General features: G+C 40.4%; 2 protein-coding genes across 4 annotated transcripts; both read right to left on the bottom strand.

The window, feature by feature from the left end:
- Positions 1-11,982: 11,982 nt before the first annotated feature.
- Gfpt1 (glutamine--fructose-6-phosphate transaminase 1) lies at positions 11,983-69,340 on the bottom strand. 3 transcript variants are annotated; one of them, XM_051203438.1, is made up of 19 exons: positions 69,188-69,340; positions 63,461-63,568; positions 60,184-60,291; positions 59,334-59,459; positions 56,823-56,881; positions 55,495-55,629; positions 53,953-54,014; positions 49,943-50,022; positions 45,290-45,395; positions 43,228-43,391; positions 42,245-42,340; positions 36,420-36,517; positions 32,918-33,038; positions 25,031-25,188; positions 21,019-21,133; positions 18,163-18,290; positions 17,262-17,429; positions 16,449-16,610; positions 11,983-15,787 (listed from the first exon to the last, which is right to left on the bottom strand). In XM_051203438.1, the coding sequence occupies exons 1-19, from the start codon at positions 69,192-69,194 to the stop codon at positions 15,743-15,745; spliced, it is 2,046 nt and encodes a 681-aa protein (XP_051059395.1). In that variant the 5' UTR covers positions 69,195-69,340; the 3' UTR covers positions 11,983-15,742. The 3 variants fall into 3 exon arrangements, with proteins under 3 accessions (XP_051059395.1, XP_051059396.1, XP_051059397.1); XM_051203439.1 differs by lacking the exon at positions 69,188-69,340 and adding an exon at positions 65,402-65,503; XM_051203440.1 differs by lacking the exons at positions 63,461-63,568; positions 69,188-69,340 and having other exon boundaries at positions 60,179-60,291.
- A 4,591-nt stretch (positions 69,341-73,931) lies between these two features.
- Positions 73,932-97,001, bottom strand: Nfu1 (NFU1 iron-sulfur cluster scaffold). The gene is made up of 8 exons (XM_051203445.1): positions 96,919-97,001; positions 94,899-94,996; positions 93,358-93,493; positions 89,294-89,360; positions 87,789-87,903; positions 82,086-82,146; positions 77,247-77,421; positions 73,932-74,251 (listed from the first exon to the last, which is right to left on the bottom strand). The coding sequence occupies exons 1-8, from the start codon at positions 96,975-96,977 to the stop codon at positions 74,207-74,209; spliced, it is 756 nt and encodes a 251-aa protein (XP_051059402.1). The 5' UTR covers positions 96,978-97,001; the 3' UTR covers positions 73,932-74,206.
- Positions 97,002-102,080: the final 5,079 nt, after the last annotated feature.

The raw sequence follows: 102,080 nt of genomic DNA, 5'->3' as shown, positions 1-102,080 counted from the left end.
AAACCATCTAGCACAGAAGCAAAAGTCCTCCTCATTGTGGCCAAATGTGTCCCAGTTGAGGGTCCTCCATCCCACCATCCTTCTCTGACCTCTTCATCTTTGATAAAGCACTGACATTTTCTTCCTAATAAATAGACACTTTGAGTTCTGTATTTTAAAAACAATGGCAGCTGTGAGGCTCTATGTGGAGCTTCACCATGGGGAGGACCCTGGACAAGGCCAGGGCCTTGTGCAGTTGCTCAATGCTTCCCCAGAAGGTCTTTCTCAGAGCCTGTGAAGCCTTGGATGTAGATGTTATGGACAAACACAAGTTCTACCTGATGCTGGAAGTATAGGAAAGGGTATACATTCCTGTGCACATGGTATGCCATGGCCACATGTGTTCCACTACCCTCTCTCGGTGTCATCCTCAGCCCCCAGGTCTCTCCCTTTACCATTACTACTAGACCTGTTGGTATTTCCATGTCCTATATGTTTATATCAGTTTAGATGTAGATTCCTCATATGAAAGCACTGGACATTTGTCTTTCTGCAGTCTGGCTTATTTTGCTTAACATGATGGTCCCCAGTTGTACCCATCTCCCAGCAAGTGTAATTGCATTTTTAAAAACTTTATCAGTCTTTATTATATAAATATTGTTGTGAAAACATTTTAAATAACAATTCTGTTAGAGAAAACTTTTTCCTGTTCTTACATTGGTTATTCTTATTAAAGAATTTTATTAATAACTGTAGCATTTTACCTTTTCTTCCCTATTGAAAATAGATTATTTTTCTTATACAATAATTTCATTTTTACAGCTGCTACTGCAACCTCCCTGAGCCCCAAGGATTCGGTCCCACAGGTTCGGGCGCCGCCTCGCGGCCATATGCTCCCTGCACCTCTCGGTCCCTGCTGCCGTCCAGGACCTAAATAGTGCCAGGCTATGTGTGCCTCCCTCCCCCCACCGTACCCTCTGAAGATCACCTGAGGCTCCCGTGCAGGTACAGAGGCGATGGGCAAGCCGGAGCTGAGGGACAACTTTGTTCCTCCCGCAGGAAGGAGCTCTGATGAGAGGGCATGGGCTCAGGCTGTGTTCTTAGCCGGGTCCGCTGCCCCAGGTGCTGGGCAGGGTTCCTTCGAGGTGGGTGGTCCAGAAGCCCCACTTTTCGAGGACAGGCATCCTAGCTGCTTCAGCCGGGTCAAGGAGTGCTGACCCCTCTGCAGTTTCCGAGACTGGTGGGGTGCTGTCCCCTGCTGGCCACCCTACCTGGAACGATGCTCCAACCTGTCCCTTCCGGAGACCCTCTCCAGGGCCTTGGGTGCAAGAGGGCCCCTAGCACAACAGGAAATAGCATTTGTCTGGGTCTTTCCCAGCTGGGGAGCTACCATTGCTGAGGTCTCTGGTACAATCCAACCCTCGCTCTTTCCAGAGCTGAAGTTGGAGCAACCCAGTCCCATCACACGGCCAGCTGCACTTTCCTCACACCAGTGACAGTGGCTAGATAAGGGGTGCCAATTTGCCCCTTCCTGTATCTAGCTCCTTCCCTGCCAGCTCCTCAGACTCCCACTCCCACCTCCACCCCTAGCAAACTGCTGCTGTGTGGTTCTTAGACTGGCCTCTCAGACTAACCCAGTTGAGATTTATTAGGGTGATCTGTTTTGATATTTTAAAACAACAGACCTTTCAATTATTATTGATGAGAAAGTGTTGATTGAACATAAAAGAGAAAGGCAGTGAGTGATGATGACATGGGAGCCCAGCCTTGGTCTTCTCAGAAGTACTGTGACCAGAAGTGGCCTCTACGGAGAAGTCTGTGCCTGAGCTTGGAAATGGGCCCTGGCCACTCCACACTGGTCTAGAAGACCCAGAAGGCACAGACAAGGACCCTGGGAGGGTAATGGGCTGCCAAGAGATAAGGGCTATTCTGGAAGAACTGTAAATGGGCTGCTGAGATTTCTGGCTGCTTTGTAAATTCCCAGGTCAATAATGCCTTCCCTCAAAAGGAAGACTTCCCTCAAAACTCAAATTTCCAAAATCTGTAACCCAAGGGTGTAGCTTACTTGCAGGGCACTTACTAACTAACTAACCCAATGTGTATGAGGCCTTGCTCTCCAGAATGGGAACAAGAAAAGTGTCCTAGAGACCAGAACTGAGAGTGGTAACCAATGCAGACAGGGCAGAAGCTGGGGCTCTGGATGTGTGGACACTGAGGCAGGGTCCACGGGTTCCTGGGTCTTCCTCTACCTTCTCCAGCTATGCGATCCAAAATGAAGCCTTTTCTATTACAAGGCCCCATCTCCCACCTCTGCTTCAGTCCAGTAGAAGAGTATTATTACAACAGCGCTTCGCCATGCTAACATTTAAGATTACACAGATAACCAGACAGGGAAGGGGCTGTATGTCTAGACAGTGCCCCATGAAGGCTACAGGGCCCTAGAGGGAAAGATGGGTGAGTGGAGTGCAGGTTTTGAATAGCACATGAACAGAATCAAAGGTGAAATCTCTATTTTCTGAGTGCTCAGTTGGGGCCAGCCCAGTAGGTGATGCCAGCTCTGTGAAAGGCCTGCTTTGTGTTTTTATGTTGCCCACAGCCCCCACCCCAAGCACCTCTTGCTCTGCCCTTCTAGGTATCAGTACTTAACTATTTTCAAGTGTTTTGGGTGTTGGAAAACAACTCAATAATAAAATTCTTCCCAAGTTAAAATATAATGAAGAGGCCCCTGCGGACTAAGGGTTATTAAATATGAAGCATGCTTGTCTGTGGGATAGGGGTGGGGGACTTTGTTTTTATAAACATTAGAAGTATTGCCATGGTAACACTGCTTGGTTTGCTCTGTAAACCCATAGAAGCCTCAAAGCCAAATTATGGCCACTTTTCTCTCTGCTTGCCTACATTTCTAGAAACATCGAAGCCAAAATTCCACAATTTGCCTGCCTGCTTTCCAGGCCCAAAAAATATCATTTTAAAAGACTTAGGGACACAGTGGAAATCACTGCCAAAGTTTCTAAATGAAAGTCATTTTTCACACATACACAAAGACATACAAAGACACATTCTGTCTGCCAAACTACAGTATGCCTCTTTTTTTAAATTTTTATTTTATGTAACCTAAGTTTCCTTGGGCCTTATAAGCAAGCTCTCAGGGCCAATGAAATAGCATTAGAATGTGGCCCATAGTGACTCCTATTTCCCTCTCTCTGAGTTTTTCTCCCACCTGCTCACAAAAGCTATGAACCTCTTACATATCCTCCTGAGAACTTGGGGGTGAGGGAGTAGTTTGACACAGGACTGACAGAATTTCCTGGAGCAGTGTAGCCTATCAGCATCAATGTCCCCAATCTCTCCTGTTAATGCCAAGATCTTCCCAGAAGGTAAGCATTTGATGATGTATGAAGCAGCCTGGAAAAGCATCTACCATTTCTGTGTGTCACACTCTGTGCCTTCTGTCACCCTGGCATTTGTCAGTGGTAGGCTTAAACTGTACTCACACACCTCTCTCCATGCAGAGAACTCAGCACCCATCCAATGGCCAGGATGTGATAACACCTCTTAAGACTATGTCCCCTCTGCATATCTGCCCATGACATCTGGAATCTTCCATGTAGCCATATTGGAAGCATGTCTGTACCCTCAGCCCCAAGCAGGGATTCCCTTGTCCAAGTGACAAGAGACCAATAAAGAATGCAAGAGTGGACCTGTGGCCATCTGGTGGAGTGGAGAAGAGCTGGCACCTGGCAGCGGAGGAAAGGGTTGTTCCACTCCAAGAGAAAAGTAAATTGACAGCAGATTATTTTCCTACGGCTCGTCCCACTTCAGTATTTGCCACATTGCACTCCACAGTCCAACCCTACAGGACGGGAGCCTTAGTAACAAAGTCAATGGCATGGAGAACTTCATTGCTTTCAAGCACACAAAGTGTGAGATTTATGGCTGAGCATGGAAGATGGCTTTGACCTGAAACAATCTCAGAGATACCAGGGAGATGTCCTGGCATGGGGCTGGAGTTTCAGATGCAGATGCCACAATAAATCAAGTTACGGATGTTTATCAAGTTTGGGCAGATTTTGGGTTTCTCTGTTTTTCTTATTTGGGTCACTATAATTGTGCTTTCTTTTTTAATGTTTTGAAAGTTCTTAGTAAAGATGCAGGCCATCCCTCTCAAATGCCTACTCCCCATTCACATTTTGAATGATCATTGTGTGTTATGTACATTACTGCACTGAAAGGTCTTTATTTTTTTTTATTTTATTTTTTTTTTTTTTAGATATTTAAAAGCTCCAGTCTATTATCTGTTCTCAGTATCTGCTCAGGCTCCAAGCCACACATCTCTAATTCCAGTGAGGGTATCTGAGAATCAAGACAGCACAGAGGAGAGTATATTCTGGAGGTTCACAGTCCAGCAGAGAAGGAAAGTGCAGCTCTGTTCTTGTCCCACCCAAAGAGCAGGAAGAGAGGCACTAGACTTTTTGGAAAGGGTTAGGATGTCTGCATCACTAGTCTCCTCAAAGTAAACATTTGAACATTAAGGGCAAGGAATTTCTGACCTCACTTCCTTGAGACGGAGATCTGTAGGAGTGTGCAGGCTCCCTCTCCACAGAGGTTTAGAAGGTCAAGTAGACATAAGTAGACTGCCCATGCATGTGAAGAGGTGAACAGTAGTACCACCTGGGACCCCTGCAGTAGATCTGGAGTATGTGACTCACATACTCATACAGCAGGTTGATGGTGGACTCAAGTTGGAAAGTAAAAGATGATGTTTCTCAAAGTGTGTGTCTCTGCCCTCTATATCTGCTCATCATCAGAAATTGTTAAAAATGCAAATTCCTGGCCAGGCAGTGATGATGCATGCCTTTGATCACAGCACTTGGGAGGCAGAGGCAGGCAGATCTCTAAGTTCAAGGCCAGCCTGGTCTACAGTGCGAGTTCTAGAACAACTAGAGCTGCACAGGTAGACCATTCTTCAAGAAACAAAAATGCAAATTCATACAACACCAGCGCACCTCATCTGCCAAAGGAGTCTGTTCCTTTTTAATGGTCCTTTAGACATATCACCATCTATGAGCTAGCTCTCTGTGAAGCTCTGATCTACTGGGAACCAGGGACAGCCAGGATACCAACACATTCTTTGAGGAGCCATCAGTGTGCTGATCTGAGATACAAACTCATGTCATCAATATAGAGCCAAAAGCCATGATGCAGAAAGTGGCTTTGGGCTCCAGAATCTCTGGCACATCATGGAACCAAAGCGAATGCTCTCAAAGAATTCTCAGAAGTCATTTCCCAAGAATAACAAAGCACACAAGAAACCAAACACTAGGACCTGGTGTCAGACAGTCCAAATACCAGAAATGTCTATTATCAGTGACACAGCTATCATGCTTAAAGATATAAAAATAATGATGCTCAGAAAGAGACAAAATAATAATTATTAATAATGGCTGAGATGCACTTAAACAAAATGGCAGTAAGGTGTGAGAAGTATGAGAGGCTATGGCAGGATTTCAAGTTTGAGGCTAGCCTACACCCTATGTCAAAAATAATGCAAAAGTATATATCTGTAACTGACATGGATTGCAGTGCACCACCATGAGAACACTCAAAGCTCACAGTACATGAAGTGTTTCTTCATAGGCCTGTTTTAAGGTTAGAGAAAAGGCTCAGCTGGTAAGCACACATACTGCTTTTCAGAGGAACTAAGTTCAGAACTCAGCATCCTTACCAGGTGATTCAGAACTATCTGTAACTCCAGCTTCAGGAGATCAAACACCTCTGACCTGTGGGAGCACCAGTACCAAGGATATCCAAAGGAAGCCACCCCACACAGAAGCATAAGAAATGGGGTAAAATAAAGACAAATGGGGGGGGGGTGGTGGAAAGATGGCTCAGAGGTTAAGAGTCCTGCCTGCTGTTCCCAAAGTCCTGAGTTCAATTCTCAGGATTAAAGATAAGTTACATGTAAGACTTTAGAATCACAAAGACAGGATAGATGATAGAATATTTTAATTCTCAATAATGTTAATGGACTAAATATTGTAATTATAGTTCTTGCTTGGTAACTTTTGTTATATGTAATTTTACTATGTTAAAGTTAAAACCCTTCTTTTTATTTAGACAGAAAAGAGACAATGAAGGGGAATGTTCTTCTGTATATATGTTTGTTGCATTGGTTGATGAATAAAACACTGATTGGCCAGGCAGGAAGTAACTGCCACTAGCTAACTATGCATAGAGTCGGGAGGTACAGACAGGCAGGAAGTGATGTAGCTGGGCAGAATCAGAATATAAGCAGGGACAAACAGGAAATCACTTTCTTCTCTGCAGAGATGTAGCAGGCAAAGGAGATGCAGATCCAGCATTCCTGGTAAGCCAAGACCACGTGGAAATACTTAGATTGATAGAAATGGGTTAATATTTAAGACAGAGCTAGCCAATAAGAAATGCTAGTAACTGGTCAACAGTTTCATAATACAGAGTCTCTGTGTTATTTGGGGCTAGCATGGGTCTGGGACCAGGCTGGCGAGAAACTGCTCGTAACAGGCCTTGGTAATGCAGCTGCCATTTCTGCTCTTGTAATCCTTCACCCAAACTCCTGTAAGTGACTCCAATAAAACTAACTGGCTCACCAAGTTGGATTTTGGTGGTATCTAAACTTTGTCATAGGACTCATATCTGGAATGAATACATCTATGTCATGCCTCTCCAGGGAAAATTTTGTCAAATAATACCCCAGTACTGAGTTGGAGGCATAAGGACAGGAGTATTCAACTAAGCTTGCCAAAACAAAATAAATCAGAGTTCCGGGTTCAGTGAAAAAAATGTGTCTCAGAGAAATAAGGTGGAGAGACACCCAACACCCTACTCTATCTAGCCTGTGTGCATAGGCTGGGGGATGAGGACTCCCCTGCCATGTTTGAAGAAGACCCTTCCCCACCCCCAGATTTCCTCCCAGACCCTGGATTAAGCATAAACTACACCCAAACACCTGTTTTCCTTTATTAAGCAGGAAGGAAAAGTTGAAGTGGCTGCTTTCTGACTCAGACAGAAAACAGCAGCAAATGACCTTGCAGATGTAATTTTTAAGAAAGGGGAGGTCTGCATTAGAATGGGCTGGGATGCAATAGTAAAGGAGGAAGCTGAAGGGGACAAGGGGAAGGGGGAAGGAGTATTTGTCCCAGAGGGTCAAAGGACTCCCTCTGGATAGAGAGGAAACAGACACAGCACACAGGCAAATGACATTTTATAAAAGTAAAGGGGGAAACCCTGTATTAGGATGAGGTGTTTAATTTTAATTGGGCATGTTAATTAGGTGAGCCAAAGTTGGGTTCTAACTGCTGGACTTTGATAGTCAGCCTCAGGAGGAGGAAATGGCCAAATAAGGAAAGAGACCTTGGTGGGTAGCTTTAGGAATGCAATCTGACAATTTTTAGCAAAGCAGAGGGAATGGGAGAGAAGGGCAAAGCCTGCCAGAGCCATGCTCACCAGTCTCAAGCTGTCCAAATCCCTCAGTGTTAACCTCCTGTTGCTTCTGGCACATTTTGGAGGCGCTGTAAATTTGATTCTATCATACACATTTTATGTTCTGGATTCTAGCTTATGGGAACTGCTCTGAAGCTTGTATTTCAAGTACATTATTCTAGAAAGGGTTTGGGTTTGCTTTTGGTCAGGGCTTGGGGCACTACCGAGAGTCACAGTAAATAAAATAAGTTCACTCAGAGGCTTTCAGGACACAGGTTGAGAAAAATCTACTTACAATGGGAAGGGAATGACTGGGTTGGGAGTTCTGATAGTAGACTTCTCGCACCCTAGTGCTGAGGCCTGTATTCTCCATATCATATGTACAGCTCTGAAGAGCTTCACTTGTGACATGACCTTGTTAGGATGTAATGTTCTACTTTGCTCAGACTTCATGTCTTTAACCAGTTTTCATCTGTCTCCTGACTTGGTAGACAGCTACAAAAATAGACACCTAACAGATGCCCCTCCGATACAGTCAGTGGCTTCTGTACTTATTTCTCTCTGTTCCTTTTGCTTCTTAGGATTCTTTTATTTCTCCACAGATGATCTACTTAATTTGAATTTGGGGGTTCAAGGTTGTTTTTGTTTTCATTTTAATCAAACCTAAGTTTTCTGAGTAAGTTTGTTGGGCTACCTACCCATCAGCCATTCCTTAGACACACACACACACACACACACACACACACACACACACACACCTTGCTAGGAGGAAATTCACATTTTGCCCTGATGAATCACAACCACCTTGTGTACAGTAAAAAACACAAAGATAACAGAAGATAAAGTATATACATATAATACACTTGGACATTATGTCAGTTAAGTAAACACTTGAGAAATTAGGACCTTACTGTCAATGCATAACTTTCTTCTCTTACTTGACACTAGCCCTCAAATTACTGGAAGGTGCTAGACAGATTGCTGGGAGAGAGCTGTCATCAATAATATTACTCAGCTATGGACCCTGCAAACAACAACACTGACCAGCCAAGCCTAATGGGCCCATTGGTGCAAATGGCAAGTCCGTTGGTTGAGAGTAACAAAAATACTTTTTATTGACTTTGAGGCCACTCCCCAGGATGGAATTCACATCTAGTACTGTAAACTCGTTCAGAAGCCCAGGGCTGGGGAAGCCATAGGCCCTAGTATGGAACCTACTGTAATTAGATTGCCTTCTAAGTAAGTATGCTTGTCTACAGATTAGTTGCTGTCTGCTTTGATCAGAGACGCTTCCTGCAGTAGTCAGAAAGTCATACTTGATTAGAGTGATGAGAAGTCACTACATTAAGCACTCCCTTGAAGGCTTGGGAACATTGAAGAAGGGTAAGGAACCTAGATGCTGAAGGGAGGGGGAGAGGGAGTGGCAGGGGCACTTCTGGACATCACTGCTGTGTCACTCGAACTCACAGCAGCTGTGATTACCTGCACAAGACTTGGCCTGTCAACATCTTCTCATGGAGGGATCCCACCCGTAGTGATGGCTGCTGAGAGAGGAAACATTTTCCCAAGTGGTGTGGCCACTGGTAATGTGACCATGTTTGTATGAACAAACCCTCTTCATGCTCCTATAAACCCTAGTGAAACTTACTGAGTCACAGAAAAAGACCTGTAAATAGAAGGTAAGAGGTTAGTTGAGAAAAGAAAAGAGCAAGACAGTAATGGGGGTTGGGAGGTGAGGGGGGGAGGAAAGTATGATCACAATACATAATATACACAACAAAAAAATGTCACAATAGAACCCATTATTGTGTATAATTAATATATAATACACCACTTTAAAATGTCTTGGGGATTGGAGAGATGGCTCATGAGTTAAGAATACTGCTGTTCTTGCAGAAGACCTGTCTTCAATTCCCAGCACTCACAGGCACCTTTAACTCCAGCTCTAGGGAACCTGACCCCTTCTCTTCTGGACTGTGCAGGGACATCACATGTGGCTTACAATCCCACAGACAGACAGATATAAAAAAACAAAATGTTTCTAAGTTCCATGGTGTAACTTACTTGTGGCTTTGGTTTTTGTACTAAATACTTTTTTCTCAAAGGACTTTGATTTTACTTTTAATTATATATATATTAAACACATATACATACATACATACATACACACACACACATACATGGGTGCGCATGAGTGCAGGGCCTATGGAGGACAAAAGAAGGTGTAGGATCCCATGAGGGTGGAATTACAAGGGTGCTGAGAGCCACTCTTGGGTCTTCTGGAAAAACAGAACAAGCTCTTGACCATTGAGTCATCTCTCCAGCCCATTAGATATGTCTAAACCACTCGACATACAACTGAAATGAACAAAGTTAAATGTTCTCCTTGTCTTCACCCCAATCAGCATGATCTTTTAAATGTACTCAAAATATAGAAGAATGCTGGTAAATGAATGGGAATAATAACTGTATCCAGAAACTTTTCAAATTATTTAAAGGCTTTTTTAAAGTCATATTTTCAATTACACATCCATACTTCATATTCAAAATATCCTGAATAAGGAATATGGTTCTAAGCATTCTGACAGAATTCCTGGGTGAGCCTTGGCATCTGAGTCAAAGGGTAAACACCCAGTTTACAAGTACACCCTTCAGTCTTGGATAACTTATTATGCTCATAGTCATTCAGGAGAATGGCAAGCTCCCATGTTACATGCTCACTTTCTGCATCCACCAGCTGTGAAGGCCACTCACAGTCTGCTAACTTCCCTCTGCTTTAGCAGTGTATTGTTAGTAACTGAAAAGGAGAAACTATTTTACCTTCAGACCTCTGCTGTGTCCCCCCCCCCCATCCCAGCAGCTGAAGAACTATTCTGCTCCAAGTGTCACCCCTGGGAAGGCAGACTAACTTTTAGGATTTCCTGGCTCTTGTACGTGCTCAGTAAAACCACTATGCAATTGAGGCAAATTTAAAGAAACTGAGTTTTATATCAAAACCATGGTGGGAAGGTGAGGAAGTAAATGATCCTTACAGCAGAGAGCAGAGGAGTTAGATGAAAAGACAAGGGGAAGAACAAATCCAGAGGTTGAGCTGTGTGAGTGACCCAACTATACCATCTGTAAGCATTGCGGCTTGGATTCTGGCACTTGGGAGCCAAAAAATACTGATTGTTGCAGCTTGAATGGAAAAATATTCTGGCAATTGGGAGCCAAAGAATACTACAGGTCACAGTAAGCGTTTTCTGGCACTTGGGAGCCAAAGAATACCAGAGGTCATAGCAAGCATAGCAGCTTACAGCCCAGCTTCGGGGAAAGGCTTTCCCGGTGTAATAGCTTTGCTCCAGCAGGAGAGGGTTCCCAGAGAGGTTGTTACAGTACAGTTAGGTTCAGGTCCCCTGACTGTAACAACTGCTTCACTCGGGGAAGGTTGCCCTGCTGCGCTCCACTCCGCTCTTCACTCCTCTACTCTGTTCCAGCTAAGGAAGATCTCACCCAAACCTCATTCAAGATACTTATTGGTAGGGAAGAGTCCAGGAGAGTGGCGTTGGGTTAAGGTTGCTTCTGCCAGGGTAGAAGAAGACAGCCACAAGCTGAATCAGCTTATGGGTTTATATAGGGCTTCTTGGGGGCAGAGTTTTTCCAGATTTCCAGGGTGGGAATTGGTCAGATTTCAACTCCTGAGCTCAGATTGGCTAAATCTAGTGCTCAGGGATTGGCTGGTTTTCTGCTCAGGGGCAGGGGCAGGGGCAGGGGCAGACTTGGCTCCGCTTTCAAGGCCAAAGTGTATTGCTTTCACTGGTCCTTTTTAGGCTTTTGGCTCTAATTTTAGGGCCAGGGTGTATTTCTTTCACTGGCTCTGATTCCAGGGACAAAGTGTGTTTCTCTGGCACTGGTTTGAGGGTCAGGGTGCATTTCTTTGGCTCTGGTTGCAGGGGCAAGTGTGTTTCTTTGGCTCTGCTCAGAATGTGTTTCCTTGGCTGGCTCATTTTCCCTACACCATTTACTTTGGCAGTCAGCCTGGGGACACATCAGCATGGACCTGCTGTTTCCAGCTCTATAACAGACATCTATGATGGGGTACATCCAGGCCAGGTATGACAGCAACACTTCCTTCACTCTTCCTGCTCTTGTGGCTATCAATACAGTTTAAAATTTCTGATCACTGTTGCCAAAAACCTGCTAACAAATTATTTTTTAAAAAATATAAAATACTATGTGAAAGTATATGTATGGGCTGTGATATTAGAGTTTTATCTAATAATTTTTCATAAAACAACTGGGAAGATGGAGTATAGATACATGGTTCTGGATACCTGCACAATCATTTATGTTTTACAGCAATAGAAATGAAATGAGCAATATTTACTAACAATGAAAGTAAAATGCTGGCTATAATTAAGACTGCACCAATTTAAAAATGCTACATGCATGTGCATTTCAAACACTAGTAAATCCTTCAAAATGAAATACTATGGATTGTGGCCTAGAAATGTGAGGCCCGGGATACCGTCCCAAGCCCTACTAAAAAGGAGTACACACAGCAAGGTTTTGGGTAATTTATTCACAGTTCCGGTATAGTCACTGGATTTAACAGGACATGAGGATGAAATAACCATCTGGCTCAGAAAACTAAACATTCATTTAAAAGAATACAAAATCAAAACAGAGCAATGATTATTCCTAAGCCCCCAGTCCCACAGAAGTATAATTTAAACAAATATCAAAACTTGATCAATGGAAAAACACATTCAACCAGAGAACACTTAACAAGACCATTTCCATACCCACTCTGGAAACTAGTACAAAAAACAAGCTAATGTGAGAATTTCCTAAGATGTCCTCATCAGCCTTGTATTGTGGTATCTTTTCTAATACAACACTCTCAGGCTAGATTGGACTTAACAGTTGACACAGCAGAACTTAACAGTCTTCCTTAATTATGGACATTAGTATTTGAAGCCAATGTTGTCAGTTTTATTATGTCACTATCCCAGATCTGAGGATGTTTAAATCCATCAAGCTATAAAGATATTGAAATACTTATTAACAATCTTTAAATACAGTGAGAAAGACCAACTTATATGTTAAAACTTTAAAACTTGAGAGTAAACAAAGTCATGAGAAATCCATCACCAAGTTTAAAACACTGTTGTATTCTTGGAGACACAACTTACCAAACGTGGATGTCATGAACCAAAATGTCTTTACCATTCCCTTCCATTTCTTTGGCCTTCCTAAATTCAATGTGAATTATGAATTCTTTTTTAATAAACATTTCCCAATGACATTGTGCTTTTAAATTTTTTAGAAAAATCATACCAGTTATATAATAAACAGGTAACCTTGGTTTCTTTTATTGCTATAGAATATCCTAATTGTAAAAAAAAAAAGATAAAAGACTAATCCCCAAAACTGAAAGTATTTGTTAAAGTTCAGCTAGTTTCCTTCTCTAAAGAATGACAAAAATGACTTTCAGAAGAATATTACAAGGGACCAAAAACAGGCTCCTTTTCTCTCACCTTCAGAACTACTTAAGTTAAAAGCCCTGGATGCAAATGGAGATGACCATATGACCATATCATGTCAGAAACAACCTGCTACACAGAAAAACTCATGTTAGCTTTCTGAACTAATGACCTCCGCATAGTACCCTGTGACACCCCTCCAAGGAGCATTCGACAACTTAACATCTTGGTATATTATTAACTGCTTTTCTTTATAGTACCATAGATCCATGTATCTATTGTGAATAGACTGGAACATAAATGTGGACCACTGTTTAAGTAAATAAATCCATTCACAGCATTTAACAACACCTCAGTCCAACTCCATCTTTCCACTCTCTCACAAGAAACAGGTCCACCGGGGATAATCAGAACTACTCCAAAGATGTAGTTCTGCTGCCTAACACAGCAACCTGCTCATAGCAGGTGTTTATACACAGCTGCTGACATATCACAAACTAAGTGAATAGTACATTTTCTATAGCCTTTTTACTCCTATGGCATAGATAATTTTTTCTTTTTTTACAGCTGACTTCAAAGTAACCATTAACTGGGCCATGAGTCAGGTGCCTACCCCACAGTCCTCCCTGCCTAGCAAAAGCTCCCAAGGAATGATATATGTGTGAACTTAAACTTTGAACACACTACAAGAAAGAACTTTTCATAGAAAGCCTCCCCTTTGCAGAGGTATTTTTGTTTTGAAAAACTAGATTTCTGTGTCCTGTATTATACCAATTTTAACTGGGCCTACTCATCCACTCAGTGGCTTGCCTCTCTAAAACATTAGGGTGCTAAGGATTAATTTAGTAAAAGAATTTAAGCACAATGTATTAACCAGGGTAGAAAGCAAAATGGGATAGGGATAATATTTGTTTAGGAAATAATACTCTGGTCTTCATTTGCGTCTTTGACTATTTAGTCTTTAGGATTTGTCCTGGCTTGGAGTGTGTATGGAAGGGAAACTGGTGAATGGGTTCAAAGTCAGAGCCAGACAGCAGAAGAAAGTTCTGATGTTCCATTACATACAGGATGATTAGTAAAACTGAACTGTGTAATTTAAAACAGCTCCAAGAGAACTCTGGATTAGTAACTGATGACCTAAGAATACTGTGGTGATCATTTCACAATGTCTCAGCGTACCAACACCACCCCGTACTCCACAGCAACACATGTGGAAAAACAAAAACAAAACCCAACACACACACACACACACAGCCATGCTATTACATCAAACATAAGAAATGATATCACACACATGCTAAACAAACATGAAATCTTGGAAATAATTAAAATATTTAAAAATCAGATTTCCAGTCTCCATCAATGTGAGTGAAGTCACATAAACTCTGACTTCAACCAATCTCCACAAGAAGCCTATACTTCTATCATAGCATGAAATGCTTAGCATCAAGTTCAAATAAAAAGAGTGAGCCACCAAGTACACTATTGTACTTCCACAGTGTAAAAGTGAAAGCTTTTGAAAGAAATGGACCTAACCTCAACACAACACGCCTTCCTAGAGCCCACACAATCTGACCCAAATATCTCTATGAAGAAATTATTCCACACATTTTTGGGGTATGAAACTAATGTTCTATTTATCCCATTTGTTGACTCCATTTCTGATACTATCAGTGTGAACACATGTCAATACCACTTATTTATATTATAATCATTCCTAAACAGGAGTCAAGACAATACAAAGTAAAATTCTAGAAAGCAACCCTAAATTTCATGTAATTCCACAGTAGGAAGTATGTGATGTTCTAAGCCTCATCTACCACATCCACTGAAAATCAAATGACCAGTGAAAAGTGTCCAAATCTCACAAATAATCAAAAAGAACCTCCAAACTCACACTGAGGGGATGCTTTCTTCAACTAGACAGGGAAGAAAGGAGGAATGAACCTGCAGGAAACTCCTGGGACAACGCTCAAGAACAAGCCAATTCGAGATGCTTGATAGCAACTCTGTGCTATGATTTCAAAGGAGACAAAGTATGTCATTCAACAGTTTGTTTGTTTGTTTCCCTAATTAAGCTCTACAGTTTCAAGGAAATGTGAACTACTCTTAGGAGATGAAGAACTAAGGAGTAGGATGCCCATGTCCTATTTTCAAATGTTCAGTCACACTGTCGTTATCTAAAGTAGTAGAAATTGCAGTGCTACAAAACTCTGCATGGTCTTCTATTCAAGCGTGGAGGACACAAATGCACTGCAACACACTGCCCTCTATGTTCCCTCTACCTAGAGATGACAGCCATGTTTAAACTAATTTAACTGAACTTAGATACAAACCTTACCAGGTTTTTTTTTAGATGTATAGTTTGATTTAAAAACAAAACAGAGACAAGCTTCAAAATAAGCCACAGCATCTTCCACTTATAAATAATGTAGCAAAGCCTTCAGCAAGTGTCCAGGCACTGGCTTTTGACTTTGAGTATTCCAATTAACTGCACTGGTCTTTCATGAGTCTGACTGAATCAAGGCATGATAAAACAACAATCATCTCAAAAGCTCAATAATCATCCTTGGTTGAAGTGGAGGACCATGAATTTATTATCCAGTTCTTTAAACAACACTACAGCTAAAATCTCTCTAATTTAAGTTTAGATTTAAATTCTATGAATCAAACTCCCCCATGTATTATTGAAAATGAGGCAATTGCACAAAAATCATTAATTGAGTGGGATAATTATAACTGATATATAAATAAGAATTTACTAAACAGTTTAAATCAAAAATTTACATACAAAAGGTATCTTATGTTTCTCAACTGTCTTAAGTTTCAGATGCCCTTTACTCTACAGTTACAGACTTGGCAAGATTCCGTGGGAAATCAACCTGCAAAAAAGAGAATTATATTAGAAAATATAATCACATAAATATATCTTGGAAAATAACTGAAAAAACAATAGAGGAAGGTGCTAACATATACAAGAGAGAGCTACCCCAGTCCCTCTGTGGAGGTGGACTTCACAAGGAATCCTAGAAATGCAACAGGGTATTTTGGTTCCCATAATAACAAGAAAACTAAGAATGCTACATGTCCTGCAGGGGGGGAGATCCAAACAACATAGGCTTGTTCTACCCAAAAATGTCAATCACTGCCTAGTAAGAAAATGACCCCAGTTCCCAATCAGTCTAGGGCTTGGAATAAACACCAAGATTTCTTCAACTCCTAGGGTAAGAAAAAACCAATGTAAACTACAAACTGGGCTGTGAGAAGATACAGGTGTAAGGTAGATGGGATAGATTTCCAAATGCTACTGTTAAAAAGTTGGGAGGAGTTGGTAAGACACAGAAAGCAAAGGTGCTTGCTACCAAACCTAAGTTCAATCCTTAGGATCCATATGGTGGAAGGAGAGAACCAATACCTACAAGTTGTCCCCTGACCTCCACCCATACACACAAACAAGATGAATAAATAAATGTTTAAAAAAAAAAAAGTCGGGTATACCCTAGTCAAAAGCCACCCTAGAGTTCTACAGAGGGGGTCACTCACATCGTAGCCTCTCAGCACAGCCAGATGGAAAGCCAGCAGCTGTAAGGGGATCACACTGAGAATGCCCTGCAAGCAATCCACTGAGTGGGGCACCTTGATTGTCCTTTTTGTGTTCTTAATAGTCTCAGTATCCTCCTTATCACAGATCACGACAGGGCGCCCCTGGAAAGGAAAACACATGTAGACATAATCACCAGGAAGTTCATGTTGGACAACAAGTGGACATGTGTTCCACACTGCATGATACATAGACATGATCTGACTGCTCAGACAAAGGCAGAAACAGGTGTTGTGGAACTCAGTAGATTTTTTTTTCAAAAAATTTACACAAGAAACACCAAGCTTAGTACTTGAATACAGGTTCACCTTCCTTTGAAGTTCAAGTTTATTTCCAATTCACTGTGTTTAGGGAGAAATATCTTCTGGAATTAAAATATAAACCAGCTGATGGGGAAGAAATGTTTTATATAAATGCTAAACACTGGGGTTTCTTTTGAAGGAAATAATAATGTTAAGGTAAAAAGAAAGAGCACTGTGTTAACTGATAGAAGAAAGAATCTGAAGACTAGGGCCTAGTTTGGGTTTAGTTCTTATATTATGAGAGCTGATTATGAAAGAAATTATTCAGGTCAGTTACCATCAAAATCTGAGCATCTGGCTCCCTCAACATAAATGGCAAAGCAAAGGAGCTGAAAAGCAAGTACGTTTTGTAGTTATCAACCAGGTCCTGATCTATCACTGTAGTATAAATTCACCTTTGTTTTGGTAACCCCCCACTCATATCTCTAGCTTATCCCATAACACCTGACCTACCTGCCGTGCAACCACTTGCTGTAGAGCATTCTGGCATTTGGCATAAGTGTGGTCTCGCATGATGATCATGATGACAGGCATCAACTTATCCACCAAGGCCAGAGGGCCATGCTTTAGCTCACCAGCCAGGATGCCTTCAGAGTGCATGTAAGTAATCTCCTTGATTTTCTAGTATGAAAGAACCAGGTAAGTCTTAAGCTCATTCTTCAAAATTCCACTTTTAAGGAAGTATTGCACAAAGATGGTTAGGTCTACTGAGAAGTATTAAACTGATCTGTTTCTATAGTGAACAAATTAACCAATCATTATTTCCAAGACACCAACAAGCACAGTCTTAAAGCGCTACAAGAGTATTCTTAAGGATTCCGGCTATCAAGAACAGCCATGTATTTCACTTGAACTTTTTATCTGATGAATCTTAAGTCTGTTGTTCATATTTCAATAGCATGTACACCCAACTTAAGATAGCTAACCCCAAGTTACCATGTAAACACTCTTCTTGGCCTTCACTTTTGAATTAAGTTCTGTGGCACGTTAGGAGGCATTTTAAGCTTTCCACCTATTTCAATTAATTTATTCTACAAGTATGTGAGGAGTCAGCGAGATAAGGATGCTTGCCACCAAGCCTGACAATCCAAGTTCAATGTCAAGGATTCAAATGGTTGGAAGGAGAAAACTGACTTCAGCCTAAACTGTTTCGATTTACACACATGTATTGTATCACGCCACTTCCCATGAGCACACACAGACACACACTCTAAATGAATGGCAAGGCTCAGTGATATGTTGATTGCCTGGCTCTCTATGGGTTAAATCCCTAGCACTGCAGAGTAAATAAAAGTGTATGTTCCCTCTCCCTAAATCATTAGAGTAAAACCAACTTGTAAGTGAGAAAACGCACCAAGGCTCCTTCAAGACATGTAGCATAGTGATAGCCTCGTCCCATTATCAGGACTGACTTCTGGTGGTAAAGTTCTGTTGCCAGCTTCTGAATTTCATCATCCATGCTCAGCACTTCCTTAATCAAGTCTGTTAAGATAAAGACTATGAAAAAGGAGCAATACACTGAACAGATAAAATAACAGTGCTATACTGGAAACAAACAACAAAGTGACCTATTTCCACTCTTCTGTGTTATCCGCATGAAATTCTCTTAACACAAGTAGGTAAAAGCAGAAAGATCTTAACTATGCACTTAACTACAAACCACATCTTCAAGATGAGAACTTCATCTATTGTTCACTCCCTTCCACATCAAACATATAGAAAATAAAATACAGAGTTTTAGTTTTAGGAGGCTGTGCCAGAAGCTGCCTCCTATGACACAGGGTGAAAAGTAAAAAAATAACGAAGGAGCCAGCGATGTAGTTCAATTGGTAGACTGCTTGCCTAGTATCCCCATAATATGCATAAAACTGGGCATAGTGATAATACCTGTAATCTAAACACTCAGGAGGTTGAGTCAGGAGAATGAAGAATTCAAGGCCATCCTTCCCTACATATAAAGTTATAGTCCACCTGGGATACAAGAGACCCACTCTCAAAAACCAACAACAAAACCAAATATAAAAACAACAAGAATAAAAACCCACTATTCCAAACAGAGAGATCTTCAAAACCCAAAGGATCAGAAAAGCCACAAAGCAAAAAGTAACCAAATGGAGCACAACTTTAGACCCATGGCTCTCTTATTGGGAGAAGGGAAACAGAAGTTTCATCCAAAAGGTAAGCTAAACAGCCCTGAAGAAGAGATGAGAAGTCCTACCTACAGGACACACTACAGCCCTCAAAGCCTCAAGTCAAGTACTAGTCTGCAGACATTGAATCCTCCAGCAATAGGGTTCCATTCCATCACTCTCTATGGCTAGACACCATCATACAAAGAAACCTACTTCTTAAAACAGAGCAAATCAGAGCTGGATATATACCTTATTGGCTAAGATAGCTCTTTCAAAGGTCCCAAGTTCAATTCCCAGCACCCCAGAGGCTCACAACTACCTATAACTCCAGTTCCAGGGGCTCCCATGTCCTCTTCTGGCCTCTACAGGAACCTGCATGCATGTGGTACACAGATACACATGCAGGAAAAATATATGCACATAAAATAATTAAATTTAAAAACTGGACTACTCTAGGCCTAAGACTAGAGCACAGTCACAAGTCAAGGTGCCACACACTGGTGGAAGACAGCTGGAGGGAGAGGATAGACTCTGACAAGCCAAAACAGTACAGGAAGGAGGAGGCTCAGCCCAGGCAATGAAGCGTGGGGGAAGGTAGCACTATTCTAGGTACCCAGAAATAATTCTGGAATGGATGGGCCTGAGCCAGCTCTCTGCTGGTCAACTGCTATGGAGTTCAGGAACTCTGAAGTTCTAGCACAGTGATTCTCAACCTGTGGGACATGACCTCTTAGGGGTCAAAGGATTCTTTCACATGGGTTTTTGCCTAAGACTATTGGAAAACACAGAGATTCATATTATAATTCATAACAGCAGCAAAAATTACAGTTATGAAGTAGACACAAAAAGAATATTATGGTTGAGGTCACCACAACATGAGGAACTGTATTAAAGGGTTCTGGCATTAAGAAAGTTGAGAACCGCTGCTCTAGCAGATCATAAAAAGCACAAAAGACTCTAACTATTCAAAGCCATCCTAAGCAGAAAGAGTAATACAGGAGGCTTCACAACACCCAACTTCAGACTACACTATAGTGACAGCGACTGTTACCATGTGGTGGACAACAGAATAGAGGACCCAGGGACAGACCACATGGCTGCAGCCACCATTTCTAACAAAAATGTTGAGAAAAATAGCCTCTCAAGAAAAATTACCTCTTCAATATCCAAACATGGATATCCCATATAAAGTTAGATTCATTATTTTTCACCCTGAAGCAAATCCAAACCCTGAAATTACTAGGAAAAAATAATGTATTGTGAAAACACCTCAAGATATTGGCACAGGCAAAGACAAGGACTTCCTCAAAAGGACTCACACTAATACAAGAAGAGATCACAAGAATAAATAGACCTGCATGAAATTTAAGTTTCCTCAGCTTTGCACAGTGCACTATGGCAGCTGATTAGGTTTACTCAGTGTAACTATAGCTAATTAAGAAACTTCTGCACAGAAAAACAACAATTAACTGGGTGAAGAAACAGTCTATGAAATGGAGTCTTTGCCAACTCTGATCCAACAGATTAATATTTATAACCTATAAAGCGCTCCAGAGCCGGGGATGTGGCTCTGGTGTTAGAATGCTTGCCTAACATGTACAAAGCTGTGAGCCCAATCCCCAGCACTGCATAAACCAGGCATTACGACACATCTGTAGTTTCAGCACTCAGAGGGTAAAAGCAAGAGGATTAGAAGTTCAAGGTCCCATCGGGCATAGTGGCACACACCTTTGATCCCAGTACTCGGGAGGCAGAGGCAGGGGGGTCTCTGTGACTTCCAGGACAGCCAGAGCTACATAGTGAAACCCTGCCCCCCCTCCAAAAAAAAAAAGAAGTTCAAGGTCATCCTTAGCTAAATAGTTGAGGCCAATTTCAGTTATGTGAGACATTGTCTCAAACAAAAAACAAAAATAAAAAAAAAAAAAATAAGGAAAGAAAGAAACCTATTATCTTCTATGTTAAGAAATGCTATATTTTGGGCTGGAGAGATGGCTCAGCCATTAAAGGCTAGGCTCACAACCAAAAAACATAAGAAATGTTATATTTTAAAATATCTCTAAAAATGAGCATCCTCATACCTGGCAGCCGCTTGAGTCCAAGCATGATCTCTTTGCGCCTCTCTTGCATGGAGATCCTGTCATCACACATCATGAGAGCAAACATCACAAGGGACACAAACTGGCTGGTATAAGCCTAAAACACCAGAGAAAGCAAAAATTAACTCCAGGTGCATTTTAAGAACCTGGAAAAAACATGAAAATTAATCACAATCCTTCACAGTATACACTGTTCATCTTTTAAAAGCAATACTGTTGATGCTGACCTGGCTCAGTGTCTATCTATCTCTATTCTTAATCACAGAGCACCTAACTCTCACAAAACATGAGTGCTTATGAGCCTCACACAGCCCTCAGAAGGAAGGGAAAGAAAGAGACTGAAGGAAGGCACAGATATCTGAATGTGCCTAACCACAGTGAGGAGAAAGCACAGGCTCCTGGTACTTGAGTTATAGGAAGAGGGCACCACCTATGTGTGCATGTGGAAGCTGGAGGTCAACCTTGGGTATTCCTCAGGAGCTGCCCACTTTTTTTTTTTTTTTTTTTTTTTTTTTTTGAGATAGTCTCTCACTGGGACCTAGGGCTCACTGATAATGCTACACTGGAAGGAACATCAAGCCCTAGGGATCTACCCATCTTTATTTCCCCAGCACTGAGATGATAAACACACACCACTGGACACAGCTGCTTACATAGATGCTGGATCTTAACTCAGATCTTCATGCTTGAAGGTCAAACACTGTCTAGACAGGTCCTCATTCTTACTCTTTAACAAACAAAAAACAACTGGAAACTACATACAAATCTAAATATATGTAAGCAAATAAAAACTAAGCATCTGCAAACCTATGATGACATATTTATAATTTACATTTACTTATTTGTATGCTATGTGGGGCATGCATGCACAGAGCATATGGAGGTCAGAGGACAACCTCTACGAGTCAGTTCTCTTCTTCCACTATGGGGTCCATACTTAGGTTGTCAGGTTTGGCAGCAAGCACCTTTATTCACTTAGCTACTTTGCTGGCCCTAGTTTTTCTTTCTTTATATAAAAAAAATATTTTCAGTAAAAGAAAGTAAATTATGAAGCTGGGTGTGTTTGCACACATAATACCAAAACTTGGAAGGCAGGACCAGGAGGATTAGAAACCCAAGACCCTCATCCTTAGCTACAGAAAAACCTCTAGGTTAGCCTGAGATACAAGAAATCCTGTTTCAAAAAAGTATTTAATTAAAAAATAAGCATTAAGTGGCAGAATTTTATGACTTCTTCTACACTTAACATCTTAGCACTTTCCTTTGTTTAGTGGTGTGTAAGAACCTTGACCCATTTTCTTCCCTATGGCTTCTGATGCCCTATGTGTTCAAGGTTCAAGAACCCAAGAGAGTTGGCTCAGGCATGGAAAGCACCCAGTACAATTCCTGACATACATCCAGAACACACCAAACAGCACTGGCAGCAAGTGCACTGAAAGACATTTCTTCTACTATAAATACAATGTGAGGCCTCCAGTTTACTGGCACAGCAAGCTGCTTTCTCATCAGCCGCATGTGAATGAAAGATATTCCTGTTCTATTACCCTTTGTCAAAAAGTCAGAACCAGCTTTTAGACAAATGACTACCACCTTGACTTTTTTTTTTTTTTTTTTTATCCAAAATGTGTTTACTGGGACGGTTCCCACTCAGCTTGAATCAGGTGCTGTTCAGTGCTGCTTCCTCCTGAAGGAGCATCCTTCTGTCAGCCGCGCTTTTCCGCCTGTGGGCTGACAGAGGACAGTGGAGCAGCCAACACACAAGACTACCGTTTGTGCATCCTGGGCATTTCACATCCATAAAGTAGGAATTGGGGCTCTGCACCAGGTGCTTTTTCTTGTGTTTCCTCTTTTCCTCTTCTAGAGAGGGATGAAGGAGATCCTTTGCCAGAGGCATGTTCTCGTAGGGAGGTCGCCACGGCTGGAAAGGCCCACCTTGACTTTTTAAAACATTTATTTATTTGCAGTTGGTGTCACACATGCTTCTCTTGACAGGCATGTGAAAGTCAGAGGACAATTTGTATCAGTCAGTTCTTTCCTCTCATGGTATGGAAGAGTCTCCTATTGAACCACCTTGCTGCCCCCCACCCTCCACCCCCCCTTTGAAGACAAAATCTCCCTATGTTGCCAAACTGATCTCAAACCTGAGGGCTCAAGCAATCCCCAATTCCTATCTGCTTGGACTACATGCATGCCACAACAGCCCCTATCATTCATAGCTTCAGTCCAAAGAAATTAAAATTTCTTTCCATGTGTGTTAGCTATTTAATTACTTAATATTCAATCTTTTGACAGTTTTATTGTTCTTTATCTATTTTTTTCCCCCTCTTACTTTTGTGGGGGTTTTTTGTTTTGTTTTTGTTATTGTTGTTGTTGTTTTGTTTTTGAGACAGGGTTTCTCTGTGGCATTGGATGTCTGAAACTTAAGGTTAGCCTTAAATCCAGAAATCTGCCTGCCTCCCCAGTACCAGGATTAAAGATGGGTGCCACTATACATGGATGACACAATATTATTTCAAAGAAAGCTTTCATGTTTTAGGTCTCTGAGGCTTTTATTTATTTTAATTGCTGAATTGTTAGGCATATTATGCTGTGCACAAGGTCTTTATTAAGGAAGTTTGTTAGGGTTTTATACCCAGTTACTTTCTTAGTGATTATGTTCCTGTCATGCTGAGGACACATCTTCTCGGCCCAACTACTACTTAAGAACCTGCCACTTATGCTGGACACCCCCCCCCCCCCCCCCCGCCACCACAGCCACCTGTCCCCATTTTGTTCACTTTCCCCCACCCCTATACACACACACACACACACACACACACACACACACACACACACACACACACACACTGAAGTATTTATGGAACCTGTGTTCTAAATTCCAGGTCTCAACTCCCCCTTGTCACTATGGGTCTGCCTTTCAATAAACAAAATCACTAACAGGATCTTGATCCCCTAATATATGAAGCTGTTCCAAATCCAAATTGATATGGCAACAAGCACTCAGTCTAGCCCCTCCAGACTACCACTAAAATATATTCTACCACTGAGTGTGTATCCCAGCCACCATATTTTTCATTTCATCTGTGCATACCAAGAAACTCATTATGATAAAAATAAGCTATACCTCACATTTACAGTCTACTAAGGTCTGAAAAAAAATTTACCCAGAAACTGTTGACTGAACTTTTCAACTTGGCACTCTTTTTGTTCAGTCCAAAACAAAATTACTTGGGTACAATTAAAAAAAAAAAAATCAACCTAAGTCAGCAGTGTGGTAAAATTTTAAACACCTGCAATAACAAAAACACCATCAACTCCTAAAGAAAACATCAAATTATCTATGGTCTGATATTATATGAAAGTAAGTAACAGTTGTCTAAACCAACCATTTTCTCAGGCAGGGTTGGAAACTTGTACACAGGCTAGGTGGGTGGCTAACAAGCTCCAGGATCCTGCTGTCTCCACACACCTATTCTATAACCACAGCAATAGATCACAGGCAGACACATGATCAGGTTTTTTTACATGGGTGGTGGGGATTAGAACTCAGGTCTCAATATTATACAGCAAGCATTCTTAAACAATGAACATCTACTCAGCCCCCAATCAGCTTTTTGTTTTAATTGTCAATTTTACAAAGCATATTCCTCATTAAGGTTTTTTCAAAATTAATGTCATATTCTAACATACTTAAGAAAACCAGGAATACATAAATAAAAAAATAAAAATATCAATAATTATTAGGATTAAACTGTCCATTTCTAATTTACTGCTTTTCTAACCCAACTACACTAGTAACAGGGTGAGAGTAGATTGTGCATGGTGAACAGGAAAAGCTAGCAGAAATCTTTTCCAAGCAGACCTTTTAAACACTTGTCCTCTGTCAGCTGTAAGACTACAGTAGGGAAAAGAGCACATCAGTTGGCCCACAGACCAGCACCCCTCACCAACAAATATGGTTAAGTAACTTCTATGGAAGAAACCAAGACCTTACCTTTGTACTGGCCACACCAATCTCAGGACCGGCATTAATGTGAACCCCACAATCTGTCTCCCTTGATATAGAACTGCCAACTGTATTTGTGATCCCCACAGTTAAGGCTCCTCTTTCCTTACAGTAACGAAGACCCATGAGGGTGTCAGCTGTTTCGCCTGTGTAAAATTGACAAGAGTAACACACAGAGCAGTCTCAGGGTAGGTTGTTTCTTAACATCAAAGACTGACTGGCCACACTTCCAATGTTATCATTTGTTTTAAATAAAGCATGAGGCATGCTCTTATTAAACTTACAAGATATAGCCAGGCAGGGTGGCACACTCATTTAATTCCAGCAGTTGGATCAAAGAGACAGGCAGATCACTGAGTTGGAGGCCAGCCTGGTCTACCCAGTGACAGGCCAGTCAAGGCCACACACCTGTCTCAAACAACAACCATACATTTACAATAAGGCTCTTTAAGGCATATGTAAAAATGATGTTACTTTTTACAAAACATAAAGAATGTATTAGTGACTACCCTGCAAAACCTTCTCAAGTTCCAGCCCAGCCCTCGTCCTCTTCTGCCGGCTATTGGCCAGAGGTGAGTCTGGGCCCAATCGGGGCTGCCTGTCCCCTTCAACCTCTTTTCCCCCCTCCCCCGCCTGAACTCCCTGGATTGGCCCCTGATCCTGCTGCTCCTGTCTCCGGTCCCCTTTGAGAGCACCCTTGGAGCTCTGATACACCCCCACCCATCCCAACCTCCAGCCTACCCCCCCCCACCCTGTGCCCTACCCCACCTACGGTCCTGCCGCTCTGGTTGAGCACTGGGACAGAGGGTGGAGCCAACAGTCCACCCTACTTCGGAGACCTCTTGGAGCAACTCCGAACAAAGGAGACCTGACTATCCACGTGGGACCACCTGTAATTTCCACCAGCTTGGTCCCTGACCCCGCCTCCAGTCCTCTGCTGGAGTCCCAGGCCCCTCCCAGAGATCTGCCTATCTCTGCGGGTCCACTTGGAGTTCCTGCAGGCAAGATCCTTGACCCCCAAATCCGGGCCCCTGCCAAAGAACGAGGTCTCAGCTGGAGAGCGCCAGTTTCCAGTGAGATCCCACTACCCTGCAAAACCTTCTCAAGTTCCAGTCCAGCCCTCGTCCTCTTCTGCCGGCTATTGGCCAGAGAGAAGCCTCCTAGAGAGCTTGGACCACACAGAGATACAGACATTGAATCTTTGATCCACATAAGCCCATCTGGGAAGGACCATAGAGAGAGGGAAGAGACACCACCAACACCTACAGGAAGAAACTATGGGAAGAAGGCAATACAAGAGAACACCTAACAACAGAAAGACAAACATGACACCACCAGAATCTAGGGAATCTACACCAACTAGAATGGAACACAACAACAAAGCAGAGGAAGCAGAAGGGTACGACTTAAAAATCACCATCATAAAAATGATAGAGGCCCTCAAAGAAGATATGAGAAAATCCCTTAAAGAAATAGAGGAAAAAACAAACAAAAAAGTGGAAGAAATGAACAAATTCCTTAAGGAAAGTACAGAAAGCCAAGAAAAAACAATTAACCAGGTGAAGGAAACGGTTCAAGATTTGAAAACCGAAATTGAGAAAATAAAGGCAACACAAATGGAAGGAAAGCTGGAAATTGAAAAGCTGGGCAAAAAATCGGAAACCACGGACACAAGCATAACCAATAGAATTCAAGAGATGGAAGAGAGAATCTCAGGCGCAGAAGATAAACTAGAAGAAATAGATTCATCGACCAAAGAAAACCATAAATCCAACAAATCCTTAACACACAATATCCAGGAAATGTGGGACACCATGAAAAGGCCAAACCTAAGAATAATAGGCATAGAGGAAGGTGAGGAAGCCCAGCTCAAAGGTGCTGAAAACATATTCAACAAAATCATCGAGGAAAACTTTCCAAATCTGAAGAAGGACATGCCCATGAAAGTACAAGAAGCATACCGAACGCCAAATAGGCTGGACCAAAGAAAAAAGACCCCTCGACATATAATAATCAAAACACCTAGCATACAGAATAAAGAAAGAATATTAAGAGCAGCGAAGGAAAAAGGACAGGTAACATATAAAGGCAGACCTATCAAAATTACACCTGACTTCTCCATGGAAACCCTCAAGGCCAGAAGGTCCTGGATAGATGTTCTAAAAGTATTAAGAGAACACGGATGCCAGCCTAGGCTACTATATCCAGCAAAACTCTCAGTCAATATAGATGGAGAGAACAAGATATTCAATGACAAAACCAGATTTTCCCAATATGTATCTACAAATCCAGCCCTACAGAAAGTATTGGAAGGAAAATTCCAACCCAAGGAAGGTAACTACGCCCACAAAAATGTAGGCAACAGATAATCCAACTACACCAGAAACCTAGGGTGAAGCAGAACAAATATATTCACAATACCACTGCCAACAACAAACCTAAATCAAACAACCATCAACAATCAATGGTCCTTACTCACCCTCAACATTAATGGTCTTAACTCACCTATAAAAAGACACAGATTAACAGAATGGATACGAAGACAGAATCCATCCTTCTGCTGCATACAAGAAACACATCTTAGCTCCAAAGATAGACATTACCTCAGGGTAAAGGGTTGGGAAAAGATTTTCCAATCAAATGGAAATAAGAAGCAAGCAGGCGTAGCTATCCTAATATCTAACAAGCTAGACTTCAAACCAAAACTAGTCAAAAGAGATGAAGACGGTCATTTCATATTCATCTCAGGAGAAATCCATCAACACAAAGTCTCAATTCTGAACATCTATGCCCCTAATACAAAGCCACCCACATTCGTAAAAGAAACACTACTAAAACTCAAAGCTCATATAAAACCTCACACACTTATAGTGGGAGACTTCAATACACCACTCTCAACACTAGACAGGACCACAAATCAGAAACTCAACAAAGAAACAAAAGAATTAACAGAAGTTATGTCTCAACTGGGGCTAACAGACATCTATAGAACATTCCATCCAAAGACAAAAGAATATACCTTCTTCTCTGCTCCACATGGAACCTTCTCTAAAATCGACCACATACTAGGAGACATAACAAACCTCAACAGATACAAGAGAATAGAAATAGTCCCCTGTATCTTATCGGACCACCATGCTTTAAAATTGGAATTCAACAACAATACAAATAGCAGAAAACCTGCAAACTCATGGAAACTTAACAATGTGCAATTGCACCACTCCTGGGTCAAAGAAGAAATAAAGAAAGAAATTAAAGACTTTCTAATATTCAACGAGAATGAGGATACAACATACCCGAACTTATGGGACACCTTGAAAGCAGTGCTACGAGGGAAGTTCATTGCACTAAGTGCCCATATGAAGAAAACAGAGGATAGTCACATAAATGAATTAACAGCGCAACTGAAAACCTTAGAACAGAGAGAAGCGAATTCACCCCGCAGGAGCAGACGCCAGGAAATAATCAACTTGAGGGCTGAAATCAACAAAATAGAAACCAGGAAAACAATACAAAAAAATCAATGCAACAAAGAGTTGGTTTTTTGAGAAAATCAACAAGATTGATAAACCTTTATCCAAATTAACGAAAAAGCAGAGACAGAACATGCAAATTAACAAAATCAGAAACGAAATGGGGAACATAACAACAGACACAGAGGAAATCCAGACAATTTTCAGGTCATACTTGAAAATCTGTATTCCACAAAAATTGAAAATTCAAAGGAAATGGACAAGTTTCTGGATAACTATCACTTACCAAAATTAAATCAAGAACAGACAAACAACGTAAATAGACCTATAACCCGAAATGAAATAGAAGCAGTCATCGAAAGCCTTCCAACGAAAAAAAGTCCAGGGCCAGATGGATTCAGTGCAGAATTCTACCAGACATTCAAGGAAGAACTAATACCACTACTCCTCAAACTGTTCCACAAGATAGAAACAGAAGGTTTATTGCCAATCTCTTTTTATGAGGCCACAATAACTTTGGTACCCAAACCTCACAAAGACACAACTAAGAAAGAAAACTACAGACCAATATCCCTGATGAACATCGATGCAAAAATACTCAATAAAATAATGGCAAATCGAATTCAAAAATACATCAGAGAAATCATCCACCATGATCAAGTAGGCTTCATACCTGGATTGCAGGGATGGTTTAACATACGAAAATCTATCAACGTGATCCACCATATAAACAAATTGAAAAAGAAAAACCATATGATTATCTCCCTAGATGCAGAAAAAGCCTTCGATAAAATTCAACACCCTTTCATGATAAAGGTATTAGAGAGGTCAGGGATAACAGGAACATACCTAAACATAATAAGAGCAATATACAGCAAACCAACTGCCAACATCAAACTGAATGGAGAGAAACTTAAGCCAATTCCTCTAAAATCAGGAACAAGACAAGGCTGTCCTCTCTCTCCATATCTCTTCAATATCGTACTAGAAGTTCTAGCTAATGCTATAAGACAACAAAAGGAGATCAAGGGCATCCAAATTGGAAAGGAAGAAGTCAAACTGTCTCTATTTGCAGATGATATGATAGTTTACATAAGCGACCCAATAAACTCTACCAGGGAACTCCTACAGCTGATAAACACCTTCAGCGAACTAGCAGGATACAAGATAAACTCAAAAAAATCAGTAGCCCTATTTTTTTCAGACGACAAAGAGGCAGAGAAAGAAATCAGAGAAACATCACCCTTTACAATAGCCACAAGCAACATAAAGTATCTTGGTGTAACGCTTACCAAACAAGTAAAAGATCTATATAATAAGAACTTTGTGACTCTAAAGAAAGAAATTAAAGATGATACCAGAAAATGGAAAGACCTCCCATGCTCTTGGATAGGTAGGATAAACATAGTAAAAATGGCAATCTTACCAAAAGCAATCTACAGATTCAATGCAATCCCCATTAAAATCCCACCACAATTCTTCACCGACCTTGAAAGGATAATAATCAACTTTATATGGAAAAACAAAAGACCCAGGATAGCCAAAACAACCCTATACAATAAAAGAACATCAGGAGGCATCACCATTCCTGACTTTAAGCTCTACTACAGAGCTATAGTTCTGAAAACAGCCTGGTATTGGCATAAAAATAGACAGGTAGACCAATGGAATCGAATTGAAAATCCTGATATTAGTCCACGCGCCTATGAACACCTGATTTTCGACAAAACAGCTAAAATTATACAATGGGGCAAAGACAGCATCTTCAACAAATGGTGCTGGCACAATTGGATGAGGGTGTGTAGAAGACTGCAGATAGACCCATGTCTGTCGCCATGCACAAAACTCAAGTCCAAATGGATCAAAGACCTCAACATCAATCCAGCCACATTGAACCTCTTAGAAGAGAAAGTAGGAGGTACCCTTGAACAAATTGGTATAGGAGACCGCTTCTTGAACATAACTCCAGGGGCACAGACACTGAAAGAAACAATTAATAAATGGGACCTCTTCAAACTTAGAAGCTTCTGTAAGGCAAAGGACACAGTTGACAAGACCAAACGGCAGCCCACTGACTGGGAAAAGATTTTCACTAATCCTATATCCGACAAAGGGCTGATCTCCAAAATATACAAAGAACTCAAGAAACTAGTCAACAAAACACCAAATAACCCTATTAAAAAATGGGGTACAGAACTGAAGAAAGAATTCTCAATGGAGGAAATCAAAAAGGCTGAAAGACACTTAAGAAAATGCTCCACATCCTTAGCTATCAGGGAAATGCAAATCAAAACAACTTTGAGATACCATCTTACCCCTGCCAGAATGGCTAAAATTAGAAACACCAGTGATGACTTATGTTGGAGAGGATGTGGAGAAAGTGGAACACTCCTCCACTGCTGGTGGGAGTGCAAACTCATACAGCCACTTTGGAGATCAGTATGGCGGTTCCTCAGGAAAATGGGAATTAGTTTACCACAGGACCCGGCAATCCCCCTCTTAGGCATATACTCAAAGGATTCACATCAATGCAACAAAGACATCTGTTCAACTATGTTCATAGCAGCACTATTTGTAATAGCAAGAACCTGGAAGCAACCTAGATGCCCTTCAATTGAAGAATGGTTAATGAAGATGTGGCACATCTACACAATGGAATACTACTCTGCAGAAAAAAATAATGGTATCTTGAAATTCGCAGGCAAGTGGATGGCACTTGAAGAAACCATCCTGAATGAGGTAACCCAGTCACAAAAAGAGGAACACAGTATGTACTCACTCATATATGGATTTTAGACCTAGATCAAATGATCACCAGCCTATAATTCACATCACCAGAGGAACTAGGATACAAGTTGTATTCTAAGAGATTCATATAAAGTCCCTCACAGAACTGGGAAGGGACAAGTCCCCCAGACCTCAGGTATAGTGGGGGAGGACAGCTAATGGAGAGAGAAGTAGGAGAAAATGAGAGGGAGGAGAGGAAGGCATGTGCGACCAGGAGGATTGAGCCTGGTTAGGAATGGAAAATAGGAAAGAGAGAGAGAGACAGAGACAGAGAGAGAGAACATAAAAGAGGGAGCCAATATTGGTTTGAAGATAAAGTTGAACACAAAGAAAGGTCGAGGGAACTACAAGACTGCTCCCAACTAACAATCTCAGCTTCCGTGGAAAGGCTATCATAAATGCCCTTCCTGGAGAGTGAGATCAACAACTAACTTCTCCATGGAGTCCTCAACTAATGCCTGTTGAAAACAGGAGCAAACACCCATACATAAACACTGAGTCAAACTAGAACCCAGAAGCAGATGGAGAGGACAAGACCATGCGGTAGAAGTACATAGAGACAGCTTACCTGAACAAGGAGGAGCTAAGGGCCACTAGACTGATAGCTGGGAAGCCAACAGGGGTCTGACTCAGACCCCCCTGAATATGGGTCTCAGCCAGAAGGTCTGAGCAGTCTAAGAGACCTCAGACAGTGGAGCCAGGATGTATCCCTGGTGCACAAAAGGACTTTGCAAACATATCCCCCATGGAGGGATAACTGCCTTATTCTAGAGATAGGAGAGAAGCCCTAGTCCCTACTTCACAGGACCTGTCAGATCTACATGACCCCAACTGGATGGCATTCCCCTACATATTGTATTGTGGTGGGGGGTTGGGAGGGGAGGGTGTTTAGAGTGCATGGGAGAGGGTAGAGAGGGCAAAAGGGAGGGAAGGAGGGAGGGAGGGCTTGGGGGGAAGGGAGGGAGGGAGGGAGAGGGAACTGGGATCGACATGTAAAATAATAATAATAATAATAATAATAAAAAAAAAAAAAAAAAAAAAAAAAACGCTTTGACTCCAAAATTTAAGTTGAAGAACAAGTTACTGGGGAAAAGTATTTCTATTTTTGTTTCCACAGAAAATGAAAAGATGTGGATTCCTTCCAGACTAATGTGGTTTGATCACACCAGACCGCCTGAAACAGAGTACAAGCTGATCCTACATTCCAAACAGCTGGACAAAACAGCCCTACAGACTACAGCTAGGATATCTGAATCTTCTTCGAATCCCCCAAGACAGCGCCCCTTACCAGCAGGAAGTAGTTTGGAAAGAACGACGCCCAAATTCCCAAATATTGTGTATAAATGTTTGTTTTCATTTAATTGGACTTTGTTATATAAAATTAAATAAAAAATACTCTATATGCATAAAAAAAATTGCAAAAAAAAAATAATAAAATGTTATTAAACTAAAAAAAAAAAAAAAAAAGAATGTATTAGTATGACTGAAGCCAATCTGTATTAACCTGGTCATCAAAATACCAGTTTAAGCATCAGTTCTTACAAGACATGCCAGAATTATTAGGAAAATTGACTTATAATGACTTTTTTCCCCTTAGAGTCTAAAACAAACATACCTGATTGACTAATGAAAAAGCAAACATCATCTCGAAAGACTGGAGTGTTTCTATCCAAGAAGTCACTAGCAAGCTCCACCATCACCGGCAACTCTGTCAGCTCCTCCAGAACCTGACGGGTCTATGGAAAGAGAACAATCTGCCTTCAGACATTCTTTTTCATGGAACTTCTTTGGTTTTAATGTACAGTTCATACTTTTCTGATAATAAAAACACACAGACTAGAGGTAGCGTAGTGGTGAGCACTTGCCTAGCATGCACAAGGCCAACCCCATCACTAGTTCTAACCCCAGCACTGCCAAAAGAAAAGCAAGGCATAAATTTAGAAAACATCAAGTAATATAAATTAAAGAATAAAAAATTAAAAGTATTCAATATCCCACTACTCAACAGATAAGCATTGCTAAAACTTTAGCACAAGTCTTTTAAAACAACTACTAACACATGTGTCCTATTTTGTGTTCAAAACTAGACTTGTCTGGAACTCACTATGTGGTCCAAGCTGGCCTCAAACTTGCAGTAAGATTCCTGTCTCAGCCTTCTGAGTACTGGGATTATAATTTCAAGCTCCATGCAAACACATGGAACATTTTGAGAAGAAAAAACACTGTTCTAAGTCAACTTGTATGTTATCTCTAACTCTCCAATTCCTAATATCCTTCTACTCCAAACATCAAAAAATTAGAAACAACAGAAAACAAACTTTCAAGCACCAAAATCTTTTAAGGCCTAACAATGTACAGGCACACTGTAGTGCTTTAACACTGACAACAGATATTCTCACCCACCAGCCTTCACCTGTTTCTTTAGGTCAGCCTCTCTTCCCACCCACCCACCCGCTATCTGTCTCTAGTCTCTTCTCCACAATTCTCCTCTACAGCAATAAAAACACAAAAGTTGGTGCAGGAGAGCTGCTTGCCGAGGACCCGAGTTTCTTTCTCAGCACCAAGGACTAGTGGCTCACAAGCTCTTACACTTCCGGTTCCAAGGAATCTTACATCCTCTTCTGATTTATCCATGTGCCACATATGCATTCACAGAGAGAGACAGAGAGGGAGGGAGACGAGGGAGAGGGAGAAGGGATTTAAACTAAAACTCTTGTAAAGTTGTCTTTACTCTATAGTTCTAGAACTTTTGCTTGCCTAAAAACTGAAAAGGAATTGTTTTGTTATATTTGGTCCCACAATGATTCTAATTTGGCAGTTTTTAGCAACATTGCAGCAACATAATAACAACAATATTATAGCAACATGAATGCCAAGTGAAAATTAAATGTTCCTACTTTTAATTACTTTTCTGATGGTATAATTTATTTATAATTATTTGTAGACCAGATACTGACACTAACAAGCTAAATGTTTTCCTTAAAACCAATGAAAATAAAAATTTCACCCTAGATTACAAATCTATTACATTGGAATTTCTATCTTCAAGCAAACCTAACAAACCTATTAGATATAAAAAATTAACATAACTAGCCAGGTGATGGTGGCCCACGCCTTTAATTCCAACATTCAGGAGACAGAGGCAGGCAGATCTCTGGGAGTTTGAGGCCAGCTTGGTCTATAGAGTGAGTTCTAAGACAACCAGGGCTACATAGAAACTCTGTCTCAAAAAACAAAAAGAAAAAAATATCAGTTCCCACAGGGTAAGAGATAAATATTTGTGTCACAGCAAATAAAAATTTATTATCATGAACTTTGCAAATCAATCTTAAAGCTGAGTGCAAGAGTTCTGTGTATGCCAGTGTGTAATATACTTCCTTATAAAGAAACCACAGCTGGATATAATTTCTTAAGAGGCCAGGTCCCAGTTTCTTTATCGACAACCAATATAAGTCCCTAGTACAGGACTTTCAGCTTCTAAACCCTAATTTAACAAAGTCTGGGCTGGAGAGACATCTTAGCAGTTAAGAGCACCAGCTGCTCTTACAGAAGACTCAGGTTCAGTTCCCAGCTGCCACGGGGCGACTCACAGCCATCAGTAATTCCAGGAGATCCAATGCCCTCTTCTGACCTCCAAGGGCACCAGGCATACACATAATGCACAGCCATACTTGCAGGCAAAACACTCACACATATAAAATAAAACAAATAAGTCTAAAATTCAATAAAAAACAAAAAAACCAAAGGTTTTTAACAAGCATACTTCCTTTCTTTGAAGAAAGGTATCCATGAAGCAAACCCTGCTGAGGCGAAAACAAATAAATCACTGGCCAACTGTCTGCGTCTAGCCGGCAATTATAAGCAAAATAAGCAAACCCCAAAAGCCTTAAACAGGTTGAAGGAGGATCTTAGACCTGATCTTAACAAAACAATGAATATAAGAAGGCATGCTCTGTGGGCTACTTAGGACAGTACAAAGCCCCTTCTGTAAGCATTTTGGGGTAAATTGGATGCGACAGGTATTCTGGCACTCAGGAGCCAAGGAATACCATAGGTCACAGTAAGCTTAACAGCTTACAGCCTAGCTTCAGGGAAGGCTTCCCCAGTGTTATCAGCTCTGCTTCAGCAGAGAGAACTTCCCCACTGAGGTTGTTACAGTTTGGCTCTGCTCCCAGGGAGAGTGGAGTGTAGAAACTCTGCTCTGCCAGGGGAAGGTTTCCCCAGCTAAAGTGTTGCAGCCCTGCTCCGCTCTACTGCAAAAGAAGATCTTCACCCAAACCTCATTCAAGAGACTTATTGGGAGGTAAGGATCCAGGAGTGTCTGACTCTGCCAGGGTGGAAGGGGGCAGCTGGAGCTCCACAAGCTGAACAGGCACTGGATTTATAAAGGGCTTCTTAGGGGGTGGAGCTTTCTCAGGAAGATTTCCAGGGTGGGGATTGGTCAGATTTCAGTCCTTGAGCTCAGACTGGCTCAGGGATTGGTTGGTTTTCTGCACAGGTTTAGGGTCAGATTTGGCTCTGGTTTCAAGGCCAAAGTGTGTTTCTTTCGCTGGTCCCTTTTTGGCCTTTTGGCTCTAATTTTAGGACCTTTACTGGTTCTGATTCCAGGGACAAAGTGTGCTTCTTTGGCACTGGTTTCAGGGTCAGGATCAGGAGCTCTGCTCAGGGTGTGCCTCTTCCCTCTCTGGTTATATCAATCAATCAAAGGTAGTCTATATGTAAAAAACTTTGTACAGCATATCTTTCATTAACAATTCAAGCAACTAGGATACCTTTCTGTCCCTTTCCTAAAGTGTCAATGTAAAAAATGACACAATAACATGTTTTTAACAAAAGATAGTTTTACAAGGCTAAAGTAAGATGGTTCAATAGGTGAAGGCACTTGTCATATAAGCTTGAACTAAATCCTAAAACCCACATAAAGGTGGGAGAAAACCTACACTACAGTTGTTCCCTGACCTTCACATGCATGCCTCCCTACACATATCATACATGCATACAGTAATAATTTGTAAAATCGTAAACATAGTTTTACATGATATGTTACTAGAAATACTACAGATCCACAGATACCCTGATTCCAACACAACATAATTAAATGTAAAGAGGCCACTTACTGCCATACCAGCGTGGTAACTAGTGCCACAAGCAATAAGAATCAACCGCCGACACCGCTGGATCTCCTTAATGTGATCTTTTAAACCTCCCAAATTCACTGAAACAGAAATTTATGTTCATAATTACTTAGGAAAGAACCATATAAAACAGGCAATTCTCTTTGTAAGTAACTAATGTCAATTTGAAAAATCAATACTACTGTTTTAAGCAATTCATATTCCTTTTTGGAAGACTATTTTGTTGTAGTTACGTAAATTAACAGTTCACAACTTAACTGGCCCCTCACCAAAACTGCACTCACCTCACTAACCACCAAGGAGTACAGACAGGCATTAAATCACTTTAAGTCACTTTTCATTCCTCTCTAGAGAAAAAGTTATCTCAAAGGAAAAACCATAGGGACAGAACCAGCATGTCAGCTACCAAAAGCTGGATTTGGAGAGAAGAGGACAACATTGTCATAAAGAAAGTTTCCAGAATGACAGAACTGTTCTATATTTTGATTCTGTTCAGGTCATGATTATGACATGTCATAACCCAGAATCTTATTAGGAAGCTGAGGCAATAGATCCATTTGATACTAGTAATTCAAGACCAGCCTGTGCAATGTAGGATGATCCTCAGAAAAAATTAACCAGAATGTTATATTTAAAATGATTGAATTTGGGGCTGAAGAGATGGCTCAGTAAGCAAGATGACATATTGCTCTTTCAGAGAACACAGGTTCAGTTCCCAGCACCCACATGGCAGCTACAACTGCCTGTACATTCAGTTTCAGAGGATCTAACATCTTCTAGCTGCAGATGTGCACATGCACACAATGCACCTACCTACATACAGGTAAAATAGGGATACACATTAAAATAAATAAATCTTTAAAAAATTGTTTGTTTGTTTGTTTTTTTTTTTAATGATGTATTTGGGTAGGTGAGATGACTTAGAAGGCAAAGGCACTTGCTGCCAAGCCTGATGACCTGAATTCTAGTCCCAGGACCCACAGGATAGAAGGAGAGAACCAACTCCTATACTCCTACAAGTTGTCCTCTCACCTCCACCTGCATGCCATAACACGTGCCTATACACATACATGAAACAAATCATAAATAATAAACGGAGGACTGGAAGATAGGTTAATCTATAAAGTGCTTGCCACACAAGCATGAGTTTGGTCTTCAGAGCCCACATAAAAAGCTGGGCATGCTGGGATGTGCTTATTTCCCCCAGCTCTGGGGAAAGAGACAGAAAGATACCTGGGGCTCACTGCCAGCCAGACTAGCCTAATCCACCATGCCAAGTCTCAGTGAGAGCACCTATCTCAATAAACAAACAAAAAACAACAACAACAAAACAAAGTGGAATAAGCCTGAGAAACAACAACCAAGGTTCACCTCTGGCTTCCACATAAGCAAATACATGTACACTTGTACACACCAACATGGGTATGTACAATCACCCATACAAAATGATTATTTTCATTATGTCTAATTGTACTTCAACAAAGCTACATAGAAAACTACCTTCATTATGTTTATTTCTACAAACTCCAAACTATGGTGATATATTTTTCTAAAAATATTGAAGACAAGAAGTATTGAAGACTGAACTATTGCCAGACCCTATAGCCAAATAAATAATATGCACTGAGATCATTTAAGACTATGCACTCAACCTGTTATTCTATTGTATGCTCAGCCTGTTCAACCTGCCTTTAAGAGAACAACACAACCAACTTTACTATGCCTTGGATTTCCCATGCAATCAACTTTTACAACTTAAGATAAATGCATAGTTTTAATCTTTAATTGTATACTTTTCATTCCCCTGACCCAGAATAATGAATGTGTGCTATGGTAATAATTTGCCAAAAGCAGCAAGCAGGTTGAAAGCAACCCTAAACAAAACAAATAACACACAAATGTTGGAAGCAATGTGTGCTTGTGGTTTGGAGTGCTATTCTGGGTCAGTAAGTAAGGTAACTTCTTCCATTGTAAAACTCAAAAGATTTTTTTTATGAAGAATTCCTCATTTCTTTCCCATACCTTGTTGTTCAATAGAAAGGAAAGCCCTGTGTTAGGGATAGCACAACACATAGATCAGACAATCAGTCATACAAAACAGACATGCTACCAACATGCCTATAACCACAGATGGAAGACACAGGGACAGAATCAGAGAAGTAAAATTTGAGCTCTTTCTTGGTCAAACTACTCCAAGAGGAAGTTTCTGTTCTCATTCCTTAATGCAACACTGATGCATTTTGGTCCCCCCCAAGGGTTCTTTAATGTGGTGCCAGTGCACTGTAGTACTGTTTGTATACAAGCCCACACTCTTCTCTCAGTGTTTGTCATTTCTAATGTTGGCATTACTGGAACTGCTTAGGCACCCCTCTCTACCCATCTACCACATCCCTCTACTGAAATCCCTTTGGATCATCACCTTCCTGAAGATGATGACAGCAACATTCTCTCAACTCTTTTCGCTTTTTAAATTATCAAAACAGGCTGGAGATAGCTCGATGGGTAATGTTTGCTGTGCAAGCATAAGGACCTGATTTTGGATCTCTAGCACTCACATAAAAAGCTGGGCAAAAAGAAAAAACAAAAAAACAAAAAAAAAAAAAAAGGGTTCCTGTAATTCCAGCATTAAGAAGGGGAGACAGGCAAATCCTAACATTAGGAAGGTAGAGCTCAATAACAAGCCAATTTAGCCAACCAGTGAGCTCCAGGTTCAGTATAGAGACCTTATGTCAAAAATAAGGTGGAAGGCAACTGAGGAAGACACTTGACCTCTGACCTCCACATGTGTTGTGGAATATTAGTTTACGATGTTTTACATTTGTTTATGCTGTGAAATATTTGTCTAACGATGCAAAGACGTGTTGCATTCTTTCATGCTGTCTTTGTTTAACTCTGTAAAGCTGTGTTACTTTGCCTGCTAAAAACACGTGGTTGGTCTAATGAAGAGCTGAACAACCAATAGCTAGGCAGGAGAGGGATAGGTGGGGCTGCCAGACAGAGAGAATAAATAGGAAGAGAAATCTAGGCTTGAAAAAAAGAGCAAAGAAGGAGCAACAAAAGGAGGAGAAGGGGATGCCAGGAGCCAGCTACCCAGCCACACAGCCAGCTATGGACCAAGAAGAAAGATATATAGAAGAAAGAAAAGTAAAAAGCCCAGAGGCAAAACATAGTTAAAGACAAATGGAATAATTTAAATTAGTAAAGCTGGCTAGAAACAAGTCAAGCTAAGGCTGGACATTCATAAGTAAGAATAAATGTTTTTATTTGGGACCTGGGTAGCAGGTCCCCAAAGAGTTAAAAGCAATCAAACAAACTACACACACGCCCACATATACTTATATACAAACACTACTACAGTGTTGGGACATTGATACCACATTGAAGAAACCTTGGGAGAGGGAACAACAACAACAACAACAACAGCAATAATAATAACAATAATAAAACAAACAAAAAAGTACTGCTGGTTTCTCAAATGACATAGAATATAAACCACACTACTTAAGGCTTTCAAGTCCCCTGTGACCATTATCTGGTTCACTCCTATACCTGCTCTAAATTAAGCCACAGTATAAAAACAGTGTTCCCACAGGCTTTAGCATGTGCTGTGAAGGTTTAGGTAGTGAAATATATTGGTAAGTTATATTGCTAAATTGTTGTGGGCTGTTTGAACTCCAAGAGAAACTGCCTCTGGAAATAGGGTTTTGACACCACACCATTTCAGACCCAAGCATGTTTGTTCTCTAAGATCTCCATGATAGGGAAGAGAACAGTAAAACAGCTCTAATAATAATAAGAAGAAGAAGGGAGAGAGGGAACTGGAATCGATATGTAAAATAAGAATATATATATAAATAAATAAAGTTCCAAGGAACAGCTCCAAGGAAAAACTACTTTTCCTGTAATAAAGTGTCTATAGTGGAGAGGAGGAAAAGGTCTGAAATGCCTTATACACAGTCTGTGAAAGAGACAGATTCTCATCATGTAAACCAGGCAGGCCTCAAACTCCATGCTCCTGCCTCAGCCTTCCACACATGGGCCATTATATCTGCATGATGCTTTAGTCTGACTGTGACAACATAAGCCTTAACTAATGGAAACAGCAAGAAAACCTGGAAGATGGGGGTAATCAAGAAGACCACACATGAAGACAAGTCTGGTTCCATAAATGTGACCTTTGGCAAGACATTCAAACTGACAGAGCCCTGATGTCCTCACCTTAAAAAATCAAGAAGGTAATTGTTATTCTATTTATATTAGACAAGTTGTATGCACATAATACATGTAAGAGTTTTTAAAACAGTTAATGTCTCAGAGCTGAGGATATGGCTCAGTAATAGACTACACGCTTAGCACATACAAGACCCTAGTTTTGATCCCCAGGATGCAGAGTGAAGGAATAGGACAAGACAGAAACTATGAAGTTTTCAAAGCCTGTCTCATTCTTTTCCCTTAACAAACAAATCTTTTTCCTGACTTTAATCCCATAAATTCTTCGAGCACTGTTGTTGGTCCTCCCTGAGTCTCCCTGCTCACAGATCAATATGGGTATTCATTGTCTTGCTCCTGTCTCTCCCCTGGACTCCCTCTTTCTCTTTTCATTGTGTCCCAGAAAGATCAACATCCTACTGACACATGCATATAACCCAGGCTCTTGCTCCTTCTGTACCCTGGAGACTGGCACCCAGTCATTTAAAATCTTCAGCTTCTTTAATAGAGGCGCCTCCACTGAGTGTCCTGCTCCACCTCCTCAGGACAGTTCCTCTCCCCTTCCTTCCTACTCTTACTTTCTTTTATAACTCTTCAAATACCACATCTGGTATATACCCTAGACTACAGAGTTCTCCATGAGCAATCTCCTGATGGTTTTTCCCACCAGTGCCTTAACTAATGCTCTTCCAGCCAGCTCAGTATTCCCATCTGACATCCATGTATTAACATCTTCCAAACCCTTACCTTCTTATTTCATGAGACCTTCCCTCATCCCAAGATCCCTTTCTACAAACAGACTCATTCTTCATATTTCCTAAATTCAATATTAAACTATAAACATTTTTGAGTGCTGGGATCACGTTTTTACTTTCCTTGAAATTGTTAATTATATATTGATCTCCTCTATACATGATTAAAATATTGAGGGCAAGACTACATCAGAAACTTTACCATAGTCTACTTCTATGACATGAATTGAAGATTAAGAGTCTATGGCCTCAAGATGTCTGTAAGCTCCTTTGATGTGTGTTCTAGAGACTAATGTTGCACTTTGACTTCTACCTTAAACATGGAGTAAGGTACAAACATCATGAAAGACCTCTGTGGAAGTTCTTTCTTTTGCTTGCTTCTGAAAGAAACACAAGGGCTAGAAAGATGATTCAGTGGTTAAGAGCACTGCTCTTGCAGAAGACTTGGGTTCTGTTCCCAGGATCCACATGATGGCTCATAGCTATATGCAATTATAGTTCCAGAAGATCAGATGTCCTCTTCTAACCTCCAAGAGCACCAGGCACAAATGTGGTGCACATACGTACAGGCAGCCAAAACTCTCACACACATAAAACAAATAACCTGAGCAAGCAGACAGGTTCTTTCCAGAATCCACAATGCCCAAACCCAGTATGTGACAGTCACCCCCTTTACCATTTTTAAATATGCCATTCAGTGGGGTGATTCCACCCTGAGGTGCAATCACGCTTTGATGTCTGGCAATCTCAGCTCTTCCACAGATCTATATAAAGGACAATAAACTTTCAGGTTGCTAATGGCACTCCTACAAGAGACTGAAATGAAACAATAGTAAATGTCATTACCAGTATAGTCATCAAAATTGACTCTTCCTCTCATTGTGTTCACAACAGATTCTGGCTGTTCAAAAATTTCTTTCTGCATAAATGAACTAAAGTTGCCTATAAAAAATATAAATTACATAATTAAAACAACAGTAAGTGAGCTAAAAAAATAAGAAATCTGTATACAATCAAGTCCATATCTTTTCTTTTTTTTTTTCAAGCCCCTATCTTTTCAACATGATCTTGATACATGTTCGTTATACAATATAGAAAACCTCCTAGAAGCCTGCATGAGTGTTTTACTCTACATGAAAAATAAACAAGGAAGAAGTCACTTTTATTTATTAATTAATACCTAAAATGCATAGTTACACAAAAACAGGGACACAAGATAACTTTTGAGTCAAATTTAAGTTCAGACTCATCAAGCTACCCTTTACTATGTTGACTGTGAAAATTCCTTATTTATAAATAAGATGAGTATATACTTCTGATTATGGACTATAGTGTGGGTCATGTGACTTTGCAGACAGTAGTTCTACAACATCAGAAAAGAGAACAAAAATCCTAACAGTTAATGGCAGTAAACATTATGTACAGTACACTGATATCCGGTACTGTTCTAAAGTTTTCTACGTATCAGCCTTGTTGATCTTCAACACAAACTTAATGAGATGGAGTCTGTTTTCCCCTCTTAAGACATGAGAAGACTGAAGCACAGAGAGCATACAAGAAGAGAACTGGACAGAACATGAGTCATATTTACTTTTAAAAAGCATCTTTAAACATGTGGTACTATCTCCTTACAGAGTTAAAAAAAAAAAAAACATGAATTAATTTTAAGAACTATTTATTCTAAAGACTAGCAGATAATTTCTCCAGAGTCATCCCTTTTCCTGGGTTGACCATATACACTCATCATATGGAAGCTTCATAAGCAGGACAGGAAGTAAAATGACTCCTTTCTTTAAGCACCCTAAGTCCAAACATTGCAAGACACTCACCCTTCATGATCTGCTGGAGTTCCATCTGGAGGGTTTGCACAGCTCGGCCAGGATGGTCTCTTGCAGTTCGTTTAATTCGATGGATAGAAAGACGGCCATCCACCACTGCTGCAACATCATCATCTTCAAGAAAGATGACACGATTGGTGTGTTCTATCACAGCACTACAAAATGGTCAAGGAGATGTTATTATCAATAACCAAGGATCACTGTCACCAAGAAAGTTATCATTAGAACACACACACCAAGCTCAAACACCAACTCTCATCTTACACCACATGTTAACTGCCAATGTCCTCACTTCCTACAGGGCCATAGTGAAGATGGGGTCATTGTGGAAAAAAAATAAAATGGACCTCTGCACAGCAACCTAACCAATTAGACAAAATCAAAGTCTATCATTTTAATCCCTATTTGTGAAAAGTTCCATCCACTGCTACTGATGAACACAAGCGGCACCAGCTCTTTGGCTGGCTTCTGCAGTACCCTCCTAACTACCCACTATTTCTCTTACCTATCTACCTATTCTCCTGCTCGTGTCCCATCAAGCATCCTCTCATTCTACTCAAACTGTTTAATGCCCTTCCCAACCTCTCATAGATGGGCCATCTGCACAGAGTCAATGTTCTTCTCCCAACCTTTCTAAATACCTGACTGTCCCTTAGCTCAGTTTGAGGTTCATTCCCTTAAAAAAAAAAAAAAAATCTACTCTTGTTACAGGCAAGTGTTATCTCCCTCCATTATGGCAGACCAAATTGTATTTTTATCTTACCATTCTCCTGAAACTAGCATATGGCGTTGCTCAATAAGCATTAAAAATGAATCTGTGGTGATATTTTGTTTATGACCTAATAAATGCACTGGAGATCAGTTTGCAAAGCCAGCCACACTAGTTAGCTATAGAAACTAGACAGTGGTGGTACACACCTTTAATCCCAGGACTCAGGAGAAAGGCAAATGGATCTCTATAAGTCCAAGACCACCCTCTGGGCTACTGGAGAGTGAATCAGAGCTCACACCTTTAATCCTAGGACTCAGGAGAGGTATTTAAGACAGGAACAGGGTCTCAGAGTTGGTCTCCATATTGAGGCCACACTGAGGGTAGGAAGACATTGAAGTCTCTAGACACGTTGAGGAGAGCATAGGAGTCTGAGTGAATCTGAGGAGTACTCAGGTTAGGAGCAGTCTGAGGATTGCCCCTTTGGTCTGAGCTGAGGTAGAGGTAAGAGCTAGTGGGCGGCTGCTTTGCTGATCTTCAGCTTGAAGCCTGAACCTCAATTATTTTTCGTGCTACATGAATCAAAAGCTGACAGGCTTCTGTAGTTTCTAGTTTAGGTCGTAACTATGAACTCTCCATAGTAAACCCACTTAATAACAGCAAAGACAAGTTTGCAAAATCTAGTAAACAATAAAGTTTGTTTCTCACTCAAATAATACAATCCTGGAAGTACTGAATGGTATCATTTTTTTTTATTCTTATTTCCTCTTATTTTCAGTCACAGTGAATGAATCAATCAAGTATCTGAGTGGTTCTATTTTAAATCCCCACTCATATAGTATTCGAATTACCAATGCCTTTAAATATTTCACAACATTTCCTTTTAAAATTTCAGTCTTCTTTGTAAAAGGATTATGCTGTAAGTTAATGCTATATGTAAAAGCTAAATGTCCACATCAGTTCCAAACTATAGTATCTCAGCAACTATTACTGCTAGAAAAGCAATCCCTCCTCCCTATAATACTTGGGTACACCTCCTGGAAATAAAACAAAGAAATAAAAAAATACTCCAAAGGAAATGCATTAGAATAGGTCTCTAAGACTATATGTGACTTGGTAAAGTGACCAACATGCTTTCAAGTGGTAGGAAGTATCTTACTGTCCCATGTCTAACGAGGTGACCTCTAATTTCTCAATTAGGTTCTGGAGCTAAGGCATCATTATTAATACACTGCTTGTTACAGAGTCGGAGGTTCTGTTCTCAACACCTAGATTTTTATAAATACTTTCATGGTTTAGGGAAGTTTTTCTAAAAATTGTCTTGACTCAATGAAGGGGGCTCACCTTGCATCAGAAGCAAAGTAATATTCAACTGCCTTTTCCTCCACAGGGAAAAGGCATGTCGTGCTGTCCACACGGGAGAGATTGCAGCTTCCTTTCTTGTCTTTGCCTAGAGCACAGAGATAACACAAAATCAGTAAGCACAGAAAATCATGCAACAATATAGAAATAGGTGGTATAACTGTTCATAAAGTCAACAACAAAAAAAGAGCAACACAAACAAATTCAGCATTTCTCAAATTTGAGGTATCTCACTGGATTTCCATGCAATAAGCCAGTAAGAACAGATTAAGAAGGGCAGTAAAACAACTACAAAGACTGTAAGGCAGACAACAGTGCTACACTATGAACTCTACAATGTTATTTCTTTTCAGGTAGAAAAGAATTTATTAATAATAGTTTATTAATAATAACTTTTAAAAATCTAGAGGCTGCAGGTCTAGAAAAATGGCTGAGATTGTGGTGGTCTGAATAGATATGGCATCCACAGACATGTGGCCTTATTGGAGTAGGTGTGGCTTTGTTGGTGGAAGTGAGACACTAGGTTGGTGGGCTTTGATATCTCAGAAACTCAAGTCAATTCTCTTCCTACAGTCCAAATGTACAACTCTCAACTCCTTCTCCAACACCATGTCTGCCTGCATGCTGCCATGCTCCGTGCCATAATGATAATGGACTAAAACTCTGAAATTCTAAGTCAGGTTCAATTAAATGTTTTTCCATTATAAGAGTTGCTGTGGTCATTGTGTCTCTTCACAGCAATACCACCCTAATTAAGATAAAGATAATGAGCACTCATTGCTACTGCAAAAGGACCCAAGTTTGGTTCATAGCACCCATATGGTGACTCACATCCATCCATAACTCCAATTTGAACAGATCAGATTCCTTCTTCTGCATCCTTGGTACCAGGAACACTTGTGATACACATACATACATGCAGGCAAAACATTCATACATATAAAATACAGCTTTTAAATAAAAAAACTAAAAAACATAATCAATATGGTGCAATGAAAAGTAAAGGCAGACTAGTACCAAGTTAATTTTTTAAAAAACATTTCTTGAGCTTTTTAATAGCAAGTCAGCACAGCAAATCAGGCGTATAATATTCAATTAAAATCAAAGCAAAGGGGACTGATAAGATGGCTCAGCAGGTAAAGGCACTAGTCACTAATCCTTAAACCTGAGTCCACTCCTCAGGCCCCATATGGTAGAAGAATACTAATTTCCACAATCTATACCTCACTGCCACACATATGCTGGGGTATATGAGGTATGTGTACTGCATATATACACATACATGAATAAATACATATAATTAAAAAGCAAAGCACAAGCCACTTTAACCATGACATGCCGATATGGTACCCAGTCACAGGAAATGCTATAAGCCAAGAATCTCTCCTGTCTCAGTAGTGCATTTCCAGTATCTTTTTAATTCAGGCACTTAATTCTTCATCAGCAATAATTGTTTTTGTTTTCCCTTTTTGCTAATTCACAACTAACATATAAATGAGGAAGTATGCTGGTATGACAAATTCTTTAAATTAAAGCCATGCTTATAGTTCTAGTACCTGGGCGGTCAGAGGTAGGAAGATTAGCTCAAGGCCATTTCAGTTACATAGTTTGAGGTCAGACTGGGCTACCATGAACAGTTATGCCCTTTCTCCAAAGCCAGAGCATAGAGGTCTTTATAAACCAAGGGCAGAATATCCACAGAATACCACAAGTTACTTGTAGTAAACATTCATATCTTATCCTCTAAAATGTATCTACAATGACTCTTAGAAAAGCATCTAAGTTCTACCTGTGGCTATTTAAGCCTGAAATCAAAACAGTATTTCCTAGCCAAACTCAAAAGCAAAGATGATAGTCAAACTTTAAAATACAACTATACATTGACATACTATAAAAAGGTAGCAATTGCTCACAAAGGCATAGCACCAAAGGAATCTATTGCAATGCTAATTTAACAGCTACTTGTTCTTGTCAAAAATCTTAAAACTGCCCATTAAAAAGTGAATTTTAAACCAAGGAGCTAGTGGCAAACAATTTTTATCCAGCACTCAGGAAAGCAGAAGCTAGCATATTTCTGTTGAGTTCAAGGCCAGCCTGTCCTATATAGCAAGTTCTAGGTCAGTCACAGTTACATAGAGAGATGTTGGAGAGATATCTCATTGGTTAATAGCACTGGCTACTCTTCCAGAGGACCTTGGTTGGATTCCCAATGTCCACATGATAGCTCACAACTGCTTGTAACTCTAGGGACAGAGGATTCAATACCCCCTCTTCTGGCCTCTAAGGTAACTGCATGCATGTAGTACATAGACATGCATTTAAACACTCATATACAAGAAATATTAAATAAAACCTCAAAAAATTGTTTAATAATTCTTTTAAAAAAAACACTAAATTGTTTGTTTCTAAAAAGATTACCATCACATGTGCAAGCCTCTAATCCTAGTACTCTAGAAGTTAAGGCAGGAGAATCAACAGTTTGAGGCCAACCTCAGCTATATAGAGTAAGACTTTGTCTCAAAACACATAATCTTAATTGAAGAGAAGTAGAAGTACAACCAAGATCCAAAATTTAAAAAATACAACCAGCTCTGTTTCTAAAATGTCCTAAAGTTTAGTATAACTCCAAATATTTGTAACTTCAGTATTAAGACAACAGAAGTATATCTCATTGAAATATTTAAAAGAAGCTGAGGCATCACTGCCCATAAGTGTCTATAAAATTCTTTTCTAATTGAGGATTCTCTCTTGTTCAACTGAAATGAAATACAGTATCACCCACTTTTCAGTGGGAAGAGGTGGCTTTAAGTTGGAGACAATGGCAATGGCCTGAAAGCAAGCCCAAAGCTCTCTCTACAGCCCTTCTACCAAGACTGTTCTCAAGACAGCATAGCACTGAGCTCCACAGCATCTACCTACTAGAATTAGAGGGACATGGGTATCAAGTGTCATCTCCCAGGATATGTTCCTTTCAACTTTTGAAAACCTTACTCATTTTTTATTATTATTATTTCCAAAAGCCACCCAAAATAGCCTACAAGATAGCAATTATGACACACAATAAGCAGTACTGTCACGGGAATCTAGAACTGTAGAACCAGCTTATGTGTCATCATTGGTAGATGAGTCTTTTTTTTTTAATTTATTTATTTTTATTTTTTGGAATGTACTGGGAAAAAAAGTATTACAGCAGGAAAAGTATCATCAAGCATTGAAGGTCGTTTAAGGAAATAATTTTCTTCCCATGTAAAACATGAAAGCAGTCACCCAAAGATGAACACTCTCAGCATTCTTTGGTAACCATTGTTCAAAAAGACAAGAATTACATATTAATAATGAAGGTTTCAATTTTCTGAACCCCTACCTTATACATGGAAAGTTCTTAGCAGTAAACAAGCAAAAAATACACTGTTGTCTTTATTTCTGTGTAATTCAATAAAATGGTTCAGAGTCTGCATAAAGACATACTAAGAAATCCATTTTTGGACATGTGTGGGGCACATTGCAGCACTCAAGAGACATGGACAGGATTATGAGTAAAGATCAGCCTTGGCTACATAGCAAGTTTGAGGTATTGTATGCTATGCAAGATCCTATTTCAACCTCCTCTCAAAAAAAAAAAAAAAAAAAAAATTGGTGCTGGAGAGTTGGCTCACTAGTTACTAATATTTCCTGTTCTTTCAGAAAACCCAGATTTGGTTTCCTGAACCCCTATCAGGTGGTTCATGACAATATATAACTGCAGCCCCAGGGAATCCGATGCCTCTGGTCTCCCAGGGTACTTTCACTATCATGCACATACTCACATGCAGACATACATGTCTACATATAATAAAAATATAATACATATTTAAAAAAACAAAACAAAACCAGGGAGCCCAGGATACAAGCCAGCAGTAAAACACTTGCCTAGTGTGTTTAAGGCTCTGGGTTTGAATACCATCCCAGAACCAATAAATAATAATAAATCCAAAGCAGAATATGACTTAAATTAAAATAAAACCAATGAAAATCTAAAAGTAAAATGTCATGCACTAAATACTAAATAAAGACCATCTAAATCTAGCTTAGCTAAAAGTGAGGCTAAATGACTTGGAAGCAGCTGTTTAGAGTTCAGTGTTCCTTCCATAATCAAAACATGCATCCTATGATTTTTAAAATAGGAAGGAAAAAAGGCCTTAGATTTGAAATATTCCTCAAACCTCTCATTTTAGGAAAACGGTTATGAATTAATGCAACTTTCAAAATGGCAAAAGCAAACAGACAAAATATATTCTGCAAATTAGAAAAATGTCAGAACATCTCCCCACAAAATAAGCATTTTTAGAGCTTTGTATACTTCAAAAGCAAAGAATTAGTAAATGAAGGGAAACAAGTGAAATCCCTCCATCCATGCAGAGTGCATTCCCACCTCTTTCTGCCTGTGATCCCCACCATGTGAATTTTGATCCAATCTGAGTCCTAGCTAAGGATGCACAACAGAGAAAAATTCTTCTTGTCAGTGTCACAACAAGTTTTTCATGTCTACATACAACTATGCACAGGTATACACAGATCTGACTGAACAGCATTACCACAGAGTATAGAACAGGGTTCTCAGCTGCACTGTCCTTACAATGTAATGCAACAGCTTACCTGTTCTGTACAGAATTGGAATGTGATCTGTAGAAAGCTTATGTTCACTCCGCACACCAATCAAGAGGGGGCTACCTCGCCTGAAATGCAAGACGAGTCACAATCAAACCTTTTGCATAAATAATGTACTAACAATACAAAATTTAAGTATGAATTCAAAATTCATTTTAATTTGAAATGTAATGCTCTTCAAATGATTTAATTTAGAAATGATCATGATGTTCTTAGAGCAATGAGAACATTTAAGATCTGCTAACAGAAGGGTATCTTTAATCTGAAGGCAGGATCCTAAGGATATCATTGGTGTCTGTGTATAATTGAATGAAAAGTTCCACTCGACACTAAAAGAATAACAATTTAAAATATAATGCTATAAAATATGAGTTACATACATATATACATATAGTTGTGTATGTGTTATACATATTTTATGTATTATATATAATTACATATTTATAACATGTTATCAAACATGAATTGAACTTCAGGTATAACAAAATAACTACATTAGAAAACTGAGTCCCTAGGCCACACCTGAATACTTCTAATAAATAGTACTTCTAATAAACTGGCAAATTACAATTGCATTAAAGTTTTACTGAGACAGTGAAGCCCTTCTGCATCTGTTTCATGCTTGACAGCAATTCTGAGTGCTGGAAAGGCTATGTGATCCAACAAACTCAAATATTTGCTATCCCCCCCCAAACAAAAAAAAAAAAAAAAAAAAATAAACAAAAAATATTTTAAAAAAAAATATATTTAATTTTTCTTTTCCCCCAAAAAAAACACATTTTTTATTAAATATTTTTTTAAAAAAAAACAAAAAAAAAGGTGGTACAATTACTTAAAATTTATGGTTTTTTTTTTAAAAAAAGCCATCCTACCCAAAACCATCCACAGATTCAAAACAATCCCCATTAAAACCCCACCACAATTCTTCACCGACCTTGAAAGGATAATAATTAACTTTATATGGAAAAACAAAAGACCCAGGATAGCCAAAACAACCCTATACAATAAAAGAACATCAGGAGGCATCACCATTCCTGACTTTAAGCTCTACTACAGAGCTATAGTTCTGAAAACAGCCTGGTATTGGCATAAAAATAGACAGGTAGACCAATGGAATCGAATTGAAAATCCTGATATTAATCCATGCACCTATGAACACCTGATTTTCGACAAAACAGCTAAAATGATACAATGGGGCAAAGACAGCATCTTCAACAAATGGTGCTGGCACAATTGGATGAGGGTGTGTAGAAGACTGCAGATAGACCCATGTCTGTCGCCATGCACAAAACTCAAGTCCAAATGGATCAAAGACCTCAACATCAATCCAGCCACATTGAACCTCTTAGAAGAGAAAGTAGGAGGTACCCTTGAACAAATTGGTATAGGAGACCGCTTCTTGAACATAACTCCAGGGGCACAGACACTGAAAGAAACAATTAATAAATGGGACCTCTTCAAACTTAGAAGCTTCTGTAAGGCAAAGGACACAGTTGACAAGACCAAACGGCAGCCCACTGACTGGGAAAAGATTTTCACTAATCCTATATCCGACAAAGGGCTGATCTCCAAAATATACAAAGAACTCAAGAAACTAGTCAACAAAACACCAAATAACCCTATTAAAAAATGGGGTACAGAACTGAAGAAAGAATTCTCAATGGAGGAAATCAAAAAGGCTGAAAGACACTTAAGAAAATGCTCCACATCCTTAGCTATCAGGGTAATGCAAATCAAAACAACTTTGAGATACCATCTTACCCCTGCCAGAATGGCTAAAATTAGAAACACCAGTGATGACTTATGTTGGAGAGGATGTGGAGAAAGTGGAACACTCCTCCACTGCTGGTGGGAGTGCAAACTCATACAGCCACTTTGGAGATCAGTATGGCGGTTCCTCAGGAAAATGGGAATTAGTTTACCACAGGACCCGGCAATCCCCCTCTTAGGCATATACCCAAAGGATTCACATCAATGCAACAAAGACATCTGTTCAACTATGTTCATAGCAGCACTATTTGTAATAGCAAGAACCTGGAAGCAACCTAGATGCCCTTCAATTGAAGAATGGTTAATGAAGATGTGGCACATCTACACAATGGAATACTACTCTGCAGGAAAAAATAATGGTATCTTGAAATTCGCAGGCAAGTGGATGGCACTTGAAGAAACCATCCTGAATGAGGTAACCCAGTCACAAAAAGAGGAACACAGTATGTACTCACTCATATATGGATTTTAGACCTAGATCAAATGATCACCAGCCTATAATTCACATCACCAGAGGAACTAGGATACAAGTTGTATTCTAAGAGATTCATATAAAGTCCCTCACAGAACTGGGAAGGGACAAGTCCCCCAGACCTCAGGTATAGTGGGGGAGGACAGCTAATGGAGAGAGAAGTAGGAGAAAATGAGAGGGAGGAGAGGAAGGCATGTGTGACTAGGAGGATTGAGCCTGGTTAGGAATGGAAAATAGGAAAGAGAGAGAGAGACAGAGACAGAGAGAGAGAACATAAAAGAGGGAGCCAATATTGGTTTGAAGATAAAGTTGAACACAAAGAAAGGTCGAGGGAACTACAAGACTGCTCCCAACTAACAATCTCAGCTTCCGTGGAAAGGCTATCATAAATGCCCTTCCCGGAGAGTGAGATCAACAACTAACTTCTCCATGGAGTCCTCAACTAATGCCTGTTGAAAACAGGAGCAAACACCCATACATAAACACTGAGTCAAACTAGAACCCAGAAGCAGATGGAGAGGACAAGACCATGCGGTAGAAGTACATAGAGACAGCTTACCTGAACAAGGAGGAGCTAAGGGCCACTAGACTGATAGCTGGGAAGCCAACAGAGGTCTGACTCGGACTCCCCTGAATATGGGTCTCAGCCAGAAGGTCTGAGCAGTCTAAGAGACCTCAGACAGTGGAGCCAGGATGTATCCCTGGTGCACAAAAGGACTTTGCAAACATATCCCCCATGGAGGGATAACTGCCTTATTCTAGAGATAGGAGAGAAGCCCTAGTCCCTACTTCACAGGACCTGTCAGATCTACATGACCCCAACTGGATGGCATTCCCCTACATATTGTATTGTGGTGGGGGGTTGGGAGGGGAGGGTGTTTAGAGTGCATGGGAGAGGGTAGAGAGGGCAAAAGGGAGGGAAGGAGGGAGGGAGGGCTTGGGGGGGGGGAGGGAGGGAGGGAGAGGGAACTGGGATCGACATGTAAAAATAATAATAAAAAAAAAAAAAAAAAAAAAAAAAAAAAAACGCTTTGACTCCAAAATTTAAGTTGAAGAACAAGTTACTGGGGAAAAGTATTTCTATTTTTGTTTCCACAGAAAATGAAAAGATGTGGATTCCTTCCAGACTAATGTGGTTTGATCACACCAGACCGCCTGAAACAGAGTACAAGCTGATCCTACATTCCAAACAGCTGGACAAAACAGCCCTACAGACTACAGCTAGGATATCTGAATCTTCTTCGAATCCCCCAAGACAGCGCCCCTTACCAGCAGGAAGTAGTTTGGAAAGAACGACGCCCAAATTCCCAAATATTGTGTATAAATGTTTGTTTTCATTTAATTGGACTTTGTTATATAAAATTAAATAAAAAATACTCTATATGCAAAAAAAAAAAAAAAAATAAACATATGTGTAAATTAAAAAAAAAAAAAAAAAAAAAAAAAAAAAAAAAGAATATGGCATGTTTACAAAAAATATGGAGAAAGTTAATGCTTCAGAGCTGAAATTAAAGAATATTCCATATCCAAATTCATAAAGAGCCACCAGGCTCACCAAAGACAAATCCCAATGCCAAAGGGTATTTGCTTTACTCTGAGATTCTGTTAAAGAATGGTACAAGAAAGGAGTATATAGAAATAAACACAGGCAAACCTCTAAGAAAACAATAAAGGGCCATTCACAAGCTACTGAGAATTATCCTGTATCCCAAATGTTACAAAGTACATGTCATCATTAGTCTTAAAGCTACTGTACCTTGTGCCAACTGCTTGCCCAGGAAAATGAACACTTTTAAACACAAGTGCAAAAGCACCTTCCTATGGAGGAAAAGGAAACATCAGCAATATTTCTTGGTAATAATTATCTAACAAAAACATTTAAAACATACTGACTTTTTCATGGACACTTCTTTTGAACTGGTTTTTTGTTTGTTTTATTTTTATTAAAAAAAAAAAAAAAGTATCCATTTTAGATGTAGCAAGATCTCCCTAACATTCAAGTTCACATTTTAGGTAGATTATTGATTCATGAGCTCTGATGTGAACAAACTAACATCAAGCTTACTTTCAAACACTGCTTCTAAAGGCAGACCCCCTGGAAAGTTACCTGGCCATTTCAAAACAGACACATATCTTTCAGACTACTAATTTGTTCAGGAGGTCAAAATTAGCAAAGATCCCAAACTCCAAAACCAAAACCCATCCTTGGCCCTCATCATATTCCAATACTAATTTCCACTCTTTCTGCCATCAGTCTTGAGCTTAACAAGTATACACAATCATAATTATTAAACGGGATGGAGAAACCGGGTAGTGATGGCACAAGCTTTTAATCCCAGCACTCAGGAGGCAGAGGCATGTAGATCTCTGTGAGTTTGAAGGACAGCCTGGTCTACATAGAGAGCTCGCTCCAGGATAGACAGGGCTGTTACATAGAGAAACCCTATCTAAAAAAAAAAAAAAACAAAACCAACCAAACAAATAAACGAATAAATGAATGAATGAATGAACGAGAGATGGCTCTCTGATAAAAGTAATGCTGCTCTTGAAGAGGACTTGAGTTTGTTTCCCAGCACCCACACTGAGCAGCTCACAACCACCTGAACCTCTAGCTTCAGAGGGTCCAATGCTCTCTACTGGTCTCCACAGACAGTAATACTGACTCTACACATGTACACACACAGGTGTATGCACACATACACACACACAGAGAGAGAGAGAGAGAGAGAGAGAGATGCTGACAATAAAATACCTTACAAATAAAGCTGTCTATTGTTAGTCCTTTGAATTAAAAAAAAAAAAAAAAGAAAATGAATCAGCATAGTACCTGCTAATCAAACCTCATTTTAAGAAAGCTATTTGAAATTAACATTAGCATAATTATTTTGCATATTGTCTATGTATTGAACATGCATGTTAGTATGTGTGTGGCCATACATGGTTGTGGTTATAGATGTGGGTGTGTAGCACATGTATGAATATAGGTAGAGGCCAAAGTTTTGATGCTGGCTATCTTATTCAATTGCTCTGTTCCTTATATACTAAGGTAGGGTCTCTCACATGACCCCAGAATTTGCTGATTCAGCTAGTGCACCCAGCCAACCAGACAGCTTGCTCCAGAATCTTGTTCCACCTCCTGGGAGCTGGCACTATAAAAAGACTTCCATGTCTACCCAGCATTTCTGTGGGTTCTGGGAATCTGAACTCTGGCCCTCATATTTGCATTGCCAGTGCTTTACTGCTGAGTCATTCATTAACTCAAGCCTAATATAGTAATCTTAAAAGTATGGTTTTATACCAGTTGTTGAATAACTCTCTCCACCAAGGTAGTAAAACTGACGTCCTGACTTTCCCAGTTGTCATACATATACTTGACAAGCTTAGCAATGGTTTCTGTATCTGTTTCAGATTCAAAGTCATAGCCTTTGCTTTCCTGCAAGTAGAAAAAAGAAAAAAGACATTTAAATAAATACAATGTTCAAATCGTTTTTAACTTCATGGTTCCTTTATGTTAACCTTTTAAAAAAAAATTATTAGATTTATTTTATTTTATGTGTGGCTGTTTTGCCTGCATATATCCCTGTGCATGTATGTTGATTGCTGCCGTTGGAGGTCAGAAGAGGGCATCAGATCGCCTGAAACTGAAGATACAGACAGATGTTAAACACCATGTGGGTAATGGGAATCAAATCCAGGTCCTCTGCAAGAGCAACAAGTGTGCTTAACTACTAGGTCATCTATCTAGCTCTGTGCAAATATTTTCTAGAATTTTTTGCTCAAAAACATAATAATGTGTGTGCATGTATGTGATGAGTACAGGCATAAGTGTGTCACAGTATGTGTTTGGAGGTTGGAGGACAACTTTGAGGAATCAGTTTTCTCTTTCCACTGTGCAGGTTTCAGGTAATGAACTCAATGTTGTCAGGTTTCAGTGGCAAACACTGAGCTATCTCACCAGCCTAATTACTAACTTTTTTTGGATGTCATACTGAATTTACACAAAATTTAAATTAATTTTAATTTAACTTAAATTAATTTATAATAATATATTTAATAAATGATTCAATTAATTTAAGATTATTAATTTTAATCAAAATTAAATTCTGATTATAGAGAAACAAAATGTTATTAAGTAGAAGTTAATACACTTAACATATATACCTCATATGAATTAAATCATTAATAATTAAAATATAGTTAGAGTATATAATATTCAAAATACTAGTTTCATAATAAGCAATGATTCTTTGGTGATCTTTAGCTTTCCAGTTGTTATACATGGTTATACATGGCCATTTAAACTTAAATTTAAAACCCAGTTTCTCTGTCACAGACGTTGAGCAGTCCCGTATGCACAGCTCCCACTATGCTGGATACAGATAATTCCCATCACTGCAGAAACTCAACAGACATTGCTGAGGTGGCACTGACTCAGTACAGCACAGCTAGCCCTCAAAATGCTCCACAAGAAATCAGAGCTGCTCCACCCTCAACAGAGAGAAATACAATAAGCCATACACCCTGTGATTATCTTGGGAATTACTTGAGCAGTCTAAATAATGTTGTACATCCCTGACTCTCAGAAATATTCTCAAAGATAGTGTCTTCTGGTGTCACTTTACTTACCAAAAACTTTTTCAAGTCTTTGTAGTTGGTGATGATTCCATTATGAATAACAATAAATTCTAGAAGAGATTAAAGTATTGACAAAATATAAGAAGTCTGATAAATCCTATGATTGTGGACAGATTTTCCTTTATGTTTTCTTTTTTTGTTTTTGTTTTTGGGGTTTGAATCCAGGACTTTCTACATGTTAGGCAAGCACTCTGCCACTTAAACTACCTCCCTGGTCCATCTATTTCACATTTTTGAGACAAGGTCTCCCCAATGTAGCCCAGGCTAGCTTTGAACTAGTGGGAACCCTCCAGCTCTGTCAACCAAGTGCTAGGGTTACAGGTGCGCACCACCACATCTGGTGGTAAATAGATTCTTCTCAAGTCAAAAAGTTAGTATACTAGTGAGTGTCCTCCAGGCTATGTGCTTCTTTTTGTGCCTTGCCATCGGGCAACTCAACAGCACTGCTTCTGTGCTGTGCTGATGCACACAGTGTTAGTGGGCATGCACATGAGGAAACAAAACAGTTCACTTCTGCTGCATTAAACTACCACCCTAACACTACAGAACAAAAGGAGTAGAGCAAGTCTCCTGCACCTGTTTCCTCACTTGCAAAACCCTTACTGACCACTCTCAGTCTCTGTTCATTTATTCTTTGCTTACGTTTAAAAAGAAGTCTTTTACAACTAAAACATTCTCAGTGACACTAAATAAAGTTTAAGAACTAATAACTACATAATTACCAAGTTCTATAAATTGGTTTGTGTAAGGTCCAGATGACTCCTGGAAATGTCACATGAAAATGTCAAAGTAGCATTCCAAGAGTAAATAAATATAATCCTGAGAGATCAATTTCATCTATTTTTATTAAATGATGACTGAAAAATGTTAAAAATAGATAACCAAGAGTTAACAGTATTATGTGCATCCATGACAGTATACAGTGTGGCTTTAAATTCACAAATCAAAAGAATAATTATGTATGGAGATGGTGACACACGCCTTCAATCCCAGCACTCAGGAGGCAAAGGAAGGAGGACTTCTGAGTTCAAGGCCACCCTGGCCTAACAGTGAGTTCCAGGCCAGCCAGGGCCTCAAACTGAGACCCTGTCAAAACAATAACCAAAAAGAATAATTATTACTAAATACAATGGTTTTGTTGCCCAGGCTGGTTTCAATTTCCTGCCTTAGCCTTCTACATAACCAGAACAACAGGCATGGGTCATCACACCTAATGCAAATCTAATTTATATTAAAGCATTCAAAATGTTCTGTATACCTAGAGACCTAACATTTGTCTCAAAAAAGAAAGTAATCAAGACTACTGAGCTTACTGGGATCAATTCAAAAAGAAACAGGAACCAACTCAAATAAGCTCCCAGTATGGCAAAGCAGGAAAATTGCTGCAGCAACCAGAGGACTACTCAGTGTATTCAGATGAATCAACTATCTACCACAAACTACTTGGGAGGTGCCTCAATAGTGCAGCACATAGCACTTTAGTCTCATCAACTGTTTTGGGAGAAGGAGAAAGGAGCAAGAATGGTAAAGATAGAGTGCAGTGTGGGACATGTAATGACATATGTACGTCATAAGAAAACCCATTCTTTGTATGCTAACTCAAAAATCAACTTCAAAGACACTCAAAATAATTACCATGATAATTACCAAAATAATTACCATTTATAATAATGAAGAAAAAAAACCCCACATTACGCAGCATAACATTAAAATCACTTCATCAAGCATTTACCCTGACTTTCCTATGAAACTATACCTCAGGGTAACCAAGCAGTTATAGACATATCCGAGCTCCAACTGAATGAGGACTTGAGGCACTTAAGGCATTCAATAATCCCTACAATCTCAGCAGTAATCACCAGTGGCTAATATGACAAATACTGTGAACCAGCTATGGAAATAATCACAATTCTCATTTATGAGAAATACTCAGGGTTGTAGACACAGCTCATGCTGAAGACCTGCTAGCATCAGTGCTCCCTCGGCTCAATGCCTGGGGCTGGAAAAATAAAATAACAGATCTATTTAGGAGGGCATGATGGCACACAGCTATAATCTCAGTTCTTGGGAGACAAGGAAAGGAGGATCAATGCAAGTTCAAGGCCAGCCAGACCTACAGAGTGAAACCATTTTAAAAAACAAATAAAACAGACCAAAAAAACTGAAGACACAGGGAAATATTAAATGACATGACTAGATATAATTAGCAATACCTAGACTACAGGAAATTTACAGATAAACAACACATTAAATTATAAGAGAAAGAGATAAAAAAGACTGGCATATTGAAGAGTTACCAATCTTTATTATTGGAATTCGAAAATATCCTATACAAGGAGAATTGTTGAAGTTTGGTTATGGGATCAAGTTTTGTATACTCCCTGAACATGTTTTGAAATTTCCAGATGAGAATCTAATTAAAATAACAACATAAGCACCTTGATTTTCCTCCCATCACTGGCCCACTAAAATCATTTCCAAGTGCACACAAGCTATTCATACCATTATTTTTATCAGAGCGTTGGGGGTGACTATTGATAGGACTAGGTTCTCCATGTGTTGCCCAACGGGTATGAGCTATTCCAAGATGTACGTCAAATTCTATATCCAAGTCCATATCTTGTTGTTCTGTAAAAGATAAAATTTAAAACTATATTTGATAATGGTATAGATGTAAGCTATATTAAATATAACTACACCAGTACCCCCATTCACAAGGTTTTTGTTTCAAGATACTCAAAGTGTCTTTCAAGGTGTCTGCAACTGAAAATGGTATAGAGCTTTACATATAGCATGTGTTTTCCTATACGATGTCATTATGGCCTACGGGCACATCATTTTCTGCTTGAGACGTGACAGCAGAACTAGCACCAATTTGGTTTTTTCTCAATTTTAAATAGAAGGTTCATCCTTACCATATCTCCTAGCAGACTCAGCATTTGGTTTTCCTTCTTTCCTTGTTAACTAAGAACTTTCACCCTCTCCCTTCACAAGAAGCACCTTCTGGGTTTTCTGGCAGATCAGCAAACCAGCATCAGCATATTGCATTTGGGATCATTATCAAGCAAAGTAAAAACCATGCCAAGTGGACACATATGAGCAGCCCACATATGCGAGGCCCATCCTCAGGATGGCTCTTCTGAAGCTTCTGCATTTAGAGGTCTGAGCTTGCCCTAAACCCACTGCACCTAAATTCCTTCCTAGTTGCTATGATCACTTCTGAAGCTCAGAGACAATTTAAATCCAAGCAGTTAACAAAATTACTTTTCTTCCTTCTCTTCAACCTTTAAGTCTTCCTCAAAATGGATTCCAAAATACGAGAGAACGGGAAAAATCAAACTAAGTACATTACTGTGAACTTCTTCATCCAGTGCCTTAACTTTTCCTTTCTTCTTAATGAGTTGTATTTTGCAGGCATTGGCTTCCCAGTCTTTGTCATTGCCGCCATCAAGTCCCACACCTAAATTATCAAGAGACAGGTAAGAAAGCAAGACTTAGAAACTGGTTGTTAAAGTACCAATATGAGGCAATAATAATAATACTAATAACAACAACAACAACAATAATAATAATAATGGGAAATTACATGTTCATATAATTAACTAATTTACCAAGTAGATTTTCTGAAAATCTATTACGTATTAAGTGACAAAAAATGAAAATAAGGCTGGGGGAAAGCAGTTCAGTGGTAAAGAGCTTATTTAGCATGCATGGGGCCTTGGGTTCAAACCCAGCATCAGAAAACAGGGTAAGAGAAGGGAGGTCATGAAAGGGGTTAGGAGAACTCAATTCTCGTCTAACAGTCTGTTGAGAGAACAGAGAAAGACTAATGATAATCAAAATTATTATTTGTACAAGCAATTGCTGCCAGGCAGTGGTGATGCACGCCTTTAATCCCAGCACTTGGGAGACAGAGACTTGTGGATCTGAGTTCAAGGCCAGCCTAGTCTACAGAGCAAATTCTAGGTCAGGGCTACACAGAGAAACCCTGTCCAAACACACACACACACACACACACACACACACACACACACACACACACACACACACACACACCAAAAAAGCAATTGCTATATAAATTATAAACTGTGAAAAAGTGCCATAGGCACAATGGAGAACTACAGAAGACAGGCACGCCCCCTGAGGGGAAAACAAGTAATAGTCAGGAAAGTATCTCTCAACATTTTACTTTAGTTACTAAGGAACTTGAAAAACTTTCATAGACCCTGAAGGTCATTTCAAACAGAAACAATATAGAAACAATATGGCAAATGCTCTAAAAATGGCAGAGAGAAGGATGGGTTGGTGAGGAAGAAAGAGGATATTACATCAGCAACAAAGCAAAAACATAGAAGACCTGCTTTAACAGGTGATGGAGATAAATGAGGGAAACACAAGGACCTGGACAGGGTTTGAGAAGGCAAGGTTCTCTCCTGGATTCAAAGGATCTGTAGAGTGATTATGAATAGAATGGGGCATAGAACAGAATGAGGTACGTTGTGAGAACCACAGTGTTCAGTTCAATTAAGAACCTGCAAAGTGCACTGTGGTCTATCCAGGAAGATACTTCTAGAAGGCACCTGGAAACATGGGTCTGCAACATAGGAAGCATACTGGGATAAGAAATACATAAGACAGGTGTGGTAGCACAAACCTGTAATCCTAGCACTCCACATACTGAGGCAGCAGAATGGTAAGTTTGAGACCAGTGTTGTCTACAAAGAAAGACTGTCTCAAAAACCTAACAAAACATATGGATTGTAAATCACAATATACAGGGTTAATGAAGTTATCTCACCATGACAATACAAAGACAGCGAGGTGAGGAAACATTCTCTAAGGAGTAGTGATCATGCCTATAATCTCAGCACTGGGCTATACAGAAGAACCTAATCTCAATAAATAAATACAAAATGAAAAAATCTTCAAGGTTATTCCTATTTAAGACATAAGGAAAGAAGTCTCCAAAGCTGACAGAAAACAATCAGCATCCATATAAGAAGATATGTTGTTGGAAAAGCTAAAACTAGAGAAATTTGAACAACTAAGGTATAGGACTGAAAATGAGAAACCATCACTGCTATCCTTAGGAAGACTAAGGTTGGCCCTTGATTGGCATCTAGGATCTTAGATTTCAGGGGGATGCCTACCATGTGAAAGGGCTGAGTATGGTTCCTGTGCCTAGACTGTTGTTCATGAAAAAAATGTGTCCCTCTGGGATGGACTGCTGCTGGGGGCTGGGCATTGTGCTCTGGGCCCTGAGTCACCAGGGATTTACCTACTAGACAACATTCACATGTACCATCTCAACCTACTGCTAGGGAAGTTAAGAATATCTTGTTAAAAGAGGCCTCTTAGAAGCTTAAGCCTGTTTCCTGCAAACTTCATCCTACACCCATTCCCGTTCCTAATTGTGATCTAGATTCTTCTGCTGTAGTGAATCACAAAGCTACACATTCAACTCTCTGCTGAGGCTCATGAGCCACTGCAGCAACCATGGAATGGGAGCTTCCAGTGGACCCTAACACAGGGAGCTAAAGTCAAAGTGACTCTGCCATTTTTAGTTGGCTTGTCATTAGATAAATCAGAGAATCTTGGCTCAGGATACCACTCAGTAGAAGAGTGCTTACCTAACATGTACAAGACTCTAAACTTGAATCTCCAGCACAAAAAGACAAAAACATTTCTTCATGTTTAAATGACATAGCCTAAGTCCATGGAGAGAAAAAGAAAAGAAAAACAGATGGATTTATAGGGGCTAGAGAGATGGCTCAGAGGGTAAGAACTGTTCTTGCAAGAAACCAGAGTTCAGTTCCAAGCACCCATGTAAAGCAGCTCACAGCCACATGTAGCTCTAGCACCTGCACTCATGCACGCGCACGCGCACACACACACACACACACACACTTTTAAAAAAATCAATTAAATACTTTAAAAGAACCAAGAATTTTTAGGGTAAGGTGCTCTACATCTTATTCCCGTAAAAATGTCCTATGATTTACAGTTTTTTCTTTTTAAAAAATTATTTACGTTTATGTAATGTATATTGGTTTGCCTATATGAGGGTATTGGATCCCTTGGAATTGGAGTTACAGACAGTTATAAGCTGCCATGTGGGTGCTGGGAATTGAACCCAGGTCCTCTGGAAGAACAGCCAGTGTTCTTAACCACTGAGCCATCTCTTCAACCCCCCATAATTTATGTTTTTATAGTCAACTTTTGCTTTATTGTTTGAGACAAAGTCTCCTGCAGTCCAGGCTGGCCTCAAATTTAATATGTATCTAAGGATGACTTTGAACTTATCTTCCTGCCTCTGCTTCCTCAATGCTGGGATTACAGGTATGAACATCAAACCCAGTTTGTGTGTGTGGTGCTAGGGATGAACCCAAGGCTTCAAGTATGCTAACAACTAAGTACCAGCCTCAGCCCCAGTGCAACATTCTTTATAAAGGAAATCACTATGAGAAGCAATGTCCACATAAATGAAATGACATGAGGAAACCCTTCAGACTTGAATTGTATTTAAAAAACAAAGCAATAACAGAATTAAGTCTCCTAAAAATAATAAAAATACTACTTAAGAGTCAAGAATCAATGCAAACCCCATAGTATATTTTTAAAGAAAATACCAGCAGAATCATAGCCTCTGTACTCCAATCGCTGAAGGCCTTTGATTAGGGTCTCCAAGATTTCTCGTCTTGTTCGGGGAACGTGGTAATTTAAATAGGCAAATATACCTGCAAAAAATAAAGAAATATTTAATGGGCAACTCTAATGAATCAAACCTGACATAATTATATTTAGGCTATACAAAAATATAAAGCTAGAGTTCAGTTTTAGAAAAGAAATAAACTCTCATCTCAAATTATTTAGAGCCCATGGAACTTTTTTTTAAAGAGGATCTTCTTATAAACATAAGATTAACAAAAATATGTTCAAATAAATATCTAGTTATTTTCAACAAAGCTTATAAGGTTAATCATTTATTTCCTTAACTGCCATTTTGTCAACTAAATTTATTTTTCTAAAATTAGGCAAACCTGTGGACTATATTGTATATCCTATTGCATTAAACACACACACCTTCTAGTATTTTAAGCCACTATAGTTCCTATAACTATATAGTTAAAATGACTACTTCTACTATCAATAATGTTTAGGGATAAACTGTTTAAAATTTTTTATTTTGGTTTTTTGATACAGGGTTTCTCTGTGTAACAACCCTGGCTGTCCTGGAACTCTGTGGACCAGGATGGCCTCAAATTCAGAGATAATTTGCCTTTGCCTCCTGAGTTCTGGGACTAAAGGTGTGCACCACCAACACCTGGCAACAATTTTTTTTTTCTTTTTTCCCAGACCTGGAGACTACATGTGAGTTAAGTGTTCTAGCATTCAACCACAACCCAACACAGTAATTTAATAATAAAAATATCTAAGTATATAGCTGCCTCAAAATGTCTTGAATCAGGTTCAGGTACTTACAGAAGAGTAAAGACTGTAGAAGCCATAGGTAGTGGAGGATCAAAGCCAAACAGTGTCTTCAGGACATGACAGGACCTCTGAACTCATGAACTCATAATAAATGTGCTTGGCTGTTCTAACATAGAGTGGGAAGGGGCTCATGAACCCCCACCCCTAACTGAAGAGCTATAGATAGTTGAGCTATGGCTTCTGAAGGAGAGAATCAGATTAGGGTGTGGCTCCTGGTAGGTATTTACACCCTTTTGTATCCCTAAAGCCCTCCTCCTGCCATTTTCTATTCCAGTGACATTGATTAGAACATATACTTGTCATTCTGTGTCTGGTTGATTTCACTAAACACAATGTCCTGCAGTTTTCCACCATGTTCCTGAAAATACAGGGTTTCACTGTGTTTATGACTGAGTAGTATTCATAGTTACAAATACACACTTTCCTCATCCATTTGCCAATTAAAAGCATGATTTGTATTTTGAAAATGCTGCAATAAACATGTGGTTGAAATTCTCTTTGACTTAAGAATTTCATCTCAAATGCCCACTAGTGGAATTACTGGATAAACCTTAGTTTTATGTTTAGTCTGAGACATGATGTGAGTGCAGGTGTGTATATGCCACAGTGTATATATGGAGATCAAAGGGCTGCTCTTGGGAGTGGGTTCTTCTACCATGGGTTCAGGGGATCTAACTCAGGTTTGTATAGCAAGTACTTTTACTGCCTGAGCCATCTCACTGGCCTCCATTCCAGACAGGGTCTCACTGTGTAGCTCAGACTAGCACAAATTTACAATCCTTCTGCCTTAGCCTCCTGAGTGCTAGGACTACAGATGTGAAACATCATGCCTGATTCCCTAATACTACTTTATTTAAAAAAAAAAAATGCTAATTTCATAAGCAGAATTTCTTGTTTTTGTTTGCCGGCTTTAATACCCGGATTCAAGTAAACCCCAATGCAGTTTCAGACCATCAGCTTGAGCCATTATGCCCAGCCAAAGCTGTACCTGAAGTATTGACATTTGTTTTAAAAACTATTTTAATGTTTTATTACATTTATTTATGTGTGTGTATATTTGTGTATATTTGTGCACACACATTTATGTGGAGGTCAAAGACAACTTGAATGAGTCAGTCCTCTTCCTTTCTGTGGGTCCAGGAACAGAACTCCAGTTGTGGCTGGGCTTTTAATCCCAGCACTCGGTAGGCAGAGGCAGGCGGATCTCTGTGAGTTCGAAACCAGTCTGGTCTACAGAGTGAGTTCCAGGGAAGGAAGGGCTGTTATACAGAGAAACCTTATCTTGAAAAACCAATAACAGCAGAATACAAATAAATAAATTGAGTCAAAGTTACTAGGTTTAGTTTCAAAAGTTTCTAGAATGTTCATTCTTGCTAATTTTGGGTTCCCAGGAGCAGACATCACAAACTAGCATTAAAAAGCTCTTCCCATCTTCTATTGCTCATTTCCATTAGCCTTAGCACCTATTAACTTCTCTCCTTACCAGGAAATGTGTATTAAGCAATTAGTTAATTCCTCTCACAGCTTCTTTATACCCAGTATGATTTCTAAGGCTGTTAACAGTACTGGTTTTATGAGTCACTCTATCAGCTAGTTTCAACATCCCTCAATTACCTTCAAAGCAATTAGACAGTTTAATTACAAAAAGAAGTTTTTCAGTTTTGGTAGTGGATAAGTGAATAAAAATACATTCAATAGTGACAGTGTAAAATGGAGCCTCACAGTTGGAGAATAGCTATTGTTAACTATACAAATTCATTGAGATGTATAGACTTTGGGTAGCATTGATTTTGATATGTGATATTTGCAAGGATTTTTATAATAAATTTTAAAATATTAAAATAATTCTAATAATTTTTTTTAAGTTGAAAGGTTTGGGAGGTAGCCATTCCTATTATCCTAATACTTGAGAAGGTGAGATAGGATATCAGGAGTTGTGGTGGTTTCAATAAAAATGGCCCCCTTAGAGGAGTGATGAGCAAAGCGGTCAGAACCAGGCTGGAAAACCCCACAGAAACAGCTGACATGAACAAGGGGAGGGAGGGTCATGGACCCCAGACTGATAGCTGGGAAACCAGCATAGGATCATCCAGACTCCCTGAACATGGGTGTCAGTGAGGACTAGGCAGTGGATTTTTATCCTAATATACGAATGGGCGTTGGGAGCCCATTCCACATAAAGGGATACTTTCTCAGCCTAGACACACAGGGGAGGGCCTAGGCCCTGCTCCAAATGATGTGACAGACTTTGAAAACTCCCCATGGAAGGCCTCACCCTCCCTGGGGAGCAGAAAGGAGACGGTGGGTGGCAGGGGAGGAAGGGAAGGAGAGTGAACTGGGCTTGGCATGTAAAACAAGATTGCGTCTAATTTAAACTTTAAAAAAATCATAAAAAGAAAAAAGTGGCTCCCATAGACTCATAGGAAGTGGCACTATTCGGAGGTGTGGCCTTGTTGGAGTAGGTGTGGCTTTGTTGGAGGAAGTGTGTCACTTGGGGGTGGCCTTTAAGGTCTCAGAAGCCACAGCTAAGCCCAATGGCTCTCTTTCTCTTCCTGCTGCCTGTAACAGTAGAGCTCTCAGCTCCTTCTTTAGCACCATGCCTGCCTGCACACCACCATGTTTCCTGCCATGACAATAATGAACTAAATCTCTGAAGCTGTAATAAGAGTTGTCATGGTCATGATGTCTCTTCATAGCAATAAAACCCTAACACAGAAGTTCTCAGCCTGAGATACATCAAACCCTGGGAAAGGAGTGAGACAAAACAATATAGAAGAAAAAATAACCTCTCATCTTTTTAAGTTTCAAATTTTAGCTTAAAGGAAATGAGCTGAAAGGCAGGATCTTAGAAATGTTTCAAATACTGTGTGCTAGCACATTTGTTTTTCATAATCAGTGGAACTCAGTTTAATGGCTGTCATACACGAGTAGCCAGTGTAACTAACAATTTCCTCCTTCAAAGGCTTCCTTCATGAACTAGATCTGATTTCTTTTTTCTTTTTGTTTTACACTTTTCTTCCTGGAACAAGATGAGGAAATAACCTGCAACCAGAATGTTAGGCACTTGACTAAGCACACAACTCATCACTCAAACACAGTTAATTAGCTGGGAGTGGTGGCAGAGTCCTTTAATCCCAGCACTAGAGGATCAGGAGTTCAAGGTTATTCTATTCCCAGCTACACAGTGAATCAAGATCCCATCTCAAAAGACAAGAGAGAAAAGAACTACCAAATACAACACACTAGTAATTAGCCAGCTTGAAAATTCACTACTTACAACTCCAATCTAATTTACATGTTTTGCAAAACCAATCTATTAATAGTAAAAGTTAATTGACTATGAAGTCAGCTCTACTCCAATAATTTCAATATACAATAGGTGTTTCTGTTCAGATATTTTAGAATCTAGAATCTCTACACTTAAACCAGACGTTGAAATGATTAAACTCAGGAAAAACAACACTAATGAGTACGAACTACCTCCTGCTCAGTTCTCTCAAGTAAAAGACTACAAAGAATGTTCTCAATAGCTTCAACTCTTAAAACAATACCTATCTTTAAAAAGTAAGGTAGGCATGGTATGGGAGCCAGGCATGGTATGGTGGTTCATGCCTGGGATCTCAGCACTCATGAGACTGAAGGAGACCTATGAGCTAGACCAGCCTGAGGAACAACATGAGACACTATCTCTTTCTTCTAGTGCTCTTTCTTCTAGTGGTAATGTCAACTGTCAATTTTAAAAGGAAAGGCAATAATATAACTTTTTTATGGACTATAAATGGCTCATTCCCATTTTAGAGTATTATTAGTCATGTCACAAAATTCTCACAGTAACACTTTCAAATAATAATCTTAAAACATGGAATAAAAGAGCCTAACTTTTTTTTTTTTAATGGTTCCAGTAAAGACATGTTGAATAGGTGCACATGTCTGATGTGTGCTCTCTGGCCAGGACTCTTGCCCTGTCTCTTCCACAAGATCAGCTCTGAGCTCGCTTCATGAAGTTATTGATTTAGTAATGGTTCCTCCTGAGACTTAGAAGTAGCAGGAAGTTAATGTGCATTATCACTGTTAGAGCTCTAACTTGAATTCTATTAGGCCTGCTTAAAATAAAGTGACTAGAATTAGGTTTTTTAAAAATGCAAGATAAATTCAAGAAGTGCTACCAGCAAGGTGTCTTTCATATTTGTAATCACAGCACCTGGGAGACTGAGACAGGTCACAGAATTCCAGGACAAGCTAGACAATCATATCAGTAGAACCAGGTTACAGAAAGAAAAAGAGGGAGGGGGGTGAAGAAAGGCTGGGGGTGTGGCTAGGAGACAGAGGACTCGCTTAGCAAGATAACTTTATGAGTTTAATTCCCAATAGCACACAATACGTCCACAGGTTGCCTCACTCTCCTGGTGGACCCTTCCGTGGGCATCTTTCCATATCTCCTCGGTCGGTACTTTCAGCCCCGCACTTCTTCTAATGTAGACATTATCTATTCTCTGATCTCTACTCAAAGGAGCCCCTAGAGCTTCCAGCCGCCCGCCCCCCATCCCTTTAGTAACCTCTGACTCCCAAGGGCCCCACAATTTCCTCGGTGGGTCCCTCGTCTCCAGCATATTAACTCCGGCCGCCCCCTCAACCCAGGAATCCCCATCTTGGGAGTCCCAGCCCCACGGACAACCTTCTCCCCAGACACCCTTCTCCAGATCCCGGCTCTCCTCAGGACTCTCGCTCTGCTCAGGACGCCCACCCCACAGATCACCTCTTTCCTGAGGACCCCCGCCCCAAGGCCGCTCGTTGACTCGCGCAGTCCATCTCTGCCTTCACTGCGCGGGCCCTGCACCACCACACGCCCCCATCGCGGCCCTTACCGCACATGATGCTGGTCGAGGGCCGAGGGCCGAGCGGTCGGGCGCGCGAGAGCTTCGGAAGAGAGGACGAGCTCGGGCCGGGGTGGCGGCGATGAGGCAGAATCCGGGATGCGACAGCTCGGACACGACTGCCGGACTCCCGGCTCGTCCCTCAACTGCCGCCCCGCCCCCGGCAACGCGCGCCGCCGCGGCTTTCCCATTGGGTCGCGCCCGCGCCGCTCACGCGCAGGCCTTGCCCCCGAGGCGCGCAGGCGCGGAGCGGCGGGCAGCGAAGACGTGGCAGGGGCTCGTCCCGCATCCGGCTCAGGTTCCTGGAGCCGCCCGCCGAGGGCGAGCCGTGCTGTGGAGGCGGAGTGGGAATGTTTACAAAACTATTTGCAGCCCGAGAGGAGGAGAAAAAGAAAGAAGAAAGCGGAGGGCGGAAGGGAGAGCCTGGGACAGACGCGTCAGTGTGCTTCAGGAACGGCGGCCGGAACTGGGCGGTGGCACAGAAGTGTGCGAGCCTGCAGGCCGCCTCGGGGCTGCCTTTCCAGTGACGACCTGAGCCGACTAGAGGGAGTCGTGGGCATGGTGCACCCGCGATCGCTCATGCCATAAATGAGCGAAGAGAGGAAACGTGTTCCTGAGAAGTTATCGGGCGTTTGCTTCAGGAAGGTTTAAATAGTACCTTCGGGCAAATGTAGCTGGTTATCAGCCCTGTGTTGATAGCTCTAAAGGAAATAAATGTATAGGACCAGCGAGAGCAGATGTGCTGACCGCTGTTGAATAATCTCAGCTTGCCCCACCTTCTTACCACACGTACGAGCCCTGCGTGCCCTCTCACGAAACCGACATTCAAACCACACACCTGTATTACTCTGCAGAGTCCCACATCCCTGCCACTTTTAAAAGCAACCTCTTTTTGTCTTACCCAGAAGGCTTTAACTTTTCATCCACTGGTCTACCTCAAACAATAGGCTTCTATGTTAACGGCTTTTTTTCTCCCTCCCACTAAGTTCTAAGTTCCTTTATGAAGTAGTGGGGTTTCGAACAAACCACCTGCCTAATATAGACCCTAGCAAGAGGTAGAGAAATGGACCTCTGGATAGACACCTTAGCCTAAAGACCAACTCGGGAGACCACTAGGATGCTGCTGCCCAAGAGTCCAGGTGTGGTTTAAGTGCTTTGCAACCCTTGTGTCCTGGCAATAAACCTGTTGATGCCACAAAGAAAATGGCAAAAGTACTAGCGAACTGTTCCAACTATAGTAATGTGTCCAGCTGTTTCTGCCCGCTATTGGCTCAGTCTCTGATCCATCTCCATTCTACTATCTCGGTAGATGCTGGGCACCAGTTGAAAGGAAACTATAAAGGCCTAAAATGTTATCCAGCTCAGCCTTGAACAAGCTCACTAAACCACCAGGACAAAGAATGCTTTGTAATGATGTGCCAGTTAAGACACTGCCCCTCCTCTATGTAGAGCTCTGCCTTTGCTGGGCCTGTAAAAATAAAGCCTAGAGGAGAAAATAAACGACATGTGAAGGAAAGAGGGCATCTGAGTCTAATTTGAACATCTGAGACCATGGAAAGGATTTTTTTTTTTTTTAACCAAACAGCTCTGAACAAATTTAAGAAAGGAAGGGGAGGAGATTAAGTAGCAGTATGACCTTATTGTGGCTCTATTTGAAGTCTGTGATTTAGTGGATGAGGGGTAGATTTAAAATGGTTAATTGTATGTATCAACCTAGATGGACCATTTTATACAATTATTTAGCCAAACATTCTAGATGGTTCTGAAAGCATGGATATTTAATTCCTAGAGCAGACAGCTGGGAGTAGACTTCCAATCAGCTGTAGGTCCTAAGAACAAGACCTATGTCCCTAAGCAAGACCTTGGGAGCCTCCAGGCTTCAGATCTGAACATCTGCTCTCCCCCCGAGTCTCCTGTTCAACTCCATCCTTCAGGTGTGGAATTTGCCAGGCTCCATAGTATATGCAACTATATGTGTACATGATCTTTCTCTGCATATTTTACATATGTACACAGCACACTCAGGAAAACCAATATTTTTTTCCTAAAATGGAACATATCTTTTTTTCATAAACTTTACAAATGACAACAAAAACTTATGTGAAGAGGAGGATTTATTAGCTGACATTAACTATGAGAAGCAGGGACACAAACATCTTTGGTCACGTCTATGTAGAAACCAGTCAATGATGTAGAACTCTGTCACCTGTCACCTGTCATCTTGAGGACAGGGAAGAATGACCTCAGTTCTGGAAATACCTGCAACTTCCACCCCAAGACTGGGGTTCTTCACTTCCTGCCTTCTAGGTGAGGGTTCTAGGCCAATGTGAGACAGGTGCTCTAGTCCTGTGAAAAGGAGGGTTGAGAAATAGTGATTGATGGCTCAGTTTTCCAGAGGAAAGGGGGAGATGCTAAAAGAATGAGAAAAAAAACCAACCAACCAACAAAAAAAAAAAAAAAAAAAGATCAAGAGGCTACAAAGGCTGCCCGCTACTTTAAGTAGACATGGTCTGCTCATCATCATCCTAGAACAATGGATACTCACTCCTAACTACAAACAGGATTTACCTCTATTTTCTCCTCCAGGAGGCAGGTTCTAGAAGAGTTTTCTAGTTTTGCTAAGAAGGAACTTAACACACAGAAAACCAAGAGACCAGCTGGTCCTACATTTATTCTGCCATTTCTGTCCCATTACATGTAGAGACAGAATAAGGGGTTGACCTTCCAGGGAACTGCTGAGAATGGAAAGACAGGAAACAAGGATAAAAATAACTCCTCTCTGTAGCTTCAAACGTTGTTTTGGACAGCTTGTGTACCCGTGAGATATCACAGGTAACTGTGTGTGGAAAAATGGAGTATAAAGCAGGAGTTTCCAACAACAGAGGCAGACTCCCACTACCGAGTAGGAACCTCATATTTGGTGATGAAACACCCACATGCATGCCCTACTGATCTGGTGTACTGTTGCTCTGCACTAGTGCCTCCTCCCTCCTTGATGAAGGCCCAGAACCCCGAAAGCAGACCAAGGGGCTGTGCACACAGCAATGGAAAATGTCTACTGTGTACTTCCACTATCACACCTATTAAAACAGGGGTAATAGTTACCTACCTAATGGGATTTAGTAAGTTTCTAACTGTAAGGTGCTGTTGCATACTGAATCAGCAATGGAAATGTACTACTTTTTGCATAATTACTCCCATATGACTTTATATACAAGCCCCCTACCCAGCATTTCAAATTAAATGGCTAGTGAAAAGTCTGTGAGCATTCTGCAGAGCACTTTACCCTACACCATCAGCAAGGAACATCAGATCCTATCTTGTTAATAACCAAGAATCCTGGTTTCAAATACCTAGTATTGGCCTCCACTACTGTTTTTCTATTCTGGGCTGGGGAGTAAAACCTAGGAATGAATGAAATATATATATATATATATATATATATATATATATATATATATATATATATATCTCAAACATCCTATCAGTATAATATCCTCGGTAACTCTCTCTCCCATCTTTCTCTTGATTTTTTTTAGACATGATTTTGCTAAGAGGCCAAACCTGGTATTGAACTTGTGATCCTCCTGCCTTCACTAGTTTGAACCTGGCTTTTATAAAGCATTTTCAGTAATACTTATACAACAATAGTTTATACATTTCTGGGAAACTTTTGTTTCTATTTTTATTTTAGCTAAGCACAATTAATGATGTTTATTACCAATGTTTTGGTTTCTTTGAGACAGTTTCACATAGCCCCCATGGACTTGAACCCTCTGACCTTGCTGTCCACCCCTAGAGTGCTGGGATGACAGGCATTCATCATTGCAGGCACAAAAAAACTATTACCTGATTAAATTACACCTTATAAGGCAACCACTAACAGAACAAATGTTTCAACCTATTGATTTTATTTTCTAGATCCAATTAATTGAAAAATACATGCCAATTTGTCTAATTTGAAGGCAGACACTTAGCAGCCTACCACAAGTCACAAACCAGTAAAACTGTTAACCAAGGGCTCTATGGTCCATCTAGATCTGTTAGAGTGCAGTAATTCTCAATTCCTGATAAGACAGGCCCTCCTGAGCTGAGCTGTCCTCAGGCTGCTCTGGGCTGGCCTAGGCACTCAGCCTGGTCCCCCTACCAAGACTGTGTTCAGTGCACTGCTCTCCCCCAACCACAACACCCAGGCTGTACTCAGTGCTCTGTTTCCCCCCAGGCTGTACTCACTGCTCTGCTCCCCCCCCCCCAGGCTGTACTCAGTGCTCTGTTTCCCCCCCCAGGCTGTACTCAGTGCTCTGTTTCCCCCCCCAGGCTGTACTCACTGCTCTGCTCCCCCCCCAGGCTGTACTCAGTGCTGTTTTCCCCCCCCCCCAGGCTGTACTCAGTGCTCTGTTTCCCCCCCCCAGGCTGTACTCAGTTCATTGCTCTCCTCCCTCCCACTGGGCTGTACTCAGTTCACTGCTTCTACCCAACCCTCTTACCCCCCTCCCCCGCCCCCCCAGGCTGTACTAAGTCACCACTCTTTGTGCTTCTCATGGTATTATAGGCTCCTGCACCTGGGTCAGTCATCAGCTGCCATTTTAAACCAGAATTATGTAGCACTTTTTTTTTTAATAAACTAAAAACTGCAGTAAAAAATAATTTTGGATATCTCATAGGAAAAACTAAGTCCTTTTAGAATATTTTAAAAGCATTCTTTCTATTTCTGTATGTTAAAAAAAAAGGCAAATGAGTTAAATAGGAAATTTATTTTAAACTGCTTCACATAGCATGCAAAGGAAGAACCAGCAGAAATGAGGAGTAAAAATAAAAGAAACCCCTAGATAAAATCCACATGTGTGGACAATGACTCAGGACGGTATAAATAACTTGTGAGGTACAGCAAATTACATTTATATCATTCTGGAGGAAGGAAACATTTTATTAACCACCTTCCATAGCAGAGATTAATAAGTCTTTATACAGTCAAATCCAAAGGTTTTGGCCAATGAAAATTTGGATTATTTAAGGTGAATTTGCTTCTTTTTCATCTGATTCGTCATCCATCACCTAAAACCAGAAAACAAAAAATTCAAGAGTTAAGAAAAAAGTTAGAAACTGTTATTTTCCTTAACTTAACATCCCTTGCCTGCCTGAAATAACCTATGGCAATGCACAGCACTCCAACAGGAAAAAAGCAATCAACAGCCCAAAGCACAAGATTCAGTCAAAGCCTGGGATCTTAAGATAGTAAGAATAATTAAATATGTATAAAAGAACTAGGACCTTTTCCTTGTCTCAAAAGAGGTCCCTGGCAGCTGAGTCTCAGCTGGGCAGACAGAAAGTGACTGGCTGGCATTCCTCAGTGAAAAGAATAATGTAACTTATTTTTATCTTTTCAGAAAGTTGTGTGTGTGTGTGTGTGTGTGTGTGTGTGTGTGTGATGGAGGCGAGTGTGATGGGGATGTGCATACCTCAATCTCATGCTTGTGGAGATCAGAGGATGACTTTCTGAAGTCAAATCTCTCCTGTCACCTTTAGTGGGTTCAAAGATGGAACCTAAGTTGCCAGGCTTGCATACTGAGTACTTTCATCTATTTAACTAACTTGCCTTGTTCTTGAAAGCATATTATTTAAGTATATTCTCTGAAGTTTAACTGAATTATTCTTGTAAACATACTTAATAAAAAATGGATCCTGTCAGGTTGATAGTGCATGCCTATCACAGAATCCAGAGTTCAAGGCCAGCTTCAGTTACACAGCAAGTTCCAGAGCAGACTAGACAATTTGAGACCTTGGAAAACCAACAGGCCCAGCAGAAAGATGGCTCCAAGACGGAGACTTTTGCTGCTGGGTCTGAGACCTGAGTTGGATCGTCATGCCCAACATGGTGAAAAAGGGAACGAGCTTCTGCAGGTTGGTATAATTTCAAGACTCCTTTGTGCACTGGGGTGTGTATACATACACACATGAACATGATAAACAATTAAATAATATAAAATAAATATAATTAAAACATTTTTGAACAGGGCATGGGAATATATCCCTTTATTTCTAACACCTGGGAGACAGAAGTAGACAAATCTCTAAGTTCCAGGCTAGTGTATACCACCACCACCTGGAGAAAGAATAATTTTTAAAAAAAGAAATTTCAAGAAAACAAACAAACAAACAAAACCCTTCTTAAAATAGAAAAAAAAACACTATAAACTATTTTGATTTTACCCAAATGAAAATTTATTTTAAATCTAAAGAAGTATGAAGACTTTCAGGGGAGAAAAACGATAACAAATAATACTTAAAGGAAAAAAAGAAAAGACTAGTTCTTCTGTGGGTTGATGTATTATTGGATAATAAAGGCCAACACCTCTGAAAAGGAAGAGTTATAAAAGCTATGAATGTTTCTTTCCTTACCACACCTACTACAAGTATGTGGCAATTAAAGTTTGTAACAGTCAACTCTATACCCACCCTGGACATGTGACTAAAAATGCTTCCTCTTGGTTAATCTACTAGCCCACAACTAATACTATTTTTTTTTTTTCAAAAGACATCAGGGATGAGGAGGAGGGGAATAATGATGCAGAGATAAATATTGATGAGCAGGGAACAGTGGCTGAGAAGTCCCAGCTACCTGCAAGCTGAGGCACTCTAGCCCAGGAACTCAAGATCAGCCAGGCAGCAGAGTAAAACTTCATCTCAAAACTTAAACCAAACATAACAGAAACTAAAATGGCCATGGAAATCTGGATGGATTCTTAAGAGAGATACTCAACAGAGGAATTCTCCCCTCCTACTTTCTCTTTGAGGTTAACTAAAAATTGGTATTTTACTTTAAAAGAATTAATGTTTTATATTCAATTTCAGCAATATCTAAAGTGAATAATTCTGTAAATCAAGTCCTATTTAGGAAGAATCATTCCTAAATTTGGAGTAAGAGTCCCAAGAACCTGTTTAATGTCAATGTGCAAATGACACTTGTGAGACCCAGCCGAGCTGCTGCAGAGAAACACAAGGTACAGACAGGGCTTCTAGTCTTTCAGGTGGCTATGCATACATACAGAGCTGACACACAGAGAAAGCTCTGCACTAGCAGAGAACTAATGAGAACTTGCACTGGGGTGAAAGGCCAGCCTTTAAGACTACTCAGAGATAAGTGAGCAACTAAGCAACTGGAAGATGACACCTTCCCTCACAGACTTTTTCACATCTGTAACCTCCATAGCTCTCTCCTCTCTTATAACCTGTAAGGCCTTGCTTCTTAGCTAGCATCACTGCAGTCTGTCACTGGGATAACCTTACACATTTAGACAAAAAAATTCCAACATGCTACAGCCGAAGCCCAACTGAGTACTATTTCACTGTACAACAGTATGCTTGCTCAGTGGCACAAGCCTGTAATTCTAGCTCTCAGGAGGCTGAAGCAGGAGGAGTATGAGTTTCAGGCCAACCTGAACTACATAGCAAGCTCCAGACAAGTTTAGATTTTAGAGAGAAATTTGTCTCACTAAACAAAAACTGGAACTAGCAAGATGGCTTAGGGGTAAAGACACTTGCAGCCAAGGCTGATGACCTGAATTCTATCCCTGTAATCCACACAAAATGGAAAGAGAGAAGCAATTCCAGAAGCTATCCTCTGACCAGCACATACACACCAGTGTGCACAGCCACATACATAAGCACGCATATGTGCGCACGCGTGCACACATACACACACCAGAACATTTTAATAAAGCCTAGGTATGGTGGCACATAATTTGCAATACCAGCATTTGGAAGGCAGGAGTTCAAGGTCATCTTCAGCTACATAGGGAGTTCAAGGTCACTTTGGGTAGCACAAGACCTATCTTAAAGGAAAATATGGTGTTGGGGGGTGAAGGGAGGAATAAGAAGTTGGTAAATTATGTGAGTTCCTCCACTCTTATATTCTTCTATATATACTTGCATGGTGTTTTGAATCCCTTCATAGCATCTGCAATTAGAACAGAACAATCTATGGAGCTTTCTCAAATAAAGATAGGTAGATTATAGACTTGGTCCCCCCAACTACCACAATGTTGCCTACCTGCTCTACACCTTCCACTTCTGGAATATAAAACTGCAACATGTTCTGAATGCCACTTTTCAGGGTGATGATGGAGCTGGGGCAGCTGGTACAGGAGCCCTGGAGCTTCAGCCGCACGATGCCATCTTCAAAGCCTCTGTAGATCACGTCACCCCCATCCTCCTGCACAGTGGGCCTGTGGCCACAGGACATTCAGAACATATTTAGAACAGATGCATACCTTCAATGAAAAAGATTAAGATAGTTCATTGTTTTGTGCATGTAGTGAGTGTGTGTGTGTGTGTGTGTGTGTGTGTGTGTAGTTCATGGATCACGGTCCATAACTATGTGTAGTACAGAGGTCAGAAGCCAACTTTGAGTGTTGTTCCTTAGGCACTGTCCACCTTGGTTTAAGGGGAAGGGTCTCTTGCTGAACAGGACTTCATTTATTAAGCTAAATTACTTCTGCCCTAAGAACTGAGATTACAAACACACACCCCATACCCAACTTTCTTAACATGGGTCTTGGGGATTGAACTCAGGCCATCATGTTTACATGACAAATACTTTACCATCTTGGCCATCTCCTCAGGCCCATAACTTTGCTTAAATTTGTATCAATCTCTGTGTGTATGAATGGTATATGTGTGGGCAGGTGAAGCTGTCCAGAGTCACCTCCTTCTCCATGTAGGCTCTGGAAAGGGAACTCAGGGTAGCAGGCTTGAAAGCAGATGACTTTCCCTGCCGAGCATTCTCAGTGGCCCTCATGTATATCTAGTTTCTTTTCCTATTTGTATGACTCGTCTTGTTGAGTATGATAAGAGTCTGTCTGTCTCATGGCTACATTAATATGTTGATTAGCCATCCTGTTGTTGTTAAGTATTTGAGTTGTACACATATCCTGGCTCTAAAGATCCATCTGTGCATGTTTTGGTGTGGATGGGTATTATGACTGGGCATATACTTGAGGGCAAAACTCCTCCTCTAGGAGTTTTGCCTGCTCCTGTAAGCCAGGGGTGCAGGCCCATGTCTGTAATCCTAGAACTGGGAGGCTGAAGCAGGAGGATTGCCACTGAGTCCAAGACTAGACTGAGCTACAAACTCACTTCCAATCTAGCCTTAATCACAGAGTGAGAACCTGTTTCAACAAAAGTGTAATGATTTAAACAAAGCCAAATACTTTCCCAGAACTACCCACCCTTACATGCCCCCAGAACAGGTGAGCACTCCACTGCTTCCTATTCTCACCAGCCACTGGTATCAATCAGATTGGCTGAATCTGTCTGCTGGATTTGAAGAGGGAGTTTATGGAGGTTTGGTTTGGATAATGAGTAAGAAGGATGTGCACTCTCCACTCTTCCACATTTAGTGGCTGTCTGGTTACTGTCTTTTGCCATGTTCTTGTTCCAGCCTCTATTTTATTTTTTCTTTGTCAATTTGTAGTTCTTATATATTCTGCCATACACATACTACAAAGTCTTTTAAAAACTTGAAAAAAAATATTTATGTGTAAGTATGTGTGTACCACATACATGCATGAGCCCTTGGAGGACAGAAGAGGGCATCCGATCTCCTAGAATTAGTATTGCAGGTGGTTGTAAGCCACCATACGGATGCTGGGAACTGAACCTGGATTCGTTAGAAGAGCAATAAGTGTTCTTTGCCACCATGCCATCTATTCAGCCCTTTTAACTTCATTTTATACTTGGTCTGTGTGTGTGTGTGTGTGTGTGTGTGTGTGTGCGTGCGCGTGCGTGCTTGCACACATGTGCTACAATATGCACATGGAAGCTGAGGACAACTTGTAGAAGTTGGCTCTCTCCTTCTACCATGAGGGTTCTGGGATACAACTTGGGTTACCAAGCTTAGCAGCTGCCACCTTGTCTGCCCTGTACACTATAAGATGTTCTATTCTGGCCAGGAAGTGGTGGTGCACGCCTTTAATCCCAACACTCAATAGGCAGAGGCAGGCGCATCTCTGTGAATTTGAGGCCAGCCTGGTCTAAAGATGGAGTTTCAGGACAGGTTCCAAAGCTACACAGAGAAACCCTGTATCAAACAAAATAAAACAAAAGAAACAAGCAAAAAACTCTGCCTTTTCATGTGAAAGGCAGAATTATACTATTGTCGTTTCCTTGATTTTTCTAATTTTCTTGTATCCTCAAAAATAAAAATCAAACCTGCCTAGCAAAGGTCATACAGATATTAATTTAATTTATGAATTTACTTGTTTGGGGTGTGTGTATATGCCGCTGTGTGCCTATGAAGGCCACAGGTCAACTTTCAGGAGTTAGTGTTCTTCTACCATGTAGGTCTCTGAGATGAAAATCTGGTCACCTGACTTGACCCAGTGAGCCATTCCACTGGCCCCATATTATCCCATTTTAAGTCCACCATGATTTCTCTCAGACCTCAGTATTCTCAATACTCTACCACTGAACCATAAGTCTAATCACAAGCCAGTCTGAAGAGCACTCAGGCTCACTGTATTCAGGAATATTCCCAGGCTGGGGGTGTAGCTCAATAAGAGAGCTAGGACCAAATAACAAAACCTGATAGTCTCAGTGAATTTAACTCTGGAACTAAAAAAGGGCTGCTTCATGAACTCTATACAGGCTGCTTTAGTGCCTGATAAAGGTACTCATGAAAATAATATTTCATTCTTGCAGAGTACATTATACATATGTCAACAGTTAGCCAATTGTTAACCACATGTTCAAAACTTTATCTTGGCCTGGGAATGGTAGTTTATGCCTTTAATTCTAGCAACTAGAAGGAAGAGGCAGATGGGCCTCAGTGAGCTAGAGATCTATCTGGTGCATATATAGCAAGTTTCAAGCCAGCCAGGGATACATAGTGAGACCTTGTCTCGAAAATAAATAAATAAATAAATAAATAAAAAATAGTAAGTTTTAAAACTCTCTTGCCCAATTACTTTTTGTTCTTTGTTATATAGAGGTGTTAATTTCCTCACTTAACTGTGGGTTATTTGTGTCTCTTTTTATCTCTGTCAGATATTCTTCCCTTATTTTCAGTCTATGTTGTGTTATTAGATGGTTAGAATATGACACAGGTAACAAATACTCTCATTGTGTGGTGGTATCTACAGCTGTTGGGTGTCTTCAGGTGTCTCTGTAAGGCCCATAGCTCTCCTGTTCTCATTGCCTAAATGCTCTGCTTTTCTCCATCTCCTTATTTTCAATGTTCCTATCTTTATATTTAAGCAATGCAACCTGTATAAGGACACATAGTTGGCTTTCTCACATTTTGACAACTCCATCCTCTGTTAGCCATTCTATGTACTTTTAAATGTATCTGCCAAATCCTCAGACGTTTTTTTCTAGTCTGCATTCTTTTGCACTAACCAAGTACTGTTTTGTCTGTCACTTTTCTACATAGCTGTTTGTTATATGTTTTGTTGCTTGCCATCACCTCCAACATACCTACTTCATATTTTTGATTCTACTATGAATGATTATTTTTATCATGTCTCAAATAATGCCAAGACCTAGAACACTTCTGTCCACATTCACCTTCTATTTAGGTCATTTATCTTGCTTCTATGAAATTAATCCTCAGACACTATACTATATGTGTTTTTCTGCATGCACAATGCCTTGTGATTTTTTTTTTGTTCCCCAAATTGCTTCTTTCTGTGTGCTTCAATCTGGCTCTTTATTACTGTTCTATATTTTAACAAGAGTCCACTCTCCAGCTGTGTCACATTTCACATGAAAGTAATCTAATGAGTTCTCAATTCACTGTATTTTTAGTTCTATCAATATTCTTCTTTCTCACAGACCCCTGTTCTTCCAGAAATTCCTCATCTTCATCTTCCCACTTACTTTCTTTAACATTGTAATCACCTATTTTAAACACCAGTTGTAGGATATCCACTAGTAAGGATCTCTTTCAGTTTCTCTTTGTTCAGTTTCAAGTTAAAACCAGTAGGTTTTTTTCTGTTTTGTTTTGTTTTGTTTTGTTTTTTGAGACAGGGTTTTTCCATATAATTCTGGCTGCCCTGCAACTTGCTCTGAAGACCAGGCTGGTCCTTCTGAGTCTGCCTCCTGAGTGCTGGGATTAAAGATGTGTGCCACTACACTCTGCCACTTAAGCAGCCTCTTATTATTAAATATCTAAGTTGTTTCTTAAAATACCTAAAGAAGGAAACATTTTCTTAAAAGTCCGGACTTAATGGCCTGCTGTAAGAAAAGTGGAGACAGGCTGTCCACTAGTCTTATCTTTAGCCTTGTTTTTTTCTATTTTTGTTTTGTTTTGAGACAAAGTCTCACTGTGTGTACCAATCTGACCTAAAACTTCCCTAGGGACTATAGGTGAGTGTCCCCTTGCCTGGCTTGTCTTTACTCTTTTTTGGGCAGTTGCTCCATGGGTACAACCCATGTTCAGAAAAATGAAGCCCACTGTCTTTCTACACACTGACTGTGAGGGAAAATTCCTCTTGCCCATGTCCACACAGAATGTAGTGTTTTGTTTTTTATTTATTATGTACACAGTGTTCTGTCTGCATGTACACCTGCAGGCCAGAGAAGACACCAGATCTCATTACAGATGGTTGTGAGCTACCATGAGGTTGCTGGGAATGGACCTCTGGAAGAGCAGTCAGTGCTCTAACTGCTAAGCCATTTCTCTAGCCCTCCAGACTGTAGTTTTAACTAATGACTAATAGAGAGGCACAGGCTCTAAGTTTAACTGTAGTGATGACCTATGTTGGTTTACACTGACTATTTATCTGGAGCCCTGCTCCAATCTCCTGTGAAAGCATGCTACTTTAATGAGAGCTGTCTCTACAGCACTGGATTGTGAGGGGGGCAGAGAGGATGCTAGGGGGTTAACACGTACCTTATTCTAGTATCCAACAGTTCTTTAATCATTGCTACCACTTCATCATCTTCTTCAGAACCTAGAAAAAAACATATAAATAATCAAGAGTAACAATTTTGTTGTTATATAAGCATTAAAACAGGAGGGTTTTCACATAAAAGCACAGCCAATCACACACAGATGATCAGATAAATTCAAGACCAGCCTGATCTACATAGTGAGCTCCAAGCTAGCTAGATTTAGTAAGACCTTGTCTTAAAATCCAAAACATAACAAAAGAAAACAAACAAACAAACAAAAAACCATGGGACATATAACTTGGTAAAGTGACAAAATCCAAACACAACAAAAGAAACAAAACAAAACCATAGAACACATTATTTGGTAAAGTGACATGGCTCATGTGGTTCACAAAAGAAAAATCAAGGAAAAATAGTCACTCAGCATTCAGTAATGCAGGAGAGAGTACATCCTACACCAAAGCCTGATAGTGATGGGACTGAATTGAAGGAGGGGCCTGTGAGGAGCAAACTAACAGTCTCAGGGACCAAAGAGCAGACAGACAGACACCACCTGATTTCACTGTGAGATGGAAAGGCACAGCTACTTATGAAGTATCTTTTTCATCCTTAGCTTCTCAAATTTGTGACTTTTCAAGATAACTATATCAAATACAGATGCAGGCCTTCTACAAAGTTTTAAATACTTTACAAAGCTGAGCCAAGAATGCTGTTTCATTTTGGTTTTTCTTTATCATGTGTGCATGCATGTGCAGGTCTGTGTGTGTATGCATGTGCAGGTGTGTGTAAGTATATATGTGTGTGATGCTGGGAGTAAGCTTTATAAAATGATACCAGATACAAAAAACCAACACAGAAATGAATCTAAAACAAGATGTTGCCAGACTGGGTGACACAAATCTGTGATTTCAGCTCCCAAGGAGTCAAAGGCAGGATGACAGTAAGTTAGACCTGTCAGGACTATAGAGTGAAGTATATAGTTGTTGGCCTGGGCAACCTAGTAAGACACAGTCTCAACCGTAAAGAATGGTAGAGCACTTGCCTAGCATGTGCACAACCCTGAGTTCAATCCCTAGAACTACAAAGACAAACAAACAAAGAATAAATAAAAGAAGATACCATTTTAGGCCTAATATACTGCATGGTTAGAATGAAAATGGCCCCAAGACTCATAGAGTGGTACTATTAGGAGGGGTGGCCATGTTGGAGGAAGTGTGTCAGTGGGGATGGGCTTTGAGGTTTCAAATGCCCAAGCCAGGTTTAATATCTCTCTTCCTGCTGCCTGATGATCCAGATATAGAACTCTAAGTTACCTCTCCTGTACCATGTTTGCCTGCATGGCACCATACTCTGAACTATAAGCCAGCCCCAACTAAATGCTTTCTTTTATAAGAGTTGCTGTGATCATGGGATCTCTTCACAGCAACAGAAACCCTGACTAACACATACTTGTTTAAATAAATGTAGCTGGCTGGAGGATCACACTTATTTAAACCTAGCACTTAGTGGGCTGAGACAAGAGGATTCAAAATTCAAGGTCAGCCTGCATTACACAGCAAGTTTGAGACCAGCCTGAACTACAAACTGAGACCCTGGTTCAAAAAAACCTAAAGCAAAATGGAGAAGTGATGGAATATGATTTTAATCCCAGCACTCAGGAGGTAGAGGCAGTCAGATATCTGTGAATTCAAAGCCATCCTGGTCTACAAAGTGCATTCCGAACAGCTAGGGCTACACAGAGAGACCCTCTCTTGGGGGTAAAGTTGGTTCAGCAGTGGAACGCAGGCCAAGCTTTCTAAGAGTCTCTCAGCTCCAAAGGAAAAAAAGAAAAAGGACATGAAGTGATGACAAAAGTATAAGAAAACAGAAACTCTTATACACTGTTAATGAGCACAGCAATTAGCTGCTGTTTCCCTGTAGGAAGACTAACCCCTCACACACACACACAAGCAGTGTCCACAGCAGCAATGTTTGTAATGGACATCAACACAACAGCTAAACACAGTAAAGAACAGTACACAGGAGCCTGCACCAGATGTCCACAACAGCATCTGTAACACATCAGCACCAGCAGTGACACAGTGAAGGGACAAACTAACTGTAATTTATTCATTCCAAAATGGACTAACACCGGGCTTAAAATGAATAACTTAGATCTTCAAATAAAATACATTATACTCAGCAAAAAGGCAACTTGTGATAAAACACAAGTTACTTGAAGTTTAAGAATAAAAACCAGAAACTGGGTATGGAGATGCATACCCATAATCTCAGCAAGAAGAAAGAGGCAGGATTGTAAATTTCAGGCCAACCTGGGCTACAGGGTAAGATACTGTCTCAAAAAACACTAAAACAAGAAAAAGAATGGAAACCTGTTGTAGAATGTTCCTTTGCACTGTGTAAAGATATGTCACTATGATTGGTTTAATAAAAAGCTAAATGGTCAATAGCTAGGCAGTATTTTCAGGGAAGAGAGAATGCTGGGAAGAAGAAGATGGAGCATGGGCAGAGTAAAGGTAATAAAGTATGAAACAGAGAGTAAATTAATAGAAATGGGTAGTTTAAGTTATAAAAGCTAGTTAGAAATAAGCCTAACCTATTAGCCAAGCTTTCATAATAATAAGTCTCCATGTTGTGATTTTAGAGCTAGCTGGCAAGACAGAAAAATCCACTTATATATGGTGGTATGTATTTACACATAAGACCTGAGAAAGCTTAAAAAAAAAAAAAAAAAAAAAAAAAAAAAAAGGGGTTCCAGACACACAAAAATTGAGACAAACATGGCTTCCTAGTCTTGCAGTTCATCCAGGCTCCTGGCCACAGCCTGTGGGCTTCAGCCACCAGGTCACCATGAGCTAAACTGTGTGGAGGTTTAAGATTCTGCTCCTTCAGATATGAAAGGTTACAGATAAGCTGTAAAGCAGATACAGACAAAAAAAAAAAAAAAAAAAAAAAAATCTAGACAGGTTATAGTATGTTTAACAGTGTGAGTAGGCTTAAGAAAAGAAAAAGAGTATAGATAGCCATAAAAAACAAACAAACAAATAAATTGTTTAAAATAATGAAGTCTTTAAAGAAAGTAAAGCAGTATAAAAATGAATAAGCCACGTAGAAATGGGAAATACATAGAATCTGGATCCTGTATGTTATTGTGTTGTCTTTAATTTCTTTTTGCTGATGAGCAAACAATGGCTGCTGAGAGACATTGGATTATAAAAACTACTAAATTAAACCAGCCTACATATTTTAAAAATGTCTTAACTTCAAAATGCAAGTCAAAAAATATGTTACATTGGGGAAGAGGTTATGCTTTTGTTTCCATAGAAAATAAAAGGCTGTGGATTCATTCAAGGTTGATAGAGATCAGATTTGATCAGGATAGACCCCTTGAAAATCCTGGCTACAGACACAAAGAAATAAACCTAAAAAACCTACAAGGAAGGTGATATATATTTTGCCTGATGAAACATAAAACAAAAATCATCTTTGGCTGGCTTGTGTACAATGCACAGTCCATACTCCTGTTAATACAGATATGTATGTTACCTTTGAAAGTTTGTGTGTTTTCAGAGAAAGCGGACCAGACACCAACGAGGAAAAATATCCACCTTCTCAGAAACTAGTCCTACCCCAATCATTTCAGCTTATCCTACAGGCACAGTAAAATGCAAACAACCAAGCTCGCACACAGCAGCAAGGGAGCAGGTAGGTATAAAACATTACCTGTTTCTTTCTCTCCCATCTCTTTCTCCCCTCCACCTTGGTTTTCTGAAACAGGCTCTCAGTAGAAAGCCTTGGCTGTCTTGGAACTTGCCACATAGATCAGGCTGACCATGAACTTACAGCAATACTTCTGCCTCTGCCTCCCATATACTGGGATCATAAGTGTGCACCACCACACACTGGTTTGTGTCCTTATTATTTCACTTAAAAATGGGTCTAGAGTAACTATGAAAAAAATTAACATTTATTTGTTTCTTGGTACCCTCTTCCAGAAAACACTAATCTCTGTTAAATCTAAGTGGAAGCAAGTTCACACCTAATATACGATTTTTCTAAACACTCAACATTTTTCATAATTATAATTTTTATTTTGCAAAATGATTCAGAGTTCACACAAATATTAAACTTGAGAAAACATTATGTAAGAAGCTTTGTTCCACCTAGAATTGGTTCCTGAGCCAAATACCACACAGATTAAAAAATTCCCATACTCTTGGCTAATCACCAAATCTTCCTGCTAAAGCCCTCTTCCTGCTGGCTAGCTCACAGTGCCACAAGGTTCAAAGCAGGCTGCTGGGGGGCAATTGTGTCAACCATTTTACTGGGCTGTGGACCCCATGTGCTACACTGACTAACCAGGCTAGATGTACCCACTGGTCAAACAGTAGAGGCCTTATATAAGGGGTAACCAAGTTCTCAGTTTGCAACTGAGACCAACTCTACAGGAGGAAGTCAGACCTGTTGCTGTAACCTGGTCAAAAACCAGTGACAGGGAGGCCAGAGGCCCCTATAGGGAAGCTACAGCTGTTTTACTAAAGGGTATGATATGCTCACCCATTTCCTTTTTAAATAATCCTGCTTCTGTGCACAGGTTAATACTGCTGTCTTTGTCAGAGAAACTTCTTCATGCAGTAAGTAGAAGCTACTGCAGAGACTCATAACTTGTCAGTGCCAACATTGGACACTGGTGGCACATGCCTTTAATCTTAGCACTTGAGAGACAGAGGCAGAGGCAGGTGGATCTCTATGAGTTCGAGGTCAGCCTAGTCTACAAAGCGAGTTCCAGGACAGGCTCCAAAGCTACACAGAGAAACCCTGTCTCCAAAAACAAAAACAAATAAATAAATAAAATAAAATAAAATAAAATAAAATAAAATGCAAAACAAAAAAAAGTGTCAGTGCCCAGACTAAATGACTGTTGAATGCTCAGTTCTAAATGGGTCATCTTTACCAGCAAGACTCAGAGAGCATCATGGAGCTTTGGGGGAGAGCAGCAGGAATCTAATCCTGGAGAATGTGATGGAGAACTGTGGAACATTATCTGGCTGTTCTTTCAGAGGACTTAGGTTTGGTTCCCAGCACCCACATGGTGCTATCTGTAACTCCAGTTCCAGGGTGATCTGATGGTACTAAGCACACTCATGTAGTATACAGGCAAAACACCCATAAACGTCAGATAAAAATGATTTTTGAAACTGTCATTTTTATCTCAGATCAGGTCCCTGAACATGGAAAGAATCAGGTCCCATGAGGCCCCATACTTCCTGAGGACCTACACGAAGTTAATGGTTGCTGGGGAAGGAGGACATCATCTACAGTGGGAGAATCACTGGGAAGATGCACATGCTCCAGCAGGTAACATCTTATCTGAGCTCCTACAAGCAACCCTACCAGGCCTTGATGCATCACTCACACAAGGGGCATAAAAACAGAAGAAGGGCTCAACGGCAGGAGGAAGAGAATCATCAAGAGACAGAGAGACAATGAAAAAGTAACAGAGGGTGATTATGATCAAAACACATTACACACATGTATAAAACACCTTAATGAAACTCATAATTATGTATAATTAATATACTCTAATAAAAACATTTAAAAATCTATATTCTGGTCAGTTCTGAAATCAAGGCAAATGTGAATGAAGTAGGAAATTCAATTTAAAAAATAGGTAAGCATTGATTACCCAACACAACACTACCTGCTTCTCCTGGAGGTGTTTCCTCAGTCACCAGAGGTAAGCCAGATGCAAAGAAGTCCATAATTGTTGCATAAATATCTGGTTTCAGTAAATTCCAGTCTAATTCTTCATTCTCCTATAATCATGTTGAAGAAACATGTTGCATTTCCAGCCAAGTACAAAAAAAAAAAAAAAAAAAAAAAAAAAAAAATCCAGACTACCATCTCAGGTCTTTCAAGACTCTTTCCTTTTTTCTGGTGAGACAGGGTCTTACCATGTATCTCTGACGGACCTGGGACTCACTCTGTAGACCAGACTAACATTGGAGTCATAGAGATCCGCCTGGCTCTGCCTCCTGAGTGCTGGGATTAAAGGCATGTACCACCATGGCCCAGATCACAGTATTGCTGCAGGACAGTGAACCATGCAAATACACACACATATCTGAAATTAGTCTTGTGTGCACATGTGTCAAAAGGATGAGCAATGGCATCTGACAGACGCGTATGTAATTTGCTCATAATATGGACTTGATTTTCTTTTTATTCCATCAACTCACAGAAAGAATTAGAAAAAAAAAAAATACTTAGGGGCAGGCAGGCAAATTTTCTCAGTGGGTAAAAGCACTTATCACTAAGCCTGGTGACCTGTGTTCAATCCCAAGGAGGGATATGGTAGAAGAAAACTGCCTTCTGTAAACTGTCCTCTGATCTTCATGTGCATGACTGAACAAGTGCGCGCGCGCACACACACACACAAATGCACATATTAAAATTTTAATTTACTTAAATTTTACAAAAATAAAACAAATTTTATTCTAGTGACCTAGAAGCTGAAATTCTAGCCCTGCCAAGGTTTCTTCCTGCTGGGGACTATCCCTGTAATCCTGGACACTGCACTGAGTCCTCTGTGGTTCAAGGGTTTTATCTGAATGGGTGAGGCTACTGGATTATAGTTATACCTGAGTCATAATTAACTGCAGCTAGAAAATGCCCTTTATTAGCTTGACAAATCTAAGATGTAAACATCACCTGAGATTTTTTTTTTATGTATTTACTTATTTTATGTGCATGAATGTTTTGCCTATATGTGTGTCTATGTACCATATGTGTGGACCACTGAGGTTGGAAGAGAGTACTAGTTCCCTGGAACTAGTTATGGAGGGTTGTGAGCAGCCACGTGGGTGATAGGAATCTAAAGCAAGGGTAGCCAGAGCTCTTAACTGTGCAGCTATTTCTCTAGCCCCTCACCTGATATTTTAATATCACCATGTTATTAAAAACCATAGTACATTAAGAATGAAAATTCTAGGGTGGTGTGGTAGACCATGTTTATAATGCCAGCAACAGGGGGGCAAAGGAAGGAAGGCCACAGGTTTCAGGCCAGCCTAGACTACACAACAAGACTATGAAAAACCAAAGAAGGGAAAACTGAAAACCAAAAGAACAATGAAACTTCTGCAGAGGGGCACTGGGCCCAGAAAAAGCTAAAAGCTGGCTGGTCTAGTTTTATACTCATAACTGTACCTTTGTAACTGTGATGAAATCTGGTCCAAAGAAGACACCTTTCACTCCTTCAATCCTGAATAACTGCCTGTGAGTACAGAAAAAGAAAAAAATGTCATGAAAGAAGATAAACATATGCAGAAGTGAAGAGCAAAGTTACAGAACTTCCGCAGACTGTCCCTGGCTAGACTGCTGTTGACTCAAGACAGCCTTGTTTCTTCTCACCCTACAGCCACCTGCCTCACTCTAGTGTTTGCCCAGGAGCAACAGCATACTTGTTCCTCAAAGACCCATAGGGATCTGAAGAGCAGACTCACCGCATCTGAACATGTCCACCACCTGGCAATCAGTGCAAAGGCTGTGACACATGCAAAACAGGCAGTACATGTTCACAGGAAAAAAGAGGGCCCCATCACAGACCCACAGACAAAGACACGTCTGAAAGCCTTCCAGAAGTAAGACCCAGTTGCTCACCTCTACTCACTTCACTTGGCAGATAGCCGGCATTTCTAAGTGCCAGGTCTCAGGAAGAGGAAAGACAGGCTGACCTTTCTCAGAAGCTAAGCAAAAACATTCCCTACAACAGCTCAGCAAAGACAAAAGTTTGCCTAGTTGAAGATAATAAACTCTATGAATATAAGAAACAGGATTATTTTTCCTACTTATTTTGTGGTGGTAACAAATTAATCTAGAGCCTAATAGATGCTGAGTGACAGTGCTATCAAGTAGCTCTCTCTCCAGATCCCTAGTGAAGTTGTGTTTTGGTTTTTTTTTTTTGTGTGTGTGTGTGTGTGTGTGTGTGTGTGTTTTAAAAAGGGGCTCCCTGTGTAGCACAGGCTGGTCTCAAACTCCCAGGCCTTCTATGACACCTAGGTGCTGGGTTTATGGGCATGAATCACCACATTGGGCTACACTAACTCTTTTTGGATGTAAACATTTCAATAATAAAAGGTTAAAGACAGGCATCATAGTGTTGTAGAATATTAATTTAAGGTGTGTTACTTTTGTTTGTGCTCTGGAACATTTGTTTAATGATGCAAAGATGTGTTTGATTAAATAAAATTCATCTGTGGTCAGGAGGCTGGGTCAGCAACCAGCTGACAGGAAGTTGCAGGGAAGAGCCAGGTGGAGAAGGATCTACAAGGAGGGGCAAGAACAAGCAGGAGGATTTCCTGGGAGATTGAGGGTGTGAGCTGCTTGCTATTCAGCCTCTCTGAGAAGCAGAATTCTACCTCAAATTTGAATCTTGAGTCCTTTAGCAGGGCAGAGATTTAAGTATGTTTCCTTAGAAGCTTTGAAAGAGTTGGTGCCTGAGGGAACAGAATTCCCTCAGGCTCTGGCTCTTGCGGCCTAGCCTCTGCTGGTAGCAGTGGAGTGGCAGTTATTAAATAGGATAGCTATAACTTAAAAAGCAGCTACAATTAAAACAGAAAAACAACATCATGGCATAGCCTATAATCCCAGAACTCAAGAAATGGAGGCTAAAAGATCAGTAGTGCAAGGCTAGCTTGAGCTACTGAGAACCCACCTCAAAAGAGCAGAAACAATAAAAAGTTAAAATCAATCAAGAAATCAAAATCCTAGGTTGTCTTTCTGGTGTGCATTTCTCCAGGAAATTTCATGGAGTCATGTGCTGTTTTTATTACGAGGAGGGTAACGCACCAGCATTCCATAACTTGGTTTCTTCACTTAAACAGCATGTTATGTAAGTCACTGGTAGAGCTCCTGCCTGGCATGCCCAAGGCCCTAGATTCAATCTCCAGTATTGTAAAACACACACACACACACACACACACACACACACACACACACGATGTATGATTTTTGGCAAATGTTAATTTTTAGACTTATGTGTTTTTCTTGCATGCATGAATGTGTGTACAACTATACTAATACAACCAGACTAATAAACATCAACCAGACAAACCTTGTATGTCTGTATGTTTCCTGAAGTTATTTTTTTTTTTTTTTTTTAAAGTATGGAGCTGTGAAATCAAATAGTGATGAGGACTTCATTTATATTGAACAAAATAAAACTGAACTAAATAAAAAAAATGAAAAATATGAGAATGTCTATTACCTACTGTTACTTTTTAAGGAATTATTTATTTTATTTTAATTTATGTGTACGCATGAGTATCTACGTGTATGCACATGAATGAAGAGTCTAAAAAGGCAAGAAGAGAGCATTGGATCCCCTCGGAGCTGGAGTTACAGGAAGTTGTGAGTTGCCTAAGTGCTGGAAACTTGGACTTGAATCCTCTGCAAGAGTAGCAAGTGCTGTTAATCACTCACCTTTTACTTGTTGTGTAAGGGCAAAGGATGGAAATACCCATCAAACACTTGTTTTACACACACACACACACACACACACACACACGTATGTGCATTAAATTGTAATATACACATTTCTAACTGTTGTTTGTATCAAAAGCATGCAAAATAAATCCTCTACCTGTGCATTCTGAGAAATGGCTTGTTTAAGTTAGAAAAATTGTACACACCAGCTAGAAACTTGAAAAATTATTTCTGGGTTTCACTTTTGCCTGCCCTCAATGAGGTACACAGAATGCAGGCTATGTACTGGAAGTTATCTATGCTGATTTCTAAATGTGCTCAGCAAGCAGTATGAGGGCAGAAACTTCATTTGGTGTTAAGGTGCAACTAAGTGGCAGAACACATATTTAGCATGTAAAAGGTCCAGGAGTCAATCACTTTCTGGCACACAACAAAGAAATAAGGAAGGGAGAGAGAGATGGAGGGAGGGAAAAAGGAAGGGAGGGAGGGAAGAAGGAAGGAAGGGCTGAGGCAGGGAGAAAAAGCAAGCAAGCAAGAATTTAGCATTGTTTGTTGACTCTAGCATTTCTCAGTATAAATGACTGTTCTGGTTCTAGGTTCAGAAGAGGCTTGTTGTACTCATGTATTATTCTGACACACATTTAACATGTTTCTTGTGAACTTAGAAACTGTCCTCATTGATTTTAAGAGGTCATGCCACATCTGACAACTGTCATTTACCGTTCTGAATGAAAACCTAGAAATTTAGTGACTTATGAAATTAAAGGGGGATCTTTTCATAGTTCTTGAAAATCAGAGTTTTCAGCTGGGCACAGTGGCAGCCATCTGTATTCCCAATACCTAAGAAGTGTAGGTACTGGGAATTCAAGGCCAATTTCAGTTACATGGTGAGCTTATGACTAGCCTAGGCTACAAGAGATGCCTATCTATGATCTCAAAGCATTTGAAAAGTGCTGGAGAAAATGGCTTAGTGGATTAAGTAAGTACTCAGCACATGCCCAAGAGGACCTGAGTTCAGATCCCTAGCAGACATGTAAACAGCTGGGCATGGAAGTACACATGAGACAATGCTTGATAGGCAGAGGCAAAGGATCCCAACAACCTTCTGGTCAATCAGTCTAGCTGAGTAAGTGAGTAGCAGGTTTCGAGAAGGACCCTATCTAAAAGACTAAGCTGGAGAGTGATAGATGACACTCAAGGACAGTCTCTGGACTTTGTATATGCGCACATTCACATATCCACACAAACTAATAACCTCCCTAAACACAATCACACACCCACACAAACTAATACCCTCCCTACACACATACACAATCACACATCCGTACAACCTAACACCCTCCCTATACACACACACACAATCACAAGCTTTATGAGGTTTTTGTTGTTGTTTTGGTTTTTTCAAGACAGGATTTCTCTGTAGCTCTGAAGCCTGTCCTGGAACTTACTCTGTATATCAGGCTGGCCTCAAACTCACTGAGACCCCTTTGCCTCCCGAGTGCTGGGATTAAAGTTGTATGCCACCACTGCCAGACCACAAACAATTTTTTAGCATTTAGAGTTATAAAGGTTTGGATCAGAAATTTATCATAATCACCCATTTGGTGAACTTCTTTCTTAAATTAAAAAAAAAATTTTTTTTTTAATTTAACTATTCATGCTACCAATCTATCAAATACACTCCCAGGAGAAAGGTTTTGTAATTTCAACTCATCTCTTCTAAATCCAGCCTGCCAACACAATGTCCCATCTCTATGAGGCTGCCTTTTAGCCAGCACAAACAGTACCTGGCCAGAGGGGAGCGGAAAGCTGCAGCTGGCGTAGGGAAGTCCATGGTCCTCGTCTCAAGAACTGGCTTTCCTGGTATAAACTTTAAGCTGTTGGGATTTGGGGTGTCTTGTGTTTGAATAAACATGAATCGTACTGAAAAAGAGAAAGAGTGTTATGCTAGAAAAAAACAGTTTAAGTTATGGACAACAAAATGATTTTTTTTAAGATTTAGTTTTTCATTATATATATATATGTTTTGCTTGCATGTATGTATGTGTAGCATGTGTCTGCAGTGCTACGGAGGCCAGAAGAGGCCATCAGACCCTCTAGAATGGAGTCATGAAGGCTATAAGCTACCATATGGATGCTGGGAATCAAACCTAGCCCTTTCCAAGAGTAGCAAGTGCTACAGGAACTGTCAAAGACTGAAATCACTGGGTGTCCAACTGGAAAAGATAAGAAAACCACAAAATGCAGCCCTACAAATTTTAACCAATTAAAGTATCCTGACCTGCTGAGTTACTCAGTATTTACACCTAAGGCATTTTGAGAGTCAAAGATTCAACCATAATTCATCTCCAGTCAACAGAAGAGGTAAGAGCTCTTCCTGACTCAAGTCATGCCCTCAGCTACCCTCAGACTCACCCCAGAACATGGCCACAGGTGTGCAAGATCAGTGACCACATCAAGACCAGTACACTCATCTCTAAGTTTCCCCAATTATACTGCAGTGCTCACATTTCAAATTACATTCAAAATCAGATGTTAGGTTTGGATAAAAGGCAGGAATTTATAGTTGCACAGCTATCCCTATAGAAACAGAGAGAAAATAATACCTTAAAATACAGTTTTGTGTTTGCATTTTGGGTTTTTTAAGGGTTTGCATTTAAGGGTTTGTCTGTGAAACAGTCTTGGCTGTCCTGGAACTCACTCTGTAGACCAGGCTGGCTTCTAATTCCCATAAATCCATCCCCCCTGCCTCTGCCTCCCAAGTGCTGGGATTAAAGGTGTGCCACCATAGCCTGGCCACATGATTCTTTCAAACACAAATTAACTCGTTGCTGCTGCTGCTGCTGCTTTCTTCTACTTCTTCCTCCTCCTCTTCTTTTTTAAATAAATTTCATTTTAGAAATCATTTAATGACCTATGTTCTAAAAATTGTGTTTACAAGACTTAGAGATTTCACAAGTCTACAGATAATATCCTCTGACTCAATATAGTGAAGTATGGTTTTACCATGCAATCATTGGATCCTTTTAATAAGCCTCTGACTAGAAGACTGACGAATTCTTGGGCTGGTAAGATGGTTCAGGTAAAGGCACTTGCTATCAAGGCTAAAGGCCTGCGCTCAATCTCCAGAACCCACATAGTAGAATGAGAGATCTGACTCAAGCTGCCCTCTGACCTCCACACTTGCAATGTGGCACACGCTCACAAGTACAAATGAATGTAATAAAAAATTTTAAAGAAACATTTAACATTTGTGTTTTATGACCATTAGCTCTAGCACTGTTCCATTGGTTTCAGCAACACAATTTTCTTGGATATTAAACTGTACCTGTGTTAAATAAGGATGCACGCATCGGGAAAGGCAATCTTCGTACATATTGGTGCAGAGGTTGTTTCTTAAAGGTGTACGGAGTCACATGACAGAACCTACACTTGAAACAAACAATGAATGACTAGGTAAGAAATCTAATTTGTTTTGTTGTTGTTTTGAAACAAGGTATCACTGCGTAAGCTAGGTGGCTTCATGAACATCTGTGATATTCTTGCCTCTGCTTCCCTACTTCTGGAGTCAAACCTGAGTGTCACACCCAGCAAGCAACCTGACCTTTTAAAGTCAATCTATACTTCTCTTGTATATATAAAACAGCCAAGATTTAAACATAAGCAGCAACAAAAATAGAGAGTTAATTTACTATCTCCAACACTGTTTCTACTTCAGCAAATAATACAATTAAAAATCAGAAGTAAAGGGCCTAGAGAGAAGGCTCTCAGCAGGTAAGTGCACTTGGTGCTCTGGCAGAGGGTCTGGTTTGGTTTCTAGCATCTGCATGGTAGCTCATCATTATCCACGGCTCCAGTTCCCGGGATCCAAAGCCCTCTTCTGACCTTAGGCACCAGGCATGCACGTGGCACACAATCACATGCATAAAATAAAAATGCTGGGGAAACCACATGGAAACCCATCTGGTTGGTAACTGGAAATACACACTAATATCCAGCTATCAGAAACAGAAATAATGTACTGACAAAGGGATTTAAATCTGCAGTCCCAGATCCTCCTCAGCTACATGACGGCTTTTTACTTTTTCTTTTAAGAATGTTTAAAAACTAAGCAGAAGAGTCTGGTAACTAAAAACAGGTAAGGGGAATTATGTGTACAATGAAAATCTTCCCCATTTCTGTCTCATTCCACTGCCACCTGGAGAGAACTGGGCTACCAGTTAAGAAGCAATGGCTGAGAAAGCAGCTCGGTAGTATAGGGCTTGCCTATTATTTGCAAAGGCCTTGGTTTGTCCCAGCTTTGGGAAGGAAGGAAAGGAAAGAAGGAAGGAAGGAAGGAAGAAAGGAAGGAAGGAAGGAAGGAAGGAAGGAAGAAAGGAAGGAAGGAAGAAAGGAAAAATTGGGAGAAAGAAAATAGAGAACGAGCACCCTGAGCAAAACTCTGAAGTAGTCTAAGCTTTGATCCATCCCATATGTGCCCACATGTAAGGTCAAGTATGAACTCTGCTGAAGGAAATACTTAAGATTAAGGATCTATGTGGTCAAACTTCATTTCTCTCTGTACTAGGAGCATTGGCTGGGTGTTTTCAAGGTGTCATTAAAGTAAAAGCAAAGAGTTTTGAAAATAAAGACTGTTAGAAAAGGAAATAAAAGGGCATTTTAGTAGTGAAAAATGTTCCAGCTCTGACTTCATTTGCTTTTTTTTTTTTTTTTTTATTTTGAGACAGGGTCTCACTGTGTAAAGCCTGGCAGCTTGGAATTTGTTTTGTAGACCAGGCTGGCTCTGAACACAGAGAGCTCCCCTGCCTTAAGTGTTTACTTAAAATTGTCCTCCAAGGCTCCTTGTTAGGGAAAGAACAGCAGAAGAACAAAATAGCCCAAGAGTAAAAACATCATGCCTTTGAGACCAGAAGAGTAAATTGTAGGAGTAAAATCAGTGCTGGGATAACAGGGGTGGGCCCACATGCCCTGCTCCTAAAATGCATTTGAAACTTCTGCTTCTGTTATGTCCTTTTCTACAGGAATCACACTTGGATCTGACAGGTATCAGGAAGAGGACAAAGACACGGCCTTGTCCAAGGAACAGGCGTGGGCGGTGGGCTCGAGTCACTTCCCTCCCAGCCGTGACCTTGCATGTGCCTCCCGGGAAAGGGAAGGGAACGACCCCAGGACGTTCTTCCCTTCGGTGCCACAACCCCACTGAGTTTACAAGGGGACCGGACCGGACGTCGGTGGAAGGTGGCCGGACCTCGGGCTCTGGAGTCAGGACAAGACTATTGTCCGACACCAGTCCCCTCCCCGTGAGAGGGCGGCAACAGGGAACTGCTGGTCCCGGCGCCGACACCTACCGCCTCCACAGTTGGGCTACACCAGCTACGGCTCCCCAGGCACGTTCGGCCGCCGCCATGTTTTCAGTGCCAGTGCGCCTGCGCGGACAGGACTCCTTACTCTCCAAATCCTACGAATGCTCAGGCCTGGGGAAGAAGTGGGTCGCAGGGAACGCGCCCCCTACAGGTGGAGGGCAGTACTGCGGGTGAACCAAGGAGGGGCTGGGAGAGGGAGGAGAAACATTGGTCGTCTTTTTATCTTCCCCTTTTAATGAAAATAGATTTTTTTTTCTTCTCACATAATATATCCTGATTACAGTTTCTCCTCCCTCTATTCCCAGTTTCTCCACCTCCCATGTAGCCCTCACATCATAAGGTTTTAAGGATTAGGACACTGACATGCAGGTAAACTATGAAGTAACTCCATTAAGCCAATTTAAATCTTAATCACTTGCCCATAGAATACATGTTTGATTATCATCATCGTTTTCTTTGAGACATATTTTTTCCTACATACAATGGAGACTTATTAGTCAACTTTTTGTTCATTGCAACTTTTACAAATGATGTGGTGTCATTTTACAAATGAGCTAGGTCCTAATCCTAGCTCAAAATAGGTTAAGGCAAGGGGATGATGACCCATGAATTTGGAGCCAATCAGGATGAGATCCTGTCTCAAATTTTTTTGTGTGTGTTTTAATACTACTTTTTTCACTATGTCCTTTTATACCCTCTATACTTTTGGGGGTTGATTTTTTTTGTCTGTTTGTTTGTTTGTATCGAGGAAATATTCTGTGCAGCCGTGGATGTCCTGAAACTTGCTTTGTATACCAGGTTGGCCTTGAACTCAGAGATCTGCCTGCCTCTGCCTCAGTGCTAAGATTAAAGGCATGTACAGCCATGCTCAGCATTTATTCTCCACGCTTAATAAATTCAAATATCCCAGGTTAAAATTTGTCAAGGTAGAAGTATGGGTTCTACTATCTCTGACTTTAGGAATGATCCACTACAGACTGGTACAGTGTGCCTAAGAGACTGTGGACCACCTCTGGGCTAGGCTTACAACAAGGAGACACTTCCTCTCATTACACATGACACACTTGAACTTCAGCCCAGATTTCACTACTCCAATCTATGGTGAACTCAAGGAAAAGACAAACATCTAGAGTCGAAGGTTTCAGACATCTGTTAGTGGCTTTTACTTGGTTGCCCCCCACTGGGAGTCCTGTCCCTCTCCTTGGTAGAAAGCTCAATGGGAGTCTGTCTTCCCAAGAAAGCAGCTTTGTTGGCTGCTGCAACCTTAAAACACAAAACAGTTGAGGTAGTTTGATTTTTCAAGACAAGGTTTCTTTCTGTGTAGCCCTAGCTGTCCTGGAACCTGCTCTGTAGTCTAGGTTGACCACAAAGATCCACCTGCCTCTGCCTCCTAAGAGCTTGGGTTAAAGGTGTGTGCCACAACCACCTGGCAACAATTAAGAACTTTAAATCATAAAACTAGCTGGATTTGGTAGCACATGGCTTTAATCACTGCACTCAGGAGGCAGAAGCAGGCAGACCTCTGTGAGTCTAGGGCTAGCTTGGTCTACATAGTGAGACCCTGTCTCCAGAAGCTAAAAAAAGAAATCATAGAAGCAGTTAGAGGTTTATGCTTAGATAAGCAAGTTATCAGAAAATGTGGGCAACTTTGGTTTCACTCATGTGTATTACAGCAGGACTCTGGGGCCCTGGGTTGTGAACATGGGTTCTGAACACAGCATATTGCCAGTTCTTGAATCCTGCTAAGTTAAGCTCAGTTAAGTTCTGTCAAATACCATCCTGGTTGTTTTCTTCACAATTGGAAACAGGCAGGCAGGTTCTCTCTGGTGACCAGGAGCTTGGAGGGAATATCCCAGGTTCATTTTCTGTAGGTTTCTCTGTGCCAACACTGGCTTCTAGTCAGGAATATTAGAACCTACCCCAGGCTCTGTGCTAGTGAAAGGTGCCTAGGAAACCATCATCCACAGAAGAGCCCACTAAAGGAAAAACACACCACTTAGTCACTTAATTAGGTTCATTTTAATAAAGAGTATAGGAGTTTACAACCCAAACAAGTATCCAAAAAACTCAAATTAGATCACACTCAGAGTGAACAACATAAATCCAACAGCCTGCAATGAGAGGTATTACAAAAACTGCTATGAATGACCTTCTGGTTTCCCCAAGATTGTTTGCATGTTAAGGATTCCTGAGGCCTGCTGACCTCAGCATTCCTTCTGGGCTGTGCATAGATCCTTACTCAGTCAACTCCAAAAACTGCCAGCAGAGGGTGCTCACCTTCCCTCCTCCAAATATGAATGGTCCTTGGCCTCTGTTACTTGGTTTCTGTTCCCTAAAAATGACATCAAATGTTCCATTCAAAATGATATCTTCAGGCCCTGCGGTTCAGGTCACCACTGTCCTCCCAGTGCCACCCACAAGAAGGTGCTTACTTGGGAAGGAGGCAGAAGCAATGGCTAGTCAATTCCCTCACCACAAATGCAATCAACTCCAATGCTAAATTAGGTTTGGGCAAAGAAAAGTGAGTTACTGGTGCCAGCTGCCTATGGTCCCTCTCCAGTCCTCTTCAGGTAATTAACTGGAAAGGCTAGAGTTAACACCACGAGGGAGCAGGATGCGTGTTCACTCACATAGACACTGACAATCTTCACACAAGAATCTTTGGTAGACTTGCAGAACACAGCAGGCTCATGATTTCTGAAGGGAAAGATTTACTGTCTCTCATTACCTCAGAGTGAAGGTGCTGGAAACTGGACATGGTTCCTCACACAGTCTAAGCATTTGGTATTAGCCAACCCTGGCCTATCCTTGACTGCTGTTGAAAAATCCATTCTGAAATTCCTTGCCAAAGGAATCTGATCTCCTTGGTGTGTGTATACATGGTTCTTTCTACCACAAGGTAATATTTACTATCAACTCACAACTGTGTAACACTTGCCTAAGTCAGAGGTTGATAAAATACAGATGACAAAACATATGGAATTACAAGTTATAGAAACTTTGGCGTAAGCCACATGTAGTTAACATTGTGTGTGTGTGTGTGTGTGTGTGTGTGTTGAGACAAGGTCTTGTTATGTAGCCCAAGCAGGCCTCAAACTCGGAGAGAACCTTCTGCCTGCACTTAGCTATTTTTGCTGTTCTAGAGTCCTCTCACATACATACCCATTCTAGAGCCATGTAGGAAAAGGGTGGAGAGTGCTCTAGGGGTTAAACACTCACAGAGTAAAGCTGGGTCCTGCCAACCCTCCTCTGTCCTTCATTCTAGGAGAAGATTAGATTGTCAAGGCTGGCCTGAATTCTAGAATGAAATTTTACAGTAGCAAGGAAAACAACTGTAAGTTAGTACAACAGTTCACTAGACACTTACTGGTCTGAACAAAACAGGAGAATGTGGAGGGAGGAAATTAAGCAGTAGGAATGAGGGAGGGGTCACAAAGACCTTTGAGAACAGAACAAAAACAATGTACAACTAGACACTACTTTTTATTTTTAAGCATTTTGAAACCTTTTGTGAAATTTTTATTAAGTTTTCAAATGTTCTGGTGATTAGAACAAAGACAAATATTGATCACTCAAATTACATGATTTCACTTACAATTTCCTGTTTAATCTTTTAGGCAAGCTCAGGAGGGCTGGGAAACAGGGTGGCTACAGAAAGTGTACTTCTACCACTGTACTCCTGCAAACTATCTTTCATCAAAGTAAGTTTGATTGTGATAAAAATACTATGACCAGCAGCTGTTTTGGAGTTCACTGGGATGTGTTCTCAAGTTTGAAATCCAAAGACACAGCAGAAAGCAACATCTCTTTACATTTGAGGGACCCAAATGAACTCCACTGAAGTTGCCTTGTTCCTACTGGAGAGGGCACTGCAACTCCTCCAACTTTCCACTTAAGTTTCCTATTTGAAGTAATATATACATATCATACAATTTGATACATGTTTTGATTATTTTCATTTACAGGATAAAAACAGAATTTCTTATCATCAGACCACTCTAATACTTTATGCACCAGTGAAGAGTAGCTGAAAACACTGACAAGCACATGATCCAACATGTAAGAAATACACAACAGGCCAGTAAGACAGCACTGTTTGAACATCTAGATGATCTCAGTTGTACACACACACACACACACACACACAGGGGCATGAGGCAGTACATAGGCCTTCAATCCCACAAGTGAACCAAGACAGCCTGTATGAACTAAAATCTGCATTTCAACATCAACTTCTGTTCACTTTGGTGACTAGATTGCTCATGATGAAATCACCTGTGCACTCTTTGTCTGCCAGTAGCAGAGTTAATTAAATCCAGTGGTTGCACATGCTAGGTAAGCATCCTACTACCTAAATACAAAACCAACCAACCCTCTTGAAATTTCAATATTAAGATCTTGCTAAGCTGCTCAGGCTTGTTTTGAACTCACAATTTCCTTGGCTTGGCCTCCCAAGTACTGGGAATATAGGTGTGCCTGCCACAGGTGTTCACTATTTTATTTCATTTGTTTTGGTGCTAACCATGGATTTGGTGCTAAAGAGCTGTATTGTAAGCCTAAGAAATTGTTGAAGTATTTTCCATCATACATAAGTTAACTCTGTTAGCAGTGCTAACATGGAAGAACTCAGGACCTCACCTATGCCAAGTCCCCTCTCTGACCTATGTCCCCAGCCTGGCACATCATTTAGGAGTTCATTAGTACATGATAGGCTTAAGGCTTTGTCTAAGGATATTCTGACTCATCTCTTTCTACTGAGTCAAAAGTTCACAGTTTCCCGTGTTTCCTATGAAATATACAAAGTGACTAACATATAGCAGAAACTAAAACAAAGTGCAGCATTTTGTTGACAATGTTCCCTCTTCCTTATTAATAAACTGTTAAGAGTATGGTCACTGGGAACCTGTTGGTGATTCATAGACTTTCAGCACTCCTAATTCCCTGTACAATAAACTTTTGCAGATGTCCACTCAGGATGGCATCCCACCAGGGCACCAGATCTTAAATCACACACTGATCCTGTAATCCACACTCTTCCACAGCACCTCCTTCAGAACTCATCTGTCAGCTAGTCTCTTGTCAAATTTCCTTCATGAACTGCTACATTAAAAAAAAAAAAATCTGCACATTCATTCCCTATTCAAAGA

The sequence above is a fragment of the Phodopus roborovskii genome, unplaced genomic scaffold (assembly GCF_943737965.1).
Source record: "Phodopus roborovskii unplaced genomic scaffold, PHOROB, whole genome shotgun sequence".
NCBI lineage: Eukaryota > Metazoa > Chordata > Mammalia > Rodentia > Cricetidae > Phodopus > Phodopus roborovskii.
The sequence above is the reverse complement of the archived record's forward strand: the minus strand, read 5'-3'. Positions and strand labels throughout refer to the sequence as shown.

Bases quoted from the DNA above. Each gene is read 5' to 3' on its own strand.
- Gfpt1 (XM_051203438.1), bottom strand. The intron at 56,882-59,333 runs GTATGAATAGCT...AATCTCTTCTAG, and splicing joins ACGCTCTGATAAAAATAATG to AATTTATTGTTATTCATAAT. The intron at 42,341-43,227 runs GTGAGTGTCTTG...TATTTTTTATAG, and splicing joins ACTCCAGCAGATCATGAAGG to GCAACTTTAGTTCATTTATG.
- Nfu1 (XM_051203445.1), bottom strand. From the start codon at position 96,977: ATGGCGGCGGCCGAACGTGCCTGGGGAGCCGTAGCTGGTGTAGCCCAA. The intron at 89,361-93,357 runs GTACTGTTTGTG...CTGTACTCACAG, and splicing joins TTCCGCTCCCCTCTGGCCAG to GCAGTTATTCAGGATTGAAG. The intron at 77,422-82,085 runs GTACGTGTTAAC...CTGTGGCCACAG, and splicing joins CTGTTGGATACTAGAATAAG to GCCCACTGTGCAGGAGGATG.